The sequence below is a fragment of the Lissotriton vulgaris genome, chromosome 8 (genome assembly GCF_964263255.1).
Source record: "Lissotriton vulgaris chromosome 8, aLisVul1.2, whole genome shotgun sequence".
NCBI lineage: Eukaryota > Metazoa > Chordata > Amphibia > Caudata > Salamandridae > Lissotriton > Lissotriton vulgaris.
Genome location: NC_141696.1, coordinates 1,036,931,962 through 1,037,076,140, shown reverse-complemented (window position 1 = coordinate 1,037,076,140; position 144,179 = coordinate 1,036,931,962).

Sequence of the window (144,179 nt, the reverse complement as noted above, 5' to 3'; positions counted from 1 at the left end):
TTCGAAGTCTTAGAACTATCAAGAGGATTCATATATGTATGTATTTATATTTATGTTTACTTTTACCCAAGCAAATATGGCAGGCCTACCACTTGCCCGTCCTGACGGGAATGTGGCTTAGTTCACTCATGTTACCAGAAATTACTGTGCAATGCAGGTCTTGATCTCAGAGGACTTGTATACAGAAGCTGTAGCATGCAGATCTCATGGCTCTGGGGCTTTGCTAATCTCCATACCCATGTAATCTAAGCTTGCCACATACCACAGGGCTCGGGTTACCAGGGTCTGTATATGTCTCTTTCTCTTCTGAACCGTACACAGAAGGAAGCACCTACAACGTGCAACAACTGGTTGGCATGCTTTGGCAGTTTAGCATTCATATTAGCCACACTTGCCACTTTTTAGCTTTCTGGTTACTGTAGATTATGCCTGTTACTGGGCATTGACTCTCTCTTCAATGCCCCTGTGCTCATTTATTTGGGGAATTTATGCTTTTGGATGCAGGTCAACAATAGCAGCGATCAATCCGATAATCCAAACCATTATTTCTGATAGCAAAATGCTTGCTGCACAAATATGGCACGTTAAGGTGCTTTCGCACAATATCACTTTGAGCATTCCGTTATTGGCAGGCATTGTGCATCTCTCTCCCTGCCACAACCTTATGACATCCGCATGTTGCTTCCTCACAACTGACTTGCTGTGCTTAAATTTCCTCAAAATCAAAATCATTACAAAACAATATATTTTTTGTACCATACACCTGCTAGGATTGCGCAGTGGGGTGGGACTATAGGAATTTGCTCTCCCCGTTGCGACAGTCCAGAGGCTGATATTATACATCTGTTTGCAACGTGCCCTGAGCTTGGTCAGCTGCATAAAGCAATTATATCCTTCCTGTATCAAACTCTAAGAATTAAAATTATACTTATGCCAGTATGGATTATGCTCAGGGTATTGGAGGGCGAGCATCAGTGCCAATACTTTTTGTTCATGGCTATGGCAGTTTCAAGACTCTGCGTGGCATCTGCATGGTTGGATAAGGAGCCCCCAAAATGTCATCATTGGTTGGCTAAATTACTGGCAGTATATAACTTAGAAAAAGGGATATATGACAGGAAAGGGAAAAAAGGCAAAATTATTGGGAAGCGTATATGGGAACCTGTTATGAGATGGAAGGAGAATACTTAGGTGGGGGAAGAGCGATGTGGGCCGGTTTCTTTCTTCTTCTCTTCTCTGCTTCTTCTAGTTTTTTGGCTGTAACTAGAGATTGTTTATTTATATGTCTTTTTTTTCTCTCTTTCTTTTTGAATATGCATCTCAGATAAAGTAATAAAATGATAAAGTGACTGTGCTATATGTAAAAGAAATGTTTTGTTTGACTGGAAATGAAAAATAAAAATATATAAAAAAAGGTTATTTTGCATCAAGAAATTAAATTATATTGTATTATATGAAAAAAAAATTCAAAAATAAGTGATGCCGGTTTTACTACTTTTTGTAACATGCCATATGAATCGTACCACATTTGCTTCAAATCTTCATCACTAAACTCTTTACCTCCAGATTGCAATCTTCACATCTGTCTCCAAGAAGGCCCAATACCAAAAAGAAATTTACTTTTTCCACTGATCAGTTCTCATCACCTGATCAAATTTCGACTCCTCCTCCTCTTGTGCCTAAACTTGTGTCACCCACCAGGAGCTTAATAGGATATATATATATATATATATATATTCACTGGAAAAACCATAGGTTATAGACCATATATAGTTAGGAATTAGCATTTACAAAACCTTGAAAATTCACTGAAAAAAACATAGGTTATAGACCATATATAGTTAGGAATTAGCATTTACAAAACCTTATTTTACTCACACAAAACCATTGAAATTCGCATACATAGTTAGTTGCACTAACTATATATCGCGCACCCGCAATCCACTGCTGATCATGTCACATATTAGATCATTCATGACATGGTCAGTGACATCACTGATGACATCACTGATGACATCTCAAATGACATATATATATATATATATATATATATATATATATATATATATATTCACTGAAAAAACCATAGGTTATAGACCATATATAGTTAGGAATTCGCATTTACAAAACCTTATTTTACTCACACAAAACCATTGAAATTCCATATATAGTTAGTTGCACTAACTATATATCGCGCACCCGCAATCCACTGCTGATGATGTCACATATTACATCATTCATGACATGGTCAGTGACATCACTGATGACATCACTGATGACATCTCAAATGACATCACTGATGACATCTCAAATGACATCACTGATGACATCACTGATGACATCTCATTTGACATTACTGATCACATCACTGATGATATCATTCATGTGATAATACGATGAACCTCTTCAGACTCTAATATAACCTTAGATACAATCAGTGTAAACAGACACTCACAGACTGTCACTCATCCATGGAGTTACTCACACACCTAGTCAGGCATGCAAAGAATCAATCACGCCTCCATTTCCTCAACTATACAGTTATACAAACTTTACTTATTCAAACATATACTAACACATATTTACTCTCTTATACAATCCCTGATACAAGTTCACAATGATCCATACAGCCACTCACACATTCACTGGCTCTTATGCACAGTTATTTATATATGTCAACTCTCACATGTACTGTGTTTTACATATGTACTTACTTTGACATGTAGCACTGAGATATCCATTCACTCACCAATACACTCATGCACACAGTCAACCACCCATACAGCTGTTTCCACATGCACTTTTGAAACCATACATCTAGTGAATCAACTGCTCACACATCTATGCACAGAGTCATACACCTCCCAGCCACCCACACACACACTCAGTCTCCCATATAAATACTTGGGCAACCAATCAATAACCCATATAGTTACTCATATAGCTACTTATCAACACGTGCAACAGTTTACAGAACAACAGACATAATGATGCACAAATTAAGACAGTTTAGTCACTAACCCATGCACTCAGTGAGACACATTTAATCACTCACTCATACAGTCAGTCATGCACCTACTAAATCCTTCATCCAGACACTTATACATCCACTCATTCTTCAATATGTAAGACATATTTTAACTTTACAGAAACATACAGTCACTGGATGTTGTCATCAGTGATGTCATCAGTGATGTCATTTGAGATGTCATCAGTGATGTCATCAGTGATGTCACTGACCATGTCATGAATGATGTAATATGTGACATCATCAGCAGTGGATTGCGGGTGCGCGATATATAGTTAGTGCAACTAACTATATATGGAATTTCAATGGTTTTGTGTGAGTAAAATAAGGTTTTGTAAATGCGAATTCCTAACTATATATGGTCTATAACCTATGGTTTTTTCAGTGAATTTTCAAGGTTTTGTAAATGCTAATTCCTAACTATATATGGTCTATAACCTATGGTTTTTTCAGTGAATTTTCAAGGTTTTGTAAATGCTAATTCCTAACTATATATGGTCTATAACCTATGGTTTTTTCAGTGAATATATATATATACATACATATATAAACATATATCATCTGTATATCTATATAAATACAAACATAAATGCATGCATACATATACTTATATGCATACAGATGCATGTTATTTACATGAAAGTTGAAAAAACACTAATAAAAGCAAAGCTAAAAAGCCACCTCATTACAAAAAGAATGGCTTTAACTTAAACGAGGGCGAGATCTATTACATTTTCAATGCTTGTTTACTTTGGTTCCATCAAGAAGGCATTCAGATGTGTCACACATTTGCCATAAATTCTGAATGTTAGCACTCTAGTTGCACATTAGATCACTGTAGTAAAGCTACTGCTCACCAGGGACGTCTGCTGCTGGTATTCAAAGTGCATGTTTCAGTCTGCATGTCAGAATTGTTTTAATGAAATAGAAGAGGATTTGAGAAGTCACTCAAAATGATCCCTAATTTTTCTTTCTGAAGCACTAATCATACTTTCTATGGCAAAATTAACCCCCTCATGTTGTTCCTTTTTAAATTGAGTGTTTTCAGACTTACCACTTCATTCCAATCAAGATGGCTTCTGGTGTGCCATACTTTTGTCATAAGTAAGACTGTTAGCGCTCTAGTTGTTCTTTAGAACACTCTGGGACATTCTGTCATTGGGCTATACTTGGGGTACATCTGGGTGATATTTGGGCTACATTTAGGCTCTTTTGTCTCTGGTGGCCATCTTGGGAGACTGTATGTCAGAATTTTTTAATGAAATTGAAGAGGATTTGAAAAGTCACTCAAAATGTGCCCTAATTTTTCTTTCTGCAGCACTAATAATACCTTCTATTGCATAATATACCCCCTCATTTTGTTCCTTTTTAAATTAAATGTTTTAAGAGTTACCACTTTATTCCCATCACGATGGCTCCAGGTGTGCTATACCTTTGTAATAAGTAGGACTGTTAGCGCTCTAGTTGTTCTTTAGAACACTCTGGGACATTCTGTCATTGGGCTATACTTGGGCTACATCTGGGTGATATTTGGGCTACATTTGGGCTCTTTTGTCTCTGGTGGCCATTTTGGGAGACTGCATGTCAGAATGTTTTAATGAAATAGAAAAGGATTTGAGAAGTCACTCAAAATGTGCCCTAATTTTTCATTCTGCAGCACTAATCATACTTTCTATGGCAAAATATACCCCCTCATGTTGTTTCTTTTTAAATTAAATGTTTTAAGAGTTACCACTTTATTCCAATCAAGATGGCTTCAGGTGTGCCATACCTTTATAATAAGTAGGACTGTTAGCGCTCTAGTTGTTCTTTAGAACACTCTGGGACATTCTGTCATTGGGCTATACTTGGGCTACATCTGGGTGATATTTGGGCTACATTTGGGCTCTTTTGTCTCTGGTGGCCATTTTGGGAGACTGCATGTCACAATGTTTTAATGAAATAGAAAAGGATTTGAGAAGCCACTCAAAATGTGCCCTAATTTTTCATTCTGCAGCACTAATCATACTTTCTATGGCAAAATATACTCCCTCAAGTTGTTTCTTTTTAAATTAAATGTTTTAAGAGTTACCACTTTATTTCAATCAAGATGGCTTCAGGTGTGCCATACCTTTGTAATAAGTAGGACTGTTAGCGCTCTAGTTGTTCTTTAGAACACTCTAGGAGGCTGCAGTAGAACACAAAGGAATCAACTGACAGTCTCTGTCCTTGTTGGATGTACATGTTTTACTGAGAATGTCAGACTTCATTTTCACATGACTGAGAAAGATAATGTGAATTTACAGAAAATATGCTTTCAGTTTAGCTTATAGATCCCCTTCCAAACCACTGTGGGAAAATCATGAGATATTAGTTTTCTTTCAAACAATATTCATGATATCACAGCAGAAGGTTTTTTCACATGGTAAAATCACCTTAGAACCCACCACAATTCCTAAAACGAGTATGGTACCATCAACAAATGATTTATAATGTAACTAAAGTCCTAAAACCCTCTATTAACTACAATGCTTTTTAATGAGGTGCTATCATGTATATAGGTCCCAAGATGGCTGCCAACACTTCTTGGATGAAGTGCTGACAGCCAATCAGATCAGATGTGTGGTTAGGCTCCGCCCTGATATATATCTTTTTTTGAACCTAAATTACTCAAAATCCAGTGGAGCACATATATTGAGACCGAGCAAAGGCACATCGGGCTAACAGTCCCTACAATTTTGCCAAGTTTCGTGCAAATCCATTCAGCCGTTCGAGCTAAAAGTGAGGCCAACCGCCCTATGGAAATTAACATGGGAAAAACGCGTTTTGGGACCCCCCTTTTTTCTCGGCCCCCCCTTGATGAAACCCCCCCAAATTGTCAGGGGCTGCTCAGAAACAAAATGTTCCATTTTCCTGAAAATGTCAGCCAATTCCGTCCACAAACGCCAAAGTTATTAGACATAGAATTTTCAAAAATCCCATAGAGAAAAAATCCTAACTATATATACCTACTGGCGACCGCCAGTAGGTAATATATATATATTATATATATATATATCTAAATATATATATATAAATATATATATATATATATATATATATATATATATATATATATATATATTACCTACTGGCGGTCGCCAGTAGGTATATATAGTTAGGATTTTTTCTCTATGGGACTTTTGAAAATTCTATGCCTAATAACTTTGGCGTTTGTGGACGGAATTGGCTGAAATTTTCAGGAAAATGGCACATTTTGTTTCTGAGCAGCTCCTGAAAATTTGGGGGGGGTTCGTCAAGGGGGGGCCGAGAAAAAAGGGGGGTCCCAAAACGCGTTTTTCCCATGTTATTTTCCATAGGGCGGTTGGACTCACTTTTAGCCCGAACGGCTGAATGGATTTTCACGAAATTTGGCAAAATTGTAGGGACTGTTAGCCCGATGTGCCTTTGCTAGGTCTCAATATATGTGCTTCAATGGATTTTGAGAAATTAACGTTTAAATCAAGATATATATCTGTAACAGCGCTCCGGGCAGCTATCCGGTTAGCGAACCTTTCGCGTAACGGAACTTTGCGATGAGAAGCTGATTGGCCCTCCGGTGTCTGTCAACATTCTAAACAGTCCGGAGCGGCCGCCATCTTGTCTCTCGGTAGGATCGAGAGACAAGAGGAGGCCAAAACAAAGGGGGAAATTACCATAAGGGGGCATAGTAGATCCTCGTTGACCCCCTAGGTTTTATGTGGAGGTTTTAAAAGGGCCTAGAGGGTCCAAAAAAAAAAAATTTTTTTTTGCGTGGTAAGCGCCAAGTTCGCGAACCGGATAGCTTTCTGGGCAGCGAACTTTATGGATAAAAGAATGAAAGACTTTTCTAATACTGTATGTTAATTGTTTGTTGTTTTTCTTGTTTTTTTTTGTTTTCTTTGTTTATTTATTTTTTTTATTATGATTGTGTTTCATACTTTATTAAATTTTCTAACATTTAATTGTCAGAAATGTCATAATTTATTATAGGGTGTAATTGTTTTTCATTTTGAAGCAAGTTGTCTACTGCTTCAACACATTGTAGAAGTTCGTGGTCTCTACTGTCATCCATAAAGTCATCAAGTTTGTCTTGGCTGTTCTCCTTCAGTTCAATCGAAAATGAAACTTGTTGTTCGCCTTCCATTTTGCCTGAAATTTTGAATAAGAAAATATATATTAGTAGAGATAGGGCACTGTTGGGATTAATTTTAGATAGGCAGTTTTTATCAGTGAATTTATCTTTTGGCAGTGTATAGTATGAGAGTGGAAATAGGACTATAAAAAAGTGTATGTGATTTAACCAAGACAAGCCTTACTCCATTGATAACTATAACAGAGAAGTCTATCTAAATACATTACTACTACAGAGGGATAGTGTATATCTAGCAGAAAAAGTCTACTATATTAAGTCATAGTGCACAATATATTAAATTATAACTTACCTTCACAAAGAAGTTGAAGTTTTTTGAAGCTTTTGAAATAGGAGGTACAACAAGAAGTAGTAGTCAAAATGGCTGTGTTTCCTTCTCTCCCTTTATATATATACAGGTATATAACCAATCAAATGTCAGGTAATAAAAGTAGAAAATGAAAGTAACATTTTCATTGGTTGTCAATTCCAACAATTCAGATGTGTTTTGTGAAGTAATTTACCTCACGGTACTTGGAGAGGTCTACAGGCTAAATGGCTAAATGGAATTTCAATGAAATTTGTGAGAATGGAAGGGATTGTTATGTAGTATGAGCTAATCTATATTTGGTGAGAGTGTCTCTAGTCGTTTTTCTGTAAATTACTTTCCCGCCTTTTTTTAGGACCGCTTTCCGGGAAGCTGCCCGGTTAGCGAACCTTAAGCGTCACGGGAGTCCACCATTTTGTGTTTCGTTCGCATTAAGATACAAGATGGAGGGCAAATAATGTTTAGAATGGGTAGAAGGGGTCATGGTAGACTTATCTTGACCCCCTAGGTTTTCTGAGCGTGGCTGAGGAGGCTTATATGTGCGGGAAAAAAAATTTTTTTTTAAAAAATTCCGCGAGGTTAGCTTTCGGTTAGCGAACCGGGTAGCGCTCCGGGGAGCGAATTTTGTGGAAAATTAGTGAAAAAAGTTAGAGAAAAATAATAATTGTGAGTGATCAGATGTAGGGTAGCTCTGAGAAGAGCTTTTGGGTTTATGGTACATTTAGGTACTTATAAGTAGGTACCAATGCACAGTCTTAAATTCAGAATGAAAATTCTGTTGCCCTCATCTGAGAAGTGAACTCCATCTCCTCTGTAGATATCTTGCATGTAGTAACGCAAGTTGTTGTTGTACAGAGAGCCCATTCCATGGTCTCTCATGTAAGCTGAAACAGATTTGTTTACATGCTTCCTCGCTTTCTCAATTTGTGGACAAAATTGGTTGGACCACCTCCATTTCTGTCTTTGGCATATATTGGAATATACCAAGGCAGTTTGAGGAAAAAGTGCCATTAATTGCTCCAAGGTGTCCTTTAAAAGCATTTCCAGACCTACCCCTGTCAAAGTGCCCAAATCATTACCTCCACAGTGCACTATTAACAGGTCAGGTTTTGGCAAATGCATAAAGGTTTTCACCAATGGAATCAATTGGTGACATTTTAATCCTCTTTGGCCCAACCAGTTAATTTCCACATCTTGTAAATTGAGGTTGTGTAAATTTCTGCTCTCAGCATACCTTTGAGCCCAGTGGATGTAACTATGTCCAACAATCCAGACGTTAAACATGGTGGAAGAAGGTTGTTCTGCAGTCAGATGAAGTGTGGTAATGAAAGGGCAGTTGAAACAGTAGGAGTTTCTAAAGAAAAAAAACTGTGGTTTTACTATGCTAATGATTCATTAGCAGTGATTGGTGCATTTCCATTTCTGAAAACAGAAAGTTAGGGTGCATGGATGTGTTCTTTGAAAGATGTAATTTGAATGGTCAAGGAAGAAACAATTAATGAAAGATTGCACTGGATACGCAGGTGCACTGAGAGTTCAGAGTTCAATTGAAACATTGTTTTGTGAATTTGGAAACATGAGAGGTCTTCCAGGAGGCGGTTGCTATGGAAACAAGGCAGACAGGGCAGAGGGGGGAAGGGTTTTGATTTGAAAAAAGTGAGGGAAGAGGTATGATTGGCTAATATGAGAGATATGTGAAAAGAATATCTGTATTTCTGTGCTTTCAATAGCTGCAGCCTTTGGAGTGCATCCTTTTTCTTCTGCTGAAGACAATTTGGTGTATTTCTGAGACTGTTTTCAAAACTCAAAAAATATTTGCTAAGGTGAGAAAAGATTTATTTAATTTAGATAGAGAATAGTATGATTTAAGGAGAAAATGATGAAGAAAGCTGTGTTTTTAAAATGTGGTTTTGTCTCTAGTGATATACTAATAGAATTAGTTTCATAGAGAAATTATAATTGCATATTTGGTGTAACATTCTGGCATGCAGTAACACAAGATATTGTAATACATGGAGGCCATTTCATGGTCTGTTATGTAAGCTGAAACAGATATGTTGCTTTTAAAAACGATTTAAGAAATCAATTACATTTCTGGATATGTACTGCTAGAGCTTTATAGGTTGTTTTGGGCCATATTTATAAGGTATTTGAGTGTCTAAGATGTTGTGTTCGCCTTTTAAAATGTAAAGTGTTCCTCATGGGACAAGTGTCTTGTAAATACGCTCCCACTTGTGCTTCGCAAATTTAGATTTTGATTATGGGAGTTACCTAGCCATGTTAATAGTGTCCCAAAAATGGTGCTAGGGCATTCCAGAAAACACTTTCATGTGTCTCAAGGATATTTTTAGTTATTTCTTCATGAATGCAGGTATACAATTGATTTATATGCTGTGTTTAAAAACGAATTTTGAAATGAATTAAATTTCAGGATATGTACTGTTAGAGCTTCATAGGTTGTTTGGGGTCATATTTAGAAGGCATTTTAGTGTCTTTGAAGTTATTTTTCCCTTTTTAAATGGAAAGCGTTCCTCATGGGGCCCTGAGTAGTTCTTAGCCATGTTATTTAATAGGAAGTGGATAACATGGCTAATAGCATTTGCTGGAAAATGCATGAATATCGCTGATTTTTCTGCTATATTCTTGCATTGTGGCCGTTTTTTTTCACATTGCTTCATAGGTTGTTTGGGTTCATATTTAGAAGGCATTTTAGTGTCTTTGATGTTATTTTTCCCTTTTTAAATGGAAAGCGTTCCTCATGGGGCCCTGAGCCGTTCTTAGCCATGTTATTTAATAGGAAGTGGATAACATGGCTAAGAGCATTTGCTGGAAAATGCATGAATATCGCTGATTTTTTTGCTATATTCATGCATTGTGGCCGTTTTTTTTCACATTGCTTCATAGGTTGTTTGGGTTCATATTTAGGAGGCATTTTAGTGTCTTTGATGTTATTTTTCCCTTTTTAAATGGAAAGCGTTCCTCATGGTGCCCTGAGCAGTTCTTAGCCATGTTATTTAATAGGAAGTGGATAACATGGCTAAGAGCATTTGCTGGAAAATGCATGAATGTCGCTGATTTTTCTGCTATATTCATGCATTGCGGCAGTTTTTTCCACATTGCTTCATAGGTTGTTTGGGTTCATATTTAGAAGGCATTTTAGTGTCTTTGATGTTATTTTTAGGAAGTGGATAACATGGCTAAGAGCATTTGCAGTGCTGGTGGAAAATATTTGCTATGTTAAATAATTAGTACGGCATTAAGTTTTAGATGACTGTTATTTATTTACTGTTTGGTAATAGTGGTTAATAACATTTTATATTATATTTTTTCACAGATTCAACTGCAGATTCTTTCATAGTTTGGAAAATGCCTTCCAGAAGTCGAATACGAAAGGCTAGAAAACGTCAAAGACAGCAGGATGATGTTTTATTGCAGCAGTCCTCTTCCCCAAATACTTGTCAAAACACCAAGAAAGGGCCGGGTAAGAGCACGAAATCATTCTTAAGAAATATTTGTAGTAAAAAAAATTTTGCACAAAAAAATGTGTCTGTTCACAAAAAAAAACGTAATTTAAATGGAAAGGAGAGACACATCACAAATGTTACTGGTAGAGGAAGAGATAACTCTGTGCATGATAGTAGAAGGAAACAACAGTTTAGGGACATTCGACAACGAATGTTCCGTAATAGGATATTAGTTAATTTATTGAAAAATATTAAAAAGAAAGGCCAACAGAAAGCGGCATTTTATAGGAAGAAGAAAAATGTAGAGAAAATTATTGATCATGCTTTTGAAATCAAGCGAAAGTTGTTTATTTTGGTAATCAATAGAATTAGGAAACTAAGCAAGGTAATTTCTGATTTCAAAACAAAAAGTAGATGGAAGAGAGTAGTAAATCGTACTAACTTTTGTGAAGTTTTTTCTGGAGAATGGATGCATAGTTCAAGTTCTGAGGCATTTTTTAATGAAGAGACTTATTTTCAGGATAATGATTTGGTGCATGCAGTTGACATCAATGGTCGAGCTTATGAAGTGAAGGATGGTTGTCCAGTTGAAAAAGAACAACTTGTGACAACAGAGACAGAAGAGGCGCTAAGTGATGAGGTTTTAGGAAGACGTCCTAAGGGTCCTGTGTACATTTGGAAGTGTAGTTCTATTTGCAGTGTGCGACAGGTTTCCATCAATTTGCTTTGTGATTTTATACGGACATTTAATAAGAAAAGTTTGAAGCAGAAAATGAAGTTGTTGCAAGATTTAGATCCTTGCAGAGTGAGACAAATGACAGGTTTGCGTGGTCATTCACTGGCTTGTCTTTCCAGGAGAGTATGCCAGAGTGTTTTTCATCATTTCAGGATGCTAGCAGTGCATCATAATAAAGTGAGAAAATTAGTGAGAATGTTGTATTATGCTAAGAGTCCAGCAATTATGCTTAAACAGTTATGTGCTGCTCTTTTGCATGGTTCTGAAATAGATGTGAAAAATATTTGTGAAGAAATTGAGTTTTGTTACTTGCCGTCGGATTGTCTACAAGATCCCTTAACTCAGCCCGGCTGTAGTTCAAGGGATGCCACCTGCTCATGTGACGATGCATTGTATAGTTCCCCATACTGTACTTCTTTTCTGTGCCTCTCGACAATGTGTGATCACAGATGAGGCAGGTGGCATATTTTGCATTCACTTTCTTTGTTCCAGGAGGGATGGTGAAAAACTGCCAGATAAAACTGGATTTTCGTTTAGAAACCCGGGGCAACTCATCAACAAATTGTTGTCCCTCTCTCTCCTCTTCTTCTTCTTCCTCATCTTCCTCCTCTCTGTTAGTCAGAATTTGACTAGGTGGTCCTCTCTTCTTATGAGGAGGTGGAGGTGGTGGTGGGGGTCCACCAGCTGCAGCAAGAATGGAAGCCATTGTGGATCTTCAGATAAATGGTCTTTCTCTCACCAAGATGAAAGTCAGAGTGAGGAAATAAGGAGGGGTTTACATGATTTGGGGAAAACAAAAGTTCTGAGCCAATGAAAAGTGTTATTTTTAGGTCACATGACCTAGTCATACATCATTTGGAAACCAAAAGTGAAATGAACCAATGAGAAGTTTGATAAACAAGTCACATGACCTGTTCCGCTTACGTTACGCGGCGCGCGCCGCGTCCCAGATCGCTTCTGGACCGCGGTCCGGAGCACTTCCGGGAGCGCTAACGCGACGCGTCATTAGACGCATTACGCGATAACGTGATATGTCGCGCTTCCGCGACGCGTCACTGTTCCTCTAACGTAACGTTGACCGGTTCGCGGACTAGATCGCGGCATCAAGATGAGCTAACGGAAAGCTTCCCGGTTCGCGAAATAGAAGCGAATAAAAAAATATTTAAAAAAAATTATCAATAAATATCTATATATATTTTGGGATTTAAAGAATAATACATTTTACAGCTACAGATGTTAGCTTTTAAAAAACCAATGAAATTCACTGAAAAAACCATAGGTTATAGACCATATATAGTTAGAAATTTGCATTTAAAAAACCATTGAAATTCAATGAAAAAACCATAGGTTATAGACCATATATAGTTAGGAATTCGCATTTACAAAACCTTATTTTACTCGCACAAAACCATTGAAATTCCATATATAGTTAGTTGCACTAACTATATATCGCGCACCCGCAATCCACTGCTGATGATGTCACATATTACATCATTCATGACATGGTCAGTGACATCACTGATGACATCACTGATGACATTATCCAGTGACTGTATGTTTCTGTAAAGTTAAAATATGTCTTACATATTGAAGAATGAGTGGATGTATAAGTGTCTGGATAAAGGATTTAGTAGGTGCATGACTGACTGTATGAGAGAGTGATTAAATGTGTCTCACTGAGTGCATTGGTTAGTGACTAAACTGTCTGAATGTGTGCATCAGTATGTCTGTTGTTGTATAAGATGATGCATGTGTTATTCTGTACCTATATGAGTAACTATATGGGTTATTGATTGGTTGCCCAAGTATTTGTATGGGAGAGCGAGTGTGTGTGTGCGGGTGTCTAGGGGGTGTGTGACTCTGTGCATAGATGTGTGAGCAGTGGATTCACTAGATGTATGGGTTCAAAAGTGCATGTGGAAACAGCTGTATGGGCGGTTGACTGTGTGCATGAGTGTATTGGTGAGTGAATGGATATCTCAGTGCTACATGTCAAAGTAAGTATATATGTAAAACACAGTACATGTGAGAGTTGACATATATAAATAACTGTGCATAAGAGCCAGTGAATGTGTGAGTGGCTGTATGGATCATTGTGAACTTGTATCAGGGATTGTATAAGAGAATAAATATGTGTTAGTATATGTTTGAATAAGTAAAGTTTGTATAACTGTATAGTTGAGGAAATGGAGGTGTGATTGATTCTTTGCATGACTGACTAGGTGTGTGAGTAACTCCATGGATGAGTGACAGTCTGTGAGTGTCTGTTTACACTGATTGTATCTAAGGTTATATTAGAGTCTGAAGAGGTTCATTGTATTATCACATGAATGATATCATCAGTGATGTGATCAGTAATGTCAAATGAGATGTCATCAGTGATGTCATTTGAGATGTCATCAGTGATGTCATTTGAGATGTCATCAGTGATGTCATCAGTGATGTCATTTGAGATGTCATCAGTGATGTCATTTGAGATGTCATCAGTGATGTCATCAGTGATGTCACTGACCATGTCATGAATGATGTAATATGTGACATCATCAGCAGTGGATTGCGGGTGCGCGATATATAGTTAGTGCAACTAACTATATATGGAATTTCAATGGTTTTGTGCGAGTAAAATAAGGTTTTGTAAATGCGAATTCCTAACTATATATGGTCTATAACCTATGGTTTTTTCATTGAATATATATATATATATATATTACCTACTGGCGATAGCCAGTAGGTATATATAGTTAGGATTTTTTCTCTATGGAACTTTTGAAAATTCTATGTCTAATAACTTTGGCGTTTGTGGACAGAATTGGCTGAAATTTTCAGGAAAATGGAACATTTTGTTTCTGAGCAGCTCCTAAAAATTTGGGGGAGGGTCGTCAAGGGGGGGCCGAGAAAAAAGGGGGGTCCCAAAACGCGTTTTTCCCATTCATTTTTCCATAGGGCGGTTGGACTCACTTTTAGCCCGAACGGCTGAATGGATTTCCACGAAACTTGGCAAAATTGTAGGGACTGTTAGCCCGATGTGCCTTTGCTAGGTCTCAATATATGTGCTTCAGTGGATTTTGAGAAATTAACGTTTAAATCAAGATATATATCTGTAACAGCGCTCCGGGCAGCGATCCGGTTAGCGAACTTTTCGCGTATCGGAACTTTGCGATGCGAAGCTGATTGGCCCTCCGGTGTCTGTCAACATTCTAAACAGTCCGGAGCGGCCGCCATCATGTCTCTCGGTAGGATCGAGAGACAAGAGGAGGCCAAAACAAAGGGGGAAATGAAGGAAAGGGGGCAAGGTAGACCCCTTCTGACCCCCTAGGATTGATGAGGGGGATATTATAGAGCCACGCGGGGCCCCAAAAAAAAAAAAATCCGATTTTTTCGCCGTAGAGACGCGTCTTGGTAAGCGAACCGGGCAGCTAACCGGGCAGCTAACCGGGAAGCTAACCGGCAGTGTAACGGGAGTCTGAGGAGTAGCTGATTGGCTGTCAACATTGTAAACAGTCCGGAGCGGCCGCCATCTTGTCTCTCGGTAGGATCGAGAGACAAGAGGAGACCAAAACAAAGGGGGAAATGAAGGAAAGAGGGCAAGGTAGACCCCTTCTGACCCCATAGGATTGATGAGGGGGATATTATAAAGCCACGCGGGGCCAAAAAAAAAAAAAAATCCGATTTTTTCGCCGTAGAGACGCGTCTTGGTACGCGAACCGGGCAGCTAACCGGGAAGCTAACCGGCAGTGTAACGGGAGTCTGAGGAGTAGCTGATTGGCTGTCAACATTGTAAACAGTCCGGAGCGGCCGCCATCTTGTCTCTCGGTAGGATCGAGAGACAAGAGGTGGAAAAAAAAAAGGTGTAAATGAATGAAAGGGGTAAGGCAGACCCCTCCTGAACCCCTAGGATTGATGAGGGGGCTATTAAAGTTCCCTGCGGGGCAAAAGAAAAAAAAATTGCGATTTTTCGCGGTAAAGGTGCTTCCTGGTACGTTAACCGGGCAGCTAACCGGCAGCGTAACGGGAGTCCGACATATTGTGTTTTTTGAACGTTTGTGATATGTGCACGTGTGGATTTTGTCTAATTAAGGTTAAAAAAATATATATATATCTTTAAGCGTGTTCTGGCGCGCTTACGTTTTGGGTTTGGTTTGCGCTGCAGACGATACGTCACGGTTATGCGATGCATCATGAGGCGTCTCACGGGCTACGTGATACGTCACTTAATAAAGAATATATTTTACAGCTATAGATATTAGCTTTTAAAAAACCAATGAAATTCACAGAAAAAACCATAGGTTATAGACCATATATAGTTATGAATTTGCATTTACAAAACCTTGAAAATTCACTGAAAAAACCATAGGTTATAGACCATTTATAGTTAGGGATTAGCATTTAAAAAACCTTATTTTATTTGCACAAAACCATTGAAATTCCATATATAGTTAGTTGCACTAACTATATATCGCGGACCCGCAATCCACTGCTAATGATGTCACATATTACATCATTCATGACATGGTCAGTGACATCACTGATGACATCTCAAATGACATCACTGATGACATCACTGATGACATCTCAAATGACATCACTGATGTCATCACTGACATCTCATTTGACATTACTGATTACATCACTGATGATATCATTTATGTGATAATACATCTTCAGACTCTAATATAACCTTAGATACACTCAGTGTAAACAGGCACTCACAGACTGTCACACATCCATGGAGTTACTCACACACCTAGTCAGTCATGCAAAGAATCAATCACATCTCCATTTCCTCAACTATACAGTTATACACACCTTACTTATTCAAACATATAGTAACACATATTTACTCTCTTATACAATCCTTGATACAAGTTCACAATGATTCATACAGCCACTCACACATTCACTGGCTCTTATGTTCAGTTATTTATATATGTCAATTCTCACATGGAGTGTGTTTTACATATGTACTTACTTTGAAATGTAGCACTGAGATACCCATTCACTCACCAATATACTCATGCACACAGTCAACTGTCCATACAGCTGTTTCTACATGCACTTTTGAACCCATACACCTAGGGAATCAACTGCTCACACATCTATGCACAGAGTTATACACCTCCCAGCCACCCACACACATACTCAGTCTCCCATACAAATACTTGGGCAACCATTCAATAACCCATATAGTTACTGATATAGCTACTGATTTAAACATGCAGCAGTTTACAGAACAACATAAATAATGATTGCCAAATTAAGACACTTTAATCACTAACCCATACACTCAGTGAGACACATTTAATCATTCTCTCATACAGTCAGTCATGCACCTACTAAATCCTTCATCCAGACACTTATACATCCACTCATTCTTCAATATGTAAGACATATTTTAACTTTACAGAAACATACAGTCACTGGGTGTTGTCATCAGTGATGTCATCAGTGATGTCATCAGTGATGTCACTGACCATGTCATGAATGATGTAATATGTGACATCATTAGCAGTGGATTGCGGGTCCGCGATATATAGTTAGTGCAACTAACTATATATGGAATTTCAATGGTTTTGTGCAAATAAAATAAGGTTTTTTAAATGCTAATCCCTAACTATATATGGTCTATAACCTATGGTTTTTTCAGTGAATATATATATATATATATATATATATATATATATATATATATATATGTCATTTGAGATGTCATCAGTGATGTCATCAGTGATGTCACTGACCATGTCATGAATGATCTAATATGTGACATGATCAGCAGTGGATTGCGGGTGCGCGATATATAGTTAGTGCAACTAACTATGTATGCGAATTTCAATGGTTTTGTGTGAGTAAAATAAGGTTTTGTAAATGCTAATTCCTAACTATATATGGTCTATAACCTATGTTTTTTGCAGTGAATTTTCAAGGTTTTGTAAATGCTAATTCCTAACTATATATGGTCTATAACCTATGGTTTTTCCAGTGAATATATACACACAGGTTTCTTATAAACAATGCTGCAGCCTCGATCCCACCGCAGCACCGCCAAGAAACTGGAGACCCGTTTTTTTCCGTGAGTGAAAATTTTATTCTGCAGAGGCCTTGGTCACATGGCGCCACAGAGGGCGGCGGCAGAAATTTAAAGTGCTAGTGCAGTTGGTTTAACCAATTACTGTGGGTGTACAAATCAAAGCGCAAGGGAAATAGTAAAAATACTATAATGCTGACCCTTAATTCTAATTTGCGCTTTTTGAGAACACAAATACCAGTGTTGGGATCAATCCCTCCAAGCATAGTATTGCACATAAATCCATTTGTACAAAGGAGCTTAATAGCAAAATGCTAATAATATACTATGTACTGGTATTTAAAGGTTGTACACAATTGTAGGATAAATCCATGGCCAAATCTTGTTAGGTTGCAATATAAATCAATAGCAATTTTAACAACCCATCTCAAGACCATAGCATATAGCATTGATAATTAGAATATGTATTGCTGTACACAGACCCAATAAAACTAATAGGTATTCAGTTACAAATAGATATATACATATATACATGAATCCAATAAAAAATTCTAAGCATATATTTACAAATAGTCTAAAATCCAATTTTCTATGTACACGAAAAGTGAATAAACATCAATGCTGCAACCTCAGTAAGTTCGCCCATACATGTATAATACATGCTGGGTCGTTGGTATTAATAGCCCTAAGGTTTGGAGGACCCTTTTATGTACTTGCAGCTTAGAGCTGCCCACATAGGACAGACCGCATGGGCACTCCAACACGTATACTGCAAATTCACTCTTGCAGGTTAGTTTCTTATTGATCTTGCATGGGACATTGGAAAAGGGGGTAAGGTATTCTGTTCTATTCACCCTGTGGGAGCATGCCTTGCATGAAGGGCACTTTCTAAACCCTTTACTCCCTGCCAGCCAATCTTTACTTACTTCCAGTTCAGGGCTAGATTTTACTAATGCGACTTGTAGGGAATAAGCCCTCCTGTAAGTAATAGCTGGTTTTCTAGGCAAAGCTTTCCCTATAACCGGATCACATCTCACTAGATCCCAGTATCTGTTGACGATCTTCCTAAGTGCCCCATGTTGGCTATTAAACAACCATATCAGTCTGACAGGTTGTTGCATGGGCGTTACTGTTGGAATTAGTGATTTCTTGTGAAGTAAGGCGACTTCACGCGGGAGTGCATTGGCTTTACGTATGGCCGCTGCAACTATATTCTCACTATAGCCCCGGGCCAGAAACCTAAGTTTACTGGCCTGCTGTGCTGCGCTGCATTGGGCCTCAGTGCTGCAAACCCTTCTAATCCTGAGCATCTCCCCATAAGGGATGCTCCTGATTAGATGTGGAGGATGGTGACTCAGGGGGTGCAGTACTGTATTTCCCGCTGTGGGCTTCCTGAACAAGGCTGTTTCCAAATGTCCGTTACTGATTTCAATTGCAACATCTAGAAAGGTGGCATGATGTTCACTGATGTCAGATGTGAATGCTAGGTTGTAATCGTTGATGTTTAGCTGAGTAATAAAATGTTCTGCCTGTGTACGTGTCCCCTTCCAGATCATAAAAACATTGTCGATGTATCTATACCACCGAACGATGTGATCTCTGCAGATCGCTGAGTGTTCACCATGGAGGACCTGTCTCTCCCAGTACCCCATATGAATACAGGCGTAACTGGGAGAAAAACAGGCCCCCATGGCTACTCCCCTGACCTGTTGGTAATGTTGTTTGTTAAACATAAAAAAGTTGTTATTTAGGCAGAAACTAATCATCAACAGTAACATCTTATTGTGTTCAACCAGTTCAATTGGACGTTGACCCAACCCATCCACATGTATGATGCTTGTGTATAACGCCGTGACGTCAAACGTAATTAACAAGTAATCTGGATCCCATTGTAGTTCGTTGATTTTCCTCAAAAAATCGCTGGAATCCTGGATGTAGGAGGGCAATCCACACACAAAGTCCTGCAAACATGTATCCACATAGATGGTAGTTTTCTCTAAGAGCCCCCCACATGCAGAGATGATGGGCCTGCCAGGGGGTTTATTGGGATTTTTGTGGACCTTGGGGATCAGATAAAGGACAGGCATGATGGGATGGTCATTCTTGAGATACTTCAATTTATCCATGCTGATGAGGCCCGATGATCTCCACCCCATCAACATTGAATAAAAAGTTATTTGGGACTTTTTAACTGCTGACACGTCACAATGTCTATAACACGAGACATCATTAAGCTGTAATAATGCCTCCTCCAAATAAAGATCTCTTGCCCACAATACAATATTGCCTCCCTTATCGGATTGGCGTACGATGACATTCCCACATTTCTGTATTTTAGCCACCAAATCCGTGTATTTGCGGTTGCAATTGTTTTTATACTTGTTACTTTTCAGTGTTTGTGCAAATAGCGCCTTGATATCCTTGACTGCTGCCTCTTGAAAAATGTCGATGTTATCATGCAGCAACTGAGGTGTATATGTTGACCGTGGTTTGAAGTTTGTCAGGCCTCCCATGGCCATAGTTGGAGGGGTGCTCACTGCTTGGACTCTGTGAAAGAGATTGTTCGAGTCGTAAACCCTCTAAGTCTTGTAGTAATGGTAAATCATTTGCTATGAGGGTTGGACTATTGAGGTCACTCTTATCAGTTCTCACTTCTGCCTTACGGGATTTGTTACTTGCAAAATGCTTCCTCAGTTTGAGCTTTTGCGTGAACTTAAACAAATCAATGCGTGTGTCTGCATAATTGAAGTTCCTGGGGGGACAAAAAGAGAGCCCCATAGAAAGAGTCTTCAATTCCTTAGGCGTGAGTTTCATGGAAGTGAGATTAATTACAGAGAAATTTGTCGCGACATGCACCTCTATTGCTGTTTCTTTTTGCTCCACTGTTTTTTGTAGGTCTGGCGTTTTGGTATTGCGCCTTGCATTTGCTTTGCGACGCTCTCTCCGTTTTGTGTTGGGGCTTTTTTGGTTGCTTGGGGGTCCACCCTGGGCCGTAGTGTGTCTCGTCTGTCCTGGCTCACACACTCCAATTCCTGTGCCAGGGTGAACCGAGTAAACCCCAACCCTAACCGGGTTCTACCTGCCTCATATTCCGACCCACTGTCAATGTTGGAACTGAGGTCTGCATTGGACGAACTGGCTGGTGAAGCTGCTCTTTGGACACCATCACTGGTAGAAGCTCTACGGGTAGTTGGAGGCTGTGACATTTTCCTAGCGTCATACTTACGCGCAAATGTAAAAATGCACCCTTCAAGATAGTCATTTTTATCACGCTGGAATTTGGACTGTTTCCTTTTTATGATTGTATCCTCCTCCTTTTGTACTCGGACCATCATTTCCTCTCTTAATTTTTGACATTCCGCCACTTTGTCCGCACCCAAGCTATCTATCTCTGTGTTCAGCTCATCAATCTGCTTCTGTATCTTGATACGATCTGATTCTGCGTAGCGTACCAGGATTTGAACCAGTCTTTTGGAGGAATCCAAGTTGCATTCAGCTCATTCTCTGAGCATTTCGGGGTCGGGTTGGTCATAACTTGGGGCCAGCATTACTCGTAGCCCCCTAGGTATGCGATCGACCTCTAGATATCTGCTCAGGGAGCGGTGCTCCCACCACTTTGCCTGTTCACGTTTAGTCAGTTTTTCAAGTCTTTTAAATTTTTCACGGAGATTCGGGGCACTATCAGATGTTTGCTCCATGGAACCTGCCACATGTGACCCCCCAGCCGGGGAATCATCGAACACATCGAGGGCCGCCACCTCCCTCCCTCTTCTTGCGCCAGCTGCCATGTTGCTTGAGATGTAATACTACAAACGCGCAATCATGCGTTACTCACAGTCCGTCGGCAGGTAGATGAATGCCCCTCGCCGACGAATATGGAATAAATACTCCTTCACGGGATGTGTCCCCAAAAAAAACTCGCCACGTTCTCCAGAAGTTCAAACAACGTGAATCTGAGACAGCCGTCCCAAAACCACTTCGGATCCGCTTTTGAACCAGCAGTGTAAACGGATATCCCGGGGCTCTTCGCGGTCTCTCTCAAACAGGAGAAACAAACACCTCCGGTGCACCAGAGGTTACGACTTCCTGCCGCGTAGCCACTTCATGAAGGAGGGGTCTCACAACGCCGGAGAAGCACTCAACTGGCTAACAAATCCACACAGGTTTCTTATAAACAATGCAGCAGCCTTAATCCCACCGCAGCACCGCCAAGAAACTGGAGACCCGTTTTTTTCCGTGAGTGAAAATGTTATTCTGCAACGGACAGCATAACGTTTCGGCCTCGCAGAGGCCTTGGTCACATGGCGCCACAGATATATATATATATACATATATATATATATGGCAAAATGAAACCCCTCATTTTGTTCCTTTGCAAATTAAATGTTTTAAGTGTTAACACTTTATTCCAATCAAGATGACTTCAGGTGTGCCATACTTTTGTCATAAGTAAGACTGTTAGCGCTCTAGTTGTTCTTTAGAACACTCTGGGACATTCTGTCACTGGGCTATAGTTGGGCTACATCTGGCTGATATTTGGGCTACATTTGTTTTTTTTTGTCTCTGGTGGCCATCTTTGGGCTACATTGGGCTACATTGGGCTACATTTGGGCTCTAACATATATATAGCCCAATGTAGCCCAATATATATTTTTCAAAGTTAATTTTCGTAAAAACCACTGGAGCATATATCTTGAGACATAGCAAAGGCACATCGGGCTACCAGTCCCTACAATTTTGCCAAGTTTTGTGGAAATCCATTCAGCCGTTCGAGCTAAAAAAGAGTCCAACCGCCCTATGGAAAACTCAATGTTAAAAACACGTTTTGGGACCCCCCTTTTTTCTCAGCCCCCGCTTGACGAAACCCCCTCAAACTTCCAGGGGACGGTCAGAAACAAAATGTGCCATTTTCCTGAAAATTTCAGGCAATTCCGTCCATCAACGCCAAAGTTATTCGACATAGAATTTTCAAAAATCCCATAGGAAAAAAATCCTAACTATATATACCTACTGGCGACCGCCAGTAGGTAATATATATATCAAGGCCTCTGTGTAGGCCGAAACGTCATGCTGTGTGCCGCTTCCTCGAAGGTACAATAAAGATAAAGATTGCTCACTGCACCTGAGGTCTCCTTCCTTCTTCCTGCGCAGCGGTCTCCTGCATTTGGGCTCCGGGCGAGAGGTAGCCGAGGATTGTTCCATATATATATATATATATATATACTGATCAAATTCCACAAATTAAAAAAAGCCAATGACCGTTATTCGACATAGAATTTTCAAAAATCCCATAGGAAAAAAATCCTAACTATATATACCTACTGGCGACCGCCAGTAGGTAATATATATATATATATATATATATATATATATATATATATATATATGCTGATCAAATTCCACAAGTTAAAAAAAGCCAATGACCGTGCATCTAATATCATTGACAAAAGTGCACCCAGCAAGACTACAGGTTTCTGATATCCCGGGATTGAGAATAGCGCAATCTTTGGCATGTGATGACGAAGAGTCTGAATATGAAAACACACAACAGGAATTGGGTAATATGGGCATTGCGTGCAGCAGCTCTGCCCTGAGTCCATTCAAATCCGCTTCAACATTCATGCCGGTCATGCCACAGGATGTTATTGACATTTTTAGTGATGTTGTTGTAAATGATCTTAAAAAACTGAATAGAGAATTGATAAACAAAAAACCCAACAGGAGTTATAAGGAAATACAATACACTAAATTGATGAAGAAAATCAAGGACAACAACAGTATCATTGTTAAAAATGCAGATAAAGGGGGAAATATTGTCCTGTGGCCAAGAAATCTCTACATAAACATAAACGGATGGGCTTAATCACTAAGGAAGAATATAACTTTTTGAAAGTTGACCATCCCATCACCCCTACGCTATATCTTATACCTAAGGTGCATAAACACATTAATACTGTACACGGAAGACCGATTATATCAGCGCAAGAGGTTCTAATGGAACCAATTTCCAAATACGTTGACTTTTTTTATCAGAGACTATGTGGAAAACTTGGATTCTTACATAAAAGACACAGGACATTTTTTGAACAAGTTGAATGAGGTAGTTTGGTGTGATTCCTACTGCTTTATTGTGATGGATATTTTTGCTCTATATACAAGCATAGACCATGAAATAGGTCTGACTGGAGTACAATATTATTTATCAACAAGCAACATCAAATTTGATGAACACAACAAAATGATGCTACATATGATCAGGTTATGCTTGTTTAACAATTTTTTCCTATTTAACACTTCTGTATATTAACAACTCCGAGGTGTGGCCATGGTGGCATGCTTCTCCCCCAGTTTTGCATGCTTACATGTAGGCTGGTGGGAGGAGCATGTCCTGAGGCGCATCTTGTTGGAGCTCTTTCCTGATAAGGTTATTGCTTGGTGGCGTTTTATTGACGATGTTCGTGTAGTTTGGCAGGGCTCTGTTGAATCTGCACAGGCATTTGTGGACACGATCAATGTCAATGACATGAATCTTAGTTTCACGGCCAATATTAATAGGGAGAAAGTAGAATTTCTTGATGTAGAGATATACATTAAAGACAACACGATTAATACTAAGCTCCATAGAAACCCCACGGCCGGAAATTCCATCCTCCATGCCAGCAGCACTCACCCTAAACATCTAATCAAAAGTATACCCTACGGGGTATTTTTAAGGATCAAACGTATCTGTAGCAACAGCAATGACTTAAAAATATGTTTAGATGAATCTATGCAAATATTTGCAGCCAGAGGATATAAGATAGAGGACCTTAAGAAATCTCTATCCAAACTTGACACCATTGAGTCTGGTGAAAACACTAATGAGGTCCATTCAGATGTCTCTAGTTGTCCCAATGTGATAGGTCTTCAACGGAAGGATCCTGTCAGGTTAATAACAACATACAATTGTCAACACAAGTGTGTCAGACAAATCATAACTAAAAGCTTGCCCATTTTGAAATCTATAGGAAGTCTTACGGGAGGTAAGAACTGACCCAGAGCACTCTTGGTGCACAAACAGTGCGTAACTAAGTAGTGGCTGAAGAAATGTGACAAAAATCCTCCAAATGTTATTGATTGATTTATTTCTTCAAGTACTTCAGATAAATCCAAAAGGTATCGTTATGACATATTCGCTTCATATGTTGTTTGGATTTTGAGCTTGAATAGATTTGTTAAGATCCATTACATTATTTTTCTCAGTTTAAATTAAGACCCCGATGCATTTCGTGCTACAAAAAGCACTTCTTCAGGGGGAAATAAGTATCTACAAGAAAACAAATAACAACACTGGATGTAGATCGCGGATATAAAGGAGCAAGGAATATATTAAAACATGTCAAACAATATCAAGCATGGTCAGGCTAAACACTAAGAAAAATAGACCAGAGAGCGTGCAGAAGAACATTGCACCTGTGTATACTGGGTGTTTAATAAACGTCGTAAATGTGGCAGAATAGAAAAAGACCCAAATTTGTTGATGCCGCAACAGTTGATTCTTCGACCCGTTTTTACTGGATTTTAACTAGTTTTACTTCTCAGTTTTACTGGTTTTTATTTGGTGTCTGCGGTTGGAGGGTTAGCTGTATTGTGGTTTGCGCGTATGATAATAGCAGGATGAATGTTTATTATCGGCTTCATAGACGGATGAACTATTGTATGAATTTCTTGCATCATTATTTATTTCCCTACATCTTGCACTTAGCACTTGGCACTTTAAAGCACAGCTGAGATATAAAATTAATGTTATGAACCCTTCCAATTTACAATTCATATGAATGTATAAAAATGGAAAAAGAAGGAAACTTTTTAGGGTTTTATATGATCTCTAAACTATGCTCAAGATTTACAGTTTGTTATCTATATTATCCAAGGTTCATTCATTATTTTTTAATTTTCATTGGTTTCTGGTTTTGCACTACTATGTCACTAAATCTGTTCCACACATTAAATCTAGGGGAAATCATGCTCAATGATATTAGACTACAATTGGAAGAATTTGGGCACTGGCCCCCGTTAGTTTACTATGTTTTATGGTTCTTACATACATTTTGGATATGGATATAGAGGCACTAGCCTATGTCCTCATATATGATGTTGTGCATATATATTTTAATATAAAAGTATATACATTTTTTTCCATAAATGTTTGCACTTGATGTATTGTCTCCAATTAAGTCTGTTTTCCATACCCATGAATGAGAAGGGGTGGAGCGTATTATGTTGTGCAATAGTGTGGAAGTGCCACTTCTAGAATTTGGTGTGTCTGTGCAGTGAATGTGAATTGACTGTCTGGCTTGTGATTGGCTGGAGCTGGCTGGTGGGCCTGGCTCCTGGAGTCATGATGGGTCTGCCCCGGTGGTGAAAGGAAAGATCTGCATGTTGATGTGAGGGAGGGGTGCACCTAGGACCTGAATAGGGCCGGGCTTTCACTCCACAATGCTGGATCCGCCCCCTGTGGTGTGTCTGATGTCCCTGATCCACCCTGTGAATAGGCAGAGCGGCTGAGCAAAACAAAGTGCTCAGGAACCAGTTGATTCGCCCCTTGCCTGTACCTTTGGAGACAAAGGATTCCTGTTTATAATACGAGGCTGTGACCTCATGTTAAATGTTCTTGTTTCTGACTGGAATCAACCAGGGGCGTGCTGCTGCTGGGGCCCAGGGGAAGGCTTGCCTCCCTGGGCCCTGCCCAGCCCCTGGATGCTCTGGATGCTGGAGGACTGCCTGTACCTTTGGAGACAAAGGATTCCTGTATATAAAAAGAGGCTGTGACCTGCTGTAAAATGTTCTTGTTTCCTGACTTGAATATACCAGGGGCATGCTGCTGCTGGGGCCCAGGGGAAGGCTTGCCTCCCTGGGCTCTGCCCTGCCCAGCCCCTGGATGCCCTTCTGCCTGGCCTGAGGATGGCTGGGAGACTTTCTTCATGCCCTGGAGACCTTTTCCTGGATGTCCCTGCTTGCTTCTTGTACCCCTTTTGCTCTAGGGGGGTCCTTCTTTGGGAGCTTCATGGTTGCTGTGCCCCCAGCACCCTGTGATGGTGCCACCCCACTTATTTAATTGTTTTTTTAACTTATGGGTGCCTACCCCGTTCATGAGAGCCTCTTTAGCGGTTGACCACCCCGCGGATATACTTTTGGTATCGAGGGTTCCCAATCCTCATTCTGCCCCCGAGAGTCATCGCCGTCCGTGGCCTGCCTGGTTGTGGGCGGGGCCACCGGACGGAAAAGGAAGTTGCGTCCTGAGAGAGGAGGTCAGGAGTCCACCCCGCCTCCTCGAGTGCCGTGAGGGAAATGCCGCCTGCGAGGCTCTCACGAGTGAGAGAGAGCCCCACGGTTGAGGCCAATCAGTAAGAGCCCTGGGTCCCGAGAGGGTGCCCGGGTGAAGCCGGGCAGCCGCCAGCGATGCTCTCGAGTAGAAGAGAGAGCCCCGCCCACTTCAGCAATGAAGCCCGGCCGAGGCTCCCATGAGAGAGAGAGAGAGCCGCCGTCAGCCCCCAAGAAACAGCACGGTGAGTGAAACATGCTGGGGGGGGGGCTCCGTGGGGGCTCAGGTTGGTGCCTGTGTAGGCACAGCGTCAGGGGTTCATTTAGGGCGGCCCCCGATGGCAGTGGGCCGCCCCACCATTTTCAGTGCCAGTGTTTGGAGCAGCCCCGTTGGCAGCGGGCTGCTCCCACCTATGGGGGCATGAATATTTTAGGAGCCAGCGGGCTCCAATGGGCATAGTTGATTCCAGAGCTAGAGGGCTCCAATGATGAGCCTGTTTTGTGTCAGAGCCTGGAGGGCTCCCCATGTTGTGTGCAGTGTTTGTTCCTAAGGGCTAGTGAAAGCCCCAGTCGCAGTTTTATCCCAGCTGCCCAGCAAGTAGTTGGCAGCTGCTACCTTTAGGTTTTTCTTTCAGGGGACCTTTTCTTGGTGAACCTAGGAGTGAGTCGCACTCCCTTCGCCCTCTACCTTGGCCTTCCACAGCTGTGCAGCACTTAGTGCCAGCTACAGCATTTAGGCCCTGTTATTGTTCCCAGCTGCCCAGCAAGTAGTGGGCAGCTGCAACATTCAGGCTTGCGCAGATGGCACACCCCTGACTGGCGCCGCATTAGCACGAGCCCTGACATTCTGGACACAGGGCATTTGAGCCCCCAGCTTGGGATGGCCAGTTGGCCAGGGGGGCTGGTTTGTGGATAGGGTGCAAGGCCCTAATGTGATTTATGTGCTGGAGTGATGTGGTGCTAGGCAATGTAATGCATTTAGTTTGTTTTGCGCACCCTGTGTATTATACCTCTAAACTGTGGTTTATGATTATGGAGGTTTGTGTTAGTGAGATTGTACTTCACTCTGTGCTTTATGCCCCTAAATGTGAGTTATACTTAGGAGGTAGGGTCTAATGTGTTTAGACTAGTGAGGAGATTGGATAATGTGTTTATGCTGGTGAGGTTGGCGCAGAATGTAATTCGTGCCTGAGGTGACTGTACATAATGTAGTTTATGTTACCGGTTGAGATGGAGTACAGTGATTACCAGTAGTTACTGGTTGTAGGTTTATGATCTATTTTCTTGTACCAATTTTTGCTAAGTGTTGATCCTGACTTTGGCCCAAGTGGCCCTGTCCTGTGTAAATAATTGCTTGTGAATATTGCCCGTGCCAGTTGGCACAATGTATATTGTGTGATTACTATCTGATGTGTTTTGAGAATACAAAAGTTATTTTTATATAACCTTGTGTGGAGTTCCTTTTGTGGTGTGCCTGGGATGTTGTTGCTGTGTGCGTTCACAAATGCTTTACACATTGCCTCCGGGATAAGCCTGTCTGCTCGTGCCAAGCTACCAAGGGGGTGAGCAGGGGTGTGACTCCCTTGCCCTGACTAGAGTGGTGGTTTCTGCCTGGCTTTGGCGCAAGCCTTAACCAACCAGAAATCCCATTTGTAACATATATGTATATATATATATATAAAAAAGGCTAGGAGTAGCCGAAACGCGTAGGCCGTCTGATTACTGCACTTAACTTTGCACATGGTGTGTTAAAATAAAAACAATTTGATAAAGGACTTACCTGTTTGCTGTGCCGTGACTTAAGCCAGGATTCTTTATTCAATTAACAAGTGAATCGTGAGGGTCACAATCCGACGCGTTTCGGCGAACCCAGTCGCCTTGCTCACCAGATAAAAGTGGAAAGTTCAAAACAGGTATTTAAACAGATCACCACCAATAGAAATTGCCGCTGTCATGTGACCTTTGATGAACATAAATAACAGACATGCGTTCCTGAGTTAACTAACAGCGAACAGACTTCGATGTATGGGTCTTTTTCCAGATAAATAAAAGATCACAAACTGTTGCATAAAATATAAATGTTTGTAACATGCATTATAAGTGTAAAATAATAATAATGAATTTATCACAGTATAAATACTTTTGAAGTAACATCAACTTGTTGTGGCAAAAGATCGATTTCCCACTTATTCCTTTCTAAAGATATGTAGTTGCAAATCAAACTTCCACACATTCTATTAATGGACAGTGTATATATTTTAATTATGTCTTTATTGTAGTTTTAAATTGTACAGCATAGAGGTGTTATTATGCAGTCATTATAGTTTCAATTAGCATCAATTTACCCCTTAAGTGCTGCGTCGGGGCGTTGGCCGACGGCAGCACTACCTCCCCAGTGCTGCGCACGACCATTGGACGTCCATTCAGCACTAGTTCCAATGGACAGCGCAGCACTGGGGAGGGATATTTGCGCCGCATCTATGAGGTTAAACCCTGCTGGGGCAACAGATGAACTCAACACAAAAGTACACAAGGAACTACCCCCCGCCCAGCCCCTTGAGCCTGCATAGACTCGATAAAGGAAAAATACACCATAAGTTGCATCACAATTCGGATCTTAGTTCAGAGGGATGTGGCATCCAGTATGATTAAAGTAGAGCATCCATTCAGGAAGTAAAAGTTTAGTATTTAGCCCCACACTTACAGTTAAAAAAACATCATCAGGAAGGCCACAAAGTTTCCTAAAAAGTGAGATTAAAACCAAATAAAATACAATAAGTTTCAAGATAAACATTTTAGGATAACACCTACATACCTTCACAACATCAACGAACTTAAAGCAAACACATTTCTTAATTGCTCCATGAGTGATGAACAGAAGTGAAAAGAGAGAAATGTAGTACTAGTACCATCACCCTAAGTTCAGAAACCGTAAATGTGAGGTGGTGATAGGGTGATGAATATGCATATGCATAGTATACGTCTCATATAGATGAAATATTCAGAAAAAAACTTAAAGTAATGAGGTGCTCCGGGAGGTAAAGTGCATATATATGAATGTACCCTTCTTCACAGAGATGAATTACTGTGGTTGATAAGTATGCTTACTCAGTGTTGGTCATTTAACAGGATGCGTAGAGAGAACGACCAAAAGGCAACCAAATCACAATGAATGTGTTTCCAGGTCTACAGATAAAGTACAGGTTATTTGATAAGAGCATGATTTAAAACAGGGCCTATTCCTTGTCGTGAAAGGTTTTAATCTCACTTTTTAGGAAACATGGTGGCTTTCTTGATGAAGGCGCAATGTGTGCTGAAACGCGAGTAGAAGAGCCATCTAGCAGCCGCTGTCTGTTTAATATTTTTATATATGTTTTTTGAGATTGGCATTAATCATAAATTATTTGTTGTTTGTACTTTATGTGCATGTATGAACTTTTTCTATCTTGTTAAATTGTATTTCAGTTAATGGCATCTATATGTACTAAGAACAAAGCATGTCCAAAATGATCTGTTTGCATGATATATGTTTATAAATGTTTTTAACTAATTTGAATTAAAAAAATGAATTTTTAAAGATCATCTTCGTTTGCACTGAGTTTTCTATATCATGCGTCTAATTCATATGGTCTGCTGATTTTTATTGACCTTTAGTTTCCAAGGGATTTCTTTTCAATTGTGTAAGTGCCCTTCCCTAGAAATCTCAAGTATTCGCAGGGGGTCCATGTTATTTACATTGTGTCTGAGCTACTGCCAGAAAGTGACATTTGAAAGAGAATCACCCCAGATGATTTCAGAAACCTTAAAAGTGGACCCACGTCCCCTATATGGAAAATGAGTAATCAACTATGAAATTATCAATCTGCACGTCATACGAATGTAGTTATGAGAATGTCTCTGTTTACTCTGTGTCTTATTTCTTACAATAGTTTTTAAAGAGTTAAGGGAAAAAATATCTTGGTGAGTTTCTTTTTTGCTGTGACTTTGATGCTATATGTTTTTTTCTGGTTCACTGGGAATATTCAGTTGCATTCAAATGACAATCTTTTCAGTTAATTTAGTAATATTTCTTTGCTTGTGGTTCCTCAGTTGTTTACTTCCTCTGGAACCCTGACAATGAAGGGGCCATTGAATGTTAGAGTCAGTATACTGTACACCTTATGTTGGGTAAAACCTGGCTGTAAGGGACAGGAAAAGAAGAATGACCCTGGAAGAAAACACCTAATGTGTGGGGGCCATTAATTTTTGGATTTTCAAATACAACCTCCTAATTTGGGAGTATACTGTGGTTTTTACTTTATAAGGGACCCTAAGTATGCTTATCTATTTTGATAAGATCACCCTCAATATCAGATGACACCATGTGTCTGGGGTACAATATTTCCAGTTCTGGCCTTTGCTTTTACAATCATTGTTTTCAGTTGCTTTAGTCTGATTTATTTAAACTAAATTGTAAACTATAATTCAAGAATGCACAGCTTTACTACACAAAAAGAGATGTTCTGATAGCATGTAGTATTTTGGTAATCCTAGGTAATAGTGAGTACATGTACATAGGTGTAGAAGAGCAAATAGCTTCAACAAATCTTACAAAGTTTCTATTCATCTTCATCATTAGTTACCTCTGAAGTTCATCTTAAAGGAATAGGAGCATTTGCGTAGAATGAGATAGTTCAGTAAAGGACCTCCAAAGTTGCAGTTTCGTAGACCATGATGCAATGTAGTGATGTACTTTGTCATGTCCCTAAAAATAACTTTAAAATATTCAAACATTTGGAAACTTTAGATCTATAAGTATGGGTGGGCATAAATTGCTGCAGCATTACACAGATTTAAAAACAAAATTATATGGAATTACACCAGGAGAGTAAACCAGCATTTAATGCTATTTTCTTAGCATAAATTGTACCCTTGCATCCAAGACGGAGGAGTGGATGCATTTTGTGCTGTGAAAATAATGCTAAATGAAACAGAACAGGAACAGCTGCAGCCGGAAGCCACTTGCACTCGCTCAGTTCGTTGTTTTGGTGTCCCTGTGGTAGGAGTGTTAGGATTTTCGCACCAATTCACTCCTAATTACACAAGTGGGTGTAATTGTGTAATTTTCTGTAATTTTGCATTCTGTGAGTAATACGGAATTACTGAAATGACTTTGATTACTCCAGTGTAATTAAAATTTTGCCCAGTACTAACTATAAGGTAGTGAGGACCAACACCACTGGGATGGACCACCAAGGGCTTTTTGAGATCTCAATACGTCCTCAAGTCAGCATATTGAACACCTCTTCCTTAATGCTGGCTCTCACCTCGTCAGACAACCAGTACATGTTATTCTTCACAGGCATGCTGTCTTCAGTATCAATATCATGGGTGCATCATGTAGAGAGTCATGAGGTAAGGGAGACTACAAAGGGACACTGCCATAGCAACTGGTGGCAGTCTCTCTGTTGGTCTAGGGTCAGTGTAGAGGAGAAGTTGACACCGTCCACTGACCCATCCTGCTCCTTTGAAAAAAGGTTGTCCAGGAGAGGTATGCCTTCCTCTTCCACCCCATGATCAGTGACAAGGAGCATGGTTAACTCAGACCTCTGAAAGTGGGGCTTGAGAAGAATGACATGGAGGACCTTAAAGGGGCTTGAGTTCCATCAAGTAGGTGACACACCTCTTGCACTCCTTCATCTCATAAGGCCCAGACCATTGGCATTGTTGGGCCCTGGGCTCCAATGTCTCTATCACCCATACTTTTTGTCCAGGCTGAAATTTACGCAGAGTGGCATTCTGGTCATAGACCCATTTCACGTCCTCCTGGCTAGTTTCTAGGATCTACATGTTCTTATTTGATCCTTCCTTAAGGGCTCCCCAAGGACAGTTTTTCAAGTTTCTAATAGTGTGGGGCAAATGCATAATAGGTGTAATAAAGACTCGTCCCCTTGTACGCAAAGGCTGAATTCTTCGGATAGCCATGTGTGTTTCATTTTCGGGGTCAGGTCCTTCAAGGGAAAATACCTCATTTGCAGCAGTGGTTGTGGTTTCAGAGTCTGGTAGGTATGTATCACTGGCCATCCATGGTATTTTTTTCAGAAGGTAGTTGTATCCGTTAATAACGATATCCAGTTGATGGCATTATTCATAACAGATTTAAATCCGTGGTATGTTGTAGGGATACACCAGACCTCCTCTAGCTATAATGCCGAAAGATATTCCTTCAGGACTGTCATGATTGAGTTTACTAGCCTTGCTTGATTTTCAATCTCCAGCTAACAGTGGTGAGTTAAGGTATTGTCTTCTGCTTCCCTCATCCTCCAGTAATACTTTACTAATGCACCTTGTCTCGCTGGGATTTGGTTTTGTAGCCGGTATTCAGGGTGGATTTGTGCCTGTGAGATATGTGACGGAATTAAAAACAATCTCTTGAAAAATGTGGATTTTGCTGTATTCAGAACTGTGCGATACCAAAGGGGATGATGGACGGAGTGCTTGATCAAATCAAACACTCACCCCCAGTCAACTGATCTGGGTTTAATCCATCACCATTCTTTAGCTCACTCCACCACCCCAGTTCAGACATGGCCATATGCAAATGAGTCTGACCCTGTGCCTCATGGGAACAGTCCAGCCCGAACTGCCAACCTGGACCGGAAACAAGCATCATGGGACGGGTTTCGGATCCATAATCCTCATCAGCCAGGCTATCTTGAATCCAGTGGTACAGTGAGCAAGGGACCCACGTCTGGACATACCCTGCCAACTTAGGGCAAACAAAGCGATACCAAAGGGGATGATAGACGGAGCGATTGAGCAAATCAAACACTCACCCGGTCAACTGATCTGGGTTTATTCCATCACTATTCTTTAGTAATTTTTGTCAGATTAAAACAAAATAGTCGCCCTCCTTCTTCTTTTACTTTTTAGTCTGGTTGTAACCTCTTCTTAAAAAATAATTATAGAGGATTTCCTTACCGGTTTTAACCCCAATTACCACATCTACATCTTACTAGGCCCCTCACACCCATGGCATCTTTATGGCAAGTAACAAAAGTTCTCCGAAACAGAGCCCCTTTAAGGGTGCCCAACGAGCATTGCAGCGCCAGCTCGACGAGGAGCAGACCCATATGATGAAGCACGACACCTAGCTTGCTGGTTGTTTGAGGGTCCTAGTTCCGAAAGGAGGTATTCCCCACCTCCCCACAACTCTGAGTACTCACCGGGTAGTCAATTTGACACCCAGGAACACCATACCTCTCTAGTCTTTTATGGAGCAATTTCACCCAGATGTGTTCATAAACTTCTTTTTTGGCCGTCTTAATATCCCTTTTTAACTAATTTCTTATTTTTATTGTTAGGCGCAGGAGTTCCTGGGGGGTTCTGGGCCGCAATTCGGGATTGTCTGAAGTGCTTGTTTAACTGTTGTTTTTGTTTCCTTAAACTTTTGGTGAACCAGGCTGCCCCTTTTCAATTACTGCTTTATGGCCAGGGGCATAGTTTGCGAAATTTTTACATACATCCTGAATGAAAGATTCCTAGGCCTTTATACTCAATGGCTCCACTTTGAACCTCTCCAAAAGAGTGATGTATTTACCAATAATATCCTCAATGCTATCCTTTTTCCAGCAGAGACGTTTTAGGTTGTAGGATTGTGTTTGAAGAGTCGTTGCCTTGGCTTTCGCTGGAATTGTGAAAGTTCCTAATAGCGTGAAAGATTGCAGTTGATGGTCACTTTCTGCCCTGTCTATTATTTAAAAGTTCACAATGTACAGGAGAAGATTGAGGTCCGTAAATGTGTAGTCAATGATTGAACTTGTTTTGTAGGTGACGCTTGTATATGCGGCGGGGTAATCTGCTGTTAAGTGAACGCCTTCAGAGATCGTCGGAATGGGCTGTCCATCTCTTACAGAGTGTATCGCTTCCATTAGAGACTGGTGTGGGTGGTATTGTTCCCTTTTTCCCGTTATGCTGTAAGTTCATGTTGAAGTCACATGACAATATGATGTTAGCGTCTGGATGTGCAAGTTTTAATGTTACTAATGATGTCATTAGTTGTTCAATTTTGTTGCCTCTTTTGTTTAGATGCGGGACCTTAATCATGCCCTTTTGGGTCCTGTTGAACTTTTCAACAAGCACAGTGGTTTGTGGGTGGTAAGGAGTGGAGAACGTATAAGTTACCGAATCCTCCTTTCATATGGCCTTTGTGTACCTTGACATGAAGTTTCTACCACAGTCAGATAGCACACGGTAAAGATTCCCATCAGTGTCCTTTCAACTGCTGGTGCAGTCACAATTCCTAGAGGTATAGCCTCTGGGTAGTGGGTGGCATGGTCTACCAAGACCAGAACCAACCTGTTGCCCATTGCTGTCTTGGGGTCCAGAGGCCCAATGATGTCAATGCTCACCCTTTCAAAGGTGGTGCCAGTGACGGATTAGAGTTGTAGTGGGGCCTTGCACTTTCCCCCTTACATGCAGTGGCCTGGCAAATAGGACAGGACCTGCAAAACACATATGAGACCTTCCTCATTTGTAGCTAGTTAAAGGGGGTAACAAGCCAGTCAAATGTCTTGTCCAGCTTCCAGTGACCTGTCAGGGGTACATCATCTGTCAGTCTCAGTAGGAAGACCCTGTAGCACCGGGGGAATTTAAACACATGGGTTGCACCAGGCTTAGGAGCCTTAGGCTCACTATACAACAGGAGACCATTTCCCAGTCTATTGAGGTTTTTCCAGTGACATCACCAGCTGCCTGGGTTTCAGCCTGCATTCCCTCCACACATTGCTGAGCTCCTCCCGGATGGGACCTCCTGCATTCTGCCAGTTGGCCTACTCAGGCAGGTTCCCCAGTTTTGCCACATCCTCCCCTGTAGGTTCCGGGGAGTCCCCCTCAGGGTCTGACACTTCTCAGACCGTGGGAGTTTCAGGAGAAGGTTTCCAGCGCCCCTTGCCCTTGTTCTTCTACGCAGTTCCTGAGAATATACTTCTGGGCTCCAGGTCCTTCAGACTACCTTCTCAGGCTGCCATGGACATCCCTCTTAGGCAACCCTAACATCTCCAAGTGGGACCTGAGCCCCACCTCCTTCAGGTGGTTGCTCCAGGTCATTGCCAAGCAGATAATCCACAAGCATGGACAAACTCACAGCTACCATCAAGGAACCTGAGGACCCCCCTACCCACTTAACGAGTACCGGAGCCACTGGATAGTGACTCTCACGGTTGTCAGCTGTAACATTTTGATGAAATACATTAGGCACTACCTGCTCTGAGGCATCAGATGGCATTTTACAGCAGTCATTCTGGCTCCAGTGTCTCTCACAGCCTTCCCCCTCTGCCCTTTGATGGTGACCCACTGTCTGTATTTCCTAGAATTACTAGACATGTGAGTTTGCTGCAACATCTCTCCGTCTGGAACACTAGAGTAACCTTTACTGTCCTCAACACTATCTGGGGCAATCTCTACCCCAAGTGCTACACTAGCCAACCCCAGTGAATTTTGAGTTCTAAAAGTGTGTATGGGAGGGTGTGGTGGACTCCCTCAATGATGCCTTGGCTCCATCTCAAAAAGGGCCCTGATACGGCCGACTTCAAGGCTGGAATTGATCCCCTCCTCTGCAGCAGGCATCGGCTAATATACTTGTTCAATGGGGACATCACACTCCTCAAGCTTTTGCTGGGAGAGGACATTTTGGGGACAACGAGGCCCTGCCCAGCAAAGGGCAAGTTATAACTCACCATTTGTGTGGTGGTCTGGGCCTTCCATCAGTCAAGCACTACCCTATGGCCTTGCATCTGGCACAGCTCGCCTACATGCACCTGCAAGTCCAGGACACCCTTTGTGGATCGCAAGAGAGCATACAAACTTGAGGTCCCTGAGGCGAATGCACTTGCTCCACAATTTTGAGCCTCTGCTCCTGGTTCGACAAATCCTATGCTTCAGGCTTCAGGTTATGGTTGAGAGCTATACGTGGACCCACAAGCTCTTGTAGATGGATGCCCACCTACATGGTAAGGCGCCTTTGTGGGGCAATGTCGGCATCTACATCGGTAGCAAGATGCTTAACTGGGGAACTTGGTGTGATGCCGAAATCCTTTTCTTCCAACAGGTGCTTACCCAGGGGGCCTCAAGTCCTTTGATGAGCTCCTTGAGGATTCCACCTAGCGCCCCACCAGTAGTGGACATAGATGCAGCTGTTTCACTGCCTCCCATGACGCATGGGTCTGCAGCCCTGGGCTCTACAGTCTTACCCAGCGGTCATCTATCTCAAGGAGAAGGGTGATGTCAGACCATTTTAGCCTGCCATCACCCTTATGAACTCCTTGACACTGTTGGAGAGCCTGCGGGCCAACTGGTAGGCTCGGCTCCATATAAAGTACAATAAGGGGTAAGAGGGACTTTTTTGAAACCTCAGTCGCAGCTGCAGCAACCAGGAAGCTTGCATGAGGTTGTACAGTTGATATTGGACCCAGGTGATGTTTTGGGCAGCAGGGCTTCTACATCATTCCAACTGTTGGTGTTGCAAAAAAGTGCACTGAGACCTGGTGCATATCTGTGTGATGGTGCAGCAGACCGCCCATGTGAGCTCCACGTTGTGCCAGACCTGGCTATCTCTGTGCTTCTCATATGACTTCTGATCTTGTTTCATGACTCTACAGACTTCCTTGACCTGACCCACCATGAATGTCAGCTGTTCCACATGGAGGCTTGCTACGGCAAAGTGCTGTGTCCTCGGGCACCAGGGTCCCCCAACCCGACACGAGAAGTGGCTCTTTGAAATGTATAATACAGCTTCATATGAATGGATCATTTACAACCTGAAAGATAAGGCAGAGACCTTCCTCCACACCTGGGTGCCCTTCTTGTAATATGGCGGCTGCTGATCGCTGTTTGGCCACCTGACCAATCCCCTGGGTATCTTTGGTCCCAGAGCACCTGTTCTGGTGTCACAGGCTGTGCTGAGGGCAGCCATTGCCACTACTGCCCCTCCTTTGTCACCTCCTACCCCCCAGATGCCCCCTTCTGCCTGCCACAGGACCTATTGTGGGTCCTTTCCCCTCTCTTCCCTCTTTTCCCATTTTCCCTTTCTGCTCCTCCCCCTCTCCCTCTTTTTCATCTCTCTAGACCCTCCCTTCCTCTACCATACCATCTCCTGCTCCCCCTGGGGAAGACCCTCCCCACGGTTTCTCCCTTCCCATAGCCTCTTACAGCCTGTTCTAGCCGCATGGAGCCCGGGTCTCGGCCACTGTGTTAGAATAGAAATGATTTTGTTTATGCATTATCCTATGTAATTTAGCATTCGCTGCACCATTTTCTACTTAGCCACGATTTTGAATCATGATCAAAACTAATCCTTTGCTATTTCTGGGAAAACGTCTTCACTGACTTTCATTTCTCCAAGGTTGGGTTTTGCTTCACTAATGAATAGACTGTTCTTATTAGTGCAAACCTTTCTTACTAGATCAATGCCTTCTCCCACTAGTCTGGTGACAGCCCTGACTGGAACAACCTTGAACTTGGTAACTTTGTGAACCTGCCTGGAAAAATCCATTTTGGGTGTGATCTAACCCAGTTACTTTATGTTTCTTTATGCTTGTCAATTTCAGTCCCTCTGCAACTCTCCTATCGACTGGGCAGACCTGTCTCCACTCTGAATGTACTTTAAATGAACAGGTATTGGTTTGTATTCTCTACTGTCTGACTGACTCTTCATTTTGTATGGAAGGCTGAGAGGTGGTCATTAGTGACCTGGGTGACACTAAACGGGTAACTTCCTTCAACTGTGCTGATGTCTGTAGGTTGTGTCCTGGTTGCGTGCCATGTATGTCCATGTATCCATTGACTCTTGCTGGCCCCCATTGTACAGTGTCCACTGATGTTCGGTTTTCTGCTTTTGTACCACTTTGCACATGATAAAGAATTAAAAAAAAAACACAATCAACAACACTTCGCCGACACTTGCTGTTAGGCTTTGTAATTTTTTAAACGAAAATAGTATGTTTTATTATCATTGTCATCCATAGTAGGAGAATTTTCCTTTTCAAAGTAGTTTTTTGACGCATTACCTTGCTAGCTAGCCTGCAAAGCCTCTCGCAATGCATGTTGCTGTGCTTACATATGGCAATTGCCAGTGCCTATATGAGTGCAGATGTATTCTCGGGTTGTCATTAACAGATGAGTAAACCTGTTCCAGGTTTTTGTAGTGGCACCAGGGAACCTGGAGGTTTGTGAATTGCTCCTAGATCTTGTGTAAAAACCCATCAACAAGGGCAGGACTGGCCTTTTCTTCCAGGAAGCATTTCCCCAGAAAGCGGGCGGGGTCATTGTAGGACGATTTCAAAGCCCAGGGCCGCTGCTGGTGCCCCTGACACTCTCCCTGGCTCTCCTAGGTTAACTGCACAAGACATGGTGGGTGGGGATTTGAGAGGATTACAGAGAGAATCGGAGAGATAGAGAAAAGAGAGGGAGATGGAAAAGATTTAAAAGAGAATGGAGGGGATGGAAAGAGAGGGATAGATCAAGGAGAGGTAGTGGAAAAGGCTGGTTTGAGCTTTTTTGCCAAGGCTACTTGTGGTTTCCATTTCTGTTCAGAATCCAGTATTTCATTCAGCCGACAGACGCCTCTGCTCTTTGGGGTGCTTTCCATATGTGGAAATATAGCATCTGATAAATGTTCTGTAATGATAAATACCAAAATGCCAGTCACAATGGAGCATGTGGATCTGTAATTTTGGAAGGCGTCATGTAAAATAGTTTTACTTGTTTTTGAGACAATGAATTATATGGTAATAATACCATATAATTAGACGACGTCATTTATGTGTACAAAGAATTCGAAGTGAGTTTATGTAATTCATCGTAATACGCACAACCTGTGTTTTTAGTTAATATTTTATCCAAGTTCACTTTTAATGCAAATATTCTATCTCGTGTTTTCTTAAAATGGATTTTCAGAAATTGTCTTTGCTGAGAATAAATTACCTATTTATTAATTGACGACCAGAGGCTATGCTTACTTTCAAAGGTATCCATTATTTCTATGCATTTCAGTTGCAACTAATTATATCACTTATTAATTAAGAAAATGGATTGTAGTATGAAAATATTCAGTAGTTGTCTAACAAAAAGAAAATGCTTGCGGTCAAAAAATGGATCCTTAAAAATATGTTAATCTTCTTTCTTGTCATATAACGAATGCTCCTTCATCAATCAGTAAGCCAGTTGGACAGTGATACTGCAGTTCATTAAAAAGTTTGAGGACTGCATTGCAGCAAGTTTTTTTTTAAAATCACCTTCTAGTCTTTATCAAAGCATAGCAAAAACTTTAACTCAAATGAATTCTATATAGTGACATTGGGCCAGATGTATGAAGCTCAAATGAGTTCGCAAACGCCGAATTTCGGCGTTTGCGAACTCATTTGAGCAAAATGGTATGTATGTAGCAAATTTCAGTGCAAAATAAGGAATTGCAAATTTGTGATTCCTTATTTTGCGATTGCATGTAAGGAATCGCAAAATGATTCCTTAAATGCAATGTATGATGCAAAAAAAACTGCTAATGGTCCCTAAGGAATCGTAAATTACCACAAACTTCAAGTTGGTGGTAATTTGCAAATTTCTTTAAAAATGCCCATTTTTGCATTTTTCAAAGTGCCATGTGATGCACATACATGCCCCTAGGGCATGTATGTGCACCACATGTGCACCCATGCTTATTTCAGGGGTGCAACAGGGTGTCCTTTGGACACCCTTGCATCCTTGAAATTATTCTCAATTAGCGATTAGCAAATTGCAAATCCCAAATTGAGAATCATTTCACATTCATTCCTATGGGCCTCCTGGCCCTTATAAATGAATGGAAAATTATTCCTTTATTGCGATTAGCAAATTGCTAATCGCAATTAAGAAATTTTAAGAAGTCGCTAAAAAATAGTGAATTTCTACATACATACCATTTTGCAATTCTAAAATAGCAATTCCTTAAAAATCGCTATTTGACAATCGCAAAAGTGTATCTTGATACATCTGGCTCTTAATGTTTCTAATCCAACCTATCTTCTTAGATACATCCAAAGCACGACTTTGTCAAAAGCTAAAGCGTAGGAAGACAATTTGGGGGTCAACTTTACTCTGCCAGAAAAGCAGCGGGCAGAGTTTTACCAAATCTACAATATATTTACAGCCCATGTCCAGTTTAAGGGGATAATATGGTGTGCTTGGGGGAAGTGACACTAGGCTCCTTAGAACCATATTCTCTGACACAATTAGGTCGACCAGTCTTTTGAAGCCCCACAGCTTACCCCACAGCTTGTCCCCCTGATAGGACACAGCTCACAGCCTTAGATTCGTAGATCTCTAAGGCGCATGCACCATGTTGGGTATGTGAACAACAATTTTCCTTCTTTAGGGTTCCAAATATTTGCTTGAATTTTAAATTCACCTTAGTTAAATGTGGCCTCCAAATCATATCTTTAGATAACTTAATACTAAAAACTGTCTTGGATGTATTGATTGCTAAACTTCTTTTATCACAGAAAACCTTGAGTTGGGTCAACAACGCCTGGAGACCCCCAGGTGATTTTGAGACAAGGAGGGTATCATCTGTTAATAGGAGTGTTGCGATTTTCTCCTGCCCTAGGCTTGACGTGTCACCTGGAATTCTAGAAAGGTCGCCAACTACTTGATTAATTAATGAAGAAAATAGGGTTGGGGCCTAGACACAGCCGTAATGGACAACCCTGTTGATTTCAAAGGCGTCAGTGACTTGGCCCTGATCACCCCAACGTACCCTGGCATAGTTATCCTCCTAGAGGTGAACTACTAATGTTAAGAATTCCATCGGCATCCCCATGTCTTTTAGTACCTGCCAGAGAGTTTAATGGAGGACAAGGTCAAAAGCTGACGTCAGGTCAATAAATATAACACAAAGTATCCCCTTGCCTAAAATCACCATCTTCCAATATAGAAGGATGAAACAAAAGACCTGGCCTATTGTTCCTGTTTTCTGCTGAAACCCTGCTTGATAAGGAGACAGTGTGTTTTTGTCAGTTATCCACTTTTGGATCCACATCAAAAGGGTACAGCACAATACCTTCTGCATACCATCGATGAGGCTAATGGGCCTATACCTATTCAGACTATTGCTGTCACCTTTCTTAAAGATGGGAATAACTTCTGCTCCCATCCATGAGTTAGGGATTGGCGTATTCCCTGCAATAGCGTTAGAAAGTGTCAGAATGTAGTCCAACCAGTAGTCTTTGTCATGATGGACTAGATCGCATGGAATTCCGTCAGGGCCTGGGGATATTGCTGATACAATGGCCTTAGTAAAGAGAACCTTAGTTTTGGGTATGGGTGAGTCTCCACGGTGGAACAATTAAGGTTGGTATACAGAGTGCTACAGTGCTCATGCCAAGCTTTAGCTGTGATGTTATTGGCTATTGGTATATATACAATGCAGGTGTGAAAGCGTGCACAGAACTCAGTACCTCATTCACAAAGATAAACGTACACATTTTGTAAGTTTATAGTTGTTTGCTGTAAGTCCTCACAGTCCTAGGATGGTCTATCCCCCAAGTTTTTGCCTAACTAACTCCATTTTTATGATCTAATTTTTGCTGGTAATAGAACTTTGTGCCCTTTACCTCTGCTAACCATTGATAAATTGCTTGTGCTCTCGCCCCTAAACAAGGTAGTATTGGTTCATCCCAAATTGGCATTCGTAATTTACTTATAAGTCTCTAGTAAAGGATTCCCCTTGTACCCAGGGCCAGTAATCAAATGCCACTAGTGAGCTTGCAGCACTTATAGTGCCACCCAGTTACGTAGCCCTTTAACCACATCTTAATTTGGTCATTGCAGAGCCTTTGTGTGCTTTTACGTTTTACATGTCTTTGTATGGAAAAGCACCCAAAATTGTTTTTCACTATTGCAAGGCCCATTCCTTCCATATGTTAACATTGGTATTACCTCATTATATTTTATGTGTAATTTCCAATTGGATTGGGAAAAGATAAAACACCAAGGCCTTTGTCTCTGGAATCACAATTTAAACGCACAGCATATGGTGAAGTTGGGTTTTAAATTGCAATTCTGAAAATGCCACTTGCAGAAAGCTGGCATTTTCTGACTCTAGCTATTTGATGCCTGCTGTTTGTCTCTTTTTAGTTTGGGTTAGGTGACAGCTGGCCTTTGTGTATTCCCTCTCGACGACCACACACAAAGAGAGCTTAGGTGTGACTTGATGGGCCATCCCGAGAAGTGGGATGGGGGAGTTGGGAACAGCCTCACATCTACAACTGAATAAGCTGTGTCCTGTCCAAAAACAAAGGGCTGCATACACCACCCCCATATTGCGACTGGAGTCAGGGCTGAAAGGGAGTACCTCTGTCGACTTTAAAGACCATTCTTTGAAGTCTCCCCAACTTCAAAAGCACAATTGAGTATGAGTAATCAACATCATTCTCTATGTCTTCAGTGCAAGGCTGGACCTGTGACCACTCTGCCAGAAAAACTGCTGTACTGCTGATAGGACTGCCATGCTGCTGGGTTGGCAATTTGTAGGACAGCTTCTTTGCTGGACTCTTTCCTTGCTGTGCTGCCCTGCTGCTCCCCTGACTGGGTAAGAAGGACTGGACCTGCATCACTTCAACCCAGTGGCAGCTGCTATCCACAGGGAGGGGGGCGGTATGCATGAAACATAAAATAAACATAAGTAAAACTTACCTGAACGTGACGTCCTCCACTCCGGTCCCCTTTTCTCCACAGGAACTGGATACAGCAACTCCTAAAACAATCCTGGCGGCATGCGAGCTGCACCCTGATTGGCAGTTCGGGCTGGACTGTTCCCATTTGGCACAGGGTCAGACTGATTTGCATATGGCCATGTCTGAACTGGGGTGGCAAAGTGAGCTAAAGAACGGTGATGGATTAAACTCAGATCAGTTGACTGGGGGTGAGTGTTTGTATTGTCAACGCTCCGTCCATCATCTCCTTTGGTTTTTCTTTGTTCGCCCTAAGTTGGCAGGGTATGCTCAGATGTGAGTCCCTTGCTCACTTTGCCACTGGAGTCAAGCAAGCCCAGCTGAAGACGGCTGTAATGCCAGAAACCGGTCCTGGGAAGCTTGATTCCGGTCCAGGGAAGACATGCCTTTGCAGTACGGGCTGGACTGTTCCCATGAGGCACAGGGTCAGACTGATTTGCATATGGCCATGTCTGAACTGGGGTGGCAGAGTGGTCTAAAGAACGGTGATGGATTAAACCCAGATCTGTTGGATGGGTGTGAGTGTTTGATTGGTTCAGATGCTCCGTCCATCACCACCCCCTTTTGTAATCCTTATTCTGAAGATACCCACTTTTTAACAGCAGGTCATTCAGAAATCTGCGAAATGGTATGATGGGGCTTGCAAGGCCACATTCGGCCACCCCTGCCAAGTGATTAGGTCAGGATTGCCGCGTGAAATTAGGGAAGCTAGGTCTGCGTATAAGGAAATCCAGCGAAGGGCAAAAAAGTCTTTTGATGAAAAAAGATGGCAGGATTTATTAAATGCAAGTAATGAAAAAACTGGCAACTTATGGTGAAAAAAGCGGTACAAAAGGGGGTGGTGATGGACTGGGTGTGAGTTTTGTACCACTTCAGAATAAGGATGACACCTGCTTAGAGAGTCTTTTATTTGTTGTAAAGAAGGCTTTCAACTTTAAAAATAGCTCCTTGTGGACATTTGTAAGGGCATGAGAGAAGCCTCATCCAGAGCAAATTGGGATAGAACTAGTAGGGTATTTCAAGAGTTAACTTTAACAGGTCCAGAGTACCCTCATCTTCTGCGACCAATGCCCACTTTAATCTACGGCAGTGATTAGACATAATTACTTCAGCCGTGGCTATATCGGTACCCACCCTTTCTAGTGGCTGGCCAGTAGCTTTTAGAGTTAAAATTTAAGGGGTCATGGTCGCTCTCCGTTCTACTCTCGACCTTCATGTTATCTAACCTTGCCCACAATTCCAAAATTGATAAAGAAGAAGTCAATTCTGCTACTTCTTATCCCGTTGATAAAACTGTGGATACCCTCACTATCTGATTTTGACGTTCTATTTACAGCCCTAAGACCCATTTCCAGAGATAAGCTTTTTAGCTCTAGCACTATCTCTGACCATTTATTATTCGGGGTGAGCTCCAAAAATGGTATACCCCATGTCGCGTCCTCATCCCAAGTTAGACTTCCATCTTATAAACCCAGGGGCTCAAATGTACAATTAAAATCACCCGCTACTACCAGATGATTTGCCCCTTTCAATGGTTTAATGAATGAATCAAATTTTGAGATGGTAGGAGAAGATTTCCCGCCCTCTAGCCCTCTCGCATAAACATTGACTAATATAAAGTCTAGCCCATGGTCAAAATGAATTTGAGAGCAATATATCAGGGTTATCTATTACAATCTCTTCCACCTGACAGCCGGCCTGCTGTCTAACCCAGATAAGTAACCCCCAGATGGTCTCCCTTTATGACTAGCAGTTGCTGGTTTACCAAATGCCAGATACCCAGGGAGAAAAATCGTATTCAGTGACCAGGTCTCCTGGAACATATTAATATCTTGGTTCTTTATGAAACATGACCACTCAGTGGAGACTGTTTGAAGGCCAGCAACATTCCATCAGGTTATAGTTAATAAAGGAAGAGCAATGCTAACACTCCTAAATGTAGATGGCATATCCAAGCTCCTACCTGGCGAATTCGGCGTAGCTAGCTGGGAGTTCAAACCTATCACAGAGAGGAAAACAGGCCAGACGTCAGTGTTCTCTAACAAAGGCGGGTTTGTGGATTGTAGTCAATTGCAGGCATCTAAACCAGACAGCTGAGCTAATCTATTAGCTAAATGTAATTCAGTTGGTCCATGAGGCATTCTGTGGGGTGTCCTTGACTGGTACGCTACACGTGGCATTACCCACTACATCATATGGGTACAGCGAGGTCTATAAAAGAGCCCTAAGGGTAATAGTGATATTCTTCTGGAGTGATACTCTATATTAGTGCTACCTAGATGGTCTAAAAGTAATCCAACAACGTTCTCGTTATTAAAGATAGCAACTATACAGTCCCCACACCCATCCTTTGCAGAATGTCCTATCCATTATGTTTGTCTTGCCATAATCATCTGTTTACAGATATCCCAATTGCATACCCCAACACCCTTCAGTTATATTGTGAGCCAATGCATGGTTTTAGCCATCAGCTATCGGTGGTTTCAAACTGATGGTCCTGAAATACTGGGACGTTCCTCAAGACCACCACCAAAGGTGTGGCAGTCGGAGGAAGATGTAAGACCAGAGGACCCTCTAGGGCTGGGCTATTATCCAATCCCACATGCATCCGGGGGTACTCACAGCCATTTGTCCCTGGTATAGAGTTAACCTGTTTTGCTAGTGGACAAATATTTGGCTCAAGTACATTGTCATCTACTGTCCTTGTACAGGGTCTACTTTCAACCCCTTCCTGTGCTCACAGGTTTCCCCGAATAGACGCACTAGACATGTTCCCCAGCTCACCTTCTTTACTTCCCACATTTCCTACCCCGACTGCCTGATTATTAGCCACAACACCATTATACCCCGCCAGTTGTGACATCGGCCTAGCTTCTGATAGGTTTAGGAGATTGGGATTTTTAACTACTGAGTTACTGAGCTCCTTAGATGTAATTAATTGGTTATTTTGTATCAATAAGCCCACGCTAGCACTGTAGTTTGTCATGACCTTCAGTTCAAAATGTATGAGTCTCTCCTCAATCTTAGACAATCTATCAATAATAGGAGCTAAAGATGTTACAATCAGATTCCCTCACTTACTTCAGCAGAACAATCACCCAAGAGTTCAGAGGTTAAAATTCCCGGCAAAGTGGGAGCGGGATCCCCCATCGTTGACCTTGTGGGAGTGACACACACTCCATTTTTATTTGTCCTTTGAGTTTTTGCAGGTTTCTGCCTCTGAGGGCCCCCTCCCCACTTCCTTTTTAGTGGTGGATCTGGTATTGAAGCAAGAGTTGTGTTTTTGCATTGGGGGCAGACCTCGTAGCAATACATGGTGGTGGGCTACTATGGGTGAGTACTGGCTCAATCTGTGCTGGCTCAACAGGTAGGGGTATATAATGAGTGGCCGACATGGCGGATGTTTCCAAGGACCCATTAAGAGACTGTCCGACATCACCTGCATTATTAATAGAGTCACTATCTACAACCAAAGAACAGTCAGGAGTGCGAGCAGAAGCAAAAACACCCAAAGATGATCGTTTAGTCAGCTGAGGATCCACAGATAGGCGACGCTCGGTCAGGGCTATCTTGTGTGCAAGGACCGAACTAGCTCTATTAAAAATTAGTCCAAAGTCACCACCACACTTACTGGGGGCGGCCCGTTTCTCCGCTTGCCCTCTCGCAAATTCATCCTCAAGTGTAGGTTTAAATGAAAAAAAGAGTAAAAAGGAAACCAGTCTATTAAAAAAAAAATGAACTGACCTCACAAGGCACACAGACTGAGAGAGTGGGCCCTGCCTGGCCTCTTCCGGTCTCTAAAAAGCAGCCAAAATAGAAGGCAATATAACAACTGCAGTACAACCAAACAGAATCACATTATCAAATTGCATCCCAAATACTCAGCAGCACACAAAAAACAGAACACATCGTAACCACAACAAAACACCACCTAACACATGTGCAAAATGTTCTTGTCAACACTTACTTCCTCCAGAATCCTGTTTTCATCATAAAGGGGTAAAAGGTGTTTTGACCAAGCACTGCCATAACTTACTACCATGCACATGAAAGGCTTGGTAGTTGTATGAGCGTAAGTAGATTGAATTGGCTGCATTTGTGTAAGGGGGGCCAGTGGAGCTTTCTGAAATGATATTGGATGGTTGAGTATGAGTCTTGCAGTGGTGTTCTGAATGGTCTGAAGTCTGTGCATGAGCTGCATGGAGATTCCAGCATAGAGTTCATTGCCAAAGTAAAGTCTGCTTGTGATGACAGCTTGTGTGAAGTTCTTCAGGTGTTCTCTGGCAACCACATGAAGATGTTTTGAAGCATGCTTAGAATGTGGAAGCAGGCAGAACTCACTGAGTTAGCTTGTGTAAACATGTTGAGCTTGTGCCCAAGATGATCACTAGATTTCTGGCATGTTCGGTGGGTGTAAGTCCTAGTTTTGTTGGCAACCAGGTGGCAACCCATGGGGAGACCTTGTTTCCAAAGACCAATACTTCTGGCTTGTTAGAGTTAAGCTTGAAGTAGTAGGTTCTCAACCATTCTGGAACCATGGTCCTCCAGTTGGTGAAGTTGGTTCTGGTGGTGATTGTCTTGTCTGTCAGGAAGAGGATGAGTTAGGGGCCGTCCGCATAGGAGATGATGGTGATGTCTTGGTATTGGATGATATGGGCAGGCAGTGTCATGTAGACGTTAAACAGGATCTGGCTGAGGGACGATCCCCACAGGACTCAACAGATCAAGTTTGTGGTCTCCAATATGAAAGTTGCCAGTTTAACTCTTTGGGTTCTTCCCATGAGGGAGGAGCAGATTCAGTTGAGTGTTAGCCCTTGGATGCTGATTGAGGTTCTTCGGTTTCTGACTTCGTCCCGTATTTAGCAGCCATTTTGTGTCTCGTCGCCATTTTGTGTTGCCCTCACTCAGGCAGCACGGCGAACGGAGTGTTTTTGCTTTTCTCAGCTGCTACGTGTCTCTTCGGTTAAAGAGTAACCCCCTGCCCTTGTTTACGAAACCGATGTCAGGGACTGGCCGAGTTCGCTAATCCTTGTCTGGGTTGATTGATCCCTGTCTCCACTGACTATTTGGCTTCTCCTATTCTTACCTTACATTATCTTATCCGACTAGCCTTCGCTATTCTCTCCTTGTATTCTCTTGTTACACAACTATCCTTTGAGGCACACAAATACGTCCTGCCACCTGCAAATTGGATTGTCGGTACTAGCACTGATTAATTTGTTGGGAGGGGTATCACACGGGGTTTGAGAGAGGGGCGTATTTGGGACACCTGATAGCTTGTTTTCCAACTTTTCCTATTGGCTTGCTTTGTATGTACAGGGAGTAAATGCTGTAAATATGTGTGCTATAAAAGATTGTGCGCCACGGACTAAAGTGGCAGTCTCCTCAGAATCTACTCTGTATGTACTTCTGGGACAACTGTGCTTAGCTGCAGCTAATAAACCTGGTTTTCTATGCCCAACAGAGTGTCTCATGTCTCTGTTCGACAAGCAGGTGAACTCGGGGATTTAAGGAGTGCCCTGCGCCGCCAGGCCCATAAGGCCCGGTTCTCCACGATCTCGTAGAGTCTTCTGATAAGTTTGTTGTAGTAGACCATGTCTAATGCTGCAGAGAGTTCGAGCAGGATGAGGGCAGCTGTTTTACTTAACCCAGTGTAAGTGAATAAAAATGTGATTTTCTGTGTCTGTGCCTTTGCAAGATGTATTTATAATTATTTGTACGGTGTCCACAAACAGTAAGTGATAGCAAGTACAGTAAACGTGGGAAATGGTACTGGAACCTTGTAAAATGATTTTCAATGTGCCAGAATCTACTGAAGTCTCTCAGAAGACAATTAGATCAATAAGACATTTTTCAAAAACAAATCTGTTAACAAAAATCCTTTTAATGCAAATTTATACAAATGTAGGGGGAGTGAAATTGTATTTGTTTGGCAACATTTCACAAAATGGCACGAAAATGTTCGCAACATGATGCGTTTAAAGTGAAATGTGGTGTGCCCGTATCTTGTGTGACTCTTTTCAAACGATAACTTACTTACTATATATATGCAGTAGACTGGTTAGAGCAGATATTAGGGCCAATTCATTGCATAGTATCTGAGGTATCATGGGAATTAAAGGGGATATTTCTCATATACATTTCTTAATTCAAAATTGGCTGACACAATCAATCAAATCTGTTTTTTTTTAAGATTTGAAACTAACCTGTTTGCCGCTGGGCTAATCCTCCTGCTGTGCTGGGGGGCGGGGGAGTGCGCACATCGCCCCAGTGCTCGTGACGAGCTCAGCTCGTCATGAGCCACGGTTGCCGTGTGCTCATGACGAGCTGAGCTCGTCACGTCCACACTCATTTTCCTAGAACGTTCAGCACAGCAGAGGAATTAGCCCCGCGTGCGAGCGTTTGGACCGTTAAGACGAGCTCAGCTTGTCATGAGCACACGGCAACCATAGCTTATGACGAGCTGAGCTTGTCATGAGCGTCTAACGGGCTAAAGGTAGAAATGTAATCTTTATCTGGAATCTAGAAATTGCAAAGTCAGTTAAATTTGTCAACTTGGGTATGTGAAAAAAAAACCTGTGAGATAAGGTGTTTTTTTAGATTTATTTAAGGAAGGGAGAGTCCACAGGTGAGAATTCTTTTTTTATCTACACCAACTTCAAAAATTCTGTAAAAGTAATGATATTACTATCAAGTAAAATTGGGGGAGATGGAGAACTTTGTTGAAATTTCGAGGAAAATCGAGAAATTCACAGAATCATAAAAACATGCATTTTGTGTGTTCATTTCCCCTAATGCAACACCCCGAATGCAATAGGTACGCTCAGACATGCCACTGTTACAATTCCATGTTTCCTGTCCTGGATGATGCTGTACATGAACTAACTTCAGCCTGCAAATCACCATTAAGACTCATCCAAGAAACCTTTTTGACTTCTTCCTGCTTGTAAATGCTGTCTTGAACTCTTCAGAAAATCTATATTTGCTTCCATGGACCAGTGATCCCAGAATGCACTTTCCAGTACGCATAGATACCCAGCATCTACTGTGCAATAATTTCAATGGGTGTAGTCCTGTTATTCCTCAGCACTGAATTCTTTCTTCCAGGACTTGCAAGAGTTGAGAATTGCAACCACCTAGATTAGTCTTGTGGAGCACAGTCATGTAACTCCATCCTGAGCTTGCTGCTGCCTAGAACTCCTTATAAGCTGCCATAGCCCGAAGATCCTTGTTCGTGCATTGAAATTAATTCCTAGGTGTACCAGATATCTTGTGGTCTGTTTTCATGAGCAGTTCCTGTCTTGATTCAGCTGAAGCCTGTGTCCCAGGCCTTTGCAGCTTGCTGCAGCTTTCTCCCTGACCTGTATTTTCCATGTTTTTCTCTCATCTTTGCCCTTCTTTTACCATCAGTTCACGGCCCCAAACTGCAGAGTCCCAAGTATCCTAAACTTACTACTAAACTGTAGATTTTGGAATATTGAAAAAGCCTTAAACTTACATGAATTAGATCCAAAATGTTTTCCTATTGTGTTAAGTCACCCCTCTCCAAACCTAGGCACTCTCTGAAAATCTCTAGAAGAACCCTTAGTCTAAAGGACAGCAGGCAATATGCACACTACATGTTTTCAGTTACAAATGGCCTGATACACAGTACTCCACTTTCTGCACCTAGGAACCCTGTTAACCCCCTTTCTAACCTTTGTGAATTTCAAAACAATATAGAAATGCATACTGAAAAATAAATTCTGGCATATTACACATGAATATATTAAAAGAATTTCGCACCTGAGCCCTTTTTTTCTGTTCATGTTTCACTATTGCCAGACATAGGCCGGAAGCGGCAATAGTGAAGCTGACTAAAACTACTACAGGGAAATTGGCAAGCTTGAACAAAGAATATGCTCTGGAGCCTTGGGTAACAGAAAAGTATGCCCGTACATGTGCCACTACTAAAGCCACTCCAAATAATATTCAAGATCATCTTTCCCTTCCTAGTGATAATGATGAAGAGGCTGATCCACTTTTTTTAATATACTGCTCACTGCTTCTGACTGTTTTACAGATATTAGCGAATTAGAGCGTGCCCCTCACCTAATCTTCAAAATCAACTCTCCTCATAGAGTTGGATGCAGACACAACCACTGATATCAACTTAGTTCTTGCTTCTACTGCGCTTCCTAATTACAGATCCGACACCTAAAATACATCTTCTGGGCTTTCGAGTCAATTATGCTGATGCTTGTCTATCTGAAATCAAAGACCAATGAGAAGTAACATTCTGAGACAGCACAGAATGGCATAATGATTGGAAGTCTTCTCCAAGAACTGGACAAAGTTTAAGCCGCACCAACTAATAGTGACTTGCTCTTCACTTCCACTTTAGTTCCTGTTTGAAGGTCAAATCTTAATGAAGGACAGCTCCTTGACATAGCAGTGTCTGATTTTGATTTAAAAATGACTACACCAATGACATCGTTGGTCTACCTGAAACTAAAGACTCCTGCAAATTAGCCCATTAAGACAGAAGAACATGTAATAAAAAATGATATGTCTGCCACCAAACCAAATCCAAGGGAAAGACTCAAATTCTATGTTTGGAGATGTAATCATAAGTATTGCAATCAGTACTTTGTTCCAATAACTCTTCATTGACTGGAAGGCTTCAAATTTCAGATGAGCATGCAAATGCGTCTTCCAATAAGAATCCTTTTCTGTTCCTTCTTAAAGAACAGTTTTACATTTTTGAAGAAGTTGCCGTTTAGCTACAGGTGTTAATAGGATAGATTTGTAAATGTGCAATTACTTATGGCATGAATACACCACAGATCACTTGTAATTCAATCAGAGCCATGCCAAAATACAACTCTAAAGATTTAGCTTGTGGAACTTCCATGTATCCAGGTCCAACAATCTTCAAAGAATTTACAAGCCTTGTTACTGAAACACTGAAGTCGACAAAGTATGAAGATAAGTCTGAAATTGTTATGTTTGTCTCAAGAAAACCAGTTAACTAAAACTTACAAGTCATGCACCTCAAACCACAATCAGTAAAAACACGGCAGCATAAATAGGAGAATTCTGACTTTTTTAAAGAAGTAAAGAGCTGGCTGTCACTAATGTACCTATTGTTTTCACTACAGAGGAAAGTACCCTGCATCATACCAGTATTCTGAAATGTAAAGCCCTTAACGGCACTCTGCTTACTATTAAATCCCCACCACAAGGTATAATCACCTCTGTATCTACCTCAATTGTAAATAAAGTTCATAAAAGAAAGACACCAGGGTCCATACGAGTATTAAGATTTGTTTTGAACCTTCTATGACTCACGTATGGGATCTTGTCAACATAAACTGGTGCTGGATTATCTTGTTGTGGCTTTTTCCGTTAAACATACTTCAGCCAAAAGATGTCCTTGGTCCCCTGATATAGCGCTTACGAGTGAGCATACTGTTGTGGTTACATGGTTCTGTCTCTAGGGTACGCTGTAAATGGACCAAATGTAGCTTGCTGATAAGCATTAAGACTCATCCAAAGTCACTATATGATTTCTGTTTGATTACGGTTTCATTCTTGCACTCATTTGAAAACCTATGTTTGCTCTCATGCTCTCATGAACTACGGATCCCAGAATACACTGCCCAAATGGGACTATGGGCTAGTCATTCAAGAGACTGAAGGACTCGCAAAATCTTAGCAATATTCTTCTTATGGAGGCAGCATTCATATTCTGCCATTACATTCTGTACATTGTGCTTGTATTACAGCGTACAATTGTATCAATATACTGCAGTTTATGCAAAACTGCAATGTACATCTAATATATAGAAATAATGGATGTTTTCATGCAAGTTGGCTGCCTTAAAAATACAGGGGCATATTATCAAGGGGGTTTATCTCCGCTTTCTTGGCTTTAAAAGCCAAGAAAGCGGAGATAAAATTATCTCCCTATTACCTAGCTGTCGCTAACACCAGTTAGCGACAGCTAGTAGGAGATAGCGACCATCTTGGGCCCCACTTTGCATGTCAGTGATATTTATCACTAATGATATGCAAAGTGGGCGTGCCAAGATGTTAGCGACTGAAAACAGTCGCTAACATCGCTATCTCCTATTACCAACTTTTGGAGATATTCGCGCAAAGCGCGAATATCTCCAAAAGCTAACACCTGCCCTGAGCAGTTCTTAGCCATGTTATCCAATGGGAGGTGGATAACATAGCTAAGAGCATTAGCTCGGTAATGCATGAATATCGCTGACTTTTCAGCGATATTCATGCTTTGCGGCGATGTTTATCGCATTTGCGTTAAACCTTGGTAATACCAAGGTTTATTTGCGGTAAAAATCGCCGCAGCTCAGCGGTAAATTTTTGTCTCTAACCAAGCATTAGCGATAATTATCGCTATTGGTTGGTAATATGCCCCACAGTCTCTTTATTAAGAGGTATTTATGTACCCTCTTGAAACATCCTAATAATAGTACTCGCTTCCAAGACAGCATTTATTTGTGTTTATGGCTGAAAATGATCATTACCATTGGTTTAATTTAGCTCTTTTCTTTTTTACCGCTGAACATTGAACTGTGTAAAAGATGCAAACTAGATTTCTGCCAGATGTTTGATTTTGTTATATTTTACCAAATATTTTGTGATACATATCAAAAATGTTTTTTTCACAGCACACGCAAGTAACAACTCTGGGCCCGATTCACCAAGGTAGAGTTAGACGAAAGTCTAACTTCACGACTTTCGGTATTCACAAAGGGCATTTACTACTTATAATTGCTCTTTGTGAATACTGAAAGTCATAGGGGCCAATACACAAAAGTAATCAGAGCCAAAAGTCTAACTTTACGATTTTTGGTATTCAAAGATGTCACTTAAGACTTTTGGGGGCATATTACCAAGCAATAGCTTTATCGCTATTGCTTGGTTAGAGACAAAAATTTACCGCTGCGCTGCGGCGATTTTTACCGCAAATAAACCTTGGTATTACCAAGGTTTATCGCAAATGCGATAAAAATCGCCGCAATGCATGAATATCGCTAAAAAGTCAGCGATATTCATGCATTACCGAGCAAATGCTCTTAGCCATGTTATCCACCTCCCATTCGATAACATGGCTAAGAACTGCTCAGGGCAGGTGTTAGCTTTTGGAGATATTCGCGCTTAGCGCGAATATCTCCAAAAGTTGGTAATAGGAGATAGCGATGTTAGCGACTGTTTTCAGTCGCTAACATCTTGGCACGCCCACTTTGCATATCATTAGTGATAAATATCACTGACATGTAAAGTGGGGCCCAAGATGGTCGCTATCTCCTACTAGCTGTTGCTAACTGGTGTTAGCGACAGCTAGGTAATAGGGAGATAATTTTATCTCCGCTTTCTTGGCTTTTAAAGCCAAAAAGGCGGAGTTAAACCCCCTTGATAATATGCCCCTGGGTCTTCACAAAAGTAATTTACGACTCGTATCTTTACGTCCGCACTCGGGCCAGACTATCCACACTGGGGGAAGAATCTCCACACTTGGGCCGGATGATCATTGCCTTTTGTGCTAAACACCTGTGTGAGTGCTTACTACATCCTCTTGAAGCAGATGAAGTCAATTGCCACCACCTGAACTACAAACCATATAAAAGAAGCACACTAACATGGACCAGGTTTGTTCACATCGAGTTCCTGCTTGACTGCTCTGCGTATCACTTTAGAAAAATGCTTCACCAGAGGAGGAAGATACATTTCACAGAGGAGGACACCACCATGATCTTGGAGTTCTTTCTAAGGCACTACAAACTGCTCCATGGCTTCCCCCTTAGAGCACCAGTGTCATACAGAAGCCATCCCTACGGCAGCATTTTGCTACTTCAGTCACAGCATTAGGGAGATGTCCGCAATGTCACCGGCAATCAAGAAGTGGCACAACAAGAAGAGGCTAGCAAAGGAGAAGTATGCCAGAAAATGTGATGACCAGAACATGGATATGAAATGTCTGTGTGCGTTGCACCACATTTTTGACTGAGGAAGTTGTACCAAGTATGTATAAAAAGCACAGTGAGTAAGAGCCTAATGTGTCTCCTTCTGAACATTGCACCACAAGTCTCACAATCCTTGCAGATGGAAATGAAAAATCCCATTTACACTATCAAAAACATAGGCCTACCACTGCTGGCTTATACACCTAACACTGCTAAATAGCAATAGATAAAGTAATCCTTACACTTATCCAGACGTGGCAGGTGCAGGTATGAGTGTGGGTGGTGAGGAGGTGGGGGGAAATCCGACATACAACGTAATAGGGAAAATAAAACAAAAATTACAATCCAAACCACTTACTGTGCGCTCACTGCATTGCCAAGCACAAGCTGAGAGAATGTTTTGTTCGATTTCTTTTAGATTGATTTTCCCCATTCCGTCATCTGGAATATTTTCCCCGCTCCAGCAAACTCCTGTCATGGTCGGCCGGAACTGGGGTGTGAGGAGAGGGTGGGTTGGATACGTGGGGTGACATGTACGTAGACTCACAACAGTTAACGTTTGAGGATTTGTTAGACACTTACGGGGTCCGCAAGATTCCTTTTTAGGGTATGCGTTGTAGACACGCCAATCCTGGCAAGTATGGGATAATGACCAAACAGAACCTGTCACATGACATCTACTACAAACACTGCTCACAGACGGCTGCAGCCGCCATGCCTTAACAGCCATATACGCCTTCATTAGACTGGAGGACATTGGAGGCACTGCAGGGACACTGGGATGGCGAACTAGCCACCCCCCTTGTATCAAAGGAGGTTGAAGAGCCAACCCACCCATGGGTACCGTAGTATCAGAGTTACCTATCCAAGGGAAGCCGGGTGCATGGGGCTGAAGTGGTGTCGGAAACCTCAGTCGATCTCAATGGAGGACTCAAAGAAATGCCACTGCGGGAAAGAAGAAAAGTTTCCATTTGAATCCATAGGTGGATTCCTGGTGAAGAGTGCCTGAAAGCAGAAGGGACAGAGTCTGGGTCACTCAGGAGTAAATAGGGGCTCATTAGACGAATGCCCATCGAGGTCGGGTGCTTCACGTGTGATGATGGAGACCTTCACTCTAGATCTGCAGGGACCAGGACGTTGAGGACAACCAGGTGCCTGATGCCAGCTGTCCCACGTAGGATGTCAAGTGCTGAGTGGTTGTTGTCAGGCAGGAGCACCAATAAGCCTTGGCAGCGGCAACCCACAAAAAGGTCAAGAAAGTTAATGGTCTGGCCCAGCAAGGATCAGGGGACTCACCACAGCAAGGGGACTCAGGGTAGGCCTGAAGAAACCAGGGGAGCCCAGAAAAAGCAATGTTGAACCTGAAGAGGACCCACAGGTCAGAGGCACAGAAGTTGGGAGGGGACCTCAGGAAGATTTACCAAGCAACGGCCCACGGATCACTCAGTGTGAGTAGGCCAAAGTTCTTTGATAGAAATGTGCCCAGAGGTTATGGCTATTTGCAGCCCAATGCACTTGTTCGGGAAACACCAACAAGCATATGCACTTACAAAGGTACATGGTGCACAGGGGTTCAAATGATGCAATCCCCACACGGGATACTGGCCTCAGACTTGGTGAGAGTACAGCACAACCGCAAGGAACATAGGAACCCACCACCTGTGTTGCTGGAGCCTTTGGAGTCCGAAGGAGCTCAGGATCAGTAGATTGGTCAGATGCATTACGGTGCCTGCAAATGCAGGAGAGTACCTCCTTCACCCCAAAAGAGATAACTTCAGTTGTCCTTGATGCTCCACAGGTCCTGTATGGAGCCTGTATGGTGCACAGGCAGAGATGATGCTTTGGATGGATAGGGAGATGAAGTCAGGCACAGTCAAAGTCCAGCGAAATCCAGAGTGTCTGCACGGTCGAAAATCAGTGGTTACTTGTCCAGAATCTTGGAGGGTTGGACCGATTCAGGAGACCCTAGTAGGGAAGGGTCAGGACAGTAGGAAAGTTACTAACATGTCCTTTGTCTAGTTTTGCGCCAGAGCAGGAGCCAAAAGCTCCCAGGACTGGTTGAACTTGACTATGTACATGGACCCCAAATGTGCCCCTCATGCAGACTTTCATCGCTGGCAAATGTACCCACCCAGGCCTAATACACTAAATCCTGTCTGGGAGGTGGTCACACCTCCCTGTGACAGGATGCCTGTTTTTATGACTTCCCCTGCTCGAGCTTGGCTCCGCAGCAGGAGGGCAGAAGTGTGTCTCTGGTCGGCAGCAACACTTTTGGGCGGTTACTGGTGTGTGGGTATGATTCCACAATGTTTGATACTAAACAAGATAGGCTTACTTTCAGCCATTTTAGAGTTGATCATAACTCGGTTCCATAATGCCACTCTATATATTGTAAATGGCTGATACACTGACAACCCGGGAGAATGGACTCTGTAGGCTGCAGGGATGTCCTGCTCATGCAGGGGCACCCTCTCACTTAGCACCAAGCACCTGCCCTCAGGATTGTTAAGGCCTGCTACAGGGTTGACTTATAGGTTTTAAGTGCAGTGACCCTTAGATATATGAAACCGATATCTAAAGTAAGAGGTGCATGCACCATCTTACACAGGCTGCAATGGCAGGGCTGTAGTACCATTTTGCATCACCTCTCATGGGTGGCATAATACATGGTTCAGCCCATGAGAGGCCTCTGTGGTACCTATGCCCTGGGCACGTGGGTACCATATAGTAGGGACTGACAAGGGTACCCCAGTATCCAATCTGGAGTGTATTTAATTACAGGACATAACATTTTAGGGAGAAAGCAGATAGACTAGGGTCCTGATTAGCAGAAAAACACCAGGCAATAAGTGGGGGTAGCTTTGCAGTCAGATCCTACTTTCCTACAATCTGCTACATGGTTGGCTGTGACATCTGGTCATGAACCACACAGATGCCAGACACTGGTAAGTAACCCATGGTTCATGTACCTGAATGCTCATATAATGTTGATATCATGTCTGCAGGATGTTGCATGTGTTCAACATCACTGTTGTCCCTAATCACAATATGCTCACATATGGCATTTTAACACGTACCATGTGGAGTAGCCACAACTGGATTGTAAGTCAATGATTTAAAAAATCTAATTGAAAATCCCTGGAATCAAAATGTATGGAAATTGGTGTGGATGAGGGTTGCACTGATGCCATTCACTTTGTGTTGTTTTGTGAGGGGTGTATGGGCTCCTAAGGTGTATGTAGAGGAAGTGAAACATATATATCAGGTGGCTGATTTGCACATTGCAAATCCAGTGTAGGTGGCAAACATTCAATCTTCTACACTCCACCACAATATGTATTTCGGCTTGCCTCCTCTCCTAACTAATTCCCATATATATAAGTGACAGGATGATATATGAGTTTATGATGTGTGCTGGACAAGACATTATACATTGACCTAAGTTATACCATGATATTGTACATATATAATGGGAACAAATGACACACAGAGACTGAGTATAACAAAGGTGCGATCTCCCAGTCCTAAATGGGCATTGTGACTTAATGGGGAGGGTGATTTGCATATGGCCATGTCTGAACTGGGGTGGTGTGGAGTGCATAAAAAAGAATGGATTTAGGCCCAGATCTCTGTACTGGGGTGAATGTATGACATTGTTCTGCATTCTGCCCATCAATTGTTGTTTTTGCATTTGTCGCCCCAAGTGGGATGGGTATGCTCAGACGTGAGTCCCATGCTCTCCACACCACTGGAGTCAAGCTATCCTGGCTGAAGACGGCTGATAGCCAGAAACCGGTCCTAGGATGCTTGATTCCGGTCCAGGAAAGACGTGGCTTTGCAGTTCGGGCTGGACTGTTCCCATGACGCACAGGGTCAAGGCTGATTTGCATATGGCCATGTCTGAACTGGGGTGGTGTGGAGTGCAAAAAAACGATGGATTTAGGCCCAAATCTCTGTACTGGGGTGAATGTATGACATTGTTCTGCATTCTGTCAATCAATTGTTGGTTTTGCATTTGTCGCCCCGAGTGGGATGGGTATGCTCAGACGTGCAATTATATGATCTGATGTGCAAATGTGAAACTGATCCACAGGATGAAGTAGACACCTATAGATTTGTCAACAGACAATATTATACTCATAAGGCATGATGGGCCAAACAATGTTGGTGTAACAAAAGGTAGGTGGAGGAGTTTACCATAATTATCCCTTCCCTTCAAATATCAGCTACCTTCTCATACACTTTTGTTTCTTAATGTGATATCTCGTTGATGTCAGTGTTATGTGGAGGTAACAGCTGGCAACTGCTAATGGTGACCAATGGCCCACATGTAAAGTTCAAGAGGTACACATGCGACACACTGGCCATAAATAGCATATCAATGGTCGATGACAATGACATATACATGTTAACTCATTGCTTTCATGCTGTGCACTTAAAAGTTGGCCATGTATGTCTCATAACAGCTGCTGGCAGTATACCATCAGTGCTACAGACAACAGCATTCCGGGGTATGCAAGACATCCTCGCTGCAGCAGTGAAACCTACTCGCATTAGACCATCAGGTAAGCATGCTGTAAAGTGTTTCCCTATTTTGGATTCTAAAATCCTTCCAAATAACCAAATCCCTAGTTGCATAGCAGCTGTAGTTAGTGTGTAAAATATGAAATACATACCATTTCACTTATGTGAGTGTCAGGTGTGCCTGTTAGAATATTAGTCATAAAGATCATCAAGTATAGTGTCACTTCCCTCTTAAGCTGCTGGATCGTGGACTGCTTCTTCAGCTACACCTATGAGGAACCATGTTCAGAAGTTGACATCAGTGGGGATCGCAAAGCAACACAGAGCTGTGGCTGGAGCTGGTGAGATTTCTGGTGCATTGTACTTCTCCATTCCACACCTCAGTGCTATGGTGTGGACTGTCAAGTGTAAGTGTACCCAAACCAGGTCACATGTGTATCCTTGGTTGACGCAAAGTACAGTAGGATCAACCCTTGTGTTGCACCACATCATGTACTACATCAATTACTTATCCTTATGCCACCTCTGTCTTCCAGTTGATGAGGAGAATGTACTGTTCCACCTGTGGTGGGCGATGGGCAATTGAAGGGGAGAATCCACTATTCTTGCAAGCAGCAATTTCAGCTGGAAGTACTGCACAAGAGGAGGAGGAGTAAGTACTAGAGGAGTCTGCTGAAGTGGAGGATGATGGATACAATCTGGCCCTTCTCACAGAGGATGATGAGTAAGATGCCCTAATCAGAACATTTGTTATTCTGGCAAAGAGGTGCAATGCCACCCCCCTCCACCTAGCAAAGTGCCCCAACATCAAAAACCCATGATTGCCAGTCCTCAGCTTAGCACTAATCAGCAACAGCTCTCTCACACCCCAACACAGACATCACTACCTCAGAGCTCTCAAATCCAGGACTGGCATCGTGGTTCCGCTGCACACTCGTCCCTTTACAATGCATCCCAGGCATTTTCTCCACCATCTGAGGGAGGTACAACCCCTGGTGGAGTGCAGGTATCTGCTGGGCACCACTCTCCTGTCCACAGACTACCACCTGTCACTCTCCCGCCTGCTTTGTGAACCTGGAGGTCTTAGCCATGGCTGCCCAATGCAGAGGGGGATAGTAGATGACCTTGGTGGTCAGTGGGAGGAGGACTTCTTTCAGCAGCAGGCTGATATGAGGCCATAGTGGCTAGCCATTAGGTGATGGACAGACTGACCTAGGTGTTGGACAGGATGAATAGCTCTTGGCAAGACAAGTCAAAGATCAATTACAATATATCCATCAACAGGGAAGAGAGTGCATGACACTACACCTTGGCCACAAAGATAATGTAGGGAAAGCTGAAACAAATCCTGATACTCCCTTAAAGGTCAATGCAAGGAGGGGAGCCATGACATCTACCTTCAGCACATCACACACACACATATACCTGTATCAGATACTACACAGCAAGAGTGCACATCCACCACCATCCTCTGTCCAGGCACTACCCTCACCTTCACATCCACCACCACCCCCTGTCCAAGTAGTCCCCTCACCTGCACATCCACCTCAACCACCTGCATATCCACCACTACCCCCTGTCTTGGCACTCCCACCATCTGCACAGACACCATCAGCCTCTGCCCAAGAACTTCCCCCTGTATTTGCAGATGCACCATACCAACCTGCACCTTGGCCACAACACAAACATACTTACTCACAGTGATCCTCACCACCAACTGTGCGAAGTCACAAGCATGATCTCTCCTGATCACAGGAAGAAATAACATCCTGAACATGTTTAAATAAAATATGAATGTCCTCACATGTTAAGACTAAGTTGCGTATTATGTACTTATGTCCAAATGTTTACACTTGTGGTGGCCTACAGTTACGAGGATGAATGTGTGTGAGTAACAGGTGTAAAAGTGTAACTCCTTCAGTGCAACAAGCTATCATGTGCAGAGAGAATAACCACCCCCAAGGTATATTTCCATACTTTAAATATGACATTTAGAATGATGTTAACAAGATAGTGAAAGTTTGATCCAAAAAAGAGTTTATGTAAATTAAATGCTTTTGACAAAATACATATATATTCTGTCTGATTGGAAGGGAAAAAGGAAAGAGGATCATGTTCTTTCAACAGAAAGGACTAGGGGACTTGGAGGAGGGAGGGCAACATAAATAAAGCATGTTAGGAAGCGTTAGGGGAACCAGTCTATATACAAGGGGAAAGGGAAAAAATGTCCAAAACAAAGTCAAACTCCAACAAGTCAACTGTCCTTCTCTTCTAATCATCCTCAATCTCCACAATGCTCAGAACCCCTGAATCTGAATAAGGCTCATGGCTGGCTGGTGCAGGACCAGGCAACACATGGGGATGGGATAAACGAGTAGTGGGAGGTAAACAGTGTGGGGCAACGTACAAGGAAAAACTTTGAGTGTGGTTTGGAACAGGCATTGGGCTAGGACAAACACAATGGCTGCACCCAAGAAAGTGACACTGGCAGTGAGGTGGCCATAGCTATTGCACGTTCCTCTTGCATCATACGCACCTCAGTACAGATCTGCAGCATGATGCAAGAGAACATGTATGGCTGACCCTCACATGCCCCATCACTCCATGGGGAGCAGCCACATGAGGTACAACACAGGGAGGGGTTTGGGTTGAACATGGGGTTCTGGTGTCTCGGAGTCAAAGCCTATGCCTTCCTGGCAGCCAGAAGGGGACTAGTGGCAGGGGATGCAGGAGGAGATCCTGATGGAATGGGGCCCTCTAAAGTCAGGGAGGGGCCCAGGTTGTGTTGTGGCCTTCCCCGGAGACACTTGCCAATATAAAGTTGTGACTAGTCAGGGAAGAGTTGAACTCCTCCCCCCGGCCAGAGGTGTCCAGTTCCTCACCCCCTACAATGTCCTCAGCCTCCACCCAGTCCATAGCACTTGAGGTATGGTCTTGCTCAGTCCGTGTAGGCACAATTCTCCTGCCTTCTTATGTAGAAGGTCCCTCTTCCTCTTTTGTTGTAGAGAGAGGTCATGCCTGCCGGTGCCCCAATGATGTCCTGCTCTGACCAGGGTCCTGGTCCTCTTGGCCAGCTGAGCTTACTGAAATAGAAGACAAATCATAATGTAGTGGTTGTACAAATCAGGACAACACATATAACTACCTGAAGCAATGCTAGACTTTGTTTTCCTCCGATCACACTATACAAATATAAGTGAATTTGAGCCTAAAGTACGTGTATGTTCACTGTGATGTCCTGATGTGAGTTTCACATAGACATCTGAGCGTATCCTGGCCTCCAGGTTCTGGTTCCCCTTACCGTCCTTTACCAAGGTGTTTCCCCAGCTTGCTAATTGGTAGTATTTAAATTTGAAAACCAAGCCCTCAGAAATCTCCTGCAGCAGCTACCAAGAGATTAGTTGGGTATCCTCTATGAGATGTTCCCAGCTATAAATACCACTCTCCCACAGAGGAATCGCAAGTGAATCAAAAAGACAAGCTGGGGTACCAGGAGAGTCCCAGATTGGAGCTTAGTGGCTATAGTAGGGTATTTGTAGAGAAACGCTTAATGGTACCAGATCTTAAATGCACCCACTAAGATCTTTAGCCTGACTTTTTAAAAGAATTTAGGATGGCCGAAGGTAAACTGAGGCATGGGACACATGATGGTTCAGCTCTGTAATCCCTCGCATCATACTTTCAGACACATATGTCAGTTAATGTGCTTACCAGCTCTCTGCTGCTCATGCTCCTCCAGCTGAGCATGGAGGGTTGGCCAGGCTACCCTCAGGACCCTCCTGTACAGTGGAAATAGGCAGGCCAGTGCTGGGAGGATAGCCCAAGATTTCCTGGCCTGGCATTTTAGGTCCTCCCAGTGCTTGCTGCATGCCCTACCCTGCCAAGTATAGACGCCCAGTGAACTGCAGTGCTCTCCAATGGTGGACCAGAGTCTGGTGCACGCTGCGTTGCTCAACTGGTTCACAGGTCCCCCATACAGCTAAGGGCATTTTCATAGCACCCCCTTTGCTAGAATGTCTAATTCCCTTTCAGTGAAAGGGGGTGCTTTCTCTTCATATCCCACAACCATGTTGGAGGTCCTTGGATTGTACTGAGCAGCAGGATAGCTGGGGATCTGGTCTGTGACAGAGGATGTCTCCAAATGAACAGAAAATGGCAGCCAGCAACTTCCTGTGATGTCTTTCCTTCCTACTATTTCCTGTATGTCATATCCTGTAGGAAAAACGATTTCCGGTCCGTTTCTGGAAATTCTGGCCCGAATGCGTACTCTCCGATTGCTTAGCGTATGCGCCGTATGCGGAGATGAGGTGCCGCTCATGGCGCCTACACTCCGCTTATGAAGAATACGTAATTGAGTCGGAATTTACATCACAGGAAGTTGATGGCAGCCATTTTCTGTTCATTCTGAGTCTTCGCCTGTCACAGATCAGATCCTCTGCAATCCTGCTGCTCTCTATCGTAGATATTCCGGCCTGAGTGCAGACGTAAAGATAAGAGTCTTAAATTACTTTTGTCAATACCAAATATCGGAAGTGACTTCTGTGAATACCAAAGGTAAAGTTAGACTTTTGGGTCAGATTACCTTTGTGAATTGGCCCCATACAGTTAGACTTTCGGTATTCACAAAGACCCTTTACGAGTAGTAAATGCCTTTTGTGAATACCGAAAGTCATAAAGTTAGACTTTCATCTAACTTTACTTTTGTGAATTGGACTCATTGACTTTAATACTGTTGAAAAACATTTGTAGTGGGACATTTCTTCAAACATTTTTTTTGGGATTATGCATTTCAGCATATGTTCGAAAAGGTTAAAATCTAAATTTGTTATGTTCATAGCATATTTATTGAAGAATTCTAACTTTGCAGATCACTAATATTCACTTCTGAACTTCGATTATTTAACAAGTGTCAGGGTTAGTATGACTCAGAAGTGTAAACGTCAAAAGTATTACACTAATATTAGATGAAGCTGTGGTTATTTTATCCCAAACTACAAGGTGCCAGCTGAAGCAATTGAAAATTCTGGATATTAATTTGGAAAAGAAAATCTTTTGAATTATTAAAATCAATGAAGATAATGATATTTGAAAGGTGTTATAACCACACAATAAAAAAGTAAAACTTTCAGAATATTGTTGGTTTGCCTTAGAAATGGTCCAAAGAAATAATTATGTAGGCTTACTGGAAAGTCCTAGTCTGAGTTAGGAACTGCAGGTGATAATATCAGGAAACATTGGTGCATATTTTATAGGTATTTTCACTGCAAATCATAAGAAATATTGAGAAGATTCTCCTAAACCAATTAACATATATTTTGAGTATAACGAGCTGCCACACATTTTGTGTGACCCTCAGATTAATAACAGCACTTTCCTTGTTTTAACACAAAGGGACTTATTTATGATATACCTGCCTCACTTTTGCACCATGTAGAGTGGTACATATGTGACACAGGGCTCTCATGAAGATTTTGAAGCCAAGCAAAGCAATTCACCCATAAATCATGAGTATGGCGACTCAGCGCAAATCGCTGTGTCGCCTTATTCTGTGCCCAGAACTTGTTTCATGGGAGTTGCGGGAGGTTTTCCACACAACACTCATGAAATTGGCTGCCTCAGATTTACAAAGTGATGTAATCCTGGGGAAGCGTCAAATCTATATGCCTCCAGAGGTGAGGCATAACAAGGCGAAATGTCTTAATTTGTCCTTGTTTTTTCCTCTTTATATGGGTTCTGAATTCTGCAGCACACATAGAAAGAGGAAAATGCCTCGTTGGAAGGTGTCCCTTCCTGTACAAAAATAATCCTGCCTGCAACAGAGGCACCCTTGCACCAAGGTGCAAAAGTGCCTACTTTGACACTAGGCTGCCAAAACGGCGCCAGCGTATGCATAAAGGACAGGAATGCACTGTATTGCTTAAATACAGTGGGGCAGATTTACAAGCTATTTGCGCCACTTTTGCATCACTTTTCCCATGTTAAAAGTGACGCAAAAGTGGCGCAAGGGGCTTGTGAATCTGCCCCAGTGTATTTCTGCCCTTTCAATTTGGCATAGGCTAGTGCAGTAAGGTGTCTTGCTGTGCTGCCATTCGCCAAAATGACAAAAAAAGAAGCCCAAATTCACCAATTGTTGTATTTTTATTGACATCACGGTTATTTCCAGCATATTTACTCTGAAAAGATTTATATAGATCAGTCAAAGAAATGCTTATAAAACTATTGTGAACATCTGTGCTACTTAAGCTAAAAATTGAAACTTGTCTGAAAAAATATGGAATTTACACAATGTTGCAAATATCTTAAAGGATCATAAAGATCAACTCACTACTGAGTCTTAATTTAATTTTAAGACAGGTTGCCTTAAAGGCTAAAAACTAACCTGGACAGTGGAGGTGAATATTTTGCACGCTTTACAATCTATGAAGAACACTTTAAGTCAAGTCAAATTGTCTTTATTCGGATTGTAAAACATCCATAAAAGTACACATAAAATCCAGCAGAAATAAAAACACAAATGACATCTCACTTGATTACAGATTCATAGCGATATACAGTTTTATCATGTGGAAAAATACAATCATTAGTGCAAAATATGCAATGTGCAATAGGCAATGTGCAAGGTGTGCATAGTGCAAGTATTTTAGTCAATTAACAGAGAAGCGCGAGACCGTACAGCTGCTTTAAGAAAGCAGCTCACTCTGAAGATGGCCTCATCCGTCTTTAACAATAATAAGTCTTTAAGAGCTAATTTGAAATCAATCAGAGCGTTTTTTCTACAGTACGGCATTAGAAAGTGCAAAGTGTGCATTCTATAAAAACCACAAAAGAAAATAAAATGAAGCAGACTTTGTGTACTGCCTAGGTTACAGGGACAGCTTAGATTTTCCACGTGTTTATTGAAGCCTAACGGGAAGCAGAGTAGATTTATAATGCTTCCGTCCCTGAACCGAAATAGCAAACTCCTGTTCCATCTACCAAGCTTTAAGCGGAGATAGCCCTGAGGAAGGGCAGATGGTTTCTCACTTGGCTCCATGAAGGAGATGTATCTAATTGTAGTAGGCTTTACTAAGTCACGCCTTAGCCTCTCCTTACGGTAAGAATCGTAGAGGGCCTTTTTTGTTAAATTCTTGTGCATGTGGTCAATCAGTTGTGGGGATGTGAAATTGATTTTAATAATTTTTGCACCTCTCCCTCACCTGCTAGTCTGGTTGGGGCACTTATCCCGAATCTTTAACACCCGTTCAGCCGATCTGAAAGCTGCCACGGGGTAGGAAATCGCCATCACCGCCATCAGCGAGCGAGCCTGCTCACAGGCCACGCCCACTTCATCAGGCCACGCCCACTTCTCCAGGCCACGCCCCCTCTGACTACTTAAAGCGCTGACGCTCAGCCTTCCCCAGATCCTGTACTCCTGAGGCACAGCCGGGAGCTCTGTTCGAAATTGTACTTTTTTAAAAACTTTTGTGTGAAATTGATTTTAATAATTTGCGCACCTCTCCCTCACCAGCTAGTCTGGTTGGGGCACTTATCCCGAATCTTTAACACCCGTGCAGCCGATCTGAACGCTGCCACGGGGTAGGAAATCGCCATCACCACCATCAGCGAGCGAGCCTGCTCACAGGCCACGCCCACTTCATCAGGCCACGCCCCCAACGCTCCTCTTCCTGCATAAAATCATGTGCAGCACTCATACGCGCAGCGGACGGGCGCAGCGGGCGCGCCGTCAGCGCGCCGAAGGCGCACCAAAGGCAAGCCCGTCTGGGCCCGTCCGGGCCCGGACGGTCCCAGGCCCAGACACTATGCCCATTTCTCTCAAGAAATGCCCTGCCTATACCCGAGATAGGCTTCTGGCCCTGAACACACAAAAACATCCCTCCTGCAATTACACCCATATGGGCGATAACCCATTTACCGGCTGCAGTCTCTGCAATCCTCCCGGCACAGACTCGGAACCCGGTGGCCTCCAACTAGGCCTACTCAACTGCAGGTCGCTTGTCAAAAAAGCCCACGAAATAAACCTCTTGATCTCAAACCACGCTATGGATATTCTGTTTCTCACTGAAACATGGCTCACTCCCAACAACGGCCCAAACCGCGTGGCAGAGGAGGCGGCCTAGCCATAATCTTCAAGGATGCCCTCACCTGCAGAATCTCTGATGGCAACATCAAAGACTGTGAAAGCTGCCACTTCTCCATCCAAATCTCACCAGTAACATCTTTGTCTGGACTGCTTGTATATCGCCCCCCTGGCCAACTCGCCGAATTCCCTAGCAAGCTCATCGACCATATCACCCTCGAGTGTACGACCTCCTCTAACTACCTCTTACTAGGGGACCTCAATCTCCATTTTTTGGACCCAGTCGACACTCAGGCTGGCGAACTTTTACTAGACATCTCCTCCACTGGCCTCTGCTTAAAGAACCCACAGGCCACTCACGACAAAGGACAGTTACTTGATCCCATCTTCACAAACATTCAAGACCTTAATACCCGCGCTCACCTCCCTCTCCCCTGGACCGACCATTTCCTGGTCCCCTTTGAATGGCACATCAATATTCCCCCACCCCAACCTCCCAAAATCAGAACCCTTATCAGACGCTGGCACAAACTGGTCCCAGATGAATGGGCAGCCAAACTTAGGGAAGATACCCCCCCTCCCTCTCAAGACACCATTACTGCCGACACTGAATTCAACACATAGCTCACCCAATCTCTGGATTGCCTCCTCCCGAGATCCAGCACCCGTAAACGTACCAAGACAGTGAACCCCTCCCCCTGTACACCCCCGAATTGAATCTCTTACGGAAGGAATGCAAGAGAAATGAATGCACATGGAGGAAAGACAAGTCTGCAGACAAGAAAGGCATATTTCGTGCCTCCTTAAAGACTTACAAACGGGAGCTCCACAAAACCAAGAGCGCATTCTACATAGATAGAATTAAAAACTCCTCCTCCTCGGCCCATGAAACCTTCGCCATTCTTAAAGAACTCCTTCATGCTCCAGACCCCCCTGCGAAACCTCTGGATCCCAAAGCAGCGGAAAGCAAATGTATTAAACTGGCTACTTTCTTCGGCGAGAAAATTCAAAAAAGTCTCGCGTCCCTACCCCCCTTCGACGCCAGCCACACGGACGGGGACCCTTCCAACTCTCCCCACTACCACACTCATTCCACCGATGGCCCCTCACCCCTTCTCGACACCTTCGGCCCAGTATCCACGGAAGAGGTAGCCGCGACGCTGGCCACAATTAAAAGTGGCTCCCCCAGCGACCCTGCCCCGCTTCGCTTCCTGAAAAAAGTGTCCAGCACCATTATCCCTCCTCTCACGTCCCTCATCAATACCTCCCTTTCACAGGGAGTAGTCCTTCCCAGCTGGAAAGCGGCGGTGGTCAAAGGTCTTTTGATGAAACCTTCACTGGACCCCCAGGACCTAGCCAACTACAGGCCAATCTCACTCCTCCCAGGAAACAGTAACATTACAGAGAAGCTAGTGAATAAAAACTATCACTATTCCTAGAGAGTAACAACATACTCAGGAACTCCCAGACAGGTTTCCGCCCAGGCCAGGGCACCGACACCGCCCTCCTGGCGGCAGTGGAGAAGGCCGGAAGCATTCTGGACACAGGAGGATCAGTGGCAGTGATCCTCCTGGACCTCAGTGCGACCTTTGACACTGTAAACCACCAGACTTTAATCCAACGACTGAGAGACATTGGAGTAAGGGGCACGGCCTTGAAGTGGCTCATGTCTTTCCTAGATGGTCGCTCCTTTCAAGTCTGGGAGAATGACAGCCACTCCCCCGCAATCCCCCTACGATGTGGAGTACCGCAGGGCTCATCTCTTAGCCCTACGTTATTCAACGTTTACATGTCTCCGTTGGAGGAATTGGTCACCCCGTTCGGCGTGACGATCATCAATTACGCCGACGATACCCAGCTGGTGGTGACCCTCTCATACCCTCACCAAGACCCCTCCGACCTTCACAGCTGTCTCACCGAAATCCACAGCTGGATGAACACCTCAGCGCTGAAACTGAATGGGTCCAAGACCGAAATCCTGCTGCTCGGACATAAAGGGCCCTCCTTGCCGCCTAACATCTGGCCCGACTGTCTAGGTGACCCCCCTGCACCCAAGGAGGAGGTTAAGAGCCTGGGCTTATGGCTCGATAAGGATCTGAGTTTCAGAACTCAGGCCAAAAAGACGGCAGGAATATGCTTTGGACTCCTCAGGGCATGCAGGAAGGTCTTCCCCCTGCTTCCTGCCACTTCCCAGAAATGTTTGATCCAGGGCCTCATCATGGTGAGGCTAGATTACAGCAATGCAATCTACCTGGGTGCCCCAGAAGCTACATTCAATACTCTGCAGAGAATGCAAAACGCCGCGGCCCGACTACTTACTCACACCCCAGCCAGATCCTCGGCAAAGCCAGCTCTGAAGCTTCTTCACTGGCTCCCAGTCAGAGAAAGGGTTGCTTTCAAAGCCCTCTGTCTGGCCCACAAACTTCTCCATAACAAAGGTCCACCATCCTCAATGAATTCATCACTCCCTATAAAGCGACAAGAGCTCTTCGATCAAGCGGAGAGAACCTCATCACTGTCCCCAGAGTAAAAAAAGCTCAGTCTGGAGGACGCCGCTTCTCGGTACACACGGCCAAACATCGGAACAGTCTCCCCCGGAGACTAAGAACTGAACCAAACCTCCTTCAGTTCAGGAAGGCACTGAAAACTCTTCTTTTCCCCTGATTCTTCGTCCCTTCAGCTGCTGTTCCCTCCGTAATTCAGGTTCAAGCGCTGGGATGCTCAAGGGTTACTACGCGCTCTACAAAAACCTTAAATAAATAAAATAAATAAAGAGATGACCCAGCCCCACACTCGATAAACTATTTTCCACAGCCTTAAACCAAGGTATACAGTTAGCCCTCTCACAGTTTAGACAGTTCATAATAATATCACATGACAGGGAGGCAGCAGGATTAAGCCAGATTTTTATCCAGAACAGTGAGGGTCTGGATCTTATGAAGTCTTCTATATAAAGGAGGTTTAGTTCCCTGTGACAGATGTAAGTTGGTGCACTAATGACCCCCCCCCCCAAAATCTTCCGGCAAAATCTGTTTTCTTCAGTCTGTAATTGGGTGCAGTTAGAATAACCCCATACCTCAGCACCATAGGTTCCCACAGGTAGACATTGAGTTCTGTAGATTTGTAAAAGTGACACAATAACGTCTGCCTGGTTGGGTTGACGAAGGGAGGTTAAAGAATTTATAGCCTTACTCATTTTGTTCCTTCCCTGGGCAACATGTGGTTGCCAAGAGCCAGTGTTGGAAAATAGCAAACCAAGATAAGGGAAAGTGCAAGTGCTTTTTAAAATATCATCCCCTGATTGAATATGGCTTATTTTATAGATTTTAGGGTCGCAATTATGAATGATTTTTTAAAAACACTTTATTGAAAAGTCCTTTAACTGTTCAACCTGAAAAGGAATGCCAGAAATTCAGATTTAAAGCCTAACTGAGCATATTGGAAACTCTAATGTTATAGGTATGTGGAAAGGTGTTGATCGCTAGAGTTTGTATATATTTTTGTATGTTATCGTAATTGAACACTCTGGAGAATGTGCTCTTGTTTTTAAAGTGAACAGCGGTCTGTACATGTAATAACGCAGGACATTTAATGTATAATCATTTAAGCGAAATTGTTATTTTTGCAGTTTTAAGAATGCAATGAAAAATGATATACATTAAGAGGATGATCAATAATGGAAACGAAAATGCCCATAACGTTTAATTCCCTAGACTTACCAAGGTTTCATACATCTAATTTTGGTCGATGATAAAATAGAGGAGAATAATTAGTTCACATTGCCTGCCTGAAAAATGTACACTTCATAGGGGCAACCACGAATGCAACATCTAATATAAGCAGTTATTCTGTTCCCCCCACCTTTTTACTTCAACATTTGGCCTGCTTTTAAGCAAGTGATATGTTCTGATAAAGCACGCCTGTACTGCGGTATTCCTACAGGATGTATAATTCCAGTGGGGTCAGTAAAGCATATTATCAGCGCCATTAGGATTAACCGACCACTCGTAAAATGCAGAATTAAAAATTGCTATTTGATCATAGTACTAAACTTAAAGCTGTTTTTCCAATTAAGGGCATTTTCAAAACTGTGACTGAAGTGATAAGCATTGTAATGTGTATAATTCATCTGTATATTAAATATACCTAATTAGAATTTTGCATTAATGTTGACATTAGTGATAGAAAAAATCTACACATTCAGTTTATTTAATGCTTTCTTAATGCTGTATGGTATTAACAACAAGCTCCAGAAATAACACGACTAGAGTACATAAAAAAAATAACAATTGATTAGAATATTTTTTTTTGTAAAATCTTTATTTTGAGTAGAAACAGGAAAATAAAATAAAACTGTGGAGGTGCCACACATTTCCCCACGCAGGAGGCACAATCAGAAACCAAAGATCAGCGGCATTCTATGGTAACAGAAGCACATCGAGTCCGTAATCAATCAGTCAATGTTGTAAGCAGTAAAGCAATAATGCCGGTGTGCCTGTCAACGGGCAATGTACGATAAGAAAAGCTAAATATGGTAACTGTCCGGCCCACGATTCCTCGTATTCAGAGTAAACAAGCTATGGACCCGTCTGTGGGCACCTCAACAAACCCAAGAACCAGGAAACTAGCCGCCCCCCCCCACCCCCCTCCCCCCAGGGTGGTGACTCCATGCATACCGCACTTACATACAATCATTCATACTAGACCTGAAAGCCGAAGGTAAGCCCTTAGAGAGGTAGGTAACCAAGGGTCCCCACTTAAACTGGAAATTCTTGAAATTGCCGAGGAAGATGTCCGCCACTCTTTCCATGCTAAGCAGCTTCCAAAGCCGTGCGTGCCACAAGGAAATTGCTGGCGCCTCTTTCTTTTTCCATGCGGCGGCTAGTGTAAGCTTGGCCGCTCCAAGGCAGAGCCACAGAATCTTTCTATCTGCACGTGTCTGATACTCAAGGCCGGGCTCACGCAGGCCGAATAGGACATAGGCCATAGAGTCCTCCAAATGGTAGCCAAGCACATCCCTGATGTGCGAGAGAATCTCCTCCCAGTATGGTCGAATTACCAGGCAATCCCACCAAATGTGGCGGAAGTCCCCAAGAAACCCACAGCCCCTCCAGCACCTGTCAGAGGTGGCCGGGTATATGCGATGGAGCCTGTCTGGGCATAGATACCATTGCATGAGCGTCTTGAGATGGGCTTCCCTCAAATGCAGCGAGTGGTTAAACGCTGTCAAATCCCTCCACAACGCCGACCACTCTGTTTCGGAGATATCTCTCCCCAACATCTCTTCCCACTGCCCCATGTAGCGAGGCCGAGGCGCCACCGCTGACTTAAGCAAGAGTTGGTATATGAAGGAGATGACTCCTTTCATTGCAGAAGTCCGTAGTATGAAGGCCTCAAAGGACGATGGGGGTCTCGTAGCCGCCTCCAACACCCCAGGCGATGTGGCCCAGTGTAGCAGCTGGACATGGCGATACTGTTCTGACGGGGGTACCCCGTAGTCCCTCATACAGTTAGCAAAGGCCATGAAACAAATGGGTCAGAGCCCTGCAACCGCCCTCCCTCCAAACATCGAAGTCCCCATCTCGCATCGCCGGCGGGAAGGCCGGGTTGAAGTGTAAAGGCGTGAACGGAGAGGGGAATGTGGTCCAGCGCTCGTCCGTGGCCAATGTGTCCCAAACCTTCAGCGTGGTACCCGCTGGGTTACTAATATAGGCGTTCAATGGACGGTCCTTCTTAGGCTTCCAAGCCAAGTCCCAGACCGATCTGCCAGCCACGCTCCGATCCATGTGCAACCAATGTTTTTCTGACGTTTGTTGGGACCACTCACTAGCACTCTCAGTTGCGCCGCTTTGTAATAGAGCTGCAAGTCAGGAAGTCCCACGCCGCCCTTGGACCTCTGCCGTCACAAGACCACAAAGGAAAAGCGTGCCCGACCCCCTTGCCACACAAATCGCAACATCTGAGTCTTGAGGTGCCGGAAAAATTTGTTGTCTAGTGGAATAGGCAGTGCTTGAAATAAATACAGATATTTAGGTAGAAGAACCATCCTAATAGCATGGATTCTGCCCAGCCATGATAAGAATTTAGGTTTCCACCGATCCAATTCCACTCGGTTCTTTGCTAACAAGGGTGGAAAGTTAGCCGAGAACAGTTTCCCCACCGTCGGTGTCAGATGGACCCCTAGGTAGACAATCGAACCGGTGGCCCAGGCCAAAGGTGTCAAGGGCCGTACGAGGTCCACCTCCACCTGCGAAAGTGTAAGATTCAGGATATACGACTTGCCGTAGTTGACTTTGAAGCCGGCCACCTCTTCATACCGCATCAGGGCCTCCCTGATACATGGTAGCGAGGTCCGGGTCCGCTACAGATAACATGATGTCGTCCGCGAAGAGCGTAATTTTATGTTGCTCTCCTGTGAACGGAAGGCCCCGGATCCCTTCATGTTCCCGCACCGCCAATGCCAATGGCTCGATGCTCAACGCAAAGAGAAGGGGGGAGAGGGGGCAGCCCTGCCTAGTGCCGCGAAAGTGCGGGAAGAACGCTGACAGATGGCCATTCACCGCCACTCGAGACCTGGGACTGCAAAAATGTGTCCTCACCATGGTGATGAACTTCTCCGAGAAACCGAAGGCCGACATCGTATTAAACAAGAATCCCCAGTCCACACGGTCGAAAGCCTTTTCGGCATCCAGACCCACAAGGACCGCCGGGATTCGGAACCCGTCTTTTTTTTTCAATTAAGTGAATCACCCTTCGCATGTTGTCATGAGTCTGGCGCCCCTTGATGAATCCCGATTGGTCAGGGTGTATGATCGCCGGCATCAAATAATGCAGCCTGTGCGCCAAGATCGCCGAGTACAGTTTGGCGTCTATGTTGAGAAGCGCTATGGGGCAGAATGAAGAGCACTGGGAGATGTCCTTCCCTGGCTTAGGCAAAACCGTTATCACTGCCTCTGCAAGGGAGCCAGCGGAAGAGCCAGACATGGCCATGTCATTAAAAAGGGACACTAAAAAATCACAGAGTTCGGTGGCGTACGATTTGTAAAACATGGCGGTATAGCCATCAGGCCCAGGCGCTTTTTGAAGTTTCAAGCTCTTGATGGCCTCCAGCATCTCCTCCCTGGTAATCGGGGCCTCCAGCAACTCATTCCACTCTTTAGATATCTGGGGGAGGGGTAGGCGCCGCAAGTACTCCCGTTGGTCACCCGTGTGGAGCCTGTCCCCCGCATAGAGGTCCGCATAGAAGCGGCCAAATATGGCCGCTTTTGTTTCGTCCCGGTGTTGCATCACGCCCGACGCATCTCGGATCCCTCCGATATACTCACGCTCCCTCCTATCGCGCAGTTGGCGAGCCAGGTGTCTACCTACCTTATTCCCACAAGAGTAAGATTGTCTTCCCAACCTCAACAGCGTAAATTCGTCCCTGTTATTATAGTGGGCTCTAAGCTTCCCCCGTACCGCCGTCAGTGGCCGGAGGGTCAGTCTCGAGGGATATAGCTTGTGAGCTTGGTCGAGGGTTGCCAACTCTGCCTCCAGATCTTCCCGCTCCCGGCGCTGCAAGCGATTGAGAAGTGAATTGAGGCCCAGGCATGTGCCCCTGATTGATGCTTTAAAGGCGTCCCAGGTAGTGGAAACCGAGTTATCAGACACGGGATTAAGCTAAAAAAACTCCCTTATGGCTTTCCACAGCGCTTTATTAGAGGTATCATCCCTGACCACCGAGGCTGGGAAGTACCATTTCCGCTGCCCGTCGCCGGCCGGCGACCAGCATAGGCTGAGCACCAGCATACTGTGATCAGAAACTGAAAGCGGAAGAATGGCAGAGTCAAGGGCATCTCCCCTAAGAGCCTGGCTGAGGAAAATGTAATCCAATCGTGAGTAGGAGTGATGTACATGTGAGAAGAATGTGTAATCCCGAGATGTAGGGTGAGTAAATCGCCAGCTATCAACCAGCCCCAGTTCCCCAACCAACTGCTGCGATGAAGCAGAAAACACGCCCCTGTCGGCCCTGTTAGCACCAGAGCTATCTACTGTCCTATCCCACACCAAATTAAAGTTCCCCATTAAGAACAGGTGCCCCTCAGCAAAGTGTCCCACCCTCTGCAACAAGCTTTGTAGAAACCCATTCTGACCAGCATTAGGGAGATACACCACTACAAAGGTACACAATCTCCCTTGAACAAGACCTTTCACCATCAGCCAGCGGCCATCCTTATCATTGCGCACCTCCACAGGGTGGAAGTGCAGTGCAGAGCGGAAGAGGAGAGCCACCCCTCTATGTTTCGTGGAAGCAGAAGACCTGTATATAAGGGGATATGCCCTATGCCGAAGACGCAGCTCATCCTTGCGCGCTAAATGAGTCTCTTGGAGCCCCACAACATCCAACTGGTGATCGGTCACATATTTCCATACCTCCTGTCGCTTTTGTGGGGAAATCAGGCCCTTAACGTTCCAAGTTCCTATACTAACAGGCATAATGGAGCAACAAACAAGAACTCTCTACAATCACCTCAAAAGTCTCCCCTCCCGCACCCGAAAGTCCATCAATCGCAGGCAATCACATATCCCAGCCACACACTCCTCAGCTCACCCGCGTCACCACCACTGGCCCCCCCTTTCCATCCCCCCGTCAACTCCCCAACCCCTCCCCACAGGTCCACCCTACCCCCAGAAGAACCCAAACACAATACCATACCAAACAAACCAATCAAAATGGAAGGACCAAACCACCCGTGAAGATGGCAGTCCAAAAAGTCCAGGAAGTCCTCTAGGGGCCGAGAGGGGAACACCCGCCGGTGCATCCCAATGACCATATACCGGGGTGTCTTCCCACAAAGTACAAATGAACCCACGGTACCTGCACGGTCATGTCCCTCCGGCGCCAGTCAGATCTCACTCCACAGGTCATGCCGCCCCGGAGCCAAGCTGTGAGGCCGCCAGGGTGGCGGGAGCAACAGAAGCCACTGCCTCATCTCTTTCTTGAAGACTGGTAGCCCGGTCCGGCATTCTCCTCTCTACCTCTCCGCCCACTCTGTGCCAGGAGGAGGACCTCCGCCGTCCCCTCGCAGAAGGACTCCCGTTGCCAGGTGGAGATTCCGTGTCACCGATGCCCAGGAGGTCCTTCGCCACCTGTAGGGACCTGATCTGCGCAAGCCTGTTTTGCCATCGGAAAATGATGCGGAACAGATGACCCCAGGAATAAGCAATGTTACGTTCCCACAAAAATGCAGTCACGGGTCGAAACTCACGCCGCTTCCGTAGGGTGGATGCTGCCAGGTCCTGATATAGTTGAGGATGATGACCTCGAAACTGCAAAGACGGAGTCTCCCGTGCCTTCCGCAGAATGCGCTCCTTCAACTGAAAATCATGGAAACAGACTAGGATGTCCGGCGGAGGGCCCCCTCCACGCCTGGGCAGCCCAACCCTATGCGCCCTGTCCATCTTGATCTCACTAATGTCTTCATTGCCCAAAATCTGTAGGAACAGCGCTAGCACATAGCCCCTCAGATTGCCAGACTCTCCGGCCCATGGCACCGATCGTATGCGGATGTTGTTCCTTCTGGAGCGATTCTCCAGATCCTCTGCATGCGATTGCAGGTCCAGATTTTGTTCCGTGAGGCGAAGCACGTCTTGTTGCAACTGGTGCACATCATTTGCCACATTCAGGTCGTGGTCCTCCAAGGTAGCCACCCTTTCACCGATTCCATCCAAGTCCCTCCTCACCTCTCGAAGGTCCGACGCCAGCTGGGTCCGTAGTTTGGAAATGTCTTCCTTGATGGAGGCAAAAAGCTCCGTCATGAACGCCTTGGTGGCTGGGGCCTCATCGTCCCTCGACGCAGACGAAGCACTCGTCCCAGGAGACGGAGGATGCTGGGATCCTTTGGTTAGGCCATCCTTGCCATTCTTCCCTCTCCGCAGGTTGCCCGCCATCTTGGGCCTCCTGGTCGCTGACAGACTTCCCCAGTGGTCGTGTGTGTCCTCCCCAACTTGTAACTGGGCCGACAGAGCCGACTGATGGTCCACCAGGAGACACCTCCGGCCCGGGCCACCGATAGTGCTCCCCACAAGCAGACTCCTTCGTGCACAGCTGCGGCTCCCAGGAAGTGGTCCCCCGCTACAAGCCACCCCTCGTCGCGGTTAGGCCCAAGTCTTCCGATAGCAACCCCCAGCTCTCGGTCCACCATTAATTAGATGGGTGCAGCGGATGAAAAGGTTCCCCAGCGCGCGGTCCAGACCAGGGCCTCTGCTGCCTGTCCCATTCGTTGGCGCCAAATGCGTGCTCTTCCACGAGCCGCTACCGGCGTCTGATCACCAGGCCGCAATGGCGGCACCCTGTCGTTGCGCCCATGCCGATGAAGCTGGTGTGTTGGGGCGGCACCTCCAGGGTAGCAGCTCCAGCCCACCACGGGTGCCCAGTGCACTATGCCTTCCCAAGGCCAACTTCCGCCCCAATCACCGCAGAGCTGCCCGCCCCGCCGGGCAAGATAAACTGCCTCCTCCTTCCCCCGTCTCGTGTGGTACCGCAGGGCAGAGGGGGAAGGTTCCGATCCAGTTCAGCAGACTGCCACAGGTCCGAGCCCCCTGCTCTGCTCGTCTGCAACAGGGGCAGCCCACGCACTCCAGGCCGAGGGCTGGTCAGGCCTCAGACCCCTCTAGGCCGCTCACCTCTGCGGGCGTCCCGGCTCCTCCGCTCCTTTGCTCCAGATCCCCCCTCCGGGGGTAACCACGAGCACTCAGGGTTCCATTCCGCAAGCAGGGAGGGGGGGACCGCCCCTCGACAGCGCCGCCGACTCTCTCCTGGCACCGCGACTCCAAGCGGAGCCCGGCCTTCACCACTCCCCTCCGGCCGCCGGCCCTCTCTTCCGCTTCGGCGACCGCACTCCACTCCAGGGCGGTAACGTCCAGGCCTCTCTTTGCTGCCGTTGCCGTGGTGGGCTCGTTCACTCCAGACGGCTCCGGGAGCCGGACCAAGCTGCCAAAGTGCTCTCCGCGGGTGCGGGTGCGGGTGCGGGTTCGGCTCCTCAGGGGGAAAACCCCAGGCCAGACACGGCTCCGGGGTGCTATACGAAGCTTAGTGGAGTTTGGCGCCGGAGGGACCGCAGAACGCGGCTCACTCCGTCGCCATCTTGGCCACGCCCCCGATTAGAATATTTTTAACGTTGCACAGAAAAGAAAAACAATCTGTGACACATTTTTCAACATTTTTTCCACTTGCTAGACAACCGGTCACTATCAAAGGTGACACTGCAGGTGTTACCCTCTGAGCACGGAGGGTGACATCTTAGTGCTAAAAATTAACGCCTGTGAACAGCAGGCATTAAAAGGAGAAATGTGTTCATTTGCCCTGTACAGCCCGCATACAAAGTTAGAAAAGGTGTTTCACTTGTCTAGCCACAGTAATTTGTACAAGAAAGGTACCCTTCCAGTATAAAACCTATGGTAGACTCAGGCATGCATCTAGCACCATTGTGCTAAGGTGTGTGCCTGGCACACAGCGGCTGAAATCAGCGCCAGTGCTAAGGAGATGGGAGGAGACAGCCATATCTCTGCAAACATGGCGCTCTCTTGCTCTCTCCCTTCATGCAACACAGCACAGCCTTTTTGGCTGCTGCGCTGTGTTCTGTGACGCCTTTGAGAACCTGGACTGTGGCGTGAAGGTACAGGGCAATACGAAGATACAATGTATATGTTAAGGTCCAACTATATTTGTGATTTAATAACAAGGATCAACACTTCAATAATATGTCAAAATATAAATGCATATGCACAGCACACACAGTTATCTGAACAATGACAAGCAAACAAATGAAATACATAATACAATAATCACAAGGACCATGGGAGCCCACATTTCATATTGCATGCACTGTTCTTTTTCACGAATAAGCTATTATTTTTATAAACAAGAAAACATTTAGGGGACACCAATCTTGCCACTGAGATCCTGGTTATACTATAAACAAAGTTTGTGGTCACAAAGCAATTTCAAACACTGGAATTTTTACAAAAAAAGTGATGCAGTTAACACAACCTGTCACAAGTAGAAAACCAAATCAGACAACAAGAGAATTAAGTATCTCAGGGGCATATTTACAATGAAGTTACAGAGTGCGTTGTTAGCCTTCCTGGCTTAACACCGCACTTCGTCACTTCGGAAACGCAGGGCTGCACCATATTTACAATAATATGGTGCAGTCTTGCATTTCCCCCTGCGCTGGCGTTAAACTTAGCAGCCAAGCGCCAACTCTGGCACCCTTGCATCATACTGCAAAGGTGTATGCATGGAGTGGAAGATTGTTTATGTGCACATCGCCTCCCTTCCCCGCACATAGACAATCTTGAAATTACATTTTGTAACTTTTATGCGTGCTCCTTAATGCAGCACACATAAAAGTTGCAAAATACCATTTATTTTTTTTATTGTTTATGTGCAGGATGGGAGACCTTCCTGCACATAAACAATCAGTGGCTATTTGCTGTTTCTATGTGTGCACAATGCAGCACACATGAAAACAGAAAAAATTAGGTGAAATAAAGCATTTCTCCTTGTTTCGTCTGTTTAATTTTGGCACAGCCTCGTATTTATGCCATCCTTGTAAATAGGAGGCAGTGTCAAAAACAATTGGCATTGCATTGGAATGCCCACCGTAGCACTCATTGCCCTCCCCTTACTTGCTAAGAACAGCATGAAAGGGTGCTTTATTTACAAAGCAGCGTTAAGCAATGTTAAGTCGCTTAAAGCTGCCTTGTAAATAAGGCGAAACCCCTAACGCCATTACATCGTCACTGTGGTGCTGATAAGGGCTTGTATATATGCCCCTCAGTGTTTAAACTTAAATGCTATGGAATCAGAAATACAGCTGTGTCTTTAGGTTTAGGATTAGGATCTGCTTGTCCCTTAAAATGGGAATAACTTGTAAACAGGGGTTCACCTGGAGGAGTCATGGATGGAAGTTTCCCGAGGACCCCACCTTTAGTAAGGTATAGTGAGAGCTTAATATATGCTCATTTTTGCGTCTGAACTCATTTCGCTGGCTGGAAGCACCCACAGACAACATTCGAGTCACACTAGATTTTGTTTGTGCTGAAATGACTGAAGCCCCAACTGTGGCATATTTGCAGCAGCCTACCCTACACCAATGTCAGGGCAACAGAAAGGTTAGCATTGTAAACCAAGCAAGGTTTGGGCTGAGTTTCTGTCTTCACAGAAGTGTGTTAAAAAGGAGGTTATTTCTAGTTTTGGGAACTGGTGCTTACCTGTAACCAGGCAGAAACAATATCACGCTGATGATCTGATGAGAAACTTTGTACATTCCTCTTAAACAGCACCTGAAAGAATGCAAGCAGTAAAGAAGAAGACTTAAAGGACGGTATGTGGTATTTGTTTGCAGTGGAATATATGCACCATTAAGCTCCCGGAGCCTGTATGGAATCTGGTATCCATGGAGCTCTAGATTAGCTTTAGAATGTTGGTCGATAATGATTCAAAGGAGCAGGGAGGATTGAAACAGAGTCACGCATGGTGGCTGAAGTGTTTTACTGTATCTTGAATAAACAACCTACTGAATTATCAAACCGCTTCTCAGAACTTCCTTTCATTAATTGCGTGAACTAGGAGAAGCTCAGTGAACCCAAACTCAATTCTGCTACTTCGAAAGATGACATTTCTACATTTATATAGACAGCTCCAGTGCCATCGACTTGATCAACTACCCTAGGGTGAGTCTCTCAAATTATTTATGTATTGCACCTGTAGAGTTACGTCACCACGTAGCGTGACCAGTGGCCATCTTGGGATCGCGCGCCTGAGCGCAATCAGTCGGGTGCCGGAGCAGTGAAGAGGCAGCTCGCTCTGCGCTCTTGTGCATGTTTTACTTAACCTAATAAACCCCTTATAAATATATCGAAGGGTACTGTCTTCTTTGCAGTAGCACCATCTTTACAGCACCCTGATGGGAGAGGTCCATAATAATTGCCCAGTGCATCACAGTCCCCTTCTATGAACTGTTAAAGTTATGCAAAGCACGGGCAACAGTAACAGCCATTGCTGCCTCGTGCCCCTGTCCATGTTGGTCACCCTCGCCTCCTCTACATCTAAAATACACAAGTTGTGCCACTGCCATTGCAGGATTTTTGTGTGAAGATTGCCAATGATTTTATGCATGTGTGCGCGGTGACATCACTAAGCAGTTGTTTTAAGGGGGTACCGTGGCAATATTTTGAGCAGGGTGATACTGAACGCAAATGCCTGAGTGTGAAGACGCTTACACGGATTTCCTTATTCAAGACAATGTTCTGACATGCAGCTACATCCATATCATTTGAAACGTCCACAATTGGGAAGTCTCAGCTTCTTTGTTTCCAAGTAAATGCTTGCTCAGCTGTTCTTTCATGTACGACGACTCAATGAGTCATCGCACCTATCCAATCTCATATGTACAATGTGTAAAGACTTTTTCAGTGTACTCACACTTTCTTTTTTTTTTCCCTAATTTTGCCAAATATCTTGATGGGTTATACTCCAGTCTCTCTAGGTCTTATCGTGGGGACACTGATCGTAGACGACAGTGGAAAGAATATAGTAGAGGAAATTAATTCCTCCCTAGCAACCCCCTTAAGCGTGCAGAGTCTGGGGCAAGTGCCATTGGAGAAAGTAAATGAAAGCGTATCATTAGCACCGAAGGCTCAAGTTAGGAGGGGGTACCAGCTGAGATCACTCCCGGACTGGAGAAAAAAAAGGCAAAGGCAGGAAAGGAGGGGTGACTATATATAAATATAAATTGCAGTGTGTAGCTTGGTTTTGTTTTAGTTTTTTTCTTGTTTTGTTTTTGGTGGTTGCCTCGCCTGTCTCTGTAATTTTAAGATGGGGGCTAAAGAAGGGCGGATTGTATCGCCAAAAGGTAGTAAGGGGGTTTCCTGGGGGTGAGAGGGGGGATGAGGGTCACTGGGTGTGGGATGCAGTGGGAGAAAAACAAAGAACATTTTCCTCATTGATGTAGTGTTTGATTCTTTCCTGTGGGAGGAACCAGATGGGGTTGTTGTCGTAAACTGGATCCCGGACTTTCTTTATCCGATGAGGTAGCATAGATAAAGCTAAAATAATCAATATATTAACAAGGAACGTAAATGGATTAAGATCTAGGAACAAAGTGTCATGTGTTCCTGAATTTTGTAAGAATAGCGTGGCCCAGATAATACTGCTACTGTATTATAGTTCCTATATTCCTAATAGGCTCTGCGCATTGGAATAATATATCCTGTAGATTAGACGTAGGACTGAGGTCAACTAGGTCTCTTCCAAATATATTAGACTTCATTGTGTGTGCCAGCTAGCTCAGAGGTCACTCGAAACTTTCTAAAATTCACAAGGAGGGATTAGTCTCTGACAACCGCATAAACATGACAACTTTGTTTCCCCAAGATAAAACGTATCTTCAGAGTCGTGGGAACAAGAGATAGATATTTCACTCAGTCAATCGTGCATGCTTTGTTTCACTAGAGCTGCAGAGAAAGTAGAAAGACGGGCATTTTCAATAAAAAGGATTTATTGAAAAGTCTTCTTTCGCAAGCATAAGAAATGAACTGCTACAATCGTAACACAGTTTGTAAAATATAATGCGTACAGTATAAATAGTAGAATAAAATATTACTGTAAGAGCATTGTATGGATCCTAAACCATAGAAAAATACATACATAAATAACAGAGGCTAAACGTACTCAACTGGTGCTTCTAAAATACTCCTACCCGGGTGTACCTAACCTATGCTTAGTACAAGGGAAGAAGTAAGTGAGGTATAGCATAAATGTCGTATTCTTTTGCCAAGAATCTGCACAAGATTTCTCTAAGGGTCTAATCGGCTCCGTACCTTAGTTTAGAATTGAGGAGGATGGTCTTGTTATTCGATTTCCCAACAACCCGCAAGGATCGCTTGGAAACACTGAAGCTGGATTTCTCTGCAGGAGAAAAGACAGAGTCTCTCTCAGTGCGTCTGCTGGAGGGTCGGCTTCCTTCTGCACTTTCTGTAGCATGCTGTGTCGGGCAAGTAGATAGTCAAACTGCTCCAGACCACTGTGTGTTTGCTTGGGCAAGTGTGGACATATTTATACCTTGAAGGTGCCTGGTTTGACATATGGTTGGACATAATAACGTAATCAAAGAAACTACACTACACTACAAGAAACCCATTTAGAAAGAATAGAATGTAAGAATAGAATGTAAAAAAAGGTTTGGACAATTTAGATGGATACAGGAGGTAGTATGTTCGACCAGAGTGAGAGTTCAAGAGGAGTGGCCATAATCCTTAAAACTAACCATGGAATAAGATTACTTAAATATGAATCAGACTTTTCGGGCAGGTGGTTGATGGCAACTTTTATAGTTCATGGCAGGCCCTTGGTAGGCCCTGTCTATTATGGGCTGAATAATGATAACCCAAATTCTCTGGAAAAACAGGAGCCCTGTCTGTTGAAGACAACAGCCCCTATTGTATTAGGGGGAGAATTTAACTTGGTTCTAAATAAAGTATTAGACAGAACGTTGAAAGCAAAATATAATAACTCCTCGAAAACGTTTTCAATACGAACAAATATAATGAGAGAAATCAATTTAGTAGATATGTGGAGCATAGTTAAGAAGGATAAGAGAGAATTCACCGTTTATAGTAAAAAGTGGAGATACCACTCCCATATAGATTATATTTTAGTCGATCAGGAACTACATGGAGAAGTTATTGAGGTGACCCACATCCCAGCAATAGTATCCGATAATTCTGCATGGGTAATATCTCTAAGATATCATGAAAGAGAGGAGTGTAGAAGGTGGACTCTGGATAGGGCGATCCTCTTAGACGAGAGGGCAGTCAAAGATTTGAGGGAGAACTCAGAGAGTTTCTTTATTACTAATAAGGGTTCAGCAGAAAAGGATATAGTTTGGGATGCTTTCAAAGCATATTTAAGGGGAACCCTAAAATCTAGTATTATAGGGAAAAATCGAGTTGAGAAATAAGATAGAGAAAGTGTGATTCAAGATATTAAGAATAAAGCGGGGGAGCTACAGAAGGCATCCCTGGAGGACCCAAACAGAGTGGGCAATTCAAGTAAGAAGCTAGAGGGGTTACAAGCTGCAATCCGGACAAAAACAGATAAAAAATCATTGGATAGTTGGAAGGCGAGCAACCTCCAACACTTTGCCTATGGTGAGAACTGTGGATCACTATTAGCCTGGAAAGTAAAAGCAGATAGGGCAAGAAATACAATACGGGAGTTGACCAGCGGAGAAGCAGGTGCCCTTCTGAATGTTAATTCAGATATGTGTAAGGAGGCTTGTACATATATTTAAAATGTATATAGAGAGGACACATAACTAACCCTGGGCATAGTTCGCGAAGTAGCGCTACGCTTAGCTACGCAAACTGCACTTCGCACTACGTGAGCTACACGTAGCTCTACGCAAACTGCGCAGTGCCCTGTTTGCGATGATTGCACAGTGCTGGATGCTTGTCCGCACCATGCAATAATTAAAAACGGCATCTTGCACAGTGCGAGCTGTCTTTTACTGACGCTTGAGTAGATTTTTACTCGAGCAGCAGCTTTCTCAACGCGGACTGGTCGTTTCTCATCGCGAGCGGTCGCAAGCATACGCGACCACTCACAATGAGAAACCTGACCTCCCCGCTTTGAGAATCTTGTCGGGAGGTTTATTTTCCACGCTCGCGATCAGCAAATTGATGTTGCTGATCGTGAACAAGGAAAAAGTCTCACCGGGATGTCATTTTGCTTGCTCGTGGTTGCCAACTTGACCTTGAGGACCACAAGCAAGCAAAAAATGACCGCTGCACTACGCTATGCGTGTTTGCACTGTGCTAAGTGAAATTCGCGTAGAGCAAAGTAGCGCAAACTTGGCAAACTATGCAAGCGTAGCCTAGTACTTTGCCCAGGGTGACATATCACCCAGTCAAGTAGATATAAAGGAGTGGCTTGGGTGAACAACTCTTCCCCAGCTATCTACTGAGAAATTGAAAATCCTGGAAGGAGAGATTAAGGAGAGTGATTTAAGAGTTCAATGCGATAAAATGGTTAAGGGAAAGGCAGCTGGATAGGATGGTCTCCCCGTTGAAGTTATCCTGTGTATCATAGATACTGTTAACCCCTGTTTAAAAAATGTTATGTATTAGGATATGCATGGATGGAAAAAATGTCCCTAAATCCTGGCTAGAAGCAACAATTACCATGATTCTGAAACATAATAAGGATCCACGGAAGATAGACTCATATAGGCTGATTTCCCTATTGAATACGGATTACAAGATTTTTTCCGATAGTATTGCATCTCGGGTGGCCAAAGCAATACACAAGGTCATCCACCCTAACCAAAGAAGATTTATTCCTGGGAGGCAAATAAATGAGGTGACCTTCCAGTTGATAGGAGCTATAGATTTGGCAGAGGCTCAAAAATTACCCTTCACTATAGTGGCAGTGGACGCAGCCAAAGCCTTTGACCAGGTACACTGGCCATATCTATGGGAGGCTTTGCAGAGTTTTGGCTTTCCACAGAATATGGTAATGGCGATCCAGACTTTATATCATGGCCCTAAAGCCAGAGTTTTAATAAACGGGAGGTTGTCAGATTGGTTTGATATCTTTAGAGGGACACGGCAGGGCTGCCCCTTTCCCCAATCCTCTTTAATATATATATTGAGCCTTTATCTAATTTGATCAGGGTGGATATGTCCATTTTCCCTTTAAAATCCCATTCTTTTGAAGTTAAGTTAGGGCTCTATGCAGATGACCTGCTGCTCTATACTAGTAATCCACAAGAAGCAATCCCAAATCTGATGAGTAAGGCGGAGGACTACAGCAACATTTCAGAATGCAAAGTGAACCCAGGGAAAACTGAGATTATTTTGCAAGAGCTAACACACTGATTTGTCCTTCATGGGTGAATGATAAAATAGAAGATGGTAAGAGTGTTGAGCATGATAAAGTCAAATAAATAAGATGAAAACTATACAACATTATTGAAAGGAAACCCAGAGTTGACAGTTGCAAGGCTGTATAAACAACAATGGTACAGGTGACATGGTAAAGATCAGAAATCTTTGCAAATGTCACAATCTCCTTCCAAATCCTCTGCTCTTTTGAAGGTGATTAAAGTTTTTATTAGTGCCATAAGGACAGGACCTCATAGAATTGGGAATCTGAATAGAACTATAAACGCATCTTGCCATATGAATGTGCCTAAGGATGACAGGAAAAAAGAGGACAACTTTAGTTTGAGGAAAAGTGTAAAGTCTTGCCGGAAACTAATCTTTCAGAAAGATTATGTATAGAGGCATACTTTCTTCCAGTATTGTGTGTTGTGAAAATTATAATGTGTAATTAGTTATGAGAAACAGCCTTTCTGATTTTTGTTGTTGTCAAGAGTAGGAAGATGTGCAGTATCTGCTTGTAATGGTATCTTGTGTAATGGAATATATGCATCAGTAAGTTCCGAGGAGCCAGTTTGTAACCCCGTATAGAAAGAGCTTTCCATTAGTATTAGAATGTGGGTTGATGATGATTCAAAAAAGAGGAGAGTCTTGGAGCAGAAGCAAGCATGATGCCTTAGGTGTTTCATACTGAAATTATATTTATAATAATGTAAGGCTATCTATATTGACAGGTACACCAAAGGTAAAGTCATGTTCACCCTTGGTCTAATGTTTGCAATTATTATAACAAAACCTCTGAACAGACTGTTTAAAACCATCAACATTGCACCAACTAAAAAAACAACAACAACAAAACCACAGGAGGAGCCATGATTTGGCACAGGTCTTTGGAGTCTTATAAACTGCATGAACCTAGATGCAATGTAGCATGGACCTAGATATAGGTTGACCAATGGGGCTATCCACTCAAGACAGTAGGGTGGGGAGATGAATTTAAAATCACACCAACCTTGAGGTATACAAAGGTAGTGAGCTTGATCACTTAGGTTTGAAGGTACAATGAAGAGCCATTAGGGCTGGTATGATGAGGAATGTTAATGGAAAAAGTTAGACTTTAACACAAGGCTAAAAAATAATGAGATAAATAAAATGGAAGTGGCTGCCAAAAGAAGCAATATATAAAAGGCCAGTGCATAGGAGGGAGCAGGCTTTTGTGATTGTTTCTAGACGGATTATGAGCTGGAATGTAGTAAAATTAATAAGTGAAACCAAAGAATCTTAAAATGTACTTTCTTTTTTGCATCACAGATAGATGAAAAATATTGAAACCAATAGATTCCTTTTCTTATTGGAGGCAAAACCTTAACACTTTCCGAACTGCCCCAATCATTAATATGCTGGATCCTTATTTATGACTTACTCCAACGATCTATAGAATATGTTGCCCTCCAAAGTGATCAGAATCTGAAGTAGAATAGGGTAAAAATAAATAAAAACCAAATCTGTCCCAGTGACTATGGATGTTGTAGGTGCCTGAGGTATGTGAACCTAAAAGTACTACAAAGTAGTCACTGGAGATCAACATATCTACATTACCGGGATAAATTGGGTTTATAGGTCCAAACCTCATGCCCAAAAAAGGAATAGTAGAGGAAATCTCAAATAAAATACCATTAAGGGGATGGATCGGCTTCTTGTATAGTTAAGGATTTCGCCCTTCCACCTTCCAATTGTGAGTAAGGACAATCTCACGAAAGAGAGGAAATTTCATTCAATTAAATGTGCACAAAGATAACTGATCCATTGTAATACGCTTGACGATGCAGATTATATCACTAATGGCAAAAAATAATTATATTGGATATGCTGCAACACTAAGGAATAGGACAACACAAAATAATGAATGCACAATATAGTCATGCATATTCAGGGTCGAACTGAGACAGAAAATAGGCCTGGGCACCCAAATAAAAGTGGCCCCCATTTATGTATTAGATAACTAAAAAATTGGCCTGTGTTTGCAAATTGGTGCAGTTATAAACATGTAAAGCGATGCTGTATATGTGATCTGCAAAGTATGGAATGCTGAACGAATTTGAGCTTGCTAGAAAAATGTTATCTTTAAAATCAGGGAAATCAACAGTACGTCCCAGCCCAGCAGACCAAAAAACAGGCCACAAACAGCCAAATAAGGACCACAAACTGACCTTTTAGACCTGTACATCAGGCACTGCCTAGTTGTTCTGTAGGCCATTCCAACACTGTGCATAATAAAAACGTAAAATTAAAAACATGAGTAAATTCACTGATAGACTAAATATGGACAAGCATTCAAATGCATCCTTTTGAACAAACGAGCAAGAGATTCTCAGAGATAAACCCAAAAATCTTCTACAGTATTCACACACATTTCCCTGGAAGGAATGTTGAGATGCATAGTGCAAATCAATGTTTGCACATGACTGCTAACGTATATAATTGTTTGTGAGATGCTAATTAATAATACAAGAATTTACATTTCAAGAATGTTTAATGCAAAAATAGTAGTAGGCAATCACACTCAACCCCTATAGGCCTGGAACCAATTAATGAAGTACAATTTCTAATAACAGAAAAGGTGAAGATGCAATGTTTGTACAGCGAAGGCCTTCTAATGCTGACATGCTTGCTTTTCCCTTTAAACAACAGTTGGGCAAGTTATTTTTCTTCTCTTTGCTGAAGACTTTGCAATCTAAGAAGCTAATATTATTAGTTAAGGAATATACATGTTTTATATTAGATGACTAATAGTGAGGTACACCGTACAGAACATCTTGAGGACAAAGAAGATTATTCATGTTAAGATGATATTACAAACAAGGAAGTATGTGCCCACAACATTCAAGGACACATGTTTGAAAGACTAGTAAGGCAGATGCGATTAGGGCAGATTCTTCTCCCCTTTGATGTAGAGCAGACTGATTGAGTTTTCACTCATCATTTCCTTAGATTGAGAGTAACATCTACTTCTTTTCCCTTTCCTGACTCTCTGAGAGGAGACCCTGTACAGAGTTTCCTAGACATCTCTTTATGAGAAGTCTTAGTTATTCCTTGATATGCTATTATTTTGAAGCTGAGGATGCTATCTAGCTTATTCCGCTAAAGCTTTATGCTTATGCTCTATTCTCTCTTCAGAACTTTTAATGGGTTTCTGGACTGACACCTTTAAGCCTTTCACATTTATCTTGACTCCGCTTAGAATAGGGATGCACATTTATTATATCAATGCTTTTTTTGATTTACTGAATTGATTCATCTTATTACTAAAAATTGACCGATTGAATACCTTTTAGGTTGACTTTGGAGAATGATATTTTAACAAAAAGAAAGAATAACAAAAATATTTAAAATAAAACAATTTAACTCTAACTCTATTGACTGAAGTAAAGTAATGGGAATTGATAATGATTTATGTTGAGATTTAAGTTTACATCTAAGCTGACAGCAAAGATCCATGGACAGGATGTGAGAGGCATTCGTACTGATGAGTAAGTGAAGAGTTGCTTCAAGGCCTCTAGTAGGACCTTAGTAGGACCTTAGCAGTGGTGAGTCATCAATCTCATCATTTTCTGTTGTCTAAAATGTCCATAAATTGTGCAATTTGAAGTTTGATAGACATGTTACTCTATCACAAATGTGACGAATATACCTCCTGCCTCATTGTAAATGTTGTAGGTCGTAATGACTCATAGTAAGATGGATGGGATAACTGTCACATTTGTGACAGAGTAACCTGGCCACCAAACTATAAATCAGGTCCTTAGTTTCTTCAGGGGACATCTTTGTCAATTTAAGCCATAGTGTTAACCCACCTTCACAATTTCAGTAGCAGAGAAAGCACTTCTGTAATATCTAGTGCACTCTAGTGTTTATAGAGGTGTGTGGGCAGTAGAAACAGTGATATATCAAAGTTGTTTGACCTTTTACTCTTGTCTTGTCCTTCTTTGACTTTGCGCCACCTTCCTATAGCCATATGACACAAATGAATTGGTCTAAAATCTTTAATTGATGTAATGATTTAAATTGAACACTATGGAACACAAATGTGCAAAAAATGAATCGATGTTTCAGTGGAAGGGACACTGTTAAATGTTTATTTGTTGTTGACACATAGCTTTGCATTGTAAAACATAAAGGGGCCTATTAGCAACAAATAGCGCATTTTTTATAACGCCGCCTATCCCCGTATATTATTGCAGAGATAGTGGAGAAGTGTGGCTCACTGGTTAGAGCAAGCAGACCCTGAAGCAAAGGTCAGACCTGGGACCATGGTTCAATTCCCGACGCAGCAGGGTCTTGAGCTCAAATGTTCACGGACTCGATAATTCTCGCTTCGGTGCCTGACCTAATCACGGGGTTCACACACTGCAACTCTGGGCATTAAGCTTGCTTAATCTCCACAATGGCCCCCCACGGTGGGATGCCTGGCTTTCACCTTGGGGATGCCCTGTAGGGGCTATCTCACAGGGAAAAGCCAGGACAGGTTCCCAAGGCAAGCGCTTAGAGACCCCTGGGTGATAAGCGCTATATAAATCCAATATTCAATACAATACAATACAATACAATAACGTGCTATTAGCAGCGCTTATCTCTAAAGCTATAAAATATCTGGCGATAGCGGCAAAATGTGAGAATATCGCTGGAAATCCAGCTGTATTCTCTAATTAACGTCAATGGGGGCTCAATCTGATAATCCACCCCCCATTGACTATACAGGTAAGTCAACTATTTAGCAGGCGTTAAGTTCTAGCAATAATCGCGCTTAGCTCAATTTTTTTTATCGCTTCGCCTGCCTTGATAATAGGCGATAGCTGTGTTAGCGACTGTTTTCAGTCGCTAACAGTTTGGGTACGCCCACTTTGAATGTCATTAGCGATAAATATCGCTGACATGCAAAGCGGGCCCCAAACCTGTAGCTATCGCTTCTAAGCGATAGCTTGCTAATAGGGCGATAAAAATATTGCCGCTTTAGCGGGAATAAGTCCAGCTAAAGTGGCGATATGGCCCTTGATAAGATGCCCCAAAACATTTTAAAGCTACATTACTAAAAAGCCAACAAGAATACGAACATATTAAAATTGACAAATAAAAGAAACTATAGCTTTACATGCACCAGCCTTTAACATGGAGGTATTGTTACCTATAACTCATGTTTCTTTCTCCCAGGTTTGATTTGTGGTTCTGTAAAAAATACATTTTTTCAATAATGAATTGTTTTTGTTGGGAGCAAAATAGAATGCCAGGTGTCATAATTTATAGTTGGTACTTATATAAAACTCACAAGGACTAGAAATATACATTTCCACCGATTATGCATTACAATCTAAGATTCATGTAATGTTTCTTAGAAATTTTCAATCACTATAATTAATGGAATTGTCTTTATGTTAAGTACAGTCATAATCTTGCAATTTAGCTTTTCTTAGTCAGAAAGATAAATATATCTAGCAGAATGCAAGCAATGCATTTACTGTCCATCAGCTGGATTCCTCTCCTATTACTCGTTGATTTTATGCTTGTCTTTGACCATGTAGAGCACTCCGCTGCCTCTTGGCTAGGTTTACACCATAGAAATACCACATTTATATGCATATAGACTGTGAGGAAGTTGATTAATAATTGATGTGGATGGTAGTACTCATCAAGCAATAATGGCACTGTTCCTTTTTAGGCCCAGTGAGGTCTGTTGTACAAAAATGTATGATATTACAACTCGTAACTTTACCATGCATGACTTTACCATGCATGCTTTTACCATGTGTTAGACCTGTCAGCCTTTGGGTGGTCTTCTCCCAAACGTTTTGTCTATTTCCTCTCAATTTCTGCTGAAAACCGTTTTTATACTTTACCACAGCAGACCAGAGTTAAAGTGCTTGTGCTCAGTCCCCTAAACATGGAAGGATAGGCAAACACTTAAATGGCATACTTAACTTACTTATAGAGTGGAACATATTATATTCAGTGCCTGTAAATTAAATGCTACCAGTGAGCCTGCATCACCTATTATGCCACCCACTTAAGTAGCCCTCCAAAACGTAACCCAGGCTTGGTAGTGCAGCCTGAAGGCACAGTTGCACTGTCCATCGACTTGGCATTTAAACCCTCTAATCTCCATTTTAAAGGGGGGACTAGGAGCGCTTACAGGTCCAGCATACTGCTCCTATGGGTATCAAATCTATCAAGAAAGGGTATGCAGTTCCTTAGGGGTGCGAAAAGAGAGAATATGTGGTCGGTCAACAACAAGATGGCTGACTGCTAGGGAGCTCTGTTCAGAGCCTCCCGTGGCTGGGGATCACTGCGAAAATCCCTCCGGAAATCCATACCATCGAGCCCCCGCTCATAGACAACAGGTGATGCCCAGGAGAGATACCATAAGCAATGGTCTAGGAATGAGGATCAAAGAGGAAGCCATGGTAGAGCCAAAAAAGGACCCCTGGGCCAACAGCAGCAGCTGCAGATAGCAGCCAGCAGTCAGCACTTCACTTTACACATCGAACACCACAGGGCCAACAGCAGTAGCAAGAAGTCGGAACTTCACTCTACCCGCAAAGTACCTCTGGGCCGGCAGTCAGAGCCAGCACCCCGCTCCACCCACCAAGTCCAGCCTGCCCCTCGCTAGGCCCCACAACTCACTGGATGGAACAGGATAGTTCCTTGCCGCATGAGTTCCCGGTGACACCTACCTGGTGAGTCCCAGCAAATCCCACACAGACCAGATATGGGAGGGGGTGGATGACCCGCCATGGATGTGGCCTGCACCGGAAATAATGACTCATCAGGTGTGATGCTTATTAGTCCATATCCTGGTATTATACTCTAACATCTTTAGCTGCATGTTTAATCTGCTCTCCTCAATCATCCTGACCCCTCATCTCTCACCCCTAGCCAATCCCTGGCACAGAATAATCTTCACCCCAAACCTAGACACCCTACAATTGGAAGGTCACAGCAGGAAACCGAAAGACAGGGCAACATCAACTAAAATGCACCCATCCAACATTTATACCACAAGATTTCGGTTATCCTTGGAACAAGTAGTACCCGGAACACCATGCGCCCCTCCAGGTCAACTGCCCAACTAACCCCCATCCAACACAATCAGTCAGACACAGAATCTCCACCTACAGCTTGCTGCATGCTACTTAACTGTCATCAGCAGTCAAGAATGCTACTGATATAGCCAGAAATATCTAACAGTACAATATTGACATCTGCTTTCTCACGGAGACATGGCTAAATGACCACTCATCGCCTTACATTGACTTCCTCAGCCCACAGGGCTTCTTTATAATTCCATGTAACTGCAAGGATCACAGAGATGGCAGAGTAGCCATCATACCCAAAAACGATCTTTGACTAACTCCCTTCCACACTAGAGAATATCCTACCTTTGAATACTTAGGAGTTCACCTCTCCTCTAAAGGACAGAACCCTATCAATTTCTAGAAGACTAAAATGTCCTAATATCACAACACTCCTTAAATGAAGCACCAACATCCTACTAGGAGACTTAAACATGCACCTGAATAATGCAGAAGATAGTGCAGTAAAACCCCTATCCTCCCTCCTGGAAAGATATGAACTCAACCAACACTGCAATCTTCATACCCACAATAATGGCTCGACCCTTGATACAATCATCTCTAAGCATAACTCTTCAGTCTATCCTACCATCCACTTGCAGCGATGAAAATATATACCTTTTTGAGTTCAGTATTGACTGATTGAGGCCTTACATCATATTCTCCACCTGACTGTTCATCTGACAAGGACCTTACTAACCACGGAAGCATACAAATTGCAGAATGTGTTGAAACAGTTGCCCCTTAAAAACTCAAGAAGAAGCCCCTCCAGATCCTGGTTCAATGAAGGCCTCAATGAAGAGAGGCAAACACTCTGTCTTGCTGAAAGAAATTGGACTGAAAGAATAAATTGCAAAAAGCACATCTTCAGAAAAAAGCCTCCTTTTTCCAAAACCAACTTCACCGGTCCATGAACAGAACCAAGGATCTCTTCAATATTATCAAACAGCAAACCTCCTCTCTCACACAACACTCAATTATGGGCTCCACTAAGCTTTGCAAATAATTTGCAAAATATTTCTCTGAATAAAAACCTGTCATCAAAATCTCTATTAAACAACCTATAACCCTAACCAGCACCAAGGACACACCCCAATGCAGAAAGGGTCCACCCAAAAAGAACGAGCGCCAAAAGATGGTTGTCACCCCTTCTAGCAAGACTAATCACCACCTCAACCCCATGCAATCGAAAAATGCTGCAACTTGGACCAAATTCAACTTTATCTCTGAAGAAGTCTGCAAGCTACTCACTAGCATGAAGCTGACATCACACATCTATGACCCCCTCCCTACAGCGCTTGTCAAAAACATTGGGCACATCATTTGATATTTGGACCAAAATCATTACCTCCTACCTATTGAATGGCTCCATGCTGACTCCCCTAACCCCACTCATCAAAAAACCTGATGGAGACCAAAACTAATTTAACAACTAAAGACCCATTACTAGTCTTCCTTTCCTAGCCAAAACCATTGAAAATGTGTGCTTGCACAACTCAACAAACACATAGAAAAATACAAACTGCATGTGGAGAAGTGTGGCTCACGGTGTAGAGCAGGCAGACCCGGAAGCTGAGGTCAGACCCGGGACCAGGGTTCAATTCCTGATGCGCAGGGTCTTGAGCTCAAATGTCCACGGACTCGATAATTCTCGCTTCGGTGCCTGCTCTAATCATGGGTTCTCACTCTGCAACTCTGGGCATTAAGCTTGCTTAATCTCCACAACGGCCCCCTGCGGCGGGAGGCCTGGCTTTCACCTTGGGGATGCCCTGTAGGGGCTATCTCACAGGGAAAAGCCAGGACGGGTTCCCAAGGCAAGCGCCGGGAAACCTCTGGGTAGCTGTGCACTCAATAAATGCAATAATAATAATAATAATGACACTTTCCAATCTGGGGTCAGGAGAGGCTGCAGCAAACAGACATCAATACTGAACACCATAGATGACTTGCACAAATCTCTAGATGATGACAGGCCTGCCTCTTAATCTTCTGGGACCTTTCGGCTGCCTTTGATACTGTCTACCATGACAACCTCCTAAACACCCTGTCGCAGCATGCAGATATCAAAGGAACAGCACCTGTCACAAATGGTGTCCCGCAAGGTTAAATCTTGTCTCCTGCTCTATTCAACCTTTATATAGTACCCCTCGCAATGAGCCTGAAACATGTCAAAATTACCTGCCATCTTTATGCAGATGGCACTCAAGTCTGCATGAGAATCTCATCAACCAAAGACATTCAGCAATTAAATAGTACTCCCTCCTCTGTAAAATCGTGGTTGACCAACAACCATCCTTAGCACAACACCAAAAAAAGTGAACTTCTTCTTATCCAACTGAAAGATACATCCTTTCCTGGTTTGATAACCCACTTTTATGAACTGCAATGTAACCATATCCAACTCTGTCAAATCGCTATGAATCACACTGAACAGTCACTTGAGCATGAAAGAGCATATTAATATCTCTGCTAAAAGTGCTGAAACACTTAAACGAAGCCAAAACCTACATCCCATTGAAGGCCTAAAAACTGTTGTGCAATCACTATTTCTCCCAAAAGTATGGAAGCATACCTAGCCCCCTTGATAGCCACCCTCCACACAGCTGCTAGACTACTGTCAGGGGAGAGACGCTGCGTTCATATTACCCTCCACACTCAAAAAACTTAACTGCCCACCAATTGAGGCAAGAGCTATATTAAAAGTAGCATGCAAAACCCACAAAGCTCTATACAAGTAAACACCAGCCTACCTCGCAAATTAATAGTCAAAAGCCGGACAAAGGAGATGTTGGACCTGGCCCTTTTGGCAGGTTCACCCCAAAACTTTTTGCTTTTGCCGAGCCTGTTTCTGTAACCGGGTGTTGGTGATTTTAGGTCTCTACACAATTTTTCACTGTGGTCCAGTGTAAAGTGCGTGCGCTCTCTGAGTGCGTGTGTGAGATTGACCTGCCCTCCCATAGGAATGCATGGAGAATATCAGTGTCCATGGTAGTTCCTGATGTGTGGGGAGTGCAGGGGTCGAGTTTGGTATGTGCAAACTCGTAAGGATTGAATGCTGCGCGATGATGTGTGCAGCTTTAATGTGCCTGGTGTGAAAGTGCCGTTTCTAGAAGTTGGTGTGTCTGTGCAGCGAATGTGCTGGCTTGTGATTGGCTGGAGATGGCTGGTGAGCCTGGCTCCTGGAGTCAGGATGGGTCTGCCCCGGTGGTGAATGGGGAGATCTGCATGTTGATGGCAGGGAGGGGCTGTACCTGGGACCTGAATAGGGCTGAGCTTATCCTCCACAATGCTGGCTCCACCCCCTGTGTTGTGTCTGATGTCCCTGACCCACCCTGTGAACAGGCAGAGGGGCTGAGCAAAACAAAGTGCTCAGGAACCAGATGCATCTGGTTTGCCCCTTGCCTGTACCTTTGGAGGCAAAGGATTCCTGTGTATAAAAAGAGGCTGTGAGCTCATGTTAAATGTTCTTGTTTCTGACTAGAATCAACCAGGGGCGTGCTGCTGCTAGGGCAATGAGGAAGGCTTGCCCTGCCCAGCCCCTGGATGCCCTGGATGCTGGAGGACTTCTTTGGGACCCTTGTTGATTGATTTTTATGCTGCCAAGGCTTATTCAGCCTGCCCAGCAGCCTGGGAGCGCTGTGCTGCCTTTCCTTAAATTCCCCCACTGGTGTCTGCAGCAAGCGAAGGGTTAATTGACTGTCTGTCTGCCTCCCAGCTCGTGGCCGTGAAGAGACTGGGGAGGCTCATGCAATAATCCCTGCTGCCGGCCCGTGAGCCTCGACGGCGCTTTAATGCCGCCTATTTTGGGCTGTTACCTGGCAGGTGCCACCCTGCATTATACCCGTGGATTGTGGGTTCTAATCGAGCATGGGCCCACCCTGCATTTGTTTTCATTATCTAGTGCGCGGGGCCCACCCCACGACTTTGCCGTGTGATCGCCACTCATTTTTATTATATTTAAATCCGAGGGAGCCCACCCCTCGTTGTGGCCCCCAATAATTCACCGCCGCCGCCCGGGCTGTCAGGCTCCCTCGTCGAAGTCCCGGTCCCCGAGGAGAGAGGACCGGGATAAGTCAGGTGCATGGGGACGCGGGGCTCCCATGAGGAGAGAGAGCCCTGCCAGCACCGCAGCCGATTTCCCTGCGGGCGGGGCGTGAGGCACATTGCCGGTGCCTGCCCCGCCGCATTTATCAGGGGCATAATGATATTAGGGGCCAGCGTGCTACACGAGTGGCGCAGTGATTTCCAGAGCCTAGATGGTTTTTAGGTGGCACAGTTCCTTTCAAAGCCCCAGTGCATGGGGACACGTGTTGTTTCCGAGCGCTAGTACGCTCCACAAGGGGCATAGCTGACTTCAGAGCCAGAGGGCTCCAACGATGTTGCACGTGGGTGTGCAGAGCCTAGAGGGCTCCCCCATTTGGCGCATGATTTGTCCCAGAGCATAGAGGGCCCGCTATTTGCGCAACATGCATTTCTAGAGCCTGGAAGGCTCCCACGGGTGCAGTTATGTTCCTACAAGCTAGTGAAAGCCCCAGTCGCAGTTTTGAGCTTCCAGCTGCCCACCAAGTAGTGGGCAGCTGCACCGTTTAGGCTCTTTTTTTCAGGGGACCTGTTCTTGGTGAACTTAGGAGTGAGTCGCACTTCCTTCGCCCCTAAGTTGGCCTTCCACAACTGCGCAGCACTTAGTGCCAGCTGCAGCGTTAGGCCCTGTTCTTCTTCTAAGCTGCCCAGCAAGTAGTGGGCAGCTGCAATGTGCATTGGCAGCACGCGCTGACATTCTGGACACAGGGCAACTGAGCCCCTTCTTGAGATGGCCAGTTGGCCAGGGGGGCTGGTTTGAGGAGAGGGCTCAAGGCCCTAAATGTGATTTATGTGCTAGAGTGATGTGGTGCTATGCAATGTAATGCATCTAGTATGTTTTGCGCACCCTGTGTTTTATACCTCTAAAACTGTGGTTTATGATTATGAGGTGGTGTAGCATATTATGGTTTATGCTAGTGAGATGATACTTCACTCTGTGCTTTACACCCCTAAATGTGAGTTATTCTTAGGAGGCAGGGTCTAATGTGTTTAGACTAGTGAGAGATTGCATAATGTGTTTATGCTGGTGAGGTTGGCGCAGAATGTAATTCGCGCCTGAGGTGACCATATATAATGTAGTTTATGTTTCAGGTTGAGATGGAGTACAGTGATTACCAGTAGTTACTGGTTGTAGGTTTATGATCTATTTTCTTGTACCAATTTTTGCTAAGTGTTGATTCTGACAGTGGCCCACGTGTCCCTGTCCTATGTAAATAATCCCTTGTGAATATTGCCCATGCCAGTTGGCACAATGTATATTGTGTGATTACTATCTGATGTGTTTTGAGAATACAAAAGTTATTTTTATAACCTTGTGTGGAGTTCCTTTTGTGGTGTGCCTGGGATGTTGTTGCTGTGTGCGTGCGCAAATGCTTTACACATTGCCTCTGGGATAAGCCTGACTGCTCGTGCCAAGCTACCAAGGGGGTGAGCAGGGGTTATCTTGGCGTGTGACTCCCTTGCCCTGACTAGAGTGGTGGTTTCTGCCTGGCTTTGGCGCAAGCCTTAGCCAATCAAAAATCGCAGTTCTAACAGGAGACCTCTTCGAAACTCTGGCAGCCTTCTCCTGATTCCACCAACATTTAGAGAAATCTCACACAGGCTTATGCTCCAGGAACGCTCCTAGAATATGGAACTCACTACCTCAATCAATCACTCCCTCGCTTCAAGGGGACATTTAAACTTCTCTCCAACAAATTCTTAAACTCACACCCTTAACCATCAGACTGGTTGGTTAGCTAACTTCCCACAACCTCTAAACATCTCTGAGCAGCGCTAACTCTGAGTAAACTTTGACTACCTCATTATCTACTTCATATTATTATTAGATATTTTATGTACTCTACATGTAATCTATACACTTGCAGCTATACCAAATCTGTATAGCAATATTTATATATGTACTATATCTACCACTAAAAGTATCCCACATATATTGTAAATGTATTTGAGCTTATATAGCGCACAGCTACCCGCAGTGGGTTTCCCGGCGCTTGCTTAGGGAACCCGTCCTGGTATTCCCCTGTGAGATAACCCCGGCAGGGTATCCACAAGGTGAAAGCCAGGCATCCCGCCGCGAGGGGCCGTTGTGGAGATTAAGCAAGCTATTGCCCAGAGTTGCAGAGTGTGAACCCGTGAGTCGAGAAGGTACCGGAGCGAGAATTATCGAGTCTGTGGAATTTTTGAGCCCAAGACCCGCCGAGGCGGGGAATTGAACCCTGGTCCAGGGCCGATCTCAGATTCCGGGTCTGCCGCCTCTAACCCCTGAGCCACACTACTCCATTGCTACTTCACTTATCATTGTACATATATACCCCAAAACATGTATCCCCTGTGGATCCTGATGGGTATTGTAGTTTTCGTTTTCATACGGTCACTATGTATCGATACCTACAATTGTAACTCATGCTGTGACAGATGTGCAAATGCTGTTAAATACTCCTATACCCTCAGGTGAAGTTTGCGCTATTCAAAACCCCACAAATAAATAAATAAATAAATGAACTATGGAATTGGACAGTGAGTCAACTTCCTTAGGAACAGGAGCCATAACACACCAAGATGGGTGTCATGCTTCATCAGAGGGCAGGATCTTTATAGACAGGCACTGTTCCAATGCCACATGTGAAGTGTGGATGTGGGGCCACTCATGTAGATCGGTGAAGTGAAGTGTATATTTGTGCTGAGGTGCGTGTAAAAATAGACTAAGTAGTCCTCAAAATTGTTTTTTAATTGATGAGCCTATCTGTCTAATTGCAAGAGGAAATGACATCTGATCACAAAATCAACATGTTTCTCGTCATTGGTAAAGTCAATGATGATCTGATGGCAATTCATCAGAACCAATTATCCCTAATCTGCATGATGGATGGATTCTAGAGTCATATCAAGGATTAGCTAATCACAAAGTAACCTAGATTTGATATAGGTAGATACAGCCACATCGTGTTCTGTAAAAGGAAGCCGACCTGTAATAGAAATCCTGGGCACAAGTCAGAATTAATGGAGTATAATCTTCTCCTGTTGAGATCCTGTGGGGTACCAGGTAGGGCTGTCCACTCTCCCCATTATTCTGTGCCTTGGCTCTTGAGTCAATTGTGGTCGGGGTTCAGTGTGATGCTCCAATCTGCAGCTCTCAATGGCTGAACTGACCAGAAGACCACATTGCATTTTATTCTGATGATGTTCTCTTCCTATGCCAGCCTCACTGGCACACAGCTTCCCCAAATGCTCAGCATCTACGGATATGCCAGTCTACTGGGATAAATCACTCAGTATTTTTGTTAGGAGGAGCTAGGGGTAGTTGATTGGCAAGACTGTATACCTGCTCATAGATTAAACTTTGAATACTGTAAAGCCCAAGATCACTTGGAGCCTGAACTTTTTGCTGCTGTTACATAAGACCCATTTGGACTTGACTAAATGGGTTGCCTTCTCTCTCAGTGTCTTGGGAAGAGTGGTGCTTTTTAAAATCATTCCAGTTCCATGGTTACTTTACACCCTGAAAAATCTTCCTCTCTTCATCTCACAATCCTGGTTCATTGGTATTCAGGGCGAAACACTCCTTTCTGTCGGCAAATAAGACTGTGAATAGCGCTTTCAAACTGTGTCCAATCACCCTATGATTGTTGCATAGGGATGTCTGACATTCAGCTATACTACTAGGCAACACAGCTTCTAACAGTCAGTGACGGGATGTCTGGAGATCTCGATAACCACGAGTTCCACCTGGAGATCTGGCATCTGGGTCAACAGAGTATCCTGCAATACTTATTACGGAACTCCCTCTACCTCAGAACATGATCACCACTATCTTGTGCTGCCAACTGGCCCTCCGCCAGATTGGCAGCACGAATCGGCATGCAGTTCGGGCTGGACTGTTCCCATGAAGCACAGGGTCAGACTGATTTGCATTTGGCTATGTCTGAACTGGGGTGGTGTGGAGTGCAAAAAAACGATGGATTTAGGCCCAGATCTCTGTACTGGGGTGAATGTATGACATTGTTCTGCATTCTGTCCATCAACTTTGTTTTTGCATTTGTCAACCCGAGTGGGATGGGTATGCTCAGAAGTGAGTCCCATGCTCGCCACACCACTAGATTCAAGCAAGCCGGGCTGAAGACGGCTGGAATGCCAGAAACCGGTCCTCGGAAGCATGTTTCCGGTCCAGGGAAGGCATGGCTTGGCAGTTCGGGCTGGACTGTTGCCATGAGGCACAGGGTCAGACTGATTTGCATATGGCCATGTCTGAACTGGGGTGGTGTGGAGTTAAAAAAAAACGATGGATTTAGGCCCAGATCTCTGTACTGGGATGAATGTATGACATTGTTCTGCATTCTGTCCATCAACTGTTGTTTTTGCATTTGTCACCCCGAGTGGGATGGGTATTCTCAGACGTGAGTCCCATGCTTTCCACACCACTGGATTCAAGCAAGCCGGGCTGAAGACGGCTGGAATGCCAGAAACCTGTCCTCAGAAGCTTGTTTCCGGTCCAGAGAGGGCATCATTTGGCAGTTTGGGCTGGACTGTTCTCCATGTATTCATGAAGACCCTCACCTACCAACCTAGTTGGTGGCATGCTCCATCATTGGACCCCACCCAGAGCACTGAGTGTGCCTCAGGTGTGCTGTTTACAGCGAGCAGATAGTGTCCTAAGGGTCCCAAAGTCCACCATGGTATTTTAATAGTGTGATATCCCCTACACTACCAACTGTTAAGGAATGGTGTGCCATGAAGGACTGGTGATTTGAGGCTGAAGAACCAATTTATACAGCCCGGAGGTGCTTCCAGAAGAATGAGAAGATCTGGGGAAGGGGGTAAAACAATATGGCTTTCATGGTGATTCACCTGCATGCCTTAAAACCCTTTTATGGTCTGATGCCACAATTGTGATTTCATCACATATTTGATCCTTATGGTAAAATAAAAAAACTCTGATTTATTAAAATATTATTGTGTGATGCACATCTGAGAGAAGATGGATAATGAAGAAGGACAAGTTGGCTTTTATTACTACAGTGAAGTGAAACTCAGGAAAGGTCCTGGGGAATGACAAGGGAAACAGATTTATTCTTCCCAACTCCACCATTGGCCATCTCTGGGAAGGTGCTGGACACTGAAAAGGAGGGGCAGACTTACTATTCTCGATTGAACCCAGGGAAAACTAGGTGCAGGTGCCAAACACTGAAAAGGGATAGATTTACTATTTCCAACTCCATCCAGAGCAAACAGGACATTGGAAGGTGAACAGATTTAATATTCTCAACTCCACTCAGGGCAAACTTGGGAAAGGAGCTGGAACCTGAAAATTGGGCAGATGTACAATTCCCATCTCCACTGAAGGTCAATTTGGGGAAGGTGCTGAACACTGAAAAAGGTGCTGACTCACTATTCCCAACCCCATTCAGGGCAAACTTGATGAAAGTGCTGGACACTGGAAGAGGCAAATTTACTATTCACATCTCCAGTCAGGGCAAACTTGAGTAACAATCTGAACGCTGAAAATTCTGTTTAAAAACAAATCTGAAAATTTGCAATATTTTAGAATTTCCATCATAAACGGATCTTTATTTGAAAATGTTAGGTCTATATCGAATAAACCAGAAAAACATTAAGAAATCTAAAATAGAAAGAAAAATACTTTTCTCATCAAATACCAAATTATTAAATCATCAGGTAAACTTCTTCAAAAACAGTTAAAATAAAAATGCTAACTACTTTTTCAGGGTGCAAACAGGCATATATTTACCATTATCCACTTTCGTCAAGCAGAATGAAAACCCACATTTTTTGTTTTCCTTTTTTGAAAATGGTGATTGCAATGTTATACTTAATATTTTACAGGATTAACTATCATATATTAAATATCAGTAACACTTTTTAACATTGAGCATTCATTTATTTCAGAACACCAATCTCCTCAAAATGAAAAAAGAACCTTGAGTTGTCAAATTAAATTCCAAAGAACATTTCCAAACAGAATTCACAACTAAGACCGATTCTCTAATACAACAGCGATTTTTTCACTGCAAACAGAAAAATATTTACTTTGACATCTTTCCACCAACAGAATTCCAACAACTAAAACATTTTATTTTCTCAGGAGAACATGATAAAAAATAAAAAGATGTTCTTTTGGCAGGGTAGAGTACAGAAAGTAAAACATTTACAAAACTTAAAAACATTATATTTCCCTTTATTTTTCTCTCAGATCAGCAAACATGGAAAATGGATGAAAAGCACAATAAAGATTTAAGAGGGGCAAAAACGACTTAAATATGGTGAGTAACTTTATTGTAAAGTGAGCTTTAGTGATTCAAGGAATCACTGGAATTGTGTGGACTCCTTTTAAACACTATGCAAGGCAGAGCTGTTACACTTGGAGATAATGTAGAGAAATATACTGAGCAAAACCACTCTGCTTCTACAACAGGGTTGGGAGTGAGAGGATGTGGTACCACCTCCGATGTATGCATGGTTTAATGTAGCGGGTGGTTGCCTAGAACATCTCCATACTTGTTGCTAGTAGTATGCCCACAACCTCAAATTAAGACAAATGGAGCAACGTCAAAACAGTTGAATAATCTTCGAATAACAACCCCACATAACACCCAAATTAAGGCAAATGCAGCAACGTCAAAAACAGTCGAGTAATCTCCGACCAACAACCCCTCATACTTACTCTGATATTAACACTCCCCTAGAACCAACATAACATTTTCACAAACCAATCCTTCCTTATGAGAACAAACACTCTTAAAAGCATATACTAATCTTTGAAACCCTTCATTACACTGTGACCCTTGAAAATGTAGACATTTGGGTGATGTATGGCATGTTTAAATCCACATCAATATATTACTCCAAATTTACACTGCAAGGCTAACATAAATAACACTACTATCCCACTTATTGATTGTTCACTGTCTGTGAAGCATCTTCAACTTATATTCAATTTCTATCATTTGTCAAAGCTAAAACTGTTAACAAAAGCCCAGGGAAAATAATAATGTACTTCTAATTATAAACACCATTGTTAGACTTTATCAAAATACATACATGTGAAGTTTTTTTTTCATTTTTCACAGTCATATTGCATTTTTTTTTAACACATCCTTAGCTGGGAATCACGTTTGAAACAGTACACATATTTCAAACGTAGAAAACTTATGAGCATATGTAAAAAATGGATTGTGTCACCAGAACATCACTTTTATTAATGTTCTGGTGGCACAATACCCTGCTCCATATTTACCAAGTGACTTTAGGCCACTTTTTGTGGCTTAATGCCGCTTTGTAAATATGGTACCAATTCATGCATGTATCTGAGTGGAAGGGGTGTGCAATAGGTGTTGCTGTGGGTATTCCATCACAACAATCATTGTTTTTTTATGCTGACACAGATTTAAAAGGATCTGTAAATTTTAGACAGCACCAAAACGAGATTGCAAAAGCTGGACCATTGCTGTACGCATACGCACTATCCTCAACAGACAGCAATCCCTTCTGCAGCAGGTCCAAAGTCACACAGCAAAAATAGACCAATGCTCTCACCACCACACAACCCAGAGACACCACTAACTTGGACCAGGCTGTACAGAACTTCCACAACTGGATCACCAATGCCTCAATCGAGTCGCCCCTTCCAAAGCTGCCAAAATGCACAGACACTCCAAACCAGCTGGCGGGTACACCCCAGAACTCAGCAAAGAAGATGGTTAACTAACAGGAACCACACTGAGAGAGCCACCTTCAAATCAGCCTGAAACAGCTACCACCGACAGATAAAAGCCTCAAAAAAAGAAGCCTTGACCCACTGGATCAACACTAGCGCCAACCAACATAAGGAACTCTTCATCATCCTAAGGGAGTTCACCTGCCTGTCAGTAACTGAAAACCCCATCCCATCTTCATAGAAACTCTGCAACGTCATTCGATAACAACTTCCACAAGAAGATAGGGACCATCTAGAAAAACTTTGATCCTCAGCCATTGTCCCCCCTCAGCCTCCGATCGGCCACCACTGCTGACCACCCGCTATCCACTTTTAAAAAGCCCAGGACACAGAACACAGCCACTCTTATGAATTTCATAAACTCAGGAGCACTCATTGACCCAGCCCCCCTAGATCTTCAACCTTAGAACAGACAATATCAGCCACCTACTCACCACCATTCACAATGACTGATTAACCACTGCCACCATTCCTGACTCCTGGAAAAGCACTTAGGTAAGGCCCCTCCTCAAGAAAACCTTGGCATACCCCAACATACTCCAGAGCTACTGTCCCATCTGACTTGTTCTGTTCCCCACTAAATTGTTGGTAAAGGTCATCTACCTCCAACTCACCAGACAACTTGAGAATTGAGCCCCTCTCAATCAGGCTTTTGAAATAACCGCAGCACCCTGACAGTCCTGATGTCTGCAACTGACGAAATCAGCATGCTACTCGGCAGAGAAGAATCAGCCACCCTGATTGTACTTGACCTCTCTACAGCCTTTGACACAGTCTCCCACCAGACACTCATCAACTGCCACACCAGATTGGTATAAAAGATGACTCACTCAGAAAGATGGCATCTCATGTGCCGCACCCAGAGAGTCTGACTCCCCCCTGTAACATCGCAAACCAAGAACAACAACTGTGGCTTGCTCCAAGGCTCATCCCTCAGTCCAACCCTATTCAAATATATTACATCACTCGCAGACATCAGATCGCACATCATCAATATCATCTCCTACGCCGACAACACCCAGCTCGTCCTATCGCTCTCCGCCGACTTCACCTCCACATACCTGTGAATACTTTGGCAGCCTGCCCAGCAAACCCTGAAGAGACCTACACTCTGCTGATGAGGAACAATAATTCCGAAACACCGGTGTACAGAGTTGGTGCTGCAACTTTGCTTTCTACACTTCCAGAGCTACGAAATGCGCACACGCCTAGAAGGACTGCATCTACCGTGATGCTCTTGGGTTACACCAGCTGGTGAGGTCAGTGGTGAGCGACCCATTGACTGCATACTTATATATGGTTCCCTTGAACCATTTGAGCTGACGAGCTCAGACACCGCTCCTACGTGCCTTGAGTGGTACCATACCTGTGAATACTTTGGCAGCCTGCCCAGCAAACCCTGAAGAGACCTACACTCTGCTGATGAGGAACAATAATTCTGAAACACCGGTGTACAGAGTTGGTGCTGCAACTTGGCTTTCTACACTTCCAGAGCTACAAAAGGTGCACACGACTGGAAGGACTGCATCTACTGTGATGCTCTTGGGTTACACCCGCTGGTGAGGTCAGTAGTGAGCGACCCATTGACTGCATTCTTATATATGGTTCCCTTGAACCATTTGAGCTGATGACCTCGGACACCGCTCCTACGTGCCTTGAGTGGTACCATACCTGTGAATTCTTTGGCAGCCTGCCCAGCAAACCCTGAAGAGACCTACACTCTGCTGATGAGGAACAATAATTCCAAAACACCGGTGTACAGAGTTGGTGCTGCAACTTTGCTTTCTACACTTCCAAAACTACGAAAGACGCACACGCCTAGAAGAACTGCATCTACCGTGATGCTCTTGGGTTACACCCGCTGGTGAGGTCAGTAGTGAGCGACCCATTGACTGCATACAGTAATTGTAGTTCTACTGTATTTGGGATCTGGAGTTGTAGCTCTTCCTTTATGGGGTTCGGCTATATCTGTTTCACTAGATTTACCCTATTTCTTGCTTTCCTTAGTTTCTTTTTCTGTCTTTTTGTTAGTTCAAACGCCACTGCGACCTCATCTTCTTTGTTTTGGATACTGGGCGAGACTCCTGAACTATTATTTGCCTTTAGTTTACTTGAGTCATTGATTGATTTTGCTTGATTAAACAAATTTGACTTATCACTATTTTTAATGGATAGTACGGTTGGTTGCTCCTGGTTGCTTACAGAGATTGAGTTTTTCTTAAATTGTTTTTCAAGCTCCTTCCTATCTTCTGCATTCTGTTTGTATATAGCATGTTTGGCGTCCTCCAATATTGAATTTACAAAATCCGGAATTAATACTTATTTATTTATTATTGGCGCACATGTGCTTTCTATGCAGGTTGGAGCTTTTTCCTCTTGAACTTTTATTATTAAATTGTTTAGGTTGGCTAATTTGTTCTCAATTCCTGCGACTGCATTTGCCATAAGGCCCAAAATGTCAATTTTAATATCCATTTTTTTAGACTGAGAATCTAAAGCTTCCAGAGTTAATACTGAAGTTTGATAATGTATGTCACATATTGTTCCAGCATTCATTTTCCCTGTTTGTTTTGAATTAAGGTCAAGATTGTGTTCATTACTATATGAGGTACTGTTGTTATCTACATCGTTTATTACATAGTCAAGACTACTTTCGTGTGTAATTGGCAATGCATGCTTTGGAGATAGCACACTCTGTTGGAAAGGAGCATTTTCTTTTATGGTTGATGATCCGTTTATTAGTATTGGTTGTTTTTTGATTACAGACCCCTTTGTTAATGCAGTACCATTTCCAGACAATTGTTGTTGCTTACTTCCTATTTCATTGATAGAACTTTCTAGGATCTGTAAATGACTATTATTTTCCTGCACAATTAATTCTTGAGAATCATATTTTGGCGTTTTACGTCTGTATGTTGGTTTCCTGATACTTGTACAGACTTTGCTCCTTCTAAAACATTTTGAAAACCTGGTTTAGGTGCTAATAGCAAATCAATGGGAGTAAGAGCTTGATTGTTTTTTATGACCACATTGGCCTCCAGCAGTATCGGAACAGATTCATAACATGGTGCCTGTATGATGTTAGATTGATTAATGAACTCTAAGCTTTCTGCTCTCTCCACTGGGCCATTTTTCGGTTCTTGCACAAATATTTTACGCAATAGATGGTCATTTCCTAGGTCTGTATGTGGGTCTGTTCTCTCAGAATTATCATAGAGCTTAGCTGGTGAGTTAGCTCCAACCTCGATGTTTAGATCCCAGACCCCGTTCATTGGTTTCGTTCCGTTTATTGGTTTAAGTGGGCACTGTAAGGATTTAAAATCTTGCTCCGATTGCAGAGGCATAGTCATAAGAGCAGTTAATGGATCTTTCATGAAAGCAAATTTCTGTGGGATTTTAGTCGATTTTTCAAACATCCTTGCTATAGGTGAAATTAGTGACTGAGTGGCCCTCTTTATTTGCGCTTTTACTCTGGCCTTTTTTTGTGGATTTGATGTTTGATTTCTTCGATTTCATTTTTTAGGGGAGCCCACTGATCTGTCTTTGCCAGAGTGCATTATCTAGCAGCAGTTATTTTATCTTGGTTAGATTATTTTAAATTGTAGGTGCTGGTAGTGCTGCTTACTGCTAGTTTACTTATATTAACAGTACACGCTCATGTATTGAATGTAAATTAGGGGTGGGACAAACCAGAAACTATTGTAACATCCACCAGAATGAAGGTCCAACAAAAGCGACAGGGGGGTGAGATCCTTGACTTAGGGCTGAACACCAACACACACCTGTGTCCGCAAGCCGTCTTCGAGATATAAATGATATTAATGATGGTAGTTTAGAACAGGTATTTACTTTCTTGAGGAGGCTGTTTGAAAGTTGCTTAAGACCTCCCAGTATGTATAGTCAGAAATCAGTCAAACTCGGGGGAGACGGTTACCATGACATAGCAACCCTCATGGCAGTATTCGCTGCGCCCACAGCAGCATCTGGCAACACTCGCCGAAATACCCGCGGCACCTGCGCCAGGTCCGAGTCGCTTCCGCAAAGGCACGTTGGAATGCTTACAATGATTGAGACGCCGGTATGCCTGAGGCGCTTACAGCAATTGAAAATTAAAAGTTACATTGACATTAGACTCTTTGGCAGGGGTTATGGCCTAGATTCTTTGCTTCTTAGCTTCTCGCCTGCGGCAGCAAACGGCAATGACTGCGGCATCCACAGCAACTCTCACAGCCTCGCAACTCTCGCAACCCCTGAACCGATCCCACTCCTGCGGCAGGTCCGAGTCTCTTCCGCGATGTTTCCGTGATGTTACAATGCTTAGAGTGTTTAAAAAGAAACAGTTATGCACGAGGCACTCACAGCACTCCCGGTTCTAGCTCTCTGCTCTCTGCTCGGGGCAAAGTGCAGTGTGCCAGTTGTTGGTCGCTGGGTCACTGGGTCGCTGGGTGATGGGGTACAAGGGGTACAAGGGAGTAAATGTCCTGCTTGGTCCTTCGTCGTTGCCACCGCCTCGTAGTGCGCCGGTTCACATCCACTTCACCCTCACGCCACCTCCCCTGGGGCCTGGGCGATTCAGCAGCGATTCAGCAAGAACCGCACACCGACCCCCGTCTGGCAACCGTGACTATAGTCACCAAAGTAGTACCGGCGATCAGGCGGTATGGGTGAGGGAAATGGCGGAGGCAGGGGCGCCTGGCTTTCTCCCCACTCAGCTTCTGCAGCTCCATCTGCGGCTCTGTCCACGGCTCCACTGGCTGATTATAATAATACAGGGGACTTCAACACCAATCTGTTAATGCCCTTGGCACGGAGTGAATTTGCCCAATCACAAAATCAGCAATGGGCAATCCCAGACTCAATAATGGCACCAAGAAACACCAGTAAACAAAATAAAATAGGGATGAAACTGGTGAACGACATGGAAGCGTTAGGCCTTAGAATACTGAACGGCAGATTCTCAACTGACTCTCCACCGGCTTGTTCATTTCACTCAAGAAACGGCTCTTCACGAATTGACTACACCTTGACGTCTTTTTCAATTTTCCACCAGGTGATATCTTATTCCTTGAATAAAGTGACGGAAAGTGACCACAGTAGGCAAATCATCGATATATACATATTATGTCCAAAATCGGATACCTTTAAGACAATCCCAGGAGAGATCTGTACTATTAATTACACAAAACTTATAAGGAAACCCGAAAATAAGGATGAGATGGTCGCAAGGGCAAAAAAGCTGGTGACAGAATCTATGGTCGAAAACAGTACAAATCCCATTGAACGATGGGAAAATTTTACACACAAAGTAGTTACTGATAATACTTTAACAACAAGTGCTCATGGAAGGAAAGGTCCATATAGGGAAAAGGGGGAAGGCGCAGTAAACTACATCTTCCTTCCATGTGCTGTAAGGAAGCTCTGATGCCTTCGAAACAGGCTGAGGAGACAGCTAGTGAGGTCTCCGCTTAACAAAGTTACAGCAGCTTCACTGAAGAATACCAACCGTAAAATAAAGAAAGTGATATGGAACGAAAAGAATAAAGCCAGGCAAGACCTATGGACAAAAATATTCCATGCAAGTACATCGGCAAATTCAAGGGAGTTCTGAAGAATAATTAATGGCTTATCTAGACCAAAGAATCTTGGATTTGGAACAAGTCTATCTGAAGAAAAATGGGTGACGTTTCTTAAAACTCATCTTAACCCAAATCAACTGACTCTGATGCAATCCAATGTCGACGTTTCTGTAACAAAGATCTGCAAAGAAGGAGATAGTGAGATAATTATAACAAACAGTCAAGTGGCAAGCTTGATAAAAAAACAAAAGGATGGTGCCCCTGGTCCAAACTGCACTCCTTTTGCACTCTTTAAAGAAGCGCCCGACTTTTGGTCAGTACACCTTACAGATGTTTTTAATGATGTGGTTGAGAGAGGAGAAATCCTGAACTCATGGAAAGGATCGCTTATAATACCCATATTTTAGAAAGGCGACTGACAACAGCCAGAAAACTACCGTTTAATCACTCTGCAGGATACAGATGTAAAGTTCTTCGCCGGTATTCTAATGATGAACCTAGCAGACTGGGCAAAAGAAGAGCAGGTAATTCCCCCAAACCAAACAGGCTTTGTCAAAGGCCTCGGTACGACCACAAATCTTTTAATCTTAGCAATACTAATAGAGAAAGCAATGCTAGCTAAATTACCCTTATATTTGTGTTTCGTGGATTTTAAATCTGCCTTTGACTGTGTGGATCGAGAACTTCTGTGGGTCAAGCTTGCAAAACAAGGAATTTCAACAAAGCTGTTAACGATGATTAAGCTCTTGCACTCTGAAACTTGGGTCAGGGTGAGGACGGGTAACGGATCAACGCTAACCAAAATAATTCCAATATCACGGGGCCTCAAACAGTGTTGTGTGTTGGCTCCCTTATTTTTAAATTAATTTTTAGCTGATCTTACTTCCGAACTAAACACCATTAACGCCCACCCACCAAGGTTAGCTCAAACTCAGATATCCAGCTTACTATATACGGATGATGTTATACCTATGAGTCATACAAAGGTCCCAATGCAACGACTGATTGACGGCATCTCTAATTACTCCGAGGATAACGGTATGCATGTAAACTATGCCAAGACCAAAGTGATGGTAATTACAAAAAATGTGCAACTAAAGCACGCACATACATGGTTCCTGCAAGGAAACCAACTGGAACAAGTAAATGACTATCAGCCTGATTCATGAAAACCGGATTCTGCGATTCTCAATTAGCGATTAACTGCGAATCGCAATTGAGAAATCGCAGAACGGTATTCATGATGTTTTGTGATAAAAAAAAGCGATTCGCACGCGGCCGCAAAAGCCGTTTGCGATTATCGATAATCGCAGAAAAATCGCTATTTCCGGCCTACATCCGTGTCGGAATTGCGATATCGCTAATTGCGATATCGCTAATTGCGAGATCGCAAAAAGCGAGATCGCAAAATCGCAAGATCGGGAAAACGGGAAGTCGCATTTCGAGCACAGTGATGACATCACAACCAGGAAGCAGCCAGTTCCCACCCCCTTTCACCACAGTGAGGCAGACCTCGAGTCAGCAACTGGGAGAGCTCCTGCAATCCACCTTGGATTACTACTTACAAACTACACTGCAGCTATGTCTGAGGAGGCAGTACCTGGGCCCAGCAACACCACAGGGCGGAAGAGAAAGCTCAAGTTCTCTGAGCAGGAGTTGGAGCACTTAATTGAAGGGGTGGTGGACAACCACTCCAAACTGTTCCGGAAGGACTCAAGGATGGTGCCCGAGCAAGAGAAACACAGGATCTGGGTGGGCATAGCATCCGCGGTGAACTCCGTGGGTGTGGCCGACAGGTTACTGGATGAACTTAAAAAACGTTGGTACAACCTCCGAGGTCGTGCCAAAGAGAAGGTAGCTGAGAGGCTTGGAGAGTCCCCGGGCACTGGAGGGGGAGGACCTACAGTCCCTCCAAACAACCCCTTGGAGGATCGAGTTGAAGACACGCTGGAGGCTGAGGCATGCATCGGAGTGACCCGTCTGGACTCATCCCGCCCCACCCAAGACATCCAAGGTAAGTGGCATGCGACTGCGACCCTGTCCCCTATGAATGGCCATGACCATATAGCCTCCCATAATGTTCCATAGTCATGCCATCGGTGCACATCAGGTAATGCCCTAAAGCATTGTGGGACATGTAGTGTGGCCACAATGTAGAAGTACCCCAATGCAGCCAGACAGGTTCCAAAGCACACGAAGCCATAGGCAGTCAGGGAATGTCACCCAGCATGCATGTTGCAACTGCACGTGTGACAGATACATGCAACTAATTAACGTCCACTTCCCCTCACAGGGGGCGCAGACAGCAGCGACAGCGAGAGGCTGCAAATAGATGAGGAAGCACAGGATGAGGAGGAGGTGCCGTCACATACACAGCCTCCTGCGTCTGGCGCAACAACAACTCCTGCTGCCAGGTCCACCACCAGTGTGCCTCCAGCCCCTGCCGCAGCAACAACTCCTGCTGCCAGTTCCACCACCAGTGTGCCTCCAGCCCCTGCCGCAGCAACAACTCCTTCTGCCAGGTCCACCACCAGTGGGCCTCCAGCCCCTGCCGCAGCAACAACTCCCGCAGCCAGGCCCACTACCAGTGTGCCCCCAGCCTCTGTCGCACCAGCAACGCCTACCGTGACACCACCAGCAGCTGGTGCTTCAACATCAGGTCCTGCGACAGCGGGAACACAGCGGCCCCCCACTGTGTCAGGCCAGCAGAGCAGGCGTGGCAGGTCTTGCCTGCAGACCAATGCACCTATCACCAGGAGGGGGAATGGACAGCGGCTGGCGAGAATGAGTGTGGAAAGACGCATGCTCCATATTCATCAGCTGCAGGCACGCCGGCAAGGTGCCATACAGCTTCAGCTATACAACATTGGCCGCAATGTGGCCGGTGTGGGGGACAGGATGGACCGCATGACTGCAGCCATGGCAGGTGTGGGGGAGGGAATGGCCCGCATGACTGCAGCCATGGAGGCCAACACTGCTGCAATGACATCGCAGCGCAACGCAGCCCGCCACCGCCACCATCAGCTACTGACCCGGCTGACGGCCTACACCCGGTCCAATTATGTCATAGGCAATGCCACTTCGCAGCTATCGCGCCGGTCCCTTGCGCAGCAGCAGCAGCTCATCCAGTGCTGCGAGGATGTGGCCAGGGTACTCGAGCACCTGACCACTGCCGTGACAGCACTTCACCCTGCTCTCCCTGCCACTGTTGGGGGTGATGATGCCAGTGAGGGGACATCGAGTGTGAGCAGCCACTCTGCCTCACACGTAGGGGCACTCAGACGCAGCACCAGGCCCACTGCAGGAACACGTGCCTTGGATGAGGATGAGCCGCAGAGGCGCTTGGGTGGTTCGTGCCGGAGGCGCACATGACTTAATAGGACTTGTACAGGCACAGGCTGAGCATAAGCCTGCCCTGTGTATTGGACACAGCAGTATGCAGAAATACTGTTAGCAATTGCAAGATTGAAACTGGTACCATTATTGTGAATCAAACAATAATATTTAATTTAGCATCACACATTGACGTTGTGTCATTATTACATTTTGCATGCAATTGTGATTTGTGGGGTGAGGGTAGAGGGTGCACTAGAAACTGTTCAGTGTGATGTGGTTGCGACGTCTGTGGCCTTCAACTGGGTTCTACCTGCGTGCATGGCGCGCATGTGCAGGTGGCCGGTCGTCCCCTTCCGATTCACTGCCAGAGATGTCGACAGGTATCCGGCGCTTGGTAGCAATGTTGTGTGGGATAGCACACACAGCCACAATGCGGCAGCACACTTCAGGACTGTAGTACATGGCCCCGCCTGTCTTGTGAAGTATGCGAAATCTGCTCTTCAGTAGGCCAAAAGTTCTCTCTATGCAATTCCTTGTGCGTATGTGTGATACGTTGTAACGCCGTTACTGTGGTGTAGCAGGGTTGAGGTATGGGGTGAGGAGGTATTCACGCAGGGCGTAGCCACTGTCACCTGAATGAGAGGAGCAGAGGGTGAGTGCCTGTGCAGGGCAGCTACTTAATCGCAATGTGGCATTGTGGGCAAAGTGTACTTACCAAGTAGGTGTCCTTCCCCAAAGTCTCCCCTGACCAGTCGTGTGTGGAGGCCGCTGTGCCGGAATATGAATGAGTCATGTGTACTCCCCGGGTACTGTACCACTATGTCCGTGATGTATGTCTTTGCATTGCAGACCATCTGGATGTTGAGGGAGTGGTAGGACCTGCGATTGCGGTACATGTACTCCGTTGCAGCAGGTGGGCAAATGTGGACGTGGGTACAGTCAATGCATCCTATCACGTGTGGGAAACGGGCGACATTGTAGAATTGTAGCTTGGTCTCATCCAATTCCTGTTGGCTGGTGGTAAATTTGATGTGGTGGTGTAGCTGGGTCAGCATTGCGTCAAGGAAACTACGTAGGCAGCGGGACATGGTGGGCTGGGATATCCCCCCAGCTACAGCAACTATCCCCTGGAAGCTCCCAGAGGCCAGGAGGTGCAGGCTACACAATACCTGGACATGTGTTGGGACGGCATTGGTCCGCCTTGTTGGGTGCTGCATCAGGGGGTCAAGGTCCTGTAGTAGCTTGATGATCATAGCCCCATTCAGCTGGTACTTTGCATATATTTGCTCTCTGGTTTGGCCCAGCAGGGTGACCCGCTGGCGGAATATCCTGTCCTGGATTCTGCGTCTCCTCCTTGCTGCTCGCTGTAGCCTTCGCCGCCTGACCACCATGTACATTCCTGGCATTGTGAGACTCCTTCTGCTGATGCTGCTTCTCCTTAAGTGTGTTTGGTCAGGCCTGCACCAGTTACTGATTGGCCAACGGTTTTTCCAATTTTTTTTTACTATGGGTTTGATGGTTACCACCTGCTTTGGGTTGTCCTTAAATTGCGCCTCGCAAAATGCGATTTTGGGGGTTTTCGCTATTTGCGATTTTTCATGAATACCGATTGCGAGTAATGTGCGATTTCGCAATTATTTTCGCAGGATCCGTGAATTCTCGCTATTTCCGATTCGCAAATGGTCTCCTGCCGGGATTCTGCGAATATTCTTGCAAATTCGCAAATCTGTGTTTGCGAATTCGCAATTTTCGTGGTGAATTCCGATTATGGGAATTGCGCACGCGATAGCATTTTCGCAGCTATTGCGAGCGCAATTTTGCTTCATGAATCAGGCTGTATAAGTACCTGGGAGTAACTTACGGTGATAATGGCAAGTTTGTGACGCATAAGCAAGATATTACAAGGAAAGCAAACTCCCTTATCGGCGCATTTAGATCAATTCAGAAATCCATTGGGGATTTATCTTATCGTCCCTTATTAAAATCTATTGCAGCAAAATTACTACCTACTCTGTCATATGGTAGTGAGGTGCTCTACGGGAAAGATGCAGAGATTATCAACACCTCGGTTGCAAAAACGTATAGACTTTTATTTTCTCTCCCAAAGAATGCCTCACAAACTCAAGTGAGATTGGAATTCGGTCTAAATGACTAATCTTGTGCAAGAAAAGGAAACATAATTAAAGTATGGAACAGAATAAAAAACGATTACGATAATGAAATATCTCGTCTACTTTGGCAAGAAATAAGTCATAACTGCTCCTCAACTACTGCCTCCTATTTAAATCAAGCAATTAATGATTATGGTATAGCTCCTATCTGGAACTCCATGGTTAAGTAGGGGAGTTTTAAAAAGACAGCAAATAAAATTACGGACTATCTCTTCTTGATAAAGGACAAAGATAACTTTGTTAAAAGACAGCATGCGTGGCCAATCATAAACGGTTTTAAGAAAAAAAAGATACAAATCTATCTGGAAACATCTTGGTCGAAAACACAAAAACACATTTTTATCAATGCAAGGTTTGGTATCTTTCCAGGCTTATGCCATCTGGCACCATGGAAAAGAACGGATGATATCTGTTTGTGTAGGCTATGTAAATCTGGTCAAGAAAACATCTTACATTTAATGTGCCTTTGCCCGAATCTGGAAGCGGAAAGAAAAAGTATTCTTAAGAAAGTGTTTAATGAACGAGGAGTAAGGACTTGTAGACAGGCACTAATGGAAACCTTAGATCCAGAAGACTTATCAATTAATTCAGTTTTCGTGAAATTTCTTAAATTGGTTCAAAAAAAGTTAGACGCCTGTCTTTGAATAGACTATAATCAGGGTCTAGATGATTTTACTAAATTAATAATTTTAAAGTTCAGAATATTTTATTGTCTTACGAGGAATATTTGAATATATGCATTGTGTTAGCATTTTATATTTGTATTAGTTTTAGCTGTTTTGTAAGATTTTAATCAATCAAACAAATACAAACAATTGAATTGAATTACTTCAAAAAAGGCAGCAAGTAAGTAGATGGGACCATCAGATCCACTTTTAAGTTCACGTTATGGACCTTCAAAAGGCCTCTCAGAGAACTGCCCGTTGATTTGGCCTGTTGTGAGCCCAGTTGACTGCTTTGCTACACCTGGAAGCACTGCTTTGCTGTATAAAACCTTCCATGAAACCTCAGAGGCCTACCCTACTGCCTGAGCCCTGTTCCACTTCTTGAACCCAGGACTAACAGAGTGACTCCAAGAGCAAATTAGTTGGCCTACTGAATGGAGCTTCAGTGTCAGAAATAGCTCCAAACATCTTGAACTGGCACTGTCAAGTTTAAGTTTATTGCTTGATTAATTAAAATCATCACAATCCCCCCCTACAAAAAATAAGTGAGATTCATATACTCGAACAGCAAGAAATATCATTATGCAAGTGCTCATTTTACTTCCGTACTCTTTCTCTCATACATTTCAAGTGTATACAATTCTGTTATTATAAAATCATTCAAAAACTATGTTTAGATCAGATTACAGCCAGAAAATTAAAATGATATGCCAACCAGATTAAAAGTATAGGGATATGTTACATGCAATTGTGGTTAAAGATCATCCGCTTGCAATAGACAGCTGTTGACTAATCTCATAAACTTAACTCCTCGGCAAGACAAGATGCATGACGAGCCCTCCAGCCAGCTTATCACTGCTTGTCTGCTAGAGCGAATGTTCAGATTGATAAAGATCGCCTTTCGGTATTGTCTCCTTTGGGTAAACATGGCTGGACAGGCGCACAACAAATGGGCCAAGGTTTCCTTTTGGAATCCACATAAGCGACAACGTTCTGAGTTAAAATCTGTCACCCAAGAGGGGGATAAATCCTTAGAGACATACACCCCCATCCTGAACTTTAAAAAGCACATCTTTAAATAGGAATTAAAATGGGAAGATAAGTAGGCTTGTGGCTTTAGAGACCTGTATGAATTCATGACTGTCCATCCGTGCCGTCTCTTTGTGAGCGCAAATTTATCTTCCAATAAAGATTTCTTTTTGCTTGCGACATTCACAGTTTTATTAAAGGACACTCGATCCATCTTGTTGTCCCAAGCTGGTTGGAGTTCCAAAGTGGCCAAAGATGAGCTCAGATAACTCCCCCAAGAATTTGGGGTATCTTGCTTATTCTGTGACCTTACTTCGTCCCAGCAGAGTCTATTTAGAGTTTCCGCTTCGGATAGCCGGAGGGTGTGGCAGAATTTAATAAAGTTACTCATTGCCCTGTATTTAAGATCATGAAGCCCAAATTCCAGTCTCAACTGGCACTGTCTTAAACCCAGTCTGAGTGAGTACCAACCCACCATCTGGTGCCTTCCTTTTCGTGGGACTTTCAAAGTAGTGCTAAAGGTACCACGATAGCCAAAATCTAAAACTACTCTGAGAACTAAGAGGAGACTTGAAGCAAGCTGCTTGTTTTCTCCACAGCAGCAAATCCTTTTCAGCATTATTAGGGAATCTGACCTCATGGAACCCTTGTCAGCTACAGGCTCCTTCTGCTGGAGAGAGATTTTCAACTTCTAAACGAGAAACTAATTCCAAACATAGAAATCTTCAATGTGACTTCTTCCAGTGGCTCCCTGGCGACACTGCTTCTTCCTCAGATACAGCATGCAGTCTTGCAGCCGCTGAACTACTTTCTCAGACACTTTTTCACAAAACTTCTTCAAAATTTCAAAAGACTGCACTGGCCAGACCCAATTTCTTTCTGGTAGCTCCATTATTTTTTGATTGTGAACCAATCTCTCATGACTAGATGTCCGGTGTTGGCCTTTTGATCTTTCAGGCTTTAGTTTTTACCCTAACCATTAAAAATTAATAACTCCCTGTCTATTGTCAAATAATTTGTGATAATTGACTCTACTTTTCTAAATTGATGTGGGCTTATTCTTGTGCTGTATTTTCACTTAATTACTGTTTGTGTGCTGCAAAAATACTATACACATTGCCTTTAAGTTAAGCCTGTATGCTTTTGTGCTTCACTACCAGAGGGTTACCCTAGATTGATTTAGTGACTTTTGTGGTTCACCCTGACAGGTATTGTTACTGTTGTTTGACCCAGGTTAACAACCCCACTCAACCAACAACTCAATTTCTCACTATGCTAAAAAAAATAATTGCTAGTTTTAGTTTGGGTTTAGAAAATGAGTATTGTTAAATTCATTATACTTTTTTAACTCCAAAATACAACCTGATGTGCACATACAAGCACGAACTGTATGGAGATGACAAACTGGTTACAAGTAAAATGACACACATTTAAACATCATTTAGCATTTAACTATCTCCCTCCATTGCTCCTTACAATAAAGTGCCTTACTTCTATGTTATTTTTGAACTATAAAATCAATCCTACCTGATTGCTGCTCCTCTGTGATTTTGATCTTAAATGCAATGCTACACCAACTGTAGAAGCAAAGGCACAACAATAAATGACAAACTGAAAAAGTAAAAACTAAAAAAGGACAATTTCTCCTCTTAAAATTAATGTACAACACAGGAAAACATTTTATAAATGCACTCAATACACGCAATAGTATATCACACATTTTGAATTTGTTATTATATTTAAAAAAATGTTTTATCAAGAAATCTTTCTTTCCTTTTTCAAAACTATATTGCATTATTTAATATGTGTCCATATTGTTTTGTGCTTCATTATTGTTTAACAATATTTATTTAGTTCCCTTTTTATTATTAAATTCACTTTTATTTGCATAAAACGTGGGTGAATATATTTTAACTTTTGAAATGTGTAATTGTAATACTTTTATAAGATTTTTTCCAATTGAAAATATTTATGTGATAATTAATGCCTGGGAATTTAATTAATACCCGAGTATTACTACACTTCACACCCATTACCCTGGTAACTTTCATCACATCTCTAAAACATATATTGGTTTTTAAATAGAAAATTAAAAAGAAAATTCTATACTTGAAAGCAACATTGATTTCAAGATAAAATGTATTACCGAAAGATTTGAGTTAAGGCTGAGTATTAGTACACTATTCTAGCTAATACCACTACATACCTTGCATCCTGTCCCTGAAACTTTTATTTTTCAAAAGACATAAAAAATGTTTACTTTTACTTTGAATGAACATTATTGAAAAAATATATTACTTGAATATTGTGATTAATTCCAGAGTATTAATCCACTTCCTTACCCAATACCCATTTATCACATGCAATCCATCCCTAAAATTAATATGTGATTTTTAAACCGTATACACAATTATTAGTTTTACTTTAAATAATATTAATTTCAAAATCAAATATAATACTAAAGTACTCCCCACTCAATACCTCTATATCCATTGTATCTCATCCCTAAAGAATATTAATATATTTTTATGAAAATATATAATTATTTTTTAAATAACATTTAATTTGATTTTCAAATAAAATGTATTCAAATTAAATAATCAATATTTATATATTTTTGTAATATCTGATTATTAATACATTTAAAACCTAAATCTCTTGCCCATAAATTAATATTGATTTTGTTTAATTATTTATGAGATCCTAATGTTACACAACATAATATTTGAAATCAACTTGCTCAAAAAAAAGCATACTTACCTATAATTACCATCATGCGTGGTAAAGGCATGCGTGGTATAAATATAAATTTGGTAAAGGCTGAGTGGTAATAGCCTCCCATGGTCAATACTACTTGGTAAAGGCAATTTCCCATTGCACAGAGCAGACAGGGTTAAACTACTACAAATGTGTAAAGCATTTATCAGTATTAAAACAGTTAAACGTGAGAAAAAAAGCACAATAAAAGTCCTAAAAAATGCAAAAATTGTTAAGAACAAATCCTACATCAAAACAACAAAAATCTGATGTGGGGACTGGAGTTATGATTTTTTAAAGTTTTAGATATATCTGGCACCAAAAAGTCTAAGTGTCAACTGCACGTATCTGGCTGCATTAGACTGGGTCAAAGTCAAAAGTTAAGGCTGATTGCAATGGAACATCAATTAGATATAGAAACCAGTTTCATCTCAATGCAAAGTTTATCTTCTGACCAAATTAATTTTGTGGAGAAAACTTCTTGTCGACGAGGTCGACGGCGGATATGGGTGCAGGTTGCATTCAAAGAGGGGCTCATTGATGTAAATCTGTATTTGTAAAGTGCAAACTACTCACCCTTACGGGTCTCAAGGCGCCGGGGGCCATCATGAAAATTAAGTGAGATATAGCCCAGAGTCACATGGTGCTGAGCTGAGCTGCTGCAGGAGCTGGGGATCGAACCGTGAACCCTGTGCTCCAAAGTCAGCTGCCCTGGCCACTGCACCACACCTCTCCACCGCTGCACCACACCTCTCCACTGGTGCACCACACCTTTCCACCTGCTGGCTGGCTGAAGTACAGGACCTCGTCTCCGAGGGAAGTTTGAGGCTCTCAACATCAATTATTCCAAGAGGGAAATTTGGAAGTCTGGGCCCAGGAAAGTGCTGTCGTCGATAGCGTCATGTTCGACGTTGGTCCTGGTGAATACCAAACATTCAGACTTAGAAATATTTCTGGAAGTCAGGATCCTTCCAGCAGGTCAAATCAGCAAGTTGAGTCTAACCAGAAGTTCGACATTGGTGGCTGCCACTCAGAGACTCAGAGACTTATTATTTTTAAGAAAAGTTAGAAAAAGTTTCAAAGTGTAAAGTCTTACAATCTTGAAGGGGGGAAAGAGTACATTCTAACACCAGCCAAGAGGCTCTAGGTCCTACTAGTGAGTTAGGAATCAATTTACCACAAGCAACCTGTAGGGTCATTGAAAAATCTGAAAGACACTGGCTAGCTGTGTTCAGATTTGGGATTTTTGTAGCATTGTGTTCCTGTAGTTTAACAGGAAGCCAGCCAACTGATCCTCGAAGTCAACATCTCATTCTTGGGTACCACTGGGGAGCAGCCCAAGCCCTTGGGGGTTCTCTCCAGAGATTTAAAAGCAGGGTAATCTTTTTTCTGTTTTCCACATGTCCAGAGGTGATCTGAAGAGGGAACTTGTGGTTGCCACTTTTATGCCCAGTGCCAGCTTCTGTGTGGAGGACATTTCTGGCCAATCCATTGCCAATGGGGTGTAAGTCTCCTCTTTTACATCAATTCCTGTATGTATAACTGTAAGCCATTCCACAGCCAACCTCTCTACCTAAAACCAATATAAAACAACCTTTCTTCCATTGTGAGCAACTCCCTGACCCACCAGGAAATGTGGCTAGTATAATAGACCACCTATTCCCTGTGGCTACTCTCAACCAGTTTTGGGGCAGCCCTTTTTCTACTGAGATTGGTGCCAGTTGGCTATCAGGACAAGGAAGGGTTAGGCCTAGCTTGTGATAGGGTAGACAATGTTGAAAGTTTATTCAAGTTCCTTGACACAACTCAGATGGAAATCCAGTCAGGTGAAAAACATCTCCTCACACCAAGCATTTTGTCCACTGGCTGAAAGCAATACTTGTCTCTTTTGGCTTAGGCAGGATAATGCCAACTTTCTAAAAGTTCAACAAACACACAGATGCCAAAACGGACTCTCCTTTGTAATCTGCAATACATCCAAGAACGCTATACACAAAAAAAGGAGTCACTATTTAACTTTTATACAAAATCTACTGAACACTTTCATTTTTGCTTTTTGTCACACATAGAAAACCCATATCCAGTTTATCAACAAATTCCTTTTGTTGCTCCCACAAACAAAAAATACAAATAAAATCTATTCACACAAATACATACATCAAAGTAATAGTCAATATAAAAAAGATTAATACAATACATCAATAAATAAGTTCCTATTTTACAATGTCCAGAGCACAACCTAAAGGGAAATATATTTAAATACCCTGTTAAACAAATTAACAAACTTCAGATGCTCTCTGATTTTTGTGGACAATGATCCTCTGTCAATGTAGCATCTAGCCAAAGCCATCTTGGATTTGGCAGCCATTTTGTATGCCATGTGCTACCTCGTGCTCACCATGTGCTCTGTCCTACCTTTCTGTTGTCTGATCTTGTATTCTGCCTAGTGACAAAATATGTTTAGCCTCTTCTGCTTTGCACATGCTCAGTAGAGATTGCAGATGTTATAGTCTGTAACTGTTAGGATGTGTTTACTATAATTAGCAACTGTTAGCTCCTCCTACTTGTTGATTGCACATTTTCTGTATGACCTTATATGTACCTAAAACCTTCTTTCTGTACTGGTACCACCTTCTTTTGAGCCCTGTGTGGGTATAAAAGGACAATGCTCCTTCAGTTCAGTGTGCTACTTAATACACTACCGAAGGGTGTTGTGTGAATGTAGTTCCACCTCATGAGGTTAATAAAGTACTTTTTTTTATATTCTAGTTTTGGTGCCAACTGTTTTCCTATTGGTCTGAGGACTTTGTGCAGAGAAGGGCGACCTCCTAGCACTGGTAGGCCTTGCTGAGGCTCACCACAACAAATTGGCGCCTAAACAGTGGGGCTCATCGGCGACTCGGATGCCAGAAGGAGTGGTCCAAATGAAGGATTGGAATCCCGCTACGGACAATCATTGCCTGAGGAGACCCGCGTCTTAGCAAACCACAGCGTTTTTCCTCTCTTTCTATTCTGACCATCCAGGTGGTGCCGGTCCTCGACTGAGATCTCTTCTGTTGATTCGCTGTGCAGTGACCATTTGGTCGATTTAAGATCTTGGCAGTAGGAATCTGGACACCAAGTGATTGGTAAGCATTGTTGTGCTGCAACACTTGCTGTTGGTTTGACGCCTGGGATTGGTAAGGTCATTTTTGCGATGCTTGCTGTGGCTTTTTGGAATTTTTATTGGCCAATATGTATTTGTATGTGATTGATATATAAATTGCAATTTATATAGGCAGGTAATGAGGAGAATTCTCTCTGTTTTGAATTGATTTGAACAGCACATCGTACAAGAGTACTTTAAGTGCTACTTTGGATATAATATTGCATATTTTGCACTATTTTTGGAGTGCCTGTTTCTAGCAAACTTCGTAGGATGTGTTGCTTTTGTAGTGGTACCAATTTGAGACTCGATGAAGCGCAACTGGCTCCCCCGGAAAGAGCGCCTAATAGGGACATGTAAATTAAGTACGGTATTTCTTCTATAATGTACAGCACGCTATGGAATAAATATACTCGTAAGGATCCTGAGTTGCGTTGGCCTATGCATGGGTTATTTGATTTGCGACAGATTCAGTATGTGGAACAACAAAGGTATAAGCAAAAGGCTAGGCAAGATATGTTTGACTGTGTACGAATGTGGGAGAAAGAAGTGCGTGAGCGAATGAAGCGTGAACAAGCCTTGATTGAAAAGGAACAGCGTACAAATATTCATGCGAAAGCATTAGAAATGAAAAATAAAGAACTGAAAGAAATTAAAGAGAGAGAAGATATGGAGCGTCATTTACAGGTAAATGGCCAATACGCTGTTCGTAGACCTCTTTATCCTATTCTTAATACACCGCAAAATTATTCTCTCTTATTAGATCGTTCTCCACCTCCATATACTCTTCCTTCTGCTCCTTATGAGTCAGATGAAGATTCTCCTACAGAGAAGGAAAAAGAACGGGAAACTCATTTTATGTTGTCCGTTGAGCGTGCGTCTGAGATTAGAGCTTCTGCTCGTAAAGCCGTTCGTAGTATTGCCCCTGCTTCTAAACTTCTAGATAGTATAAAAGATTGGTTTGAAAGGGAGCAAATACATTTTACTGAAGTATTTGCCACAGAGGTCATTGAGTGGTTTAGGAAATATTCTGAGGAATTGGAGCCCGATGATGTAGTAAATGATTGTAAGCAATTGCGTGATGGTCTTTTTGTCTTCTTCCAGGTGGCTGATACAATCAGACGTTTGGTTAAACTGCATGCTGATGCAGTCCGTTTGTGAGAGGAGAAAAAGGCAGCAGAAGCAGCTGCACAAACACCCCGGATTACCTTGGCACAAGCTTCTACTCCCTAAACAGATAAGAATTTTCTAGTTCATGTGAGACCTATGCGGGAAGCAGCACCTTTGTATGTTCTTCCTAGAGGGGCAGGGACTAGCGACAATAAAAATTCTACTGATGCATAGGGCTATTTTGTTCATAATTGGGTTTACACTCCTTGGAATAGAGCAGATGTCATGGCCCTTAAAACAGCATTACCTAATCCACGAAATAATCCAGCAGCTTTTTATGAGGAAGTTGAGGGTGCTATTAGTTCTTGTACTATGACTCTAGTACGGATTAACATTACCCCTTGATATGTGGAGCACTGTTCGTAAAGTTGATGATCGTGCGACTTTTGGGGCAATATTATAATTATTTGGAACAATTAGACGAAGAAAGAGAACCCGCACAGAAACCGTGTCAGTTAATTTTAGATCTTCACGCAGCCCTAATAATAAAGTTAAAGATGATTATTCCCCCTAAAAAGATAGATTGGACAGTGTTAGCATCTTGCAAGTAAAAGATAGATGGATCAGTTTCTGATTTCTTCACACGCTTTGAGGAGGCATTCCACGATTTTAGTGGCCAGTCATTGACAGATGACACGGGCAGGCATCTGTTTGTCGATAAATACGTCAGTATTATCAACAACAGGAATCGGAAGCGAAGGGCAATGAGGATAAAAAGACGAAAGAATTAAAAACAAAGGTTATGTTAGCTCAGGTTTATGGTCCGCCTTCTAGAGGTAATGATAGAGGTGGATGTGGATCTTATGGTTCGTCTTCTTCTTCTTATACCTGTTCGAATTTGTCTGTTGATCAGTGTGGGTACTGCAGGAAATTTGGACACTGGGCTTCTGATTGTCCAGCATTGCGTGCTCAGCAGTATTCAGATGGTCGGGGACAAAAGTGAAATCGTTCAGGATATTCAGGACCTAGAGGGAGCACGGATAATCGTGCTAGGTTTGATTCTAATATGGGCGGACAGGATGGGTTTAACACTTTTGACAGACGAAATCAATATTAAATGTCCAATTACGTGCGGTCTGATTTGAAAGACTCTGCTTATGCATAGGACTGCCTAGGATGCGGTAAAGAATCAGTTGAAGTTCCAGTAGATCAGAAGGGTGCCTATGTTGCAGCACATGTTTTGGGTTCTACTGATCAGTTTCTGGTTGATAAAGGAGCTACTTATAGCACCTTCTCTAAACACTTGGTTCCAAGGGCTCCCATGTCTGGCTTAACTATTACATCACCACCCCCTTTTGTACCGCTTTGGCCGCCATAAGTTGGCAGGGTATGCTCAGACGTGAGTCCCTTGCTCACTTTGCCACTGGATTCAAGCAAGCCTGGCTGAAGACGGCTGTAATGCCAGAAACCGGTCCTAGGAAGCTTGAATCCGGTCCAGGGAAGGCATGGCTTGGCAGTTCGGGCTGGACTGTTCCCATGAGGCACAGGGTCAGACTGATTTGCATATGACCATGTCTGAACTGGGGTGGCAGAGTGGGCTAAAGAACGGTGAGAGATTAAACCCAGATCTGTTGACTGGGTGTGAATGTTTGATTGGTTCAGATGCTCCGTCCTTCACCACCCCCTTTTGTACCACTTTGGGCGCCATAAGTTGGCATGGTATGCTCAGACGTGAGTCCCTTGCTCACTTTGCCACTGGATTCAAGCAAGCCTGGCTGAAGACGGCTATAATGCCAGAAACCGGTCCTAGGAAGCTTGAATTCGGTCCAGGGAAGGCATGGCTTGGCAGTTTGGGTTGGACTGTTCCCATGAGGCACAGGGTCAGACTGATTTGCATATGGCCATGTCTGAACTGGGGTGGCAGAGTGGGCTAAAGAACGGTGATGGATTAAACCCAGATCTGTTGACTGGGTGTGAGTGTTTGATTGGTTCAGATGCTCCGTCCATCACCACCCCCTTTTGTACCGCTTTAACTATTACATCGATAGGTTTCGATGGAACACCTTCCCTTAGCCCACTATCACAAACACTTGCATTTCATGTTGATAAATGTACTGCTCCATGTCCATTTTTGCTTTCTCCAAACACACCGGATATTATTGTGGGTCTTGATATGCTCAAATATTTCAGAGCTGCGATACAATGTTTTCCGTTATTTTGAATGACAACTACCCTGTGATGGAGATATCCTGTATTGTAAAAGAGGACATCGCATTAGCTTCACTCCCTAGTACTCTGTGGGCTACTTCAGACACCAATGTAGGGCAAATGGTTATTCCGCCAGTTCATATTAGTGTCAAGGAGGGTGCCTTATTGCCACGATTGCCTCAGTATAACATTTCTCAAGAAGGCGAAGAAGCACTTATACAGATTGTGCATGATTTGATTAAAGTGGGGGTTATGGAAGTAATTCCTTACAATATTTGCAACAGTCCTATTCCTATTTTGAAAAAAAGATTCATCATTGATTTGCGAGACGTTAACAAGATGTAGTACCACAATACCCTGTGATTTCTGACATAACAACACTACTTACCTTAGTTCCTCCAACAGCAACTACTTTTTCTGTGATTGACCTGAAGAATGCTTTCTTCTCGTTTCCTATTCATCCTGATAGCCGATATTTGTTTGGTTTCACTTTGAAAAATTGATCGTATGGATTTTGTAGAATTCCTCAAGGGTACACTGAGAGTCTGAGCATTTAAAGTCAAGCCTTGAAACGATAACTTGATTCTTTTACTTTGACTGAAGGAGTAGCTCTCATACAATATGTTGATGACATCTTGTTGGCAGCCAACACACCTGAACAGTGTGAAAATGTACTTTGTCTCTACTTTCTTTTCTTGCTACACACAATCATAGGGTGAAGAAATTGCAATATTGTAGAGCGAAGGTTACCTATTTAGGTTACCTTCTGTCTAAGGAGGACCGTGCACTTACACCAGATCGCATACAAGCAATTTTAGACACACCAGTACCTTTTACCCAGAAAGATGTCCGTACATTTATTGTTTTGACTTCGTTCTGCAGGCAATGGATATTAGGTTTTTCACACATTGTTAAACCCCTGCTAGCGCTCCAATGCCCCTTCCATGGACAGATGAATGCCAGGATGCTTTTCGTCAGTTACGACAAGCTCTAGATTCTGCACCAGTGTGAGGCACACCATATTACACAAAGGCTTTTACACTCTATGTACACGAGAAAGATGAGTGTGGATTGGCAGTTTTAGTACAGGCACATGGTGACAAGCAGCGTCCCTGTGCATATTTTTCAGTGGTTATGGATCCTGTTGCTCGTGTATTGCCTGGGTGTTTTCGTTCAGTTGCAGCAACAGCTGTGTCCATAGGTCAGAGTGAAGGGATAGTTTTGTCACATAAACTGTTGGTGCTAGTACCCCATGCGGTTGATGCCATTTTGAATCAGACTAGAATGCAACATTTGACTAGTGTTCGTTTAACAGGATACGAGTTGACACTGTTGGCCCCTAACATTACATTGAAGAGATGTGCGACACTAAACCCAGCTACTTTGTTGCCATATCCAGCGACTCAGACTCAGTCACAGGAGTCTCACGATTGTATCTTCCTTACTGAGGCACAGAAAAAGGATTCAGTCGATTTGCAATATACGCCCCTTTCAGCTGTAGATGGGGAACTGTGAGTTGATGGGTCCTGTTTGAAGTTACCAGATGGTACGACTTCAGCTGCATATGCAATATTGACACTTGAGACAGTAGTGGAGACAGTTCGTATACCACAGAAGTCGGCTCAAGCAGCTGATCTAATAGCGTTGACACAACCGTGTGAACTTAGCACTGATTTGTGTGTGAACATCTACACTGATAGCTGCTAGTCTTTTAAGGTGGCTCATGATTTTGGCCTACTCTGGATGGAAATAGGCTTTCTTACATCCCACGGGATACAGATAATGCATGGAGAATTAGTGCATAATATTTTTACTGCAATTATATATCCAAAGAAAATAGCTATTATAAAGTGTAGCGTGCACAAGAATGTCATTGATAAGATAGGACAAGGCAAAGCTTTGCAGATCGTGTAGCTCGTGAGGCTGCGATGCAATGAAGCACTACATCCATGTACGTAGTGAAATCACAAGCTGAGCTTTGGCATGATGCTAGAGAGGAAGTATTAGATATACAGAGATCTGCCTCTGTGGAAGAACTTGAGCAATGGTCTAAAGAAGGAATATTAGACGATGAGGGCTGCTGGCGCAACAAAGAGATGAATAAGTAGAAATGGCCTGCTGCTTATTTACAGCCTTTGGTTCAACTGGCACATGGGCCGGCACATGTTGGAGCTCTAGCAATAACGAAATTGCTCACACAAGTCTGGGAGCATCCAGAGATTGCCCTGTACAGCAAAAAGAATAGTACAATCTTGTTTGATCTGGTGGCAGTAAACTCCTAGAAAAGGGACACAGACTTCTACTGGAGTGTTTGCCACACCAACTGCACCTTTTGAAGTTTGCAAATGGATTATATCCAGCTTGAACGCTATAACAATCTAAAGTATATTCTAGTGGTGGTATGTGCCTTCAGTAAATGGATAGAGGCATTCCCTACAAAGGATAATACAGCTCTTATCACAGCGAAGGTGCTTTTAAAAGAGTTTTTCCCTAGATATGGTGTTTGCAAACTTTTATGGAGTGACAACGGACCTCATTTTATTGGTCAAGTTGTTCAGCATTTCCTGAAAGTATTAGGGATTAAACAGAAATTTCAGGCAGTTTTCCACCCACAATCAGCAGGATTAGTGGAGAGGTACAAGGCTACTTTGAAATTGAAATTAGCGAAAATTCTTGCTTCCACGTCTCTGAAATAGCCAGATGCACTACCCTTGGTATTGTTGTCCATAAGATCGGTGCCACATTCACGATCTGGGCTTACACTATATGAAGTGGTATTTAGAAGACCAATAAACATTTGGGGAGTTCCAAAGCCACGCCCCATACATGATGTACCTTGTGTTCTGATGAATGATTATTTGGCACAGTTAACCAACAGTTTGATCTCTATTCATCAACAGGTTTGAGAAGCTTTTCCTGACAGATCTACAGATGAGCACCACAAACTCCGACCTGGAGACCATGTGATGGTCAAGGTCTTCGAGAGGTCAAACAGCTTGGAGACGAGGTGGCGAGGACCGGAGCAGGTGCTCCTTGCGACGGGGACAGCAGTTCGAGTGACGAACAGGAAGAACTGGGTCCATAGCACTCACTGTAAGCGAGTGTCGCCTGCCTTGTGGAACCTGCTGTACTGACCGATCATCGAGAGATCTTGGAAAAGGAGAATGGCCTGCTAAGAGAAATGTTGCAGAAATGAAATCGCAACAATTGTTAAATAAGGAAGTCACTGAGATGATGAACATCAATGTACAGGATGAATATTTAGATTACTCTAGATGAACGGATGTCTTCAGCTAATGCTAAAATGGTTGTCTGTTGTAATTTGGCAGCGAACTGGGTTAGCACCTAGCTGAAGCCCTCCTTGGATTTGGCAGCCATTTTGTATGCCATGTGCTACCTCGTGCTCACCATGTGCTCTGTCCTACCTTTCTGTTGTTTGCTCTTGTATTCAGCCTAGTGACAAAATATTTTTAGCCTCTTCTGCTTTGCACATGCTCAGTAGATATTGCAGCTGCCTTCTTTTGAGCCCTGTGTGGGTATAAAAGGACCATGCTCCTTCAGTTCAGTGTGCTACTTCATACACTACCGAACGGTGTTTTGTGAATGTAGTTCCACCTCATGAAGTTAATAAAGTACTTTGTTTTATATTCCAGTTTTCATGCCAACTGGTTAGTACAGAGAAGAGGGAACCCCTAGCACTGGTAGGCCTTGCTGAGGCTCACCACAACACCTATATCTGACTTCTTGTGCCAGGTTAATATCTTTTTCTTCACCAAATGACCTTCCTGGAATATGAAATCACTCTGTATTCAGAATAATTTTCAATTGTGACAGTAGACCACAACAATATTCAATGCATTTCGAACCCCCTACATCATCCCTTGAGTGGTTCTCCTCAGGACGTAGAACTGACATTGACTCTAAAAATTAATAACAAACAAAAAAGTAACAATACCATCTACAACATGCTGAGGTGGGTCAACAACAGGTATCAAGCTCTATATGCATGACCATGATAACCTCAGATGGCTTGAAGCATAGGCGCTAATGTGATATTTGGATTCTTACACCTAGAAGACATAAATTCATACATCATAATTAGACTACCTCTTCAGCTCAAAAGTATTCCTCCATGCTCAATCAATGCCACAAAATCCACAACTGATAAGGCTCAATACTTACTGGAAAAAGAGACAAAGGCCATATATTCCACCACACACAGTCTCCAAATGACTTTCAACTGAGCAAATCAACAATTTGATTAGTCTGTATCAAGAAGACCCAAAATTACTACAAACAGCTGCCTGTGAACTCTCACTTATTTTGAGATGTCAACACATACGCATTACTGCATTTCCTTAGATATTTTGCCAGTGTGAGGACAAAAGGTAGACTTGTTTCTTTGAGGAAATTCTTGGTTCAAGAGAAAGGCCTTGTAGGAAAGTAGGATCTGCTTCTTATGGTTACCCCCACGTGTTGCTACATGTTACACTGTTTTTGACTAGTCTGACTGGGATCCTGCTAGTCAGGACCCCAGTCTATCTGCTTTCTCCCTAAAATGCTATGTCATGTACTTAAGTACACACCAGATTGGGTACTAGGGTACCCTTGTTAAACCCTAGTATATGGTACACATGTATCCAGGGCAAAGGTACCCCGAGGCCCCCCATGGGCTGAAGCATGTATTATGCCACCCAAGAGAGGCTATGCAAAATGCTTCTCCAGACCTGCCATTTCAGCCTGTGTAAGTTGGTGCATGCACCACTTACTTAAGATATAGGTTTACTATATCTAAGGGTCACTACATTTAAAACCTATAAGTCACCCCTATAGCAGGCCTTAACAATCCTGATGCAGGATGCTTGGTTCTATGTGAAAGGGTACCACTTTATGAGCAGGACACCCCTGCAGCCTACAGGGTCTATTCTCCAGGGCTGTTAGTACTACAAACATTTACGACATATAGAGTGGCATTATGCAACCGTGTGATGACCAACTCTCAAATGGTTGAAAGTAACCCTATTGTGTTTGGTGTCAAACATTGTGGAATCATACCCACACCGGTAATACCCCCACACTGGTAACCAGTGTGGGATGTATGATTTCACCCATCAGAAACAAGCTTTGTGAGGTCCCTGGTGTTTCCGGTACCAGTCTTCTAGTCCCAGGCAACCCAAAAGGGTTGCTGCCAACCAGAGACATATTTCTGCCCTCCTGCTGCTGAGCCAAGCTCGAGCAGGGAAAGGCAGAGCAATAAGCATCCTGTCACAGGGAGGTGTGACCACCTCCCAGGCAGGATTTAGTGTATTAGGCCTGAGTGGGTCTACTTGCCAGTGACCAAAAGTCTATATAAGTGGCATGTTTGGTGGGGGGGCGTGGCTAGCAAGCCAACATGGCGGACGGAGTTTCCTAGAGCTCCGGTGCCGCCGGGGGAACCAATATCCTGCAGCCCACGCCGAGGGGCCGTTTTCACCCGAAAATGGCTGTATCTTAAAGCTAAGACCCCCCTAAGACCCCCGCTGAAAATCCTGGAGGGCTGGCGGCAGGGGATCCGGAGATACGCCGTGTCTAATTCTGGGGCCTGGCATCACGCTGCAGACCGGGGCCTCGAGTGGAGGAAGGGCCCGGAAAGCGGGGAACGGAAGGCGGCGGTACGCCGGAGCCTCCGGGAGCGGAGGCGGACCCCCGCGACAAAGACCCTGCCCCTGCAAATGCCAAGAGATGCGGACGGCGCCTTAGGAACCCTGGCGCCAGAAAGGGTGACGGAGACTGAGGACGGTCTTGGGCTGTGGGCTGGGGCTCCGGAGCTCAGGCGCTGAGACCCGACTGCTCTCACCGCCGGCAGTGACTGCCTACTGGGGTACCCCCCACCTGGCCTGCTGCACACCCGCAGGGACTGAAGGTGAGGAGCCCGAGGGAGAGAGAGGGGGACCCCTGGAGCCTTGCGCTGGGCGGAGAGCCGGGGTCTCGAGTACCGCTACTACCCTGACTCTCGGAGAGGGCGAACTGAGAGGGCAGAGACTCATGGGCTCGGGACCGGACCCTGCTGCAGAGCCCCGACTGCTCGGCTGAGCAGCGGCAGAACTGAGGTGGTGCAGGGCCTACCTCCACGCGGTAGGCCGGTGCCTGGGGCGCCGGCAAAACCTGGGTGGCACGAATGATACCCCCGAAGCGCCATTAATGATGCACCACCGGCCAGCCCTGTTATGTCTGCCCTTCGTTTGTACATAACCAGGAATCCAAACGTGGCGGCGCCCTCTTGATCCTACTGCCGACCTTGGACCGCCGGAATCAGATTGGTGGAGGGTGAGACATAGCGCCTGAGGGTAGATGACACTGTGGAAGACCTCGACGCCCTTATAATCTGGGCAATGTGAGAAGCGGCCCCCCCGAGGAATCACGGAGAACTTTCAGCAGCTACCCCCGGGTGTGAGTGCTAGGAGAGGCGGCGGAGAGACTGCCGGGGCATAGAGCACACATCGGGTGGCTGAAACTCGCCCTGAGACGCACCCCTGCCGCCAACCGGACTTCTGACGTCTACCATGGTGCGCAAAGGCGTGAAGAATGTGGAGGGCAAGGAGGGAACGATCACGGGACCAATTCTGGACGCGGACCCCGGGGGCTCTGCGCCGCTAACACTGACCTCCACCATCTCGGACAGCCAGCAAGGCAACAAGCTGGACCTTATACTTAAAGAGATCAGAGACTCCAGGGCTGTGATGGAGACGCAGATGGGCACCCTCACCACTAACCTTTCCTTGCTTAAGGCAGATCATGAGAAACTAGCGGATAAAGTCAAAGATCAAGGTTTGTCGATGGCTGAACTTGCCCCGGCAGTGGCGGAACACACGGACTCCATCCAATTGATCCAACATCAAGTAAAAACCCTGATGGAACGCGTGGAAGATGCAGAAGGGTGCAATCGACGCAATAACATCCGCGTTATTGGTCTGCCGGAAAGAAGCGAGGGGTCCCGTCCAGCAGAGTTCATGGAACAATGGTTCTGAGATAACGTTGGCTCTGAGGGTCTGTCACCGTTCTTCTGTGTAGAGAGGGCTCATAGGATCCCAACTGGCCAACCAAAACCGGGACAATCACCACGGCCGCTTATTGTCAAAATCCTAAATTACCGGGACAGAGACATGCTGCTAAGCCAGGCCAGAATAAAATCGGTCATACAGTGGGAGAACAAGCGAATATTACTGTACCCGGACTACACCACTCAAGTGCAGAAACAACGGTCCTCCTACTATGAGGTGAAACAGAGACTCCAAAAGGCAAAACTGCGCTACGCCTTATTGTTCCCTGCGCGCCTGAAGGTGATCCATGACAAAAAAACTCATTTTTTTGAAAGCCCCACCGACGTGGAGGAATGGATGGAAGTGATGGAGATTGAGGAACATCTGGACCCGACACAGGACTCTACAGACAATGGGTCCAAAGAAAGCTCGACTCAGGGGGAGAACAGGAAAGGCGCCCGACGCAATCACCAGGAACAGCGCAAACCGACCGCCCACCAACAGAAGCAAGGACAAGATGATGCAGTGGCAGCAGTGGGCTCCTACAGAGACGACCGAGAGACAATTTACATGGACACTGAGGATAGCAAAATACTCTCGGACTCGGATAACAGTATGGTCCTGTTCCCGACTGTGACACCTAGAGCTTCGGACAAACTTATCGACAATGCCCAAGAGTAATACCTCCTATGGATCAGACCTGAGGCTTGAGTACAACTTGATATCCTTTTCTGTATGAACTAGGGGGGCGGCGGGGGTGAGGGAGGGAGGGAACTATGTTTGCTTGGAATATATATGTGGTCCTTATTTTGCTGGCGAACACTATGTGGCCTGGACTCGGGAGGAGAAAGAGACTTAGGTGCGGGGCTCGTGGGATGAGGCTCATGCACCTCCTGTGATCCTACGACACATGGCTGCAGCTTGTTGACTGTATCAGTAAGTGGCCACCCTTGTTCCCCCCTCCCCTCCCCTATTCCTCTGCTTCCCCCCCTCCATAAGACATGGCTGCATATATCGAACAATTTCGAGAGAACTCTCCCGGCGGCGCCGTTGAGCCGGCGGCTTGACCGAGTATGGCTCTATGGACACAGCAAGTGCTTGGCCGACCCCCCACTAGCGTATGCACCGTTTCCTGTTTACTTATGTTTCACAGTTTATGGTGCGGCACAGCAGGGTTTAGAGGCTGCGCCTCCACAGTTGGGGGTTGGGATAGGGAGGGTACTGTCTCCTGGTTGACATTGAAGAATCACTCGTTAGGACATATGGGAACACTTCTTGCGACACCTACAAAGGGTTATGGCTGACATACAAGGAAAGTATAGGCTGGTCACCTGGAATGTGAGAGGGCTGGGGCGGTGCAGAAGAGACACAGAGTGCATGCTTTCCTGCTTAGACAAAAGGCACATATAGTGTTCCTACAGGAGTCACACATGACACAGTCCGAGGCACTCCTACTACGGAAGAAATGGAGGGGTACTATATTCTCTACAACATACTCTGCCTTCTCCAGAGGGGCCACGATATGGGTGCGCCACGGCACTCCGTTTGTGGAACTGGACAGACGGACTGACGAACAAGGACGCTATGTATTAGTGAGGGGCACCCTGGACGGGGAGGTGGTAGTCCTGGGCAGCATCTACGCCCCGAATTTTGACCAAGATAGGTTCCTTGCTGCAGTGGGCCAGGCGTTGGCGGACTGGGTAGACGTCCCCTGGATCTTGGGAGGTGACTGGAACATGATCTTAGATGTGGCCCTTGATAGATCACACCCCCCCTCCAGGCGGCGGGAATACATAAACTGTCAGAATCGTTTGGGACATGGCTCCAGGGTTGGCGGTTGGTTGACATTAACCCTGGGCGGAGTTGGCGGAGTGGGGCTTCGCGGAGCTACGCGAAGTGGGCGAGAAACTACGCCCACCTCCGCACTCCGCGTAGCCCCACTCCGCAAACACCACTGGCCGCCAGCCCCGCCACCCGCCTCCCTCCCGCCCTCTCTAAATACTTTAAATTAAAGGAGTCAAATAATTTAAAACGCACTTACCTTGCCCGCCGCTACCCGCTGCGTCCCCGGGGCTCGCTATCTTCCGTCTTCCGTCTTCTTTACTAATGCGCATGCGCGGGCGGCCGCGCATGTGCATTTCTCACGAGAAAATGCGCATGCGCGGCCGCCCGCGCATGCGCATTAGTAAAGAAGACGGAAGACGGAAGATAGCGAGCCCCGGGGACGCGGCGGGCAGCGGCGGGCAAGGTAAGTGCGTTTTAAATTATTTGATTCCTTTAATTGAAAGTATTTAGGGAGGGCGGGAGGGAGGCGGGTGGCGGCCAGCTACGCTCCGTCTGCGGAGCGTGCGTAGTGCCGCCTGGCTCCGCCCGCTCCGCAAAATGCGGAGTAGGCGGCACTACCCACACTCCGTGCACGGAGCGTAGCTGGCCGCCCACCCCTAGTTGACATCTGGCACGCACTGCACCCAACACACAAAGAATACTCATGCCACTCCCCTGTGCACAACCTATATACCAGATTAGATAGGTTTGTATGCTCCAACTCTGTCACGACTAGATGCGTCACATCGGATTACCTTGCTAAAACATTTTCAGACCATCGGCCACTAACGCTTGACCTACACTGGGGTAAGGTGCCCTCACCAGTCCCTACCTGGAGACTTAACCCCACACTGCTCGAGGATGGCCCGTTTCGATCACATTTAGCTGACACCTTAACTGATTACTTCGATACGAACTGGGACTCTGCGTCCTCGAATCTGATTGTGTGGGATGCAATGAAAGCTGTAATACGGGGGGCTGCTATAGGCCGACTAGTGGGAGCCAGACAGGAGATCCATGGTCACTTATGCGAAGTGGAAAAGCGCTTGCGTGACCTTGAAAATGCGGCAGGGCAGGACCCTGACCGAAAAGCTGATCTACAACAGTGTAATATCGAGCATGCTGAATTGCTGGAAACCCTGAGAGTGATGGACTATGGGGCCTATCTGAAACGCCAACAGGCGGAGGCGGACAGATCCGGTGCGCTGCTTGCCCGGCTGGTTCGGGATGCCCCTGAGAGCCCTACAATAACGACCATCCGGAACGCAGTGGGTGAGCAGGTGCACACACAACTGGGAATGAACACTGTATTTAAGACTCACCTGGAGAACCTCTATGCTCCCCCCTCTGTAGATGCCAGGGACGAAATGACAGAATTTCTGGGTGGGCTAACGCTCCCAGTGCTGGCCCTGGGAATCCAGGAGACCCTAGCTGGGCCTATAACACAGCACGAAATAAAGATAGCAATCCACACACTTAACCGAGGCAAGACCCCGGGCATGGATGGCCTGCCGGAAGAATTTTATCAAACATATGCTGAGGTGCTGGACCCTGTACTGGAGAAAATATACAACAGCGCTTACGAGGTTGGCCATCTCCCCGCTACCACCATGCAGGCCTTGGTGATTTCTATCCCGAAACCCGGTAGGGACACTCAAGATGTAGGTAACTACAGGCTCCTCTCCATGCTCTCCACGGAGTATAGGATCCTTAGTAAGGCTATTGCCATGCGGATCCAACACCACCTCCCTGGCCTGATCCATACTGATCAATGTGGCTTCCTCCCAGAAAGGAGCACCTCCCAAAATTCGAGGCGACACCACGCCCTCATGACAACTACCCCTCACAACTGACCACACGCTGGCTGTATAGCCCTGGATCTCCGCCAGGCATTTGATTCCCTGACGTGGAACTTCATGTTCGAAGTACTGCATCGCTTTGGTTTCCCGGAGGCCCTTATAAAATGGATCCGCTTATTGTACACAGGTCCGACGGCTAGGGCACGCACGTGAAGACACACATCTGACAGTTATGAAGTCCATAGGGGCACCTGACAGGGCTGCCCACTGTCGCCACTACTGTTTGTGCTGACGCTGGAACCCCTGGCTATTGCGCTCCGCAATAGAGCCGAGGAGGAAGGCATACCGGTGGAAGGCACCAACCACATGGTCTCTATATATGCCGACGACATCTTGGTGTTTCTCCGGAACCTGCGTGGGGACCACTCGCTCCTGGCGACTGTCTTCAGACGCTTTGAGACCATATCTGGATTGGCTATAAACCCGGGAAAGTCCCTAGTCTTCTTATTCCGAGATGGACAACAGCCCCCCACATACAGTTCCGTACCTTTGAAATCCCAGTGGCGCCGACCACGTTTAAATATCTCGGAATACCGGTATACCGGGACCCGAAGGCCCAAATTGACGGTGATATCCGTAAGGCCATTACTGGCCTACGAGGTAGCATAGGCTTCTGGACGTCCCTACCCCTATCGGTAATGGGACAAGTGGCGGTCTCGAAGATGGTCCTGCTCCCCCGCATACTGTATTATTTTGTAAACCTGCCTGTCCTGCTCCCGCGACAAATTTTCACCACACTAAATACATTACTGATCAACCTCATATGGGGCTCGGGGAGAAGACGTATCAGCCTTAAAAAACTGCAACTGAACACCAGACAGGGAGGCCTGGGCGTACCAGACCTACGAAGTTACTACTATGCCAGCCAGCTCCAATGGTTGACCCGATGGGTAGCGGGCAGGGGTTTACATGAGATCGCTTACACGACGGACAAATTAGCACCTGGAGAACTACACTCCCTCCTCTTGCCCAATGCTAGGATCCCCAGAGACTGCCACCCCCTCCTGCATGTGGCTCTGACTTGTTGGAAGAAAGCACTGTCATACACGGCTGGGACCTCTCCATATGCAGACAATATACCCCTACTAGGGCTCCCGACATCACAGGGGACCCTAACACAGCGCAGACTACGTCCCTGGATGGAGGCCGGGGTGGACAGGGTGGGAGACCTGTTCGGTGACGACACCATGCTGGATCACGCTTCGTTTGTGCAAGCCACGGGAGCGCCTTCACACTTACACCTATTGCACGCCTCGGTGACGCACTACGTACGGCGAGCTTAGGCCCCACAACGTACGAGACCAGAACAACATGAATTAGTGCACCTCTTACATTATATGGGCAAGGGGGGACACCTCGTGAAATGGCTGTATGTCGGTATCAGAGAACATGTGACGTCGCCGATCACTACACTTAGGGAGACCTGGACTGCAGACTTGGGAGAAAACATAACAGACGGGGAGTGGAAAATTATTCTAGGCCATCATAGAAGGGTATCTAGGAATGTTAAGTTTCAGTTCATACAGGCCATGATTCTCCATAGAGCTTACCTTACTCCCCAGAGACTCCATAGGATGTTTCCTGCCACTACACACTGCTGCCCGAGATGTCAACAAGATGAGGCACATATTCTTCACATGCTATGGACATGCCCGAAGTTACATACTTACTGGGGGACGATCAAACACACACTACACTCCATAACAACACTCCGGATCCCTGAGGGGGCATTACCCTGCCTAATAGGGAACAGGAAACGGCCCAAAACATGCAAGGCACAACTGAAATGTACGGACCTGGCACTCGTGTTGGCGATCAGGGTGCTCACTATGAGATGGAAATCGCCCAGGGCCCCGCAGATAGAAATGTGGTGAGACGACTTGCTGAAATGGGGCAAAGCCGAATCCACGACGCTGCGGGAGGAGGAGGGCAAGGGTCTTCGCAAATACCCTATAGCACAGGAATGGGACTTAATGATGATCGAACTGGAAGAGGCAGACCTGGACAGTTCGGGAGACCCGGTGGGGTGAACACACACATATAGCAGGGGGCGGCCGAGGCTCACGGACACCAATGCCTCTCACAAGAGCTAGACCGGACCTAGAGCCTTTAACAAGTTCCAGATAGACTGAGATACCTTGGCCCGAAATGTAGAGTGTACAAGAGAGAATGACCAGGAGACAGGGGGTGGGCGGGCGGGGAGGGAGGGGCAGTTGGGGTTTAGCACTTATGCAAGTCATGATTATGGTGTTTACGGATAATAAATGGGAAACATCCGGGGACTGCAATGACAAACGACTCATGATTGAAATGATATGCCCTCAAAAGTTTATGGTTAAGAAAATGGAAAAGACTGATGTGTGATATGATGAGAAAAAGTACAGAAATGTATAACATCCTGTAACAGTCACGAATAAAGAGTTAAAAAAAAAAAGTGGCATGTTTGGTGTCCCTGTGCATAGACCAGTTCAAACCAGTCTGGGAGTCATTGGCTCCTGCTCTGGCATGAAACTGGACAAAGGACATGAGAGTAACCTCCCCACTGTCCGGACCCTCCCCTTGGAGGCTCCTCTGAATGTGTCCATCTCTCTCCTGTGGGTACAAACATACTTCCCTTGCTATTGGACCCTAGATTCGTCATGGACAACATTCTGAACAAGAAGCCACTGAACTTCGACCGTCTGGATACCCTGGACTTTGCTGGATTTTGTATGGGCCCAAACTCATCTCCCTCTCAGTCTGAATCATTGTCTGTGCCCATGCACCATACAGGTTCTGTGCAGGACCTGTGGAGCATCACAGACAACCAAAGACATCTCCCTTGGAGTGAGGGAGTGACTTCCTTGCAACCGCAGGCACCATAACGCTACTGACCTGTCTGCTGATCCTGAGCTCCTGCGGACTGCGAAGGCTCCAGAAATACAGGTGGGTTTCTTGTCCCCAAAGGTCCGAGTTGCTCTCTCACCAAGTTTGAAGTCAGAATCCCTTGTGGGGGCTGCAATACCAGTGACCATGTGCCCAGTGTACTTTTGCAAGTGCATATGCTTGTTGACATTCCAAAAACAAGTGCACTGGGCTCCGAGTATCCCCAGACTCTGGTACCATTTCCACCAAAGAACGTTTGCCTCCTTGCACTGAGTGCTCCGTGGGCTGTTGCTTTGTAATTCTGTAATTCGCGACTCCTGTACCTCCAGCCTGTGGGTCCTCTTGCAGGTAATCTTTGCTTTGCTTGGGCTCCTCTGATTGCTCCAGGATTGCCCTGACTCCCCTGTGCTTGGTGAGTCTCTTGGGCCTTGCTGGGTTGAACAGTAACTTCTCTTGACAATCTTCATGGGTTGCCCCTGCCTAGGCTTGTTGGTGCTCCAGCCGGACACCGACCCCTCAACACTCGACATCCTTTGTGGGACAGCTCTAACCCAGCTCCTGGTCATTATTGACATCTCCTGGTCCCGGTGGCTGCAAAGTCAATAACCACCTCAATGCCCTGAAAGCAACCTACATTGGCGAGCATTCGTCCACCCGGACCCTGGTCACTCCTGAGTGACCCAGACTTTGTCCCCTCTGCTTTCAGGTATTCTTCGACCAGAATCCACCTATGAATTCTAACGGACACTGTTCTTCTTTCCAACTGTGGCATTTCCTTGAAGTCCTCTATTGAGATCGACAGTGGCTTCCGACACCACTTCAGACCTATGTACCCGGCTTCCCTTGGATAGGTAACTCTGGTACTATAGTATCCACAGGCGGGGTAACTTTCCAACCTCCTATGATCCAAAGGGCTTCCTCATCCTCCGTGGGGTCCCTATTTACTCACCTTGGGTGGTTTCTTGCGGTCCCAGCATTCCCACATCCCCTAGACACTGTCTTTATTCGAGTCGTGGTTCTTATACCACTATTTTGGTATATGATTTGGTCTCCCCCTGGAGCCCACTGTGTATTACTGCTGCTTACGATTGTTTCTGTGCTACAGTATTGTGTGCTTTGTGTTTATCTGCGTGCAGCAGATACTGTGAGGTATTTAGAGTGTGTTATATTCATAAATACATATTTTTATAGCTACTCTATGGTTCTCCTTTCATTTAACTAAAACAATAAGGTTGTATTCTGGTAAAACAAGTTGTTCAACATTCCTTCAAGACTAAGCATGAAGGCTGCTCTCCACAGCTTCCACTTGGATAGTTTTCTAAGGATATCTTTGATAAGTATGGGCACAAAGTCCGCTCCGCTAGCGAAGTTTGCGAATTTTCAACAATTTCGCGATCCGCGAATCTCGCAAATTGACGAAAAATTAGCGAATTCGCGAGCGGGTGGATTTTTTTTGGGCCCTCAGGAAGCACAGTAAAGGCAGGTGCTCCAGTTGAAGATAACTTTGTAACCATTTTAGAATGGCGCCGGCAAGCTGCCAGAGTGCTTGCTGGCGCCATTCTGAAATGGTTACAAAGTTAGCTTCAACTCGGGCACCTGCCTTAACTCTGTAAGTGCTTCCTGTGGGCCAAAAATTAAACCTCAACAGGAAGCACTTACAGATATAAATGAAGCAGGTGCGAGAGTTGAAGCTCAAATTCAGTAACATTTTAATCAGCCCAAAACATTAGTGACCCGGTCGAGGCTGGGCAAGTGTGCTTTAACCCCATATCTGCCTTCAAAAATTATCTGTAATACCCGAGGGAGGTCTTTGCATCCCTGAGTTTCTCGAGCGCAATCCCCGTTCCTGTGACCAGGAGGCTGCTTTCTCCTCACCTGCTGCCCTGCTCACTCTCAGACCCTTTATACACGAGGCACGTCGACACGCATAGAAGCGCAGCACCACACACTAGCAGTATCAAACGTCTTCCCGTCCTTTCCCAACTATGATGGACGGCTCACTCAAGGGACCTCGACGCCTTTTGACGCGGTGGCAAAGTTACAGGCACACATGGTCAGTGGAGACAAATCTTCTAGCCCTACGCAGCTGCAGTGTAGGAAAAGCACTATCATTTACCCAACGAGGTAGCACTTACTGGATTAGCCAGTAGAAAGTACTCCAGTTGAGTAGAGGTATTGCACACAACGGTGGCATCTTCGTGGATAACTATGCAGGGCAGGATTCATTCTGGCACGAGGCTCCCGTCACAAAAATTAAACCTCAACAGACATAAATAAAGCAGGTGCCCGTGTTGAAGGTCAAATTCAGTAACGTTTTAATCAGACCAAAACATTAGTGAGCACGGTCGAGGCTATAGAACAATGTACGAAAGAAAGGACCCTGTCGTGGATAAAAGGGCCCTGTACTAGGGTTCTGTGTAC